General features: G+C 40.9%; 1 protein-coding gene across 4 annotated transcripts; it reads left to right on the forward strand.

Moving 5' to 3' along the window:
• Positions 1–6,622: 6,622 nt before the first annotated feature.
• Positions 6,623–104,287, forward strand: PCGF5 (polycomb group ring finger 5). 4 transcript variants are annotated; one of them, XM_034776366.1, is made up of 12 exons: positions 6,626–7,052; positions 19,933–20,049; positions 56,171–56,471; positions 61,750–61,846; positions 80,688–80,743; positions 80,857–80,916; positions 85,152–85,223; positions 89,650–89,798; positions 95,334–95,432; positions 96,955–97,044; positions 99,148–99,207; positions 101,627–104,287. In XM_034776366.1, the coding sequence occupies exons 3-12, from the start codon at positions 56,360–56,362 to the stop codon at positions 101,672–101,674; spliced, it is 843 nt and encodes a 280-aa protein (XP_034632257.1). In that variant the 5' UTR covers positions 6,626–7,052; positions 19,933–20,049; positions 56,171–56,359; the 3' UTR covers positions 101,675–104,287. The 4 variants fall into 4 exon arrangements, with proteins under 4 accessions (XP_034632258.1, XP_034632257.1, XP_034632261.1 ...); XM_034776367.1 differs by lacking the exon at positions 99,148–99,207 and having other exon boundaries at positions 6,623–7,052; XM_034776368.1 differs by lacking the exon at positions 85,152–85,223 and having other exon boundaries at positions 6,643–7,052.
• The last annotated feature ends 39,892 nt before the right edge of the window (positions 104,288–144,179 follow it).

The raw sequence follows: 144,179 nt of genomic DNA on the forward strand, positions 1-144,179 counted from the left end.
GGATGTTTATTTTGCGCTTATCAACACTGAATTCCATCTGTCATGTCACCCAGTTTTGTGAGATCCCTTTGCAGCTCTTTGGAGTCAGCTTTGGACTTAACTATCTTGAGTAATTTTGTAATTTGCAAATTTTGCCAACTCACTGCTCACCTCCTTTTTCAGATAATTTATTAATATGTTGAACAGCACAAGTCCCAGTACAGATTCTTGGTGGACTTCACTATTTACCTCTCCCTATTGTAAAAACTGACCATTTATTCCCACCCTTTGTTTCCCATCTTTTAACCAGCTACTGATCCAGAAGAGGACCTTCTCTCTTATCCCATGACTGCTTACTTTGCTTAAGAGCCTTTGGTGTGGGACCATGTCAAAACCGTTCAGAAAAATGCAAATACACTATATCCCCTGGATCACTGTTGTCCATATGCTTGTGGACTCCCTCAAAGAATTCTAATAGACTCATGGGGCATGATTTCCCTTTACAGAAACCATGTTGATTCTTTCCCAATATATCATGTTCATATACATATCAGATAATTCTGGTCTTTACTACAGTTTCAACCAAGTTACCTGGTACTGAAGCTACGCTTACTGGCCTGTAATTGCCAGGATCGCTTTTGGAGCCTCTTTCAGAAAATCTGAATTACATTAGCTATCCTCCAGACATTGAGTACAGAGGCTGATTTAAGCACTAGGTTACATATCACAGTTAGTAGTTCTGCAATTTCATATCTGAGTTCCTTTTGAGTAAACACCATCTGGTCCTGGTGACTTATTACTTTGTAATTTATCAATTTGTTCCAAACTCCTACCTATTGACACCTCAGTCTGTGACAGTTTCTCAGATTTGTCACCTAAAAAGAATGACTTAACTATGGGAATCTCCCTGACAACTTCTGCAGTGAAGACGGATGCAAAGAATTAATTTAACTTCTTCACAATGGCTTTCTCTTCGTTAAGTGCTCCTTTAACACCTTAATCATCCAGTGGCCCCACTGATTGTTTGGCAGGCTTTCTGCTTCTGATATATATATATAAAGGGTTGTTGTTAGTTTTTGGGCCTTTGCTTGTTGCTCTTCAAAATCTTTTTTGGCCTGCCTAATTATACTTTTGCACTAGATTTGCCAGAATTTTATGCTCCTATTTTCCTCAGTAGGCTTTTGAATTCCACTTTTCAAAGGATGCCTTTTTGCCTTTAACTGCCGCTTTTACTCAGTTGTTTCGTCATGATGGCATTTTTTGTCCTCTTACTGTTTTTATTATTTTATTATTTGGGGTGTACATTTAGTTTGAGCCTCTACTATGGGTGTTTTTAAAATTGTTTTCATGTAGCTTGAAGGCATTTCACTCTGGTGACTGTTTAACTTGTGTCCTCATTTTTTGTGTTGTTCCCCATTTTGAAGTTAAATGCTACTGTGGTGGGTTTCTTTGGTATTTGTAAATTCTATTGTAAATTCAGTTACATTATGGTCACTATTACTGAACAGTTCAGCTATATTCATCTTTTGGACCAGATCCTTCACTTAGGACTAAATAAAAAAATTGTCTCCCCCTGTGGGTTTTAGAACTAGCTGCTCCAAGAAGCAGTCATTAATTTATTTCTGCATCCTGACCTGAGGTGATTGTGTGTCCAGTCAATATGGAGATAGTTGAAATACCCCATTATTATTGGGTTTTCTGTTTTTGTAGCTTTCTAATCTCCCTGAGCATTTCACAATTATCATCACCATCCTGGTCAGGTGGTTGGTAGTATATTCCTACTGCTATGCTCCTATTATTCAAGCATGACATTTCTATCCATAGAGATTTTTGGTACAGTTTAATTCATTTAAGATTTTTACTGTGTTTGACTCTGCTTTCTTTCACATACAATGCCACTCCCCAACTAGCATGACCTACTCTCATTCCTGTATATTTTGTATCCTGGTGTTACCATGTCCCATTGATTATCATTGTTCCACCAAGTTTCTGTGATGCCTATTATATCAATATCCTCATCTAATACCAGGCACTCAAGTTCACCCATCTTAGTATTTAGACTTCTAGCATTTGTATACAAGCATTTATTTAGCCGTCTGCCTTCATCTGATGTAACTGAAGGGGATTCTTTTTTGTCTGAATATTTCTCTTCAGTTCCTACCTGTACTTTATCAACTTCTATTCTCTCCTCTTTACTAGGATATAGAGTATCCCTTTAATAAATCCTTTCCATGGAATGTATCTGAGTGAACCAAGTGCTCCTCCACAGATGTTGCCCCCCCCACCAGCAATTAGAAAACTCCTCTGACCTTTTTAATTTTACATGCCAGCAATCTGATTCCATTTTGGTTTACATGGAGCCCATCCTTCATGTGTAGGCTCCTTCTTTCCCAAAAGATTTCCCAGTTCCTAATAAACCTAAATTCCTCCTACCAACACCGTTGTCTCAGCCACACATTGAGACCCTGCAGTTCTGTCTAACTGGCCTTGCACCTCAAACTAGAAGCAATTTCAGAGAAAGCTACAATGGAGCATAGTTGAAGACAGAAGTGGAACAGTTGTAATATATGGACATCTGGCATTATTACTGTATTTTTTAATCAACAATCAAATACGATTGTAAGCCCCCTTTGGGGGTCATGCCTTATTCCTTTGAAGGGCACTGCATAGTCAGTGTTTGACAAAGGAATGAAGTCCTTTGCACCAGCACAAAGTGTTGCCTTGAAGAGGAAACAGTTGCTCTTGCAGCCTGTTGCTCCTCCCTTTTTCTCCAGCTAAAGCAATACTGAATGAAAGACAGTGAGTGGCAGGGAGCAAACAGCAGAAGAAAAAACAGGGTCCAGTTTTAGAACTGGCAGAGGGAAGGCTGAATGAGAGATCTCTTGACAGCCCTTTGGCCTCATCCAGCTGCCCCCCTTCCTCAGTTGGCTCCTGTCAGCAATTTCTATCTTAGGAGAGGAGAAGAGGCGAAAGGCTCCAAAGCGCAGACTGCATACTTGTGGGCTGACCAGCATGCTTGAATTTCTGAGATGCCCTTATAGATCAGCATCTGTACTGTGGCAGCTGTTGTGAGTACCCCAGTGGATGTTCCAGCAACCATGGAGCAGTTAGTCAAAGAATCTTCGGAAGGATGACAGTTGTGATGCTGGATTTTGTTTTATATTAGGTTTAGAAGCCTTAGAATTTTGGCCCCAAATTGCTGCATTGGACTGTGTGTTTGCAAGAGTCACTCAGCTTGTTGTTACTGTCTGGCTTGGATTCCTAAAAATAGTTTAAGGCTGCTTCTTATCATTGACTGCACCCACCCACTTGGCAGTATGGGGTCAAGATATAGAGGAGCTCTCCGAACAATTAGCTGAGCATTCATTTTCTAGCAGGTCCACACAAGTCCCCAGGTATACAGGAACATAGCCAGTTGAGGATGTGCTGACTGGCAAAATCATCAATTGCTGTCTGTTTCACGGAGAATTTTCTTTTCCCTTTTTCCTTCTTGGCCCCAACAAACACAGAGCTTCAGTTGGGGCAGCAGTACAGTGTCCCAGGACCTCTCCCAAGCTGCTGTTTGTACTCCAGAATCTCAGCTTTCATATAAAAAAATTGTCTCCAGCTGTTACAATTTCAGAGAAAATCTTGAAAATATGCACTGAGTGTAACCAGTTCATATGTTTTCACATAGCCTGAAACAAGATCTTTGATAGGTGTGAACAACCTAGCTTATTTCAGCGAGGTCTTTTGATTTCTTAAAGAACTGGATATATTGTTCACTGAAATTATTATGAAATAGGGTGACACCCATTGTGTACATATGCTCACAGGAGCCAGAGGCACTGCTGGTACCACTGTCTGATTACCAGATTTAATTACAACTAAACAGATGACACTACAGTCAAGATTAACATTTATCTGACCTATGAATCCAGGCCCTTCATACACATCCAGGTAGTGATTGTGCATGTTCTCTGCTATTTTCAAATGATTATTTTGATGTCTGAATCGATCAAGCCACCCAAATGATCAAAGGTAGCATGCTCTGATAGAAGCAAAAATAGCTGTGAGAGAATCTTTGCAGAATGGCCATGGATGTCACCTGTACCCTCAGGAAGAGCAAATCGGATGCTACTCCTAATAAGTACTTACCCATGCTGGAAAGCACTCTTGGCAATGCTGGAATTGTAGAAGGGGAAATCTTTTTATAGCAGCTGAGACTGTTAATAAGCAGGTAAGAGAGAAATCATTCCTATTTGATTTATCTGGAAGATCTGCTAAAACCTGTGTGCTAGTTGGAAGAGGTGTGTCCATAGCTAGACAGAAATGAATGAGACTGAGTCACATCTTGAGAGGAGTCCTTTATTCTGATCTTCTGCTAATCTATTTTTGTTTGATAGTGAAGGTAAAAACCATCTAACATGTTGTCATCTTCTGAGAAGAGTCTTGAAGGCCTCACAACCTTTTCATTCCTAAAAAGAAGAACAGGAGTACTTGTGGCACCTTAGAGACTAACAAATTTATTAGAGCATAAGCTTTCGTGGACTACAGCATCCGAAGAAGTGGGCTGTAGTCCACGAAAGCTTATGCTCTAATAAATTTGTTAGTCTCTAAGGTGCCACAAGTACTCCTGTTCTTCTTTTTAGGAATGAAAAGGTTGTGAGGCCTTCAAGACTCTTCTCAGAAGATGACAACATGTTAGATGGTTTTTACCTTCACTATCAAACAAAAATAGATTAGCAGAAGATCAGAATAAAGGACTCCTCTCAAGATGTGACTCAGTCTCATTCATTTCTGTCTAGCTATGGACACACCTCTTCCAACTAGCACACAGGTTTTAGCAGATCTTCCAGATAAATCAAATAGGAATGATTTCTCTCTTACCTGCTTATTAACAGTCTCAGCTGCTATAAAAAGATTTCCCCTTCTACAATTCCAGCATTGCCAAGAGTGCNTTTACAATATAATTATAAAATAAATCAATTGGAATATAAATATTGTATTTACATGTGAATATATATAGATAGTATATAGAGCAGTATAAACAAGTACACCTCTACCCCGATATAACGCTGTCCTTGGGAGCCAAAAAATCTTGCCGCGTTATATCAAGCTTGCTTTGATCCGCTGGAGTGCGCAAACCCCCCCCCCCCAGCACTGCTTTACCGCGTTATATCCGAATTTGTGTTATATCGGGTCATGTTATATCGGGGTAGAGATGTAATTATTTTTATGAAATTAGTTTGTACTAACTTTGCTACTGCTTTTTATGTAGCCTGTTGTAAAACTAGGCAAATATCTAAATGAGTTGATGTACCCCATGTTGATAACCACGGCCTTAGGACCCAGTAACTGCTCCCTCGCAAAAGAAGCTCCAGAAGATTGAAAGACAGTTGATTTGTCCTGTAAACAGCTCCTACACACCATCAGCAGTGACCAAGACAGATGGTTTGTAGAACAAAAATGTTGGATTCACACTCTGCCATGAAATGGTTCCAGCAAGGGGACTACTGCTGAACATCATGCAAGATGCAGTGCAACAACTGGGCATCCAAGCTTCTGTTATTAGTGAGAAGAACATGAATACTTGTCTAGTAAAAAGAAGGAAACACGGAGAAACTGACTCACTGAAACTCCAAAGGCACCCAATGAAATAGCAAGATGGGACTTCCATTATGAAGAGCTACAGCCTATGTAGAACATCAATACCAAAATACGGGGATACTGTATTTATTGCAACTGTAAAACATCATCTAAAGCTGGGAGGGAGAATGGGAAAGTAATCTGAGTTGCTTTAACCAAAAAATAATTAATAATTTAGTAAATTCAAATTATATTATAAAGAGCTCATTATTTCCTTGGGTTTAACACTAGAAATTATCAGTCATAATGCCAGTCACAATCAACACAACAGCAATAATAAAACAACCCCACTCTATGTTTAAGTTCTGAATGGGCTTTTGATGGGAGATAAGGGAGAATGATGTGGCATTTTTCTACATGAGCTGTTTCACAAAGCACTATTTTAGGTTGCACTCTATCCAAAATTGATATTCTATCATTTTATCGGAAAAGGAACCAAGGGCTGCCTGAAACTACCATTGTCCGAAGCAGTAATGTGCATCACAACTTGTAACAGAGCTTTCTTTTTCATCAATTTGTAAAAGCGTGTGCGTGTAGTGACGACCTGTTGCTTTCCTTACGGAGTAAGCAGAGGGAGAGATGAGGTGTATGCCAAGAGCCCGAACTGAAGGGGACAGATAAATAGATTGAAACGTGGATGGTTTACACGCTCCAGCTGCGGCTTTGGAATAGGGCGCCGCGCCGAGCACACGGGGACGCAATCCAAGCACACGGGCAGATATTTAGGGTGGGTTTGACTCTGTCACACACACGAGATGTTTCTCTCTCAGTGTCCAGCTCAGAATGCAAAATCCGGCGGGTTATTCGTGTGTCCCTCGTCATCTGCTCTCAGCACCCCCTCTTCTCCTCGCCGCCAGCCCGCTCCGCTCCTCCACCACCTGCACGCCCGAGAAGCGTGCGCCTCCCCGTGCTGCTCCGGGCCCGGGGCACCTCAGCCAGGCAGCTGGCCGGGTAAGGGCGGCAGCAGCCTCGCTGGGGCTTCCCTGCGCGACTGGGCCTGTGCAGCCGCTGTGCACATGCTCATCGGGGCCCCAGCGGCCGGGCGTCTGAGCATCTGCGGCGCCGGGGAGGGCAGCTCCTGGGGCAGGGCGGTTAGAGCGGGCGGTGGGTCCCCGGCCCTGCTGCGGGGCTCCGCAGCCCCTACCGGCCCGGGCCAGCGCCAGGCAGCGGCGGCGTGGCTCGGAGGGCAGGCGGGCGGCGACAGGCTGTGCCCCACTTTGTGTCCAATCAGAGCGTGCGGGGTGCGCGCGGAACAGGGCAGCAATGCGTAAACAAGCCTGGGAAACTCCTCCGCCCCCCGCGCCGCTTCCTCGCACTCCGCTCCGCCGTGCTCTCCCCCGGCTGGCTCCCGCAGCCTCCCCCGCCCTCCGGCTCCGGAGCGCCCTACCATTACCCGCCTCCCCACCGCCCGCGCTCCCCCCAAGCTCAGGGCCTCTTGAGGGAAGGTAAGGGATCCGTCTGCCCGCACGCCCGAGCAAGGGGCTGGGGAGCGTGTTCTGGGGTGCAGGGGGCGAGCAGGTGTCGTAACAAGTTGCTTAACGTGACATTGCTGTTGAATCATGTTGCAGGGAAGAGCAGCAGCAGCGAGGCAGGCTGGCAGGAGGGATGTGACAGGGGCTCCAAGGGACTGGAGCAGAGAGCCACAGAGTAACTTTCTCCTTTATTTCCCTTTAATTAGAGAGCCTGCTTCAGTGCGGGCAGAGGCTGAACGAGCTGAGATTTCTGGCTGGAGAGAGGGGGAGAGAGAGAGAGACCCTGAAATGTGTTTGGAAGACGCTGCTGCAGTTTGTGATGCTTGTAGCTTCCTGCTGGGGACAGAGCAGCAGCAGCACATTCGCTGTTCGGTAACAAGCAGGTTTGCATTTGGCTTCTGCGTGTGCTTCCACCAAGGATTTTCCTAGCAAAGAGCCTAGGTGGTTAGTTAGTGAGGAATAGGTTCTGGTCTAGACCATCTGTTTCTAGGGTAATTATCTCTAGTTAATGCTCCATGGCAGGGTGGTTGGCGTCCGTTTTGGTTAGGCTGGATTATTATATAAGAAGAGAGACAGAAGTCCTCTGTTGCATAGAAAGCTGCTCTTGTGCATTTCTCTCTCCAAGTAGTTGGGGATCGAGGGACTAGTCATGGCCCAAAGGATATAGCTAGCGCAGAACCGGCAGACACACCTGTCTGAGCCCCCAGGCAAAACTGATGAGCTCTTTTTACACATACTGTTGGGTGCGTTTTCCAACGGTTGTGGTGGAAATGAAATATAGCCCATTGTATTTCCTCATTGCACATTTCCTTCCTCTTACTCTGGATATATCTCACTTTTTAAAAAATAAATATTTGAGCAAAAAAGTTTAAGAACTTGGGTTTTTGCTTTGTTATTGAGCATGTTTAGTATGTTAGTATGATCTGGAGATGACTGAATGAATCATCTTCTCTATGGAATAAAGGCTAGTGAATCATCTCTCTCACACGTGTGTACATACACACACAAAATACATTGCTGTTGATAGTGAAAGATCAATGTCAGTTTCTGAAACAGTGGGAGGGGGGTAGGATGTACTTTGCACTCAAAAACCCACCCCGGTTTCCTGAGGCTAGTTCATGAGCTGTAAAAGTCTTGCAACATAAACTGTTATTTTCTTGGCACAGTAAGAAGAGAGCTCATTGAGTGGTAACCTCTGCCTTTATGAACTAACCAACCCTTTGATTTCCTTACTATCTTAAATGATATTAAGGTTGCCAATATCTCATCACTGATATTTGGGGTGCAGGTCAGGATGCAGTATGCTATTTTAAATCAGATTTGAATAGGAAAAATATGAAATTGTATAGTTATATCTGTAAAACATAGGCCAAGGACATTCTTTGTCAAATACAAAGGTTTTTAAAAGAGTTTTGGTTGTAGGCCAAAATAATTGACCTATTTCAAAATAAAAGTTTGTTCCAAGCATTCTGTATTTTGGGGGGAAGCTGAGCCAATTTACTCAATAAATGTGCTACAGTTGCACCCTTACATAAACTACAGTCTGATCCTGCTCCTTTAAAGTTGATGGCCATTGACTCCACTGAGACTATTACTGGGTCCTTAGTATACAGCTTCTTTCTGGAATCCCATTTGCATACCTTCCACTTTTCCTTGACTTCTGTCTCCTGTCTTCTTGTATGGAGGAGGCAGTGACATGAAGTTTACAATTCCTCTCCTTCCCTGTGGTGCCAACCTGCATTCAAGAATGAAGCAGCCAAGTATAGCAGGGGAAAGTGCTGTACACATGCAGGCACCTGCAATCCAAAAACATAAATACTGTGTCAAGTGTGCATGTGTGCATATGACAGTCTCCATTCATTTAAACCCCCACTTTCTTGTCTGGTCATCGTACATTTTTATTTCTATGGCCTTACCAAATTCATGGTCCATTTTGGTCAATTTCCAATTGGTCATAGGATTTTTAAAATCATAAATTTCAGGTTTTCAGGTATTTAAATCTCAAATGTCATGGTGTTGTAACTGTAGGGGTCCTGACTCAAAATGGGGTTATGTAGGCAGGGCCGGCTTTAGCAAGAGCGGGGCCCAATTCCTGGGGGCGTGGCTTGCCGCAAGCCCCGCCCCCAGGAATCGGGCTGCGCTCCGGCCGGAGCTCCAGCCGGGGTCGTGGGGCTTGGGTCTGGCCCGGAGCCGCTCAGCCGGGGCCGAGCTGGAGCTGAGCTGGGGGGCCGGGCCCGAGCTGAATCCGAGCCGGGCCGGGCCCGAGCCGAATCCGGGCCGGGGGGCTGGACCCGAGCCGGGCCGGGGGGCTGGACCCGAGCCGGGCCGGGCCCGAGCCGAGCCAAGCCGCGGGGGCCAGGCCGGGCCCAAGCTGAGTTGCGAGGGCCGGGCCCGGCCCAAGCCAAGGGAGCTGGGCTGGAGCCGAGCCGCGGGGCCTGGGCCGGACCTGAGCCGAGCCGCGGGGGCCGGAACGGAGCCGAGCCAAGCGGGCCGGGCCGGCGCGCTCGGCCAGAACCGGGGCCGGAGCTGCTGGGGCCGGAGGTGCTCGACCGGGGCCGGACTGGGCCGCGCCTCCCCGGAGCGCTTCTCATGTCAGCCTCCCACACCTCTGACTCTGCTTACCAGGTGCTGCCTGCCCGCCCCTGCTTCTTTTCAGACTTCCCGCGAACCTCTGATTTGTGGGAAGCAGGGGCGGGGGAGGAGCAGGGGGCGGAGCGTGCAGAGGAGGGGGAAGTGATCTGGGGGCGGGGTGGAGAGCTGTGGCGCGGGGCCCTCTTAGCGCGGGGCCCAATTCAGCCGAATCGGCCTAAAGCTGGCCCTGTGTGTAGGGGTAGCAAGGTTATCATAGGGAAGTTGCAGTATTGCCTTCGAGCTGAGTGGCTGGAGAGCGGTGGCTGCTGGCTGGAAGCCTAGCTCTGAAGGCAGCACTGCTGCCAGCAGCAGTGCAGAAGTAAGAATGGCATGGTATCTTATTGCCACCCTTACTTCTGTGCTGCTGCCTTCAGAGCTGGGCCCTCAGCCAGCAGCTAGGAATTTGGTAGGGCCCTACTTATCTCTAATGGGCTGAGCTCCGTACCTGCAGCTCTTCTCATGAAAGCAAACATGTTCATGGACAGGGTTACTGTTAGTGTCTCATACATTACTGTTAGGGGAGAGGGGGCATGCCATCTTCTGTGTTCATACAGAGGTGAACACACTGGCACTTCATAAATAACAATTCTATATCAACAATGTAGCAGTTGGATGCAAAAAGACTAGATTAATTCAGTGTTCACTCTAATCATTTTAACACTCAAATCAGGAAGTTCAGGGGTTAACAAGGGTTAGTCTGCATAGTGGTGGTAGCTCAGCAATATTGGACACACTAAACAACAGGCGGTATATTTAAATGAATAAAATATTCATCAGAAATAGGGGTACAATATGGCCATGTTAACACAGAAGTGGAAAATTTAGTTTGTTTAAATTACCAACATTAACACTACATTAATGTTTCTTTCATTGAATTTTCTTTAAAACATCAACAAACAGACAAAAAGAAGAAAATCCATATTCTATTTGGGTACTATTTGGCACAAAAGTGGAACTACACTTAAATAAGTAAGAAAATGGACTATCTGCTCCACTTTTTTCTTTTGTGTTCTGTGTACGCCATAGGATTCAAAGTAAAATTGAGAGATTGTGTATTTTATAATGAAACAAAATTTACAGATATTTGTTGCCAATTCCTACATGTTGTGCAAGGTAATAAAATAGGTTGAATTTATTTTGCTAGTTAAATATAAATCAAAATATAAAAGAGAGTAGGGCCAGAAAAGACCACCGTGTAACAGAATCTACCACCTTCCATTCTCCATTCACTCCATCATTCCTGTTAATGCCTTATCTAACCTGTTCTTGAATCTCTGTGGTATTGGTTCCTTGACCATTTCCCTTGATAGTCTAGTCCTCTATTGTACTTTTTCTTAACTATTTTTTCAATCACCGTAGTGGTCATGAAAAGTGCCAGCTTGACAGCCTTTGAGACTGAAGCCCTTTATCAACAGAAGATGTATAGCACAGGCAGCAACCTCAATCATGTGGCAAGACAACTTTTAAGTGCACGTATGGGGAGAAGTGGTGTTTCAGTCTCCATTCTTTGTTCTCTCTATGAAATTTGGCTATAAAGGTACCTTTGTGGTGGTTTTGTGATATGAAGGATACATATTTTCACTTGTCAAGTAGGGACTGAACTATTGCCGCCACCACCTCTTTTTACATGTAAAACACTGAACGGCCCTCATATGGTAACAATTTATAGTGACTACTGACCCTATTCACATTTGATCTGGTAACCTAAAGGTGAAATGCTCATTTCCCATTACTAATTGCCAAATCCATCCAGTTCCCAAGAACTTTCCTAATAGCTACCCACACCTTTTTGTTCCTTAGGGTTAGGACATTGCTGCTTGTTCTGTCATCTTCTGAGACTAAATAATTTTCTTCCTTTATGCCATTACCTTAAATGTATGTATTTGTAAACTTGGAGTGCTTTTGCTGGGTTGATGTGTGAATTACAAATACAAACTGGTTATTTTAAATAAAGAAAATAGGAAAGAGGGGGAAAAAAAGGGTTAACCCCTCAGCCCTTGAAGATGTTTGGATACTACAGTCTATTTGCATGAGTGTTGCAGCTCCATGTTTGCTGGGTTGTAGGTTTATTCTGCTTGGTGCCAAGTGAGAGGTGTTTTTTTTTTTTTTTTCCTCCTAAATGGATTTCCTCAGGCTTAGTGTGAAGTTGCATAAGGTATACAATTATTTTAACTGAATGGAGCTCAGTAGCAAGTTCATATCATTTAGTTTTAAAATGTTAATTGAATTTGAACTAACTAATCGCTTAAATTTCTTTATCTTCAGTTCCATCACTCTGGACTGGAGGCTTTCACTCTTTCCAACAAATAGATATTGGCAGCTTCCAGGCAAATTTGCACTGACTGACACCCTATGCCTCTTTACTGATGTCAGTGGCGTTTACAGACTATAATTCACTGCAGAATTTTGCCCTTCAAATGTCCTTAATGTTCTGTTCTCCACTCATTCAGCCAGTCTGGCCTCTCGTGCACCGTGTACTGCAAGAAGCATTGGAAGACATATTGAAATGCACTTGCAAGCAGTTTTCTTAGTTCTTTGTCCAGAATTTGTTTTTCATGAAGAACTCTTCAATGAAGAATCTTAAAGACAGAAAGGGATGGAAATGTCCCTGTTTCAAACCACTATTTTGTGACCTTTTTGCCTTAAGTACGATGATAATCTTATTTGCCCAAAAGGTACTACTGAGGAGACTCAAGGAGAAAAATGCTTTCCTTCTCAGAGGGGCTTAAAAATTGTATATGGAAGTTGCTGGGAGTTGTTCAGCTCTCAAAGAGTACTGAATCCTGAGTAGTAAAGGTATTGTTTCCTAATTCACTTATACTCTGTAGTGCACACCAATAATCTATTCACCCTGATATATTTTATTAATTGCTGGCCATCCATATGGCTTTTTCTAACAACTTTCAGTTTGTCATTTAGGTGCTGCGATAATATAAATGTTTAAAATGATAGGAATTTGACCAAGTCTTTAAAAACAAAAACAAACCCACAACATTTTACTGCAGGGTTAAAAGAGTGTTCTCCCCAAGCAACGGCGCATTATACAAGACAAATAGCATTAAACAAATAGTAACAAGAATGAAAACAAGTAGGCCTAGATTTTGCCCTTGGTGACTCCTGTGAAGCTCCAACAACTACAAGGGCAAGTGCACAAGAGTCACTGATGGCAAAATTAAACCCTAAGAAAATTAAAATTTGAACATTGTTTAAAAAACAAAAACAAAATGAGTTTCTATGGACAAAATGTCCTGTGCTGCTCTCAGACTGGAATTTGGTTCAGCTATGGACTTGGTTTCTAGTGGAAAAAGTCAACAGTTTAGCAAATTGCATTTGTCTATAGTCACTCCATTGCTTTGGGAAGTGATTTGGAATATGTTGACTATGGAAAAAAGGCTATATAAAACCAAATACTGTGGTATTACTATACTGTAGAAAGACAATTTATCTTCATATTATTCTTATAAGGGTGATTTTTTTCTTGGTACTACTCTGGAGGATAGTAAATATGTGAATTTACAATATAGCGATACATATTACATTTATATATCTTTAAATTATTGCAATTCTTGGGTCAATTTTTAGGACTAGAAGAGTTGCCTAATGGAATATTTTAGGCTGTAACTTGCTGTTTCCAGTCTTTCAATAGTAATGTATTCCCTGCACCTGTTGTTCTGTAACAAAAAACAACCTCCCCTCTCCTTCCCGCCCCCTCCCCCCAATTTACTTTGCAGTAAAAGTATGGTTACCATATTTCAACGATCAAAAAAGAGGACACGGGGTGCCGCCCTAGCCCCGCCCCCTCCCACTTCCCGCCCCCCTCAGAATCCCCCTACCTGTCCCCCTCACCCTAACTGCCCCCAGAACCCCACGACCAATCTAACCCCCCCGTTCCCTGTCCCTTACCTGCCCCAACCGCTCTCTACACCCCCTTCTCCTGACAGCCCCCCCAAACCCCCCCCCCAACCTCCCCCCCCCCCCCCCCCCCCCCCCTTCCCCCCCCCCCCCCCCCACCAGGCCAAGGGAGAGCTGCAGGCTCCACGTGCAGCCAAACAAATAAGGCACTGCTCTGTGAGGGAGGGGGAGGTATTCTGGCTGCTAGTGGCCCCAGTGGCTGCGAGCGGCTTTCAATCAGACACAGCCGTCCAATCAGCCGCATTGCACTCTGCGTGAGGGGAAGGGGGAAATCCCGGACATTTCTACCTTATTAGAAATCCCCCCCGGACGGCCATTTAAAGCTAAAAAAGCTGGACATGTCCGGGGAAACCCGGACGGCTGGTAACCCTAAGTAAAAGTGAACAACTTGGTGTATGATCATATAGATGAGTAACTATCTCATACAAAGATATACAGCCATTGAGGGTTTCTGGTGATATCGTTAAGCAGAAGATAAGTGATTTCTCTTTAGAATTTTAAGATGGTGTATTCTTGTATACATTATTTTCAATATAAAAGATTTCTAAAAAAAAAAGTCTTAGCATTCCGTGTAGAAAAGAAGCAAGTTGGTTTCAATACACGTTCAATCAATACAGTTAATATGGGTGTGTGATATCATACCCATATTAATTACATTTATATTTTGTTGACCTGTGGGAATAGCATGTTGGACTCAATTCTGTTCCCAGTGGGACTATTCATGAGAGTAAGGGCTGTGGAACTTGGACTTATAGAAGAAATGAAACTAGGATGTTACAAATATTTTATCCCAGTAGTTTTCTAGCATTTCATCCTGTGGACCATCATGTGAAAAAGACCCTCTTATGGAACCATCTCCCCTTTCCACCTTCCCCACTCCCTAGTCACCCACTTCTTGGTTCTCAAAATATTTTGTTCTGCTTACCATGAGCAAAAATTCCATGGACAACTGGTAGTCCATAGGTCAGAGTTTGAGAACCATTGTTCTATTCACGTATATGCATAATACCTGCAGTTGGAAGTCACATGTATGTAATTAATTATATTTATTAATAATATTTGATATTGTGGTAGGGCTTAGTAGCCTTGGTCAGGATCAAGACTTTATTAAGAACTGGAATTTCCCAATCAGTAGTGAGTATCTAAAATGACTGCTACCGTAAAAATAAAATGTAATACTGTTCAGGTGGCATTTCAGTGCTAGTTAGCCAATGATCAGACAGCCAAATGAGATGAGTTCTGTTTTTTATCCAGTGGGGATAGTGTTGGTGTTAAAGATGAGTAGTTGATTTACTGGAAATGAGACAAGAGATTAAGAGTCCCAGGAGTCCCTTACAGAAACATCACTACTAGTTAATGCAAGTGTAATAGCATTATTCACCAAAGAGGGAAAACAGCATCAGAATACCATCCAGGCTCTAGTTTGGTCCAGAAAACCAAAGCTATTCTTCACCGCTAAGGATCAACTCTTGGGTATCCACCAGTGACCAGTGGATGCATGCACATGCATTTGAAATAACATGCACGTACACAAGTGCAATGCCTGATGTTCTATGTGTGTGTGCATTTGAAATCCCCTACTGATGTGTGTACCTTTCTTTGTATGATCTTTTGAAAATTTGGGTCATAATTTGTATTTGTTACAACACTGAATATGATCCAAAATTTTCCATTGGTTTCACAAGAGATTTTCCATTGAATTCAGAGAGAGGCTGGATTTTAGCAATTCTTTATTGGTTTCAATGGGGCTTTTCTATAACATCCGGCTTTGCTCAAAATTTCAAGAGTAAGTTTCCTTTCAAACTGATGGTGCCTTCCTATTGAATCTCTTCTGGTTTAAAAAAAAGAAAGAAAATCTGAGTTGGTGCTGTTCATTCAAACTGTGACAGTTTCTTTTTTACTCAGGATTGTTTATTGCTCCAACCTCTCCCCCTCAGGCAACCTGGGAGAACCAGCTTCCTTTAGCCTGGTCACACACTCTTTAGAGCAGGGGTAGTCTAGGCGAACCAGGGGCCAAATCCAGACCATCAGATGCTTTTGAACTGACCTCAAAATCTTTTTATTTAGTTATTATATCATTATTGTTATTTTTTTATTATTATTATTTTCTCTGGAGTCTGGACCTTGACTAGACCTTGCCCAAGAAATTTGGACCTTGACAAATAATAATTGACTACCCCTGCTTTAGAGTAACAATTGTTCCATCAAGGTAGAGGCATTCAGTGTTAATGACTTCTTGATTGTCCTGAAGCAGCTTCCTGATAGGGTTTGTGAGATTCATGACCAGTCTTTGCTAGCAAATGGCTGATTCAGTATACAGTGAACTTTATATATATTCAGTATACAGTCACTTTATATACATAGTGTTAATAAAATCAACTAGAATATATAAGTTTTACCCAGACAGATTCCCTAAACTCACATATTTGATACTGCCCCTCTCTGAGGTGTGATTATTTCACTGATGATACATAATGATTCATTTTTGGTGGTGTTCTGCTTAGGTGAGTCTAATTTTTCTTGAGTTCTGGTGTGACAAGCACATTTTCCTGTAGTTGTGTATGAGGCATATGGGATCATGTCTTTCATTAGCTGCAGTGTTCCCCAATAACTTGATGTTCTTCATTGGCGAGATTTCCTTTGTGGCCATTCTAATCACAAATATTACAGAAGAGTAAAAGAGGGTGACCTAGAGAAACATTACACAGAACAATAGTGAAAGAAGTCAAATCCATCAACATGACACTCAGGAGCCTGAAGAGACCAGGACAAAAGCTAAATAAGTGGCAGAAATTGGTGGACACCTTCCACACCTGAAGTGGTGGGAGGATAAATTAAAAAGAAAGATGTAAATGTTTGTATAGATGAACCACCACCCTGTTAACTAGTGTTTCTATACCCGGTCCTGGACAACAGGAAAAGGAGAACTGTGTACTCGAAGTGATCCATATTCTAAGGAAATCAGAACACTATGTTAGACCCATTATGATATTATTAATGAGAATCCTCATCCCTATCAAATAGATTATCATTTAGCCATGTTTGTCTGCAACATTAGACCTATCTGTATCTCCAGTGAACAATATGACTTGAATTCTGATCTGAATGTTCAGTTACATTAGACACTTTTTTGTAAACATACATTTCTTTTAATTGAACAAAAGTATTACAGTTCCACTATCAGAATAATCTTCTGGTATTTAACAAATGTCTGTTTATAGGTCAGAGTCATGAGAGCCTATTAGCTTTGAAACCTCTGCAGTCATACTGATTTACTATTCTTTGCGTGAAGACTCAATAGTAAATTAGTGGGGGGTTTCTATCGTATTTTAAGTGTTTGCCAAAGTCTTTTTGAGCCTCTAATATAGCTCCGTAAGGGGAATCAAACTCTTACTTGTACAGATCCTCAATTCTTAATGTTCCCTCAAAGATGAGGTAATCTGAAGAATCAGTCCTTACTATCTCACAAAGATAGGGTTGCCAACACTCCTGGACTGGCCAGGAGTCTACCGGAATTGGCATCAATCTCCCGGTGACCATTGAAAGCAATCTGGGAGATTTTAATAGGCCACTAAAAGTCCGGTCCCTACTTGCCTTGGCTCCGCGCGGCTCCTGGAAGTGGCCAGTCTGGCTCCTAGGTACAAGGGCGGTCTCTGCGTGCTGCCCCTGCCCCGACTGCCATCTCTGCAGCTCCCATTGGCTGGGAACTATGGCGAATGGGAGCTCGGGGACGGTGCCTGCAGGCAGGGGCAGCGCACAGAGCCACCTGGCTGCTCCTGAGCCTAGGAGCCAAACTGGCCGCTTCCAGGAGCCGCCCGAGGTAAGCACTGCCTGGCTGGAGCCTGCACCCCAAACCAGACATGCCAAACCCGTGGAAAAAAAATGCAGAAATTGCACTTGGTTTTGGCTTAATTGGCTTGTGAGTTGTTTGTTGGCTAGTTTTTGGCTGGTTGTAGCTTGTTGCTTCTTTTTTTTGATTGGCTCCCAGCAAGCAAGGGCAAGGGGGGACAAGGGGCAAGGGGGGGAGAGAGTCAGGGGTGCACAGCAGACCCACCACAGTCCCAGACTGCACGCTGGGGGGGATCTAGTCACATAGAGCGTTGGGGTTCTTAGGGATTGGCTTGTTTGGGCCTTGTTTTGAAATGGGATTAGCTTGATTTTTGGCTTATTGTTAAAGTTGGGGTTCTTATTTACCACATGAAAGTTGGCAACTGTGTCCTGAACTCTTGCACCCCAGCCCTGAGTCCTCTCCCGCACCTCAACCCCCTGCTCCACTCCTTCCTGCACCCCAACCTCCTGCTCCAGCTTGGAGCCCCATCCTGCACCCCACACCCCTCATCCATGGCCCCACCCCAGAGCCTACACCCCCTCCTGCACCCTAACCCCTTGTCCCAGCCCTGAGTTCTCCTGCACTCTGAACCCCTTGGCCCCAGCACGGAGCCCCTTCCTGCACCCCAAACCTCTCATCCCCGGCCCCACCCTCCTGGAGCCTGTTCCTGCCTCTGCCAAAGAAGTACTAAGGGATGGTGGGCAAGTCATGTTACTCAAAATGTTGAGTTGGCCACTAACTCTATATTCCTGTTTCATGGGTGCCCAACGTGAGACACTTTTAGCCAGGTTTGTAAAAGTGATAAGCACTCTCAGCTGCCACTGAAGCCAAATGGAGCTGTACTTCGAACATAAAGAGAGCTATAGTGTGTCAAGTACCCTAAAAAATTGGACCCTGGGTATTTCAAGTAGTTACCCAAAATTGGAGGACCCTGTTGACAATTTTGAGTTTAATCTGTCTGTGCCTCAGTTCCCACATCTGCAAAATGGGGATAATAGTATCACCTAATTTCACAGCATGTTCTGAAGATAAATTTATTGATGTTTGTGAAGTCCTCAGATGTTATAGCAATCAGCAACATAGAAATGGCGAGGAGATAGTTGAATATTAGTATTTAGTGCAGGAGGGAGCTATGTGCTGTAAATAAGGCCTGAGGCCACACACTGAATGGGGAGACTAAAAAAATATTGAATAACCACCCATTAACTGAATGGATAGGTGTTGGAAAAATATTATATGGTGATGTCATTAAAGGCTGTATCATGCATACACACAAAGAGGATTGAATTCTTTTAACTTTTTTTGCTTGTAATTATTATTTATATTACAGTAGTGTCTTGAGACTCCAACCGGAGGTTGGTGTTTTACAAATATATAGGAAAAGGCAGTCCCTATCCCAAAGACTTTTTTCAGTCTAAACAAATGAGTGTGATAGACAAACCAGGATTAGGAGAGGCAACAGTAATACCACCATGTCTTTCATAGACTAGCTGGGTGTGTAATTTGTAGGTACAAAGGTGCTGTGGAGGTTGTTTTTAAAAGTTGTCCCAGCTCCCCACCTTCCTAACCATTATCAGACATCTATGTTCCATAGCCATCACAACAGATGCCTATGGAACTTGAGGAGGACGCAGCAGTGGAGTTATGGATTAGTTTGTGGAAGGTGTTCATGCATGAGGGGTGTGAAAGCACTTGTGGGAGAGTGGGATAATAGAAGCATATCCAAGATACTTCAGATTAAAGATTTTAGAAACTTTTTTTTTTTAGATATCTCAAACAGGATTACTCAGGCTCACTAGAGTGAGTGGGACCTACTGTATTCACCCAAACATTTCTTTAAAATATGGAATTGGGCCTTAATACAGTTTCCTATGCTTTTCTTCCCAAATGGAAGACATCTTTTAGGCATCACCGAGTTTCATATCAGCAGGAGCTGTTTCCTGAGTGTCTGGTATGAGAGGGTTTTGTAATTCAGAGAAGATCACACCTCTTTTGTATGATGTCTTCTTCAGCTATTGGCTCTCTCCTTAGGTTAGAGAACAAACTGTTGGAATTAATGATGGTAACAGTTTAGCCCGATAATCAGAGGTGTCACATGACCCCACTGCTGCTATTGTGTTTTCGCTCCTGCTAGACTGGAGTAACTTTTCCCTCCTACCACAGTTGTGCGTGCTCTGAGGCTCATGCAAATAAAAATGGCAGCAAATAGACTGTAGAGAATTATATTGTGATGAGTAAGCAGCATGTGCATCCATTAAATATTTTCAGTTTAAATTTTTTTTGCTGTGTGTGCTATATATATTTTGTGTGTTCTTCTGGTACATTCCTGTTTCAAATCTTTCATCCTTGTTCTTTCCCCCTCCTGCAAATGTGGCATTTCTTTTTATTAGGGTTATTTTCAAGATTTTATATTTCAAAGGTTTTAATTTTCATTAATCATTTTGTTCTTTTCCTTTGCATGTTTCTGGTTATCTTACAAAGATGAGGAGCTGGTGAAAACTCCAGGTAGAAGATAAATTAAGGAATCAGAAGAAACTTGAGTATACCACAAAGAAAACAAGGAAGTATCCCGGAGCAGAATCTAGAGTACAAGTGCTGGTATGAAACTACAAATATTTTTGTTGGACGTTAGGACAGCGTCTATCCTGGAAGAGAAACCTGACCTAATATAGAGCACAGTTTGTAAAACAGTTCTCCTTGGTCAACACTGGCCAGGCAGTGTTGAAACCATTCTTACTGGAAGAACAATATTTAAATATGATTTTGGCTAAAACAGTATTGCCTCTACTGCACATGGGGCCTGTTTCTCTTCAAGCTTGAAGTAATAGGTTGTATAGTGTCTTGATTGCTTATATGTAGCATTACCAGGCCATTACCTTCTAGCACTAGGTTTTGAAATGACGTTGTTAGAAATATTGACTCCGATTATTTATTCAATAGTTGCATAACTTTTTCTGAAACTATTATCAGGCACATTGCCTTTCAAAAATCAGAACATATTGCAATAAATACTCTGCACAATATCAGTTAAAATTTGCTATAATTATATATTAAATTATAATAAACAGAGAGCATTTTAAAATCATTGCATCTGTTCTTAAGCGAAGATTTAAGCAACTAAGCAGAAAGTTAAACAGCAATATTCATAATCAAATAGGATTATTTAGGACCTGTTGAATTTTGAGTGTTGTTTAAAATTATACAAGGAAGTAGGGAGGGGGACGTATAATACCTTTTACCCCATTCCCCCTCGATGTAAAGCCAAAAGGTAGTTGAATGATTCATTTATAACTGAAGAAGATATTGGCATGCCATGTTAATCTAGATAATCCTACCTCAATTTTACATACCAGAGTCCCTGGTCCCATTATCCCACTGAAATCACTCACAAAATTCCCACTGAATTAAGGGACCAAAGTTTGCCTTGTTATACCAAGGTTGTGAAAAGAAAATACGTGGATTTACATGCTCTACACCTGTGAGCCTGAAATCAGCATGAAAGGGGGGCTTTACCAATGAAATCTGATTTTGTCATAAGTATGTGAGACGACATACCAAGGAAAGTTTAGACTCACTCAAGGGATTTAGTAATGCTACAATTAAAAAAAGAACATTTTAATTTTTGTGACTAATTGTTGTTGTTTCCATAACTTGCCTATTTAAAGTCTCAGACTAAATTTTCATATACTTTTACATTTCATGTTGTCTGCCTGGAGTCAGTCACCCCTCCTTTGGAAACTGTTTATTTTTCAGCACTGTTTGGGGGCAGAGGTTAGATCTAGATTGGCGATAAAGCTTCCTTTGGTGGTTTCATATATTTGCTTTCTTTTTTTAATCTTCCTAATAAATCTTCATAGTGTAAGATTGCATGGCCTCTTGACATACTGCAAATTGTCTAGGTCCATACACCTATGCCCTTAAATAAGAACACTTATGTAGTGTCTACTGATCAAAACTGAAGTTATGCTCTTACTATTAGATGCCAAGCAGAATTCTAGCTGTGGCATTTTGTACCAGCTGAAGTCTATTAATGGCATGCAGGGCAAAACAGCTTAAAAGGGCTCTACAACAATAGTTTAAACAAGATGGCACAAAGGTTTGAATAAAGACCTATGCATCAGCAGAAATGAGGTGGAGATGTAATCTGGCTATATTCCTAAGGCAATATAATGGAGATTTCCATACAACAAACATTTCATTCAAATGTTAGACGAGTCTCCAGCTGAACTGCTAAATTGCAAATCCTGGGGAAAAAGCATTATAAAAGGAGATGGAGAGAAAAGACAGAATTAAGAGGTGAGTGATTTTTAGCTAGTGTTTATATCCCACAAACCCATGTTTTCTTGCATTAAGTTGTAAGAAATATCTAAATATGCCTGGACACTATTTAGGCATTCACAACAGAGATAGCAAGTAGAATATGGGGACAAATTTAATTTAATTGTGTTCCCAGTATATAAATTAAATTCAACACCATGGTGATAGATCAGTTCACCTAATAGTAGTATGTACATCAAGGCACCTGGAACAGCATAGTGGAACTTTTGTTATAATATATGTAATAGAAGAGCAGACATCATTATGAGATACAAACTGATTGTTAAGAGGAAATAGGAGCCTAATTTAGTACAGCACCATGTTCCAAAGAGAGTTAGGTATGATAGATGCACTATCATTATAGTCAGAGCCTCAAAAATGTCCCTCTTATTTCAGGAGGCGCTGAAAATATTGAAAAGGCAATATGCTCAGCCTCTGGTTGTGGGGACAGGAATTTAAATTGCTCAGCAGTAATCCCTCTGACCATTTTGGGAGTAGCAAGGACAGGCCCAGAAACTGTATAGCACTACATACATATATGCATAGGGACACAATAAAGGCAGAACACATTCAGCCTTGACTGAGTGCTTAATTAAGTGCAACCTTGACACATAGTGCTTTGCATTAACTTACCTATAATTCTCTTGAATCCTGATTATCTTAATCCAGGTAAAGTGAAGCACAAATACCTGTGTATAGAGAAAGCTGTGTTGTGTTGTTGGACAACAGAGACAAAAGTTTCAAGACTGATATATCTGCTGTGGGTTATCCAAATTTAAAAAAAAAAACTTATCTAAACAAATCAGAGTTACCTTAAATATGTGCATTTAGCTTTAACTTATCTTTCCTCTCATTTTATGAGTTGAATAAATAATACCCAATGAGTTAGAAGCAAAAGATTGTCCATATCTAAATCAGCACCAGGTACTGCCTTCATATAATCTATTAGTCTCAATGTGACTTTAAGATTACAAAATAGGTATTTTTTGTTGTATATGAAACTTATCTGACATTTTGGCTGGATGTAAAATTGTTGCCTCCAATTTATACTATATATTGTGATTAGTAGATTAAATCTGTCCCAAGTGATTTTTCATTCTTAAAAAAAAAAAATGTAAAAGAAGAATGGTGTTTTACAATATCAGTTGTACCAATTGATAATATTTGATTAAAAAGAAGGCGCATAAGTTACAAAACATTTTTCAAAGAAAAACCCCAAGAGTTCTTCTGGAAAGTTAGTTTTAATTTTTTTTTAAAGAATGTCATGCTTCAGTGGACTCCTAGCATATATTTGAGCCTAAAGTGCTAGGTCCAAGATCTAGGAAAAATAAATATCTTGTGGCTGTATATGACAGTTTTCTAAAAGTGGTACAAATATGTACTCTCAGTAGAAGTAGAATTATCAGGTGTGTCTGAGTTCTTGGAAGGCAGTTTCAGAAAGGAGATAAAGTCCCCTCCTTTTCTTTTTTACACAGCCTCAGAATTTTAATGTTTCGGAACCTAATCAAGTTCTATTCTCCTCCAGTAAATCAATGAACCGGATTCTCAGTAGATACATTATAAGCCACCTCTGTGCTCCCTGCATTCTAGGGCTGTGCAAGAAACTGCCTGGCCCCTAATGTAGAGCAGCCTCAGGAGTTCTATAAATGATGCTGTGCTTCCCATGACCATCAGTGGCTATCAGACAATAGCTATCCTGCAGTGTACTCCAGCCACATCTTCAACACACCCATGATCCACCCGTAAATCAGGGGGCTGATGTAGAGCCCTTACGCTAGCTTTATATCAGCTAAGAAGGCATCCTGCATAGAGGATATTGTCAGGGGAGCATTGTCTGTTTTGGCTGTAGGGTTTTGGGAAGGGGGAGGTGCAGGGATGAGTTGTTCTTTGGGAGTCACACTTTGTTTTATTTTTGTTGCTTTAATATACGTGTTGCTATGTAGTTGCTAGAGAAGGCAATGTATAGTAAGTGACCCTACTACAGAAATTCTTCACTATTATAATCTAATCAGTTGCATTATTCAGAAGTGTGTGATTTGTCTGGAGTAGTTTCAAAGAGTGTACAAAAAAAACGAGGAGTCCCTGTGCTGATCCAGACTAACTCGGCTATCACTGAAAAGAGTTTACAGTGCATGAGATTAAAAGAATCAGTAAAATGCAACCAAACTAAAATATCCACCAGGGAAGGGGGGTAATAACCTTGGACATTGTTAGTGCTTTCTAAAAACTGCACAGGACTCATGCTGTGGGGATAAATAGGTTAGAACTATCCAAGATGGAGAGATACTCTCAACAGATAAAGTATTGGATGTGCATCATGATTTAGTATTAGAGGTTTATGCCCATTCAAGAATGTTGATATATCTTGTGATTAAGAGGTTACTGTAATTTGATAGTGGACACTTTTGCAACTACCATAGTTATAGAGAACATGATGAGTGGGGGATGGTGTTTGCAGGTGCCATTGCACACTGGTTAGGGAGTTAGGCTATACTCTTTCCCCTAGACCACCCTCACATCTGGTGTTAGTCTATCTTTTATTGTGGGTTGACTCAACCCTCCAGTCAGGTTACAACTCAGTCCTCTCTCCCTCCAGTCTGACAGGGTTTCCAAGGAGATATGGGGTGTGGCTGTTGACACCGCCCACCTCACAAGTGTCAAATCCCAGCCAGGGTTTGCAAAAGGTATTAATCCTGTCCTTCTTTTTGTACCTCCAGGGGTGAGTTTAAAAGGTGAGGGGTTTTGTGCCTTTCTTAATGAGGTGGAGAGCTGGCAGTGGAGTCCAGGCCCTCCCACTCCACTGAAGTCCAACACAGGGCCTATAAGTAAGGCTACGTGTCTGTCATGGAAGTCACAGATTCCGTGACTTTCGTGACTTCTGTGACTTGTGCAGCAGCTGGTGTGGCTCAGGGGCTGCCCAAGTTAGGCAGCTCCTGGGCCAGCAGCAGCAGTTTGGGTGTGTGGGAGGGGACTAGGAGCAGAGGGTTTGGGGCTCTCCAGCTCCCACTGGCATGTCCCTGCAGCTCCTAGGTGGAGAGGCCAGGGGACTCTGCGCACTGCCTGTGCCCACAGGCCCCGCCCCCGCAGCTCCCCGCCCCCGCAGTTCCCGGCCAATGGGAGCTGTGGAGCTGGTGCTTGTGGCGGGAGCAGCATGCATGGAGCCCCCCAGTCTTCCCTCCCCCAGGAGCTGCAGGACACACTGAGCCAGGTAGGGAGACTGTCAGCCCCACCAACACCCCCCCGCCCCCCGCACCATCAGGGGTCCCGGGCCGTGTGCTGCCCACCTTCCCCATAGCACCAGCAGGTCCCTGGGCCGCACGCCATCGCCCAGCCTCCAGCCCCCACGGGGATCCTGGGCTGTGTGCCACTTCCTGTCCACACACACCCCAGCACCAGTGGGGGTCCTGGCCCGCCCCCCCAGCACCCACAGAGCTCCTGGACCACCTCCCCCCCAGAACACCCGTGGTCTCCCCTGCCCAAGTTTTAGTTAGGGTATATAGTAAAAGTGATGGACAGGTCACGGACCGTGAATTTTTTGTTTACTCCCGTGATCTGTTCATGACTTTTACTAAAAATACCCGTGACTAAAATGTAGCCTTACCTATAAGCATTACCAAATGTCCAGCACCCAGGAGTGCCTTAAGGCTGCCTCCTTGGGCCACTTCCTACCACCCACTCTTTTGTCAAAGGCTTTCAGTCTGTCACTAAGTAATAAGAGAAAAGGTACCAATTGCACCTTCAGCACCTCTGGGATCATTAGGCAGGCCCCCACACCACCAGAGATGGTTTCTGCAGCATCTTTCTTCAGGCACTCCCAAGGCAGGTCCTTCTTCCTGACTTGCCAGGCCACTTCTGAGCTGACTGGCTCCCTTTTAAGCTCCACCTCTAGCTGGTGCATACTCTGCAGGTGCAACTGGTCAGAGTTGCTCTTTAACCTCTTCAATTCTAGTGCAGGGTTTATACACCCCATCACAAGGCCACAGTGCAAAGTGATCTCTAATTGTCTGTTTCATTCTTTTCTATTGGTAGGTAAGTTTAACATGTTGAGCAAAGGCTCTGGGATTTACAGTATTACTATAAGTAATTTGGTTTAGCTTCGAGCAAAGCAATTATATTTGCGTGGGTTTTGTTTAAAGATGTGCTGTTTGCAAAAGCTGTAGCCATTATGATGAAAATCTCACGTTAGCAATTATCTGGTCTTTGGGACACATTATATTTCTGTGTATATCACAATGCTACTATATGATTCTAAATGTGACTTCTACAGGCAGCTTCTCCAGTAACACTAATCAGTGAGATAGTTGAAGCATTTATGCATCAGCTAAATGTATAGTAAAAGTAACCTGTTCCTTTTTTACATTAGAATTATAGTAGTAATTTCAAGCCAGTACAACAAATCTTGGGGAGAATTTTTTAAAAAGAAATGAGATCTGAAAGATTACATGTGGCATTTCTCTACAGTGAAACTGAAAGTATTTTTGACCTGAATTCTCATATCAGCATTGCAAGTTACTGACAGTGTTGTTCTGGGAATACAGCTCATGGTGGCTACTGTTATTTTTGTTGACTTGGGATCTGAAGAAATATAAGCTGTCAAATGTTCCTCATATGCACATGAAGACATGTCATGCCATAAGAATATTAGAAACTTGTGTGAAAACTTCATTCTTTTCTTATCTATGCCCACATGCTAATAGTAAAATGAGTCACCCACTTAACTGCAAAACAGAGAATTTGCTTTGATGCTCAAAAAGTTTCTACGCCCTTGAGAAAAAAGTCAGAGTAGGTGGTGTTCAAATTATAGAGCCAAATCATCCCCTCCTTGGGAAAAACCCATAGAGGGGAATGGAAATTCTGCAAGTTGAAACTCAGAGTTCCTGAATGATCGTTCTGTTTGTACTGTGGTGGACAAATCCAGCCCTTGCTATCAGAGAGTGTAGCCTCCAAAAGACATTCAGAAATGGGGGAATGCTCCTGGAGCCTACAGTGAAAACTCCAGGGGTGAGAGGCAAAAGAGAAGTAGCACACCCTAGTATCCCTTGGTCTCCTGACAGTACAAGCGTCCTTTCAGAGCAGTTTCAGTGTGCGCATGGCATTTGTATGTAAGATAAGGTTGATGTTAGCATTTTCATTTCAATATGCATTACATTCCACACCATCATTCCCTGTGAGAAAGTTTCCCTGCCTCTGTACAAACAGGTTGCATCTACCTGTGGAGCTAGGAGTGTGATTCCCGGCTCGAGCTAGGTGTCATCACGCTAGCGTGCTAAAAAATAGAATGTAGCTGTGGCAATATGAGCAGCAGGACAGGCTAGCTGCCCCAAGTACGTGTCCATCAGAAATCATAGGCACATTGTCAGGGTGGCTATCCTGCCCCTCCACTTATGCTAGGGTGACCAGATGTCCCGATTTTATAGGGACAGTCCTGATTTTGGGATCTTTTTCTTTCTATAGGCTCCTATTACCCCCAACCCCCGTCCCGATTTTTCACATTTGCTGTCTGGTCACCCTAACTTATGCTACCATGGCTGCATGCTATTTTTAGCACAATAGTTTGATGAGAGTTAGCATGGGTATGTCTCTTTGGGATGGGAACCATACCCCTAGCTTCAAGTTTAGAAATACCCATAAAGGAGGCTTCTGCAAGTTTCATGAGCAGGGTCATGAAGTGTATTGTATACAGTGTATTTTCCCCTATTCCATTGGCTTTGGCCAGTACTTGTGCGTTTTTCCACCCCTCTGCACATAAGAGAGGACTGGTTCATTCCCTCTCATAATTTGTGCATGTACTTCTAACCATTATTCCAAAGTGTGGTAATGAAGAGATGTCCTCCTTAAACATACCTGCTCCCAGAGTTTACCTATGTGTTTGCATAAATCTATCTGTTTACCACTGTTTTAATTTGTCCCAGAGCATTTTCTTTGTTGGTTAAAAATACAAAATGAGACAATATTTCTGCTTCAACCACTGTTTATGTTATTAAAAACATTGTTTGGAAATAAGCAGGCTAATGCATTTTTATTTCCTTTTTAATAATGCATGTTTAGCTATGAAGCAATCTATCAGTACTGCATGCATAGTACCCAATAACTGGATCATCACACCACCAGCATAAATAGATTAATTACATCGTAGAGGCATAAAAATAACTAGTGTCTGGAAGTTGTGGAGGCTGTTTATGGAATTAGACTGTGTAAACAGCCTTGCTCATGTTCATTATGTGTTTATGTTAATAAGAAAGAAAAATAGTGTTGAGTTTGCAGTCTATGGGCTTGATTCTGCACTGTCTTTCACCTAGTGTGCAAAGTGAATGTAAAATGCTACTAATTCAAAATGATAGTGATTCAGTTCCATTTTGCACAGGTATAAATGACTGCATAAGGTTCAAGGCACTGGAGAATCAGGGTCTTTTCTGTAGCAGTTTCTCAGGGCTGTTTTCCTTGACTTCTTCTGAGACCAGAGAGAGATTTGGGATTTGACTTTAAATTGTTAAAACTTCTGTTCTAAAAGTGGCAATGAATAGTCTCTGAAAATAATCAAGGATTGAGTGTTTTATTTATTTATGTGAAATTTGGGACACTCAGGTGCAGTGTTTTCTAGTGATGCAGAGGTTGTCTAGTTTAGGTCAGGAGCTAAATGAATTTAGAGAGGAAGAATGGTATTGTGCTAAAGGTACTGGACAGGGATTCAAGAGCTGGGTTTCATTCCTAGAGTAGTATAAACCCTCATAACTCCTGGTAGAAAATTCTGATGCCCTTGTGGGAATTACTTAATCTTTCATACCCATCTATGAAAGGGGGGGGAGGGGGTAATAATACTTCTCTTTCCCACACTTGCCTGTCTAATCTATTTAGTTTGTAAGCTCATCGGGGCAAGGACTGTCTCTTAGTAGGCCTATGTACAGTGCCTAGTGCAGTGGGGACCTAGCTCAGATGGAGCCTCCATACACTATTTTTAATACACATAACAATTAATAATCTGGAGCCTGTTCATGCTCCCACTGAAATCAAAGTTTATAGCATTCCTGTGGGTAACTTTCTCCCTTTTTACAAAAAAGGAAACAAAGATTTGCTTCAAACTACATGCATATGGTCAAGTTTATATAGTTTTAAAAACTAATATTTTTGTATGCAACATCAGTGACCTCTTGGTTGAGTCATAGCGACTTTATTAAATAGTGTAGCATTATAGTATGAAAACTGTTCCTTTCTTTCAGCTAATTTTTAGGATTGTACAGGTAATGTCTAGTAGTGTCCCAAACCCTATGCGTCTGACAAAGTGGGCATTCACCCATGAAAGCTTATCCTCCAATACATCTGTTAGTCTTTAAGGTGCCACAGGACTCTTGGTTGCTTTTTACAGATCCAGACTAACACAGCTACCCCTCTGATACCAAACCCTATGGTTTTCCATTCAGGGCTATGTTGTATCCCATGCTGCCGACCCATATCACAAGTAGCACAGATGGGAGAGCAGTCCCCACAGGCTCTCTACACCCCCACCACATATGGGCAGGAAGAGGGTGGATTGCCAGTGCCACCTGTCCCCACCCAAATACGTGCAGGCCAGGCCAGCTGCACCATTGTAACAGGAGACATATGCCACACCAGGAATTAGGGGCTGGAGCAGGCTTACATCCACCCCTGTGGAGCAGGAGGAAATCATGAGGCAAATGATGACTCTGAGTGTCACAATCTGTTTCCTGTTCTGCTCCTGAGACATCACAGTTACTGCTGACCACTTTATAGGGATTGTGGCAAAGGCACAATTGACCCCATAGGATATGTCTATGCTGCAGCTGGGAGCAAGCCTTCCAGCCCAGGTAGACAGACGTGCACTAGCAGGGCTCAAGCTAGCAGGCTAAAAATAGCAGTGTGACTGTAATGGCTCGGGCAGCAGCTTGAGTTCTTAAGCCCACCTAGCCCCTTGGGTCTGAACTCGGGTGAGTAGCCTGAGTCTCCCCCAGAGCCACAGTGTTCACACTGCTATTTTTAGTGTACTTGTGCAAGTCCATCTGCCTACCTGGGCTGGGAGGCTCGCTCTAGGCTGCGGGGTAGACATACCTTTAATTTCACGTTACCAATCTAGCCATTGCCATAGGCTTCCTTCTTCTGTTTAATAGTTTTATTCAATCTCATGAGACCATTGTGATTAAGTGGCCCAGTAGCTTCTTACACCCACCCTCTGTCTGCTCCATTCCTTTTGTGTACCTCTCTTCTGTTTCCCTAAAGACTTTTGTTCTAGCATCCAGGTCCTGTCAAACTTTCTGTGGTTCCCTGTTCCACTCTACCATTTTATTTCTAGCTCTTTGTATTATGCAGTGCTTGGTACAAATGTTCAGGTTTGCATATAAATAAAATATGCATTATATGTATGTTTTCTGATGCCCTATAGTACTTCATAGTGCTTCACTTAATTTACCCCTTCTACCAAATATAATAGTTGTATTATGAGTTAGACTGCTTACAAGCCTCTTCATTCTCCATTTGCTTTTTAAACTAAGTATTTCAGCAGAGATTTAGTGTTATCTAAGCACTTACTCTGGTTCCTTCTATTCCCCCCCCCTTCTATTTCAACGCAGCAGATTAATATTTTTCTATCCCTTAAAAATTGATAATATTTTAATGAGTTCTCATTATCGTCTTTACAAAACTCTTGGGGCCAGATTATGGCCTTCTGCAAAAGAACCCGTGAGAGAAAGCATGGGTGGTACTGCTTGAGGACTCTCTTCTGCCACTGGAGAACCAGGCTTTGCCCTCTTACCATTTTTCCCTAGCTAAAGAAGCAAGTGGTTCTACCCTCTGTCCTGCAGAAAGCTCCAAAATAGAGACAGGGCCATCAGTACAGAGGCCCCAGCTCCCATGCCAGGTCTGTGGCCTCCTTGCCCAACAGAGCCATATTGTCAGGGACTCCCATATGGATAGCTGATTTTGGGACATCCATGAAGGGGGCTTCACAGCATTGAGGGGGCAAAAAAAGAGTCTGGGTCTGTATTACCTATTGCACAAATTCCCCAAAGGGCTTGTTAGAGGACAGTGGGTGTCCCTGACCACAGATGCAGTCTCCCTCAGACACCTCCTCCCCTCACACAGGCCCTGGACCCACAGAGAGCTTGCAGTCCCTTCACACTTGTATCTCCCATTAATATCAGTGAGTTCCATATGAAGATAACTTGAAAGACTGGTGTGACAATCAGGGTCCAGACATCCCCAGGGGAGTACTGAAGGTTTAAACCCAAACCAACTGACTGTGCTAATTGTACTATAAAATATGCAAGTAAAATCTTTAATGAAAGCTGTAATGCACTGAACTTCATAGTCATTGATATATATACGCACACACAGAGTTATGGTTAAGGATGTGTCTGTGTGTGTGTGTATATATATTTATGTGTGTATGTATGTGTGTGTGTGTGTATATATATATATATATATATATATATATAAAATTGTAATGGTAATTGTGGTGCAATTTCAGCATCACCTGACAACTGGGCAGTGAGGCAATCAGGCAAAGAAGGGCTACCTCCCCAATTAGATCATACTAGGATTGCCAACCCTCCCGATTTCGTGGGGAGTCTTCCGGATTCACGCCCTATCTCCTGGAGGCTACTGAAGCCAAACCGGGAGATTTTAGGTGCTGAAAGTATGGTGGCGCAGTGGGGCTAAGGCAGGCTCCCTGCCTGCCCTGGCCCTGCACCACTCCCAGAAGTGGCTGGCACGTCCCTGCGGCTGGAACTGCAGGGAGGCTGCCTTAGCCCCACTGTGCCGCTGTCTAGGAGCCGCCCAAGGTAAGCACCTCCCTGCCAGAGCCTACACCCCACACCCACTCCTGCACCCCAACCCCCTACCCCAGCCAGGAGCCCCCTGGGGGAAAGGGTGGGGCTGGAGGCAGGGCAAGGATGTTTGGGTTTCTGTGATTAGACCGGGGTGGGCAAACTTTTTTGGCCCGAGGGCCACATTGGGGTTGCAAAACTGTATGGAGGGCCGAGTAGGGAAGGCTGTGCCTCCCCAAACAGCCTTGCCCCCACCCCTTATCTGATCTCTTCCCGCCTCCCTCAGAACTTCCAACCCCCCTCCCCCGCTCCTTGTCCCCTGACTGTCCTTCCGGGACCCACCGCCCCCAGGACCCCAACCCCTCCTGCTCCCAGTCCCCTGACTGCTCTGACCCCTATCCACACCCCTGCCCCCTGACAGGCCCCCTGGGACTCCCACGCTTATCCAACCCCCCCCATCCCCTGTCCCCTGACCGACCCCCAGAACCTCCGCCCCATCCAACCACCCACTGCTCCCTGTCCCGTGACTGCCCCCCAGGATCCCCCGCCCCTTATCTAACCCCCCGACCCCCTTACCATGCAGCTCAGAGCAGCATGTCCGGCAGCTGCGCCGAGCGTGCAACCCCGCTGCCCAGAGTGCTGCCTGCGTGGCTGCGGGGAAGGGGCCAGGGGCTAGCTTCCCCGGCCGGGAGCTCAAAGGCCGGGCAGGACAGTCCCGCGGGCCGGATGTGGCCGGATCCTGACTCTGGATTAGACAGTTGGCAACCCTAGATGAGACTGGCTCGAAGCCGTCATCCAGGTCAGGAAAAAACTCTGAGGAACCATCAAGGCAAATGGGAACAGCTTGAAACTGAAAAGAAAACCTCAGTCTTTGAAAACTGAGAACGGAAAGTGTTTTCCCTACTTTTAATATCTATAGTGGCTGCGGGGAAAAAACTGCAAAAATCTTTTTAAAATGGAGGGATATGAACTGAAGATATCCACAACTTGAGGCACAGTCTTGGAGGTGGGAGGCTGTGTGTGAACACTGGATCCCCCTATGGATAGGGGTACACTAAGAAACTGTTCAAAGGCAATAGGTAACTTGTATTAGAAAAGGGATTTTATCTAGTATAGAAGCGTAAAGCCTGATATTGTGTTTTTATGTTTAGTTTTTGTGTAACTTGTGTGTTTGCTTCCCTTATTACTTCATCTTTGAATCTGTGGCTTTTCTGTTAAATAAACCTTTAGTTTATTTTTACCTCAAACAAGTCTCTGTTGTGCAAACTGTGTGGAGTGTATATGCCAAAGTGAGCTGATAAATGGAGGCTGGTTTTACACCTTCTGGGGTGACGAACCAGAGGGGAAAAGTCTGAGTGTCTGGTAGTTAAGCACTTGAGAAGGATGGGTTTGGGGAGTCTTGGGACTGAAAGGACTGTTGGTGTCATCCTTCAAAGAGTAACTAGGCTGGTGGAAGCCAGGGTCAGACTGTGCTTGTGGGCTGGCTGCTGGTGTCAGGGACCTGAACCAAAGTTGCACAGCATAAAGGCACCCAAGGTTACAGGGCAGGTGGTGACAGAACACCTTACTGGTCTGGGTGATCCTTAAAACATCCATTTGAGTCCTAAATACTTAGCCCCTTTGGGACTGCACTGAAAAGAAACAGTGTTGTCTTTCTGTTATTTCTACTAGTAGTACTCGTATACTGGGCCAGTAGAGTGCATTTATGTTGAGCATAGGCTGCAGGGTACTGCACTCAAAAAATGACACATATCCCAGCTCTTCATTAAAATCACTGCACCCTGCCTTTTGGTAACTTGATTTCTAAACAAAGATGGTTTTCAGGCTTGGACAGCTCTGGCATTCAGCAGCATTGTTGATTTTTTGTGTTAAGTTCTTCAGGACCAGAAGAGGTTTATTGATGCTCACATTTTTTATTTGTAAGTAAAATAACAGTACATGAGAAGAAAATAGGAGATGCTTGAAGCGACATCTAGGAACTTTAAGGCCTATTTTAGAGTAGTACCAAGCATCCACAATTCCAACTGAATTAAATGGGAATGTTGGGTGTTGAGCACCTCGGAAATTCAGGCCATATGGTCATAGAACCATAGAAAAGTAGGGCTGAAAGGGACCTCAAGAGGTCATTTAGTTCACCCTCCTGGGTGTCAGGAGCTTTAGAAATAATAGATCTACCAGGATCCCCTGTGAAAGATGGATAGACATCTAGTAAGCTAGACATGCAATTCTGTAAATGTCTAGTTTATTATTGGACATTTCCAAAGTGAATTGTTTAAGAAGATGACTTGTTTTGTCAGCTGAATATAAGTGTCTCTTATGTTTAGACTTAAACCTTCTATTAATTAATTGTGGAAGTGAAAAATGCCTTTAGTTTTTCCATTAATAGCTTTCATATACAGGTACCTAGAATTTTGATGGGGTTTTTGGTTCTATTTTACTGCTCCAGTTCCTAATAAAAGAACACTGAAAACAGGCATAATTTTCAAAAATGGACACACGAGGCACAGGTGACAAATACTAAGAGAAATAAGATAATTTTATATAGTCTGATCCTCTACTCACATGCTTAAAGTTAAGCTCATGCTTATGTGTTTTGCTGGATCAAGGTCATAATGAGAGGGACTAAGTGATACAATTACCTTTCACTCTAACCATCAAGTTCACATTCTGACTCTGATCAGTGTTGCTTTAAACACTGGCTTGTGTGGAAGGTCAGTCGAGCAAAGCATGGAGTTCCATTGTGTGTGCTACCTAAACTATTTGACAATGTCCATTTTCAGCAGTTTAAAGTTTGTTATTCACAGGACACAGTCAACCCCATTTAAGGTTTGCTCCTGCTCCCAATGAAGCCAGTAGTATGGTCATTGATTTCAATAGAAGTAATATCAGGCTCATAATAAGGATGTCAGCTCTGAAACTGGAAAATAGGTACTTTTATTATGTGAAGATTATATTTATTACAGAGGTATGTGCAGATCTTTCTTGACTACAGATGAAATTTGAAATTACCTGTTTTACTTTATGTAAAATAACTTATTTCAGTAATTTGTCTAAATGAAATATATTGTCCATTTCTTCTATTTATAATAAACTGTATGTTGAGCAGTTTCACCAGCATCACATTCGTTGTACTTTGTAGTCTTCAGAAAATTTGAGGCATTTTCTCTGCCAGTGCTAGAACTGAGCAGTTCATCAAACACAACAACAACAACAGGTCACTGGCAAGTTGAAATCCACTTATGTATTTAAAGAAATGTTTAAAGTAATTTCAGGTACTATCCTTGACCCTGAGTCTCCTTGCCAGTTTCTGTACTTTTGCAATGACATTAGCCTATTTTAAAATGTTTTTCTCTTCCTTCCTTTTTACAATGTGGAAGACTCACACAAACAACAGGGAGAACTCACAATAGTAGTTAAAATAAATTTCAGACAAAGGTGTAAGTTGGCAGACTGTTGTAGGTATTTAACTTTTTTTAAGTTGTTTTACTAATAATGGCTTCTCTCATTATCCACATGAATCCTCAGAGGGCAATTAACCCAAACAGGCAACTTTCAGTTTGTGGTTGATAAAGGCATGCTATGGCATTGGCATTTCTGAAGAGTTGTAAGACACACAGAGATGATAAGACACCTGACAGCTTACTAGTTTTCTCAGCAGCAGAGGTAAATCTCCTTAATTTATGTTAGTTTCCACAGCTAAGCAGAAATAAAATTAAGAGTTTATATTTAGGTGAAATGAATAAGTAGACAGAATTAAGATAATATAATATGAACAGACTACATCTTATGATGTGTATCAACAGGTGATCATAAGCTGAATTTCTTGTCAAAAAATTAATCTAGTCTCATGCATTTGTGATAGAGGCCAATGGTTTCATAATAATTATGTTTTCTATTCTTAAAATCCTAATGAGGAAGAATATTAGACTGGGGAAAGCCAAGGAGGTTTGCTATGCAAATTGATAAGTGAAGCATACTTACTTTAGGCCTATACAACATTAGGTGATGATAGAACTGAAGAAAATAGTCAGGTCTGTTGTTCCAGGCTAAAAATCATTGGGTTTTTGGTGTGTGTGTGTGTGTGTGTGTATATAACTGAGCAGAGTATAAAGATGACATAGGAATGTTGAAAGGTCATGGTATTGTACATTAATCACTACTGAAAGCAGATTTTGTCATCTGCTTTAGATGTTGTAAGATGTTTCACTGGAGCTCAAGTAATGCATTAATTTGTGTTCATTAATTGAGTAAGAAAAAATTAGAGTGAGAAGTTTCCATGTGAGGTAAATCATCTCACATTTTGGATTCCAGAAACAATGTGAGGATGGCCTCAAAGGCTAGGGATTAATACAATATGGAGCAGAAACAGCAGTAAGGCATAAAGTTGTATTAATACTGTATTTAAACTGCCAAGCATAAAAAAAAACAACGTATCTATCTTTGTACCCCAGTTGTGAAATATAGATGAATTACAATAATTCAAATATATATTGTACTTTTCATCATATAGGATTCCAAAGTACTTTATAGACTATGATCCCAATTTTCAAGGACACACATGCTTAGCTTTACACATGTGCAGGGCCGATGGAAGCACTAGGCAAGTTAGGCAGCCGCTTAGAGCGTCGAGATCTGGGGGGGGGCGCTGAAAAGCCGGTGCCTAAAAATAGGACCAGATAGCAATCAAGACGCAGGTTGCAGATCGCAGACTGTAGGGAGGACGTAGATAAGAACAACGCTCCCTATGAATTGCTCTCCTGCCATTTACAAAGCCAGCGATTAGGGAAGTCCTTTGATTAGATCTCAGACTATAGGGAGAAGGAGGTGATAATAACCACGCTCCCAGTGAATTGCTCTCCGACTCCTGTCTCCTGCCATGTGAAGTCCTTTGATTGTCAATCGATAATTGTATAGATTGCTGTGTTGGTAGGTCCATTATTACAGTACTAGCCCCTCTGTCTTGTAGGTGATTGCACAGCAGCAGCCAGAAGGAGAGTGGAGCAGCTTTTGGGGGGGAAGACCCCCCCTGCTGGGGCTGAGCTGTGCTGTCAGTGTGGTGCACGCGGGGCCGGCTTGCGCCTGGCATGCTCCTCGGAGAGCGGGCTGCAGGTTTTCCAGGGCAGAGGCTCTGCTCCCTGGGGAGAGAAGGGAGGGAGGCCACGGCTGGCAGTTCTGTGGGCTCTCTTGCGTGGAGGGGCGGCTAAGCTGCTTTAACCCACCTCTCTGCGCCCAGCTTTCTACCCTCCCGACCCTGCTTTGGCGTGAGGGCCGCACACGCTCTGCCTCACAGTCCTGCCTGCCCCACGCCCCCCTGCTGGAGCAAGAGCCCAGCATTCAATTCCCCAGCCCAGGCGCACGACGGACTCATGAAGGCAAAGCAGGCAACATGCTCCCATTGCCCTGCTACAACTGCACTTGGACCGCTGCTGCATGCCAGGGACTGGAGAGGAGAGTGCCCATTTCACCTTGCGGCTCTTTGAATCCTACCCTACCCGCCGCCCCCCGGCCAAACCCAGATTGCGCCCTCTCCCCCCTCCACACCCAAACCTGGTCTGCTTCCCTTCCCCTCCCCAGCCAAACCTGATCTCCCACTGACTGAACCCAGTCTGCTTCCCTTCCCCACCTAACCCGATACCCCACTGACTCAACCCAGTCTGCTTCCCTTCTGCTCCCCAGCCAAACCCAATCCCCCACTAACCGAACCCAGTCTGCATCCCTTCCCTATCAAACCCAATTCCTGGCTAAACTCGAACCATCACTGTCACTGACTGAACCCGGTCTGCTCCCCTTGCACTCCCCAGTCAAACCCAATCCTTCCAGTGACCGAACCCAGTCTGCTTCCCTTCCCCACCAAACCCAATCCCCCAGTATGACAGAGTGTCCGCCATTCTAATTTTATAAAAATAACAAGGAGTCCAGTGGCACCTTAAAGACTAACAGATTTATTTAGGCATAAGCTTTCCTGGGTAAAAACCCACTTCTTCAGATGTATGGATTGAAAGTTACAGATGCAGGCATTATATAATGACACAGGAAGAGAAGGGAGTTACCTCACAAGTGAAGAACCAGTGTTGACAGGGCCAATTCAATCAGGGTGGATGTAGTCCACTCCCAATAATAGATGAGGAGGTGTCAATTCCAGGAGAGGCAAAGCTGCTTCTGTAATGAGCCAGCCACTCTCAGTCCCTATTCAAGCCCAAATTAATGGTGTTAAATTTGCAAATGAATTTTAGTTCTGCTGTTTCTCTTTGAAGTCTGTTTCTGAAGTTTTTTTGTTCAAGAATAGTGACTTTTAAATCTGTAATAGAATGACCAGGGAGATTGAAGTGTTCACCTATTGGCTTTTGTATGTTACTATTCCTGATGTCCGATTTGTGTCCATTTATTCTTTTATGTAGGGACTGTCCGGTTTGGCCAATGTACCTGGCAGAGGGGCATTGCTGGCACATGATGGCATATATAACATTAGTAGACGTGCAGATGAATGAGCCCTTGATGGTGTGGCTGATGTGGTTGGGTCCTCTGATAGTGTCACCAGAGTAGATCTGGGGACAGAGTAGGCAACGAGGTTTGCTATAGGGACTGTGTAATAGGTCCTTGCCGGGGCTCGACCCTTCCGGCTGGAGGGGAGCCACAACGACTCACTACTGTTGGGGTAAATAGACAGTTATTTCAGCAGCTCCGGCCCTCCGGTGCAGGGACAGAGCAAAACCGACAGCTAGCTAGGGAGCCCAGACCCTGGATCAGGGCGGGGCAAATACAGTTCAAGCTCAGGCCCTCAGTTGCAGGGGCTGAGTGAATAAACAGGTAAGGCACGCCTAGGCTCCTGTAGCCATGCGTTGGGTGAGGGGGAAACCTGCCACCCGTGAGCGAAGGTGGCAGGGGGGAACGCAGGCCCACCCACTCCACTGCGTTCCAGCCCGGGGCCCTAGCAGTGGTTACTGCCGCTGCTGGTCAGTGGGGTATCCAGATCGCAACACACTGACATTGGCTCACAGTCGTTTGCAGCCGGACCGGGGTCGGCTACCCCTGGGCTACTTCCATGATCCCCCTCAGAGCCTACCTCGTTCGTCGCACCGGGCTCGGGCCAGTCCATCTGCATGGGCTCCTCTCGGCCAGGGCTTGGTGGCAGGTCCGGTAGCTCTGCCGGGAAATCAGGCCAACGGCACTCGGGCGGCTCCTCCGGGTAGCAGCAGGGGCGGAGGGGTTCTGGTGCAGTCTCGCCCTCAGGGTTAGTGGGGTGGGGCTCCCAGGGATCCTCCCAGCGACGGGCGCGGACAGGCTCCGGCGGCTCCTCCTCGTAGCGTGCCCGGGGTAGCTCAGGCCAGTTAGGGCCCGGGCCTCGGAGGTCTCCTGGTCGGGAGCTCCCGGCCGCACGTCTGCTCCCTGTGGTGGCTGGCCGCAGACTGAGCTCTGACGGCCGGCCTTTATACTTCCTGTCCCGCCCCTTGACTTCCGGGGGGCGGGGACAGGCGGCGGTGGCTCCACCCACTCTGGTGCCTGCACGTGGGCTCCCTCTTCTGGGCAGGAGGGGAGCCACACCGACTCACTACAGACTGGTTTCTGGGTTAGTGTTTCTGTGGTGTGGTGTGTAGTTGCTGGCAGACTCCTTGTTATTTTTGTGGATACAGACTAACATGGCTACCCCCTGATACTTGACACCATGCAAAACTCTAATTTTATAAATTTTATTAATAACAATAATTGGATATTATAAAGGTAGAATAAAATGTAGTAGATTTTGATATGAAAGAATGAAGGAAGGAAGTGACAGTGTATTGTGTATAAGGTATGTGATTTATTTTAAGGTCCATGCTATGTTGTGCAAAGTGAAAACAATAACAAATTAATAAATTTTCAAGCCAAATGTGTATTAATTCTAATGCACAATGCCATATTATGCAGTATTCATTTTTAAGAAAGTTTATAATAAGTGATGCTCCGGGGGGTGGGGCGGAAGGTGGAAGTTTCGCCTAGGACGCAAAATATCCTTGCACCGGCCCTGTACATGTGAGTAATCCACTGAAGTTAATGGGAGTATTCACATGCATCATAAGCATGTGTGTAAGTTTTTACAGAATCAGGGCTTATGTATTGTAGGTATATGTGACAGTTCTTGGGGTACCTAGGACTGTGAGCTATCTAGGTATCCCCCTGCCTCCAGCTTAGGAAGACTTGCTTGTGCTAAGGTGCATTTCAGCTCCCTAACACTACCAGGCAATGCTAGCCCTTGCTTTGCTTTGTAGGTTAACAATACGTACACTCCAGTCCCTGAGCCCTTCTGAAGCAGCCCCTGTAGTGTCCAGCCCATTCTCTGCTGAACACCCCCAGAAATACTAGGTTGGCTATCCCCAAGGGAACTGTATATGCAAAAGGTTGTATGATTTAGCTCAGGATCAGCACCTTGCTTAATATCACAGCACTTAGATATATTTATAGTGAAAACAAGGATACATTTATTACCAGAGATTCAAGAAATAGTGAGTAAGAATAGTGGAAACAAAGGGTTATATAGAAAACAAAATCATAACATGCTTTCTAGAGACTAAACTTAACTGACTAGTCTGCTGTCTAAAGAAGTCTTATCTCACCCAACGTCTTCTGCAGCATTTCCAACCGAGGCTGGTTGTGATCCCATTGTCATGAATGTAAACACACTGCCTGTTTACTTCCTAGGTGCAGGATAAAGGATTGTCTGATTTGCCTTCTGTCTATATCCCCAAAGTTCATTGTCTATACTCAGAGGCCGTATAACCCCTCATCACTTGTTCTTCCTGTGTGTTCTTACCTGTTGACTTCACAGCTGTCTTGACTTTGTATGTAAATGGCTAGCCATTGTGTTATCTTACAATGCTTAATTTACATCTCAACAGGGAGACTGGTGAATAAATATTTCTTGTCTGACAGAAAACCTGTTTGTCTACCCTGCCTTGATATAGACTTCTAAAATGTATTTTCGGTATATATACACACATAACTCCTTACCTAATCTCTGTACATACATTTCACAATGAAATTATTGACCGGTGTGCTCTAGCTTTCATTTAAGACCTCACATGACATTCTTTGACCCAGAATGTACATACCAGAATCAGGACATTCCTGTATCCCTCTTGCCAGGTGGCATTAAGGAGTTCCTATATCAGAGTAGATAAGCATCACTTACATGCCACTGAAATATATGTATCTCTTCCATAGAACATGGCAGCTTTTCTGCACTTAGTGCTATACAACAGTTTTTAGCAAGGGAAATGAGGATTATTTTTTCCACATAAAATACAGGAAATTGAGGCAGTAGAATGTCATTACTAGAGCTGTCGATTAATAGCCGTTAACTCATGTGATTAAAAAAAATTAGTTGTGATTAATCGCCATTTTAATCACATTGTTAAACAACAGAATACCAATTGAAATTTATTAAATATTTTGGATGTTTCTCTACATTTTCAAATATATTGATTTCAGTTACAACACAAAATACAAATACTGTTCATTCTATATTATTATTTTTATTATAAATATTTTCACTGTAAAAATGATAAAAGAAACAGTATTTTTCAGTTCACCTCATACAAGTACTGTAGTGTAATCTCTTCATCATGAAAGTGCAACTTACAAATGGAGATTTTTTTTGTTACATAACTGAACTCAAAAACAAAACAACGCAAAACTTTAGAGCCTACAAGTCCACTCAGTGCTACTTCTCATTCAACCAATCGCTAAAACAAACAAGTTTGTTTTCATTGACAGGAGATAATGCTGCCCACTTTTTATTTACAGTGTTACCAGAAAGTGAGAACCAGGGTTCATGTGGGACTTTTGTAGCCGGCATTGACTTGTCTGATATGCTAAACATTTGTATGCCCCTTCATGCTTCGGCCACCATTCCAGAGGACATGCTTCCATACTGTGTTAATTAAATTTGTGACTGAACTCCTTGCGGGAGAATTGTATGTCTCCGGCTCTATTTTACCCGCATTCTGCCATATATTTCATGTTATAGTAGTCTCGGATGATGACTCAGCACATGTTATTCGTTTTCAGAACAGTTTCGCTGCAGATTTGACAAAATGCAAAGGTACCAATGTGAGATCTAAAGATAGTTACAGCACATGACGCAAGGTTTAAGAATCTGAAGTGCTTTCCAAAATCTGAGAGGGATGAGGAGTGGAGCATGCTTTCAGAAGTTTTAAAAGAGCAACACTCTGATGTGGAAAGTACAGAACTTAAACCACCAAAAAAGCTGGTGGTATCTGACTCAGATGATGAAAATGAACATCCGTTGGTCCGCACTGCTTTGTATTGTTATCGAGCAGAACCTGCCATCAACATGGACACATGTCCTCTGGAATGGTGGTTGAAGCATGAAGAGACATATGAATCTTTAGCGTATCTGACATGTAAATATCTTGCAACACTGGCTACAACAGTGCAATGAGAACACCTGTTTCACTTTCTTGTTCACAATGTCACCTGAAGCAACATTCTCTCCTGCAAATGTAAACAAACTTGTTTGTCTGACCGATTGACTGACTGACTGACAACAAGAAATAGGACTGAGTGGACTTGTAGGCTCTAAAGTTTTACATTGTTTTATTTTTGAATGCAGTTATTTTTTTGTACATAATTCTACATTTGTAAGTTCAACTTTGATAATAAAGAGATTACACTATCGTACTTGCATTCGGTGAACTGAAAAATACTATTTCTTTTTTTTCAGTGCAAATAATTGTAATAAAAAATAAATATAAAGTTAGCACTGTACACTATGTATTCTGAGTTATAATTGAAATCAATATATTTGAAAATGTAGAAAACGTCCGAAATATTGAAATAAATATTATTCTATTGTTTAACAGTGCAATTAATTCAGAATTAATTTTTGTGTGATTAATCGTGATTAATTTTTTTAATCGCTTGACAGCCCTAGTAATTACCCAACTTGAGCTATAATCAGGACTCCATTTAGAAAAGTGTCATCAGATCTTTAATAACCACAACAAGCAAGAGTCTCAGTTTTTCATCTTATCCAAAAGATGGAACCTCCAGCAATACTGTGGCCTGTAGCACTATAATGAGGCATTGGTTCAGTACAGATGCAGAAGGAAGAGTACCATCTTTTGAAGTATTACCACCATTTCATGCAGTAACTGCGTTTTCCTTAAACTAAGCAATATAGGTTACTATTTTTGTTATCAGAGTGGACAAATTTGCAACCTGAGGAGATATGGCTGGAAAAATTAGTTATTTGCGACTCTAAGGACAAGTCTACAGTACAGTGCTACATTGGCACACCTGCACTGATGCAGCTGCGCTGTTGTAGCGCATCTGGTGAAGACGCGCTATGCCGAGGGGAGAGCATTCTTCCGTCAGTATAATTACGCCACCTTGGCAAGAAGCATGAGGTATGTTGGCCGGAGAGCATCTCAGGCCAACATAGCACCAGTGTGGACAGCGTGAAACTTGCATCGCTCGGGGAGCAGGGAGCTTTTTCACACCCCTGAGCGACATAAGTTAGATTGACTAAATTGATAGTGTAGACTTGCCCTAAGAGTTTGAGTTTCTTAGTTCTGTGACCATAAAATAAAATTAAAAACACTAGTTATTATACTTGAAAATATGGTTTTCTAAATCCAATTCTTGGAAAATTCACACAGATGATAATAAAGTTGATATTATGATAGTTGATAGTATGAAATCTTTAGATGGAATTTTATGATTCTATTACAGATACAGGGTTAAAGCCAAAAACCAGGCCTGTCAGTTTTTAGGCCAAAGTGACTTCCCAACTGGCATACCGTGCCAAGTTATGGGCTGTGAGTGATTGCTCACTTGAGAATAGTTTTCTGGCTAGAATCCTGAGTCTGCCTCCTCCTCTAACTGTGTTATTCAGATAGGAAATCAATTAAAAACATCAATATTGCTTAGTTTTATTCCATTAAGATATTGAATAAAATCATTAATATGTTTCAAGATATGCTTCCAGTAAAATGTTATTCAGAATAACTCACATTTTGTTAATAATAACTGTTAAGAGTCCAGAGCATTTAAAGGCCTTCACATTTCAGCCAAGAGTCTTAGACAAATATGGAGAGAATGTTTTTTCTAACTCTCAATGGGCCAAGTTCTGCTATGACTTTTATTCCATGTGATCCCATGGATTTCAGTGGGCTCACACAAGGTATAAGTTTGTACAGAATTTTACTCAATATCTCTGCCAAATTGTTAATCAAAGGGGTGACACACGAACATCAAGCTAGGGTCAGAATATCTTGATCTTCCCCTTCTTTTCTCTCTGTTCAACCAGGGAACACATTATCTATTTCAGTAAGTTCAGAAATATCTATATTAGACTTAAACTTTGGGCAATGAAGTCTACTGTTTTAATACGCAGATGAAAGGACATTCCCATGAATGAGAGTCTTCTCACACAGTGCAAATAAATTGAAGACTCTCCAATGTTATATGATTAAATGTAGGTTTTAGTCTGATTTAATACACACACACATTTTAGATTTCTGAGAGTTGGAAGACCAACTCCTATTGAAAGTCAGTGGGAGTTGGACACTTAATTCTCTTGCTACAATGATCAATACCCCTCCCACAACATACCTTTTAAGATCCATGGGCCTATCACAACATGTGGTGTACCTCATCCAATGCATCATATGCCCACACAACAACCATGTACGTGAAACCCGCTCTCAAATGAACTCTCTCAGAAAAACGGTAAAAGACAAAATCACCCTATTACCCACAGGCGAACACTTTTCATAGTATGATCACTCATTACACTGGTCTACAATTTTTGAGAAGTCGTCTGCTTCAGAGATAAAATGTGCTATTTATTATGTATTTTGATGTGCTGAATTCAAATATGACAATTAAAACAATTGATTGGCTACTGTTTCTAAGATATTTAAGTTTTTACATTTTATGTCTATGTATATTGTGTAGATAGTAGAGTTTTAATCATAAATTGTAAACCTAGGTCTTTTCATGTGTTTATGGTTGCTTTACATGATAATATTTCACCTGTCCTGTTTATGTAACACTTTAAAAATCAGCAAAAGGGTTATATAAATAACATTTATTATGAAACAAAAGGCAAAAAACTATTATGTACATAGCTTAGTCCTATTCAGTGTCTACTCGACGCTTCTTGGCTTGTCTCTTGTATTCATTAAATGGAGCATCTCTTGTCACTGTCCAGCAATAGTCTGCAAGCATTGATGGGCTCCATTTGCCCTGATAGCATTTCTCCATTGTTGCAACGTCCTGGTGAAATCGCTCGCCGTGCTCGTCACTCACTGCTCCGCAGTTCGGTGGGAAAAAATCTAGATGAGAATGCAAAAAATGTATCTTTAGTGTGACATGTTGCACTCAAGGCATACTTTTGTATGCCTTGAGGAGGTTTTCCACCAACAACCTGTAATTGTCTGCCTTGTTGTTTCCGAGAAAATGTATTGCCACTAACTGGAAGGCTTTCCATGCCGTCTTTTCCTTGCCACGCAGTGCATGGTCAAATGCATCATCTCGAAGAAGTTCACGAATCTGAGGACCAACAAAGACACCTTCCTTTATCTTAGCTTCACTTAACCTTGGAAATTTTCCATGGAGGTACTTGAAAGCTGCTTGTGTTTTGTCAATGGCCTTGACAAAGTTCTTCATCAGACCCAGCTTGATGTGTAAGGGTGGTAACAAAATCTTCCTTGATTCAACAAGTGGTGGATGCTGAACACTTTTCCTCTCAGGCTCCAATGACTGTCGGAGTGGCCAATCTTTCTTGATGTAGTGGGAATCTCTTGCACGACTATCTCATTTGCAGAGAAAACAGCAGTACTTTGTGTATCCAGTGTGCAGACCAAGCAAGAGAGCAATAACGTTCAAATCACTGCAAAGCTGCCACTGATGTTGGTCATAGTTTATGCACCTCAAAAGTTGTTTCATGTTGTCATAGGTTTCCTTCATATGGACTGCATGACCAACTGGAATTGATGGCAAAACATTGCCATTATGCAGTAAAACAGCTTTAAGACTCGTCTTCGATGAATCAATGAACAGTCTCCACTCATCTGGATCGTGAACAATGTTGAGGGCTGCCATCGCACCATCGATGTTGTTGCAGGCTACAAGATCACCTTCCATGAAGAAGAATGGGACAAGATCCTTTTGACGGTCACGGAACATGGAAACCCTAACATCACTTGCCGGGAGATTCCACTGCTGTAGTCTGGAGCCCAACAGCTCTGCCTTACTCTTGGGTAGTTCCAAATCCCTGACAAGGTCATTCAGTTCACCTTGTGTTATGAGGTGTGGTTCAGAGGAGGAGGATGGGAGAAAATGTGGGTCCTGTGACATTGATGGTTCAGGACCAGAAGTTTCATCCTCTTCCTCGTCTGACTCAAGTGAGAATGATTCTGGTGCATCAGGAACCGGCAGTCCTTCTCCGTGGGGTACTGGGCGTAGAGCTGATGGAATGTTTGGATAATGCACAGTCCACTTTTTTTCTTCTTTGACACACCTTTCCCAACTGGAGGCACCATGCAGAAGTAACAATTGCTGGTATGATCTGTTGGCTCTCTCCAAATCATTGGCACTGCAAAAGGCATAGATTTCCTTTTCCTGCTCAACCACTGGCGAAGATTTGTTGCACAAATATGTTGTAGCATATGTGTGGGGCCCACCTCTTGTCCTGATCTCCAATTTTGCAGCCAAAATAAAGGTGATAAGCTTTCTTAACCATAGTGGTTATACTGCGCTTTTGTGATGCAAAAATCACTTCACCACAAACATAGCAGAAGTTATCTGCACTGTTCACACAAGTACGAGGCATCTCTGCTCACTTTGGCTAAACAGAAATGTCCCTTTGAAAAATCAAACACTGACAAATAAGAGAGCACGACACTGTATGATTTCTAGAGCTGATATAGGGCAATTTGTTCAGCAGAGTGATGTAAGCTTCGTTATGATTGCATCATCCATGACTTCTAGGAATAACATGATGCAATTCATATTGTGTATGACGCAATACCAGCTTCAGATTACATCATTCATTGTTTTGCCTAGAAAGCAAGTACTGTCCAAACCCAGTCATAGATTTATTCATAGATCCAATCAAAGATGTATTTTAGTCATTTCTGGTTTAAATTGAGATCCCTTCCCTTTATAACTCACTTATCCTCCGCCATTCCCAAGTCAAGGGTCGTATATACTGACCCAATAGCATATCTTGAAAACTAGAGCCAATCAACAATTTTAAGCATCATTTTCGTTCTCAGTGACCCAGAATTAGTAAAGTTTGACTATATTTATTTCAGAAGCATTGTGGCTGTAGATCAGTGTTATCTGACCTATTAGTCATTGTCCTCAAAGGAAACCTTCAGAAGACAAACATGGGGACATGTTTGCTAGACATGCATGGTCTCAACAGAGACGCTGGTTTTGTGGCTCATTACAACAGTTTGTGACCTACTAACCCTCCTTTGTCCTACAACTGCAAAGGTGTTAAATTTACCACTTCATTTTAAGTGGCTTCTTACAACATGTGTTAACAGGTCTGGCCTTATGGGTGGGCCATATGGTCAAGAGGCAAGGATTCTAGGGTATGAGTCTGTGGAAGGGAATTCAGGATAAAGGGGAGGGAGAAGCAGCAGGGACTCGGGATGATGGGGGTTTGTGAGGAGCCCGGGGAGGCAGCAGGGGTTGGGTGATGGAGGGTGTGTGGGGAGATAGTGACGGCCAGGGGTGCTAAAATACAAGTGTGACAGGTTCGGTCGCAGAGACCCTCTTGGGACTGCCACCTGATGTGCTGAGACTACCTCTGAGCCCATTTTCCCTGCCAGCTTGGGACTTCAGTACTCTGTCTTGCTGAGCCAAACACACTAGGCTGCTGCAAACACAGACCCAGTGCTCCAGGTACTCCAAGCATTAGGCACTATGCCCTAGATCTGGGGTGGGCAACTACGGCCCATGGGCCAGATTCGGCCAGCCAGCCATTTTAATCCAGCCCTCGAGCTCCTGCTGGGGAACGGGGTCTGGGGCTTGACCCGCTCCAGCCGGGAAGAAGGGTCAGAGGCTGCTCCACACAGCTTCCAGAAGCAGTGGCATGGCCCCCCTCTGGTGCTCCAGCTGGAGAGCAGGGTCGGGAGCTGCTCCACGCAGCTCCCGGAAGCTGCAGCATGGCTCCCCTCCGGCTCCTACATATAGGGGCAGCCAGGGCTCTCCGTGTATGTGGCCAATGGGAGCTGTGGGGGCGGTACCTGTTGACAGGGCAGCATGCAGACCGCCTGGCCGCACCTCTGTGTAGGAGTGGGAGAAGGGCATGCTGCTGCTTCTGGGAACTGCTTAAGGTAAGCGCCACCCTGAGCCTACATCCTTGAGCTTCCCCCCGTGCCCCAACCATCTGCCCCAGCCCTGATTCCCCTCCTGCCCTCCAAAACCCTTAGTCCCAGCCCGGAGCACCCTCCTGCACCGCAAACTCCTCATCCCCAGCCCCACCCCAGAGCCCGCACCCCCAGCCAGAGCCCTCACCCCCTCTCGCACCCCAACCCCAATTTTGTGAGCATTCATGGCCTGCCATACAATTTCTATTCCCAGATGTGGCCCTCGGGCCAACAAGTTTGCCCACCCCTGCCCTAGATTTTTAAGTATCTAAGCATCACTGTGCTCAGTGTTGCAATGCCAAACTAATATAGGAGCCTACATCTCCATTTCAAAAGGACTTCTAAGTATCTAAATTCCCTTTGAAATTGAGTGCAGCAACACTACATACCTTGAAAAAGCTGAGCCTATGGCTCTAACAGCTGGTGTCTCCCAATGTACACTCCACTACTTGCCTCCCACACCACTGTCCTCAGGACCCCCAGACATCCTACCTCTGTGACCCACTCCTCACCAACTGCCCTTCCAGTCACTCTGGAGCATCTTCTGAGTAGGAGGGAAAGAATAGAAGCAAATTCACCCTCAAGGGATTCCTCACACTGCCCTCTGCTGACATAACACTGCTCAGCTGATTCATCCTATCTCCTCTTTGCAGAGGATGGTATACATCCCACTATTGCTTCAAGATAACACTTACATAGAATGTAGAAACAATCCTACTTTGGGAGGGGATGGGTTAATGATCTAATAGGGTATTTTCCATTTCTGATCTGAATGTTTCAGACAAGTCTGATAGTAGTAATTTTATTTGGATCCATATGTACACTTTAATATCCATGCTTCAAGGCCTGAATAGTGCCCTCCTTTGACTGCAAATAATTCAGGTATTTGTATCCTATAATTCAAATAGGATAACTGCCAGAGTGCCATATAAATGTATAAAGAGTATGTTTTTGACTAATGAAAATGAATAGGAGTCCTTTTTATGATAAAATCTCGCCCTCCTCTCAAAAACATTTATTTGCCAAAGGTATCACCATATTCAGGCTAGCACCTTAGATTTCACTATGCATTCATAGCATACAAAATAAGAGTGAGCATGTGAGAGAAATTCCACCCTCTAATGAACTGAGGTAAGTAACTGCTAGTACTTGCCAACAGATAGGCACCTTGTATAGAGCTCAAAGGTGATGTGAAAGGATTCCCATACCAAAGCCCTTTTGGTGACCCTTTCTCAGGAATATGAGGGAGAAGGAAATACTAGGTCTATTCCCACACTTTTCCATCAAGTCAGAGATAGAAAAGTCCCAAGTGAAAGATAAAGTCTTCGATAGTATAAATTTGAATAAAATAAAAATTTTTACATAGTAGTTAATGTAACCATTCCCTTGGAAAGTAAAGAAAATGACAATGTATGATCCCAAGATAATGACAACAAAAGCTGTTCGTTTACTTATATTTAGGGAAAAATATTGTAACCATAATTCGGGAACCTAGCATCAGAAACAAAAGTAAAGTAAGTGCTAGACAAGGTTATATTTAGCATATTTTAATTTTCATCTGTGAAAAGATGCAGTAATTTTTAAATCTTGAATATTTGTTTTAAAGTTAGTACTGTCACCACAGAGCAATGATAATTTCCTAATTATTACTTCCTATTCGGTTCTATTTCTGATGGAAGTAAGTATAGTAACACCTCTTAAACAGGATTCTGACTGCTCAGACAAAACACAGTTTTCCAAACGTAGTTCTTTAGATGGGAAACAATTTTCCCAATCCAGATGTGTCCCAGGATCTTTTCTGCCTACCCAGTAAATCCAAATCTCTCTTGGGATAACTGAGTGCTTGATTACAATGGATATTATGTAAGGGGGGAAACAGAACACATTAGCTGTTGACCAATTAATGGTTAAACTGTAGCTCAAAGTGATAATCAGAAAAACTGGGGCTTCAATCCTGCAACTAGAGCTGCATGGATAGATGCTTATGCTACTGAAGCCAGTAGGGCTCTATAGGTGTCTCAGAGCCTACCTACTGGATCTGCTTGGAGGATCAGGGTCTTAGTTTGATTGTAAAATGCTAGTGTCAGCTTGACTATTGATCCAATGCTTATTTTCTGTTTCCTGACATACAGCAAAAAACTTAAATGTTGTCAATATTTGATGTCGGTTCTTGAAAGTGTTACAGCTTCATTAATGAGCAAAATTAATGGAGCAGTTGTAATTCACATGTTGCGTTATTCACTCCTCTTTTATTTATGACCTGGCCACTCCATTAAAAAGATATTTATTTTCTATAGAATGCAAGGAATTACTGTACATCAGATATGTCAGAGTACTACAACAGTTTAATAGGGAATGCAACAAATTACCCCAAACCTTTAAAACTTTTTAGGATACATTCTATATTTTCCACACATTAGACTGCTTTCCATAGTAGTAATGGCAGTATCTAGCTAAAACCATAATACATTACAAGACAAACTTGTTTCTACCATCTATGGAAAAAAGAGCAAGCCAATCAGAAGCAAAATCAGGTGTTTAAAGAATATGAAAATGTTTGGGCCGTTTTAGTTTCCTCATTAGCATTCAAGGGATGTAGTTATCTCCTTTGTACTTGATGCCCTGAATATATGATATATATTTAAAAGCACTAATGTAATTTATTATTCTTGATTATGCTATTTTTCTTATAATGCAAAAATAATCACTCAACACCAAAATATTAAATACTGATCGATATTCCTTATAAAATGGGATTTTAAAAAACTTGGCTTATGAATCATAGAGTCATAGAAGTGTAGGACTGGAAGGGATCTTGAGAGGTCTTCTAGTCCAGTCCCCTGTAGTCAAGGCAGGACTAAGTATTAAAGACCATCCCTGACATGTGTTTGTCTAACCTGCACTTAAAAACCTCCAATGATGGAGATTCCACAACGTCTATAGGCAGTTTATTCCAGCGTTTAACTTCCCTGACAGGAAGTTTTTCCTAATGTCCAACCTAAACCTCCTTTGCAGTAATTTAAGCCCATTGCTTCTCATCCTGTCCTCAGATGAACAAGAACAATTTTTCTCTTTAACAACCTTTTATGTACTTGAAAACTGGTATCATGTCCCCCCTTAGTCTTTTCTTCTCCAGATGAAACAAACCCCGTTTTTTTCAGTCTTTCTTCATAAGCCATGTTTTCTAGACCTTTAACCATTTTTTGTTGCTCTCCTCTGGACTTTCTCCAATTTGTCCACATTTTTCCTAAAATGTGGTGCATTTTTCCTAAAATGTGATGCCCAGAACTGGACACAATACTTCAGTTGATGCCTTATCAACGCAGGGTAGAGCAGAAGAATTACTTCTCATGTCTTGCAACACTCCTGCTAATACATCCCAGGATGCTGTTTGCTTTTTTTTTTTTTTTTACAACAGTGTTACATTACATATTTAGTTTGTGATCCACTATGATCCCCAGCTCCTTTTCTGCAGTACTCCTTCCTAGGCAGTAATTTCTCATTTTGTATGTGTGGAATTGATTCTTCCTTTCTAAGTGGCGTACTTTGCATTTGTCCTTATTGAATTTCATTAGTGTCTAAACCAGTCATGTCTGTGTGGGGCTCTAAAATATGGTTTGAGCTAGACATCATTACAACAATATCATTCCACCTTATAGCTATGCTTTAATGTAATGTTGTGCATCAATTACTATTTGAAACTGAGTCTGGTGGATAAACAAATATACTTAGAAAAGACCTTTTAACAAGCAATACTCCTGGGGAAATTCTGTGCCACTGCACAATGCAGAATTTTGCAGAAATTAATGTTGTGTACACAGAATTTCCTTTCCCCCACAGAAACTCGCTGCAGTGCTGTTGGCCACCACTAGGGGCCACTGGACCCAGCAGAGCCCAGGTTGCACATAGAAGACACTACTGGGGGAGGGGGAGGGAGCTAGAGGGTTCTCAGCGGCGGCAGTTCCCAGCACGCCCTGAAGGAAGGAGACAGCATGCAGGAAACTCCATGCAAGCCTGGAACCCGGAATCAGGCTGTTTCTCCCTTCCTGGGCTCTGAGGGGTAGGGGGTAAGTGTCTGGGTTGGGGGGCATGGCTGGGCTTTGGTGGGTAGGGAGTGAGAGTATCTGGGCAAGGAGGGGCATGGCTGAGCTCTGGGTGTGTGTGTGGGTGTCTGGCCAGGGGGGCCCTGCAGCTGGGCTGTGGGGGGAAAGGGGTGTGGATATCTGGGCTGGGGGGGAGGGGTTGTGGGTGTCTGGCTCCCTGCTGGGCTCGGGGGAAGGAGGAGGAGAAGGAGGCAGAGAAACAGGAACTGGGTTGTCAAAGGGGTTTAACTCTCTACTCCTGGGGGAATTTTTTGTGTGTGTCTGTACCGTTACAGACGTACTTGCTGATAGATATATTGAAATAAACTTCCAAATTAATTGAAATGGGCATGATTATGCAGTGTTATTTTGACAAAATTTGCAGAATTTTAAAATGTGCGCAGAATTTTTAATTTTTGGTGCAGAATTCCCGCACCAAAGCAAGAGATTTTATAAACCAAATAAGTTTTGAAGTCCCCAAAATTAGGATCCAGACAGAATTTCTTTTAAAGCAATCCTCCCAGCCTCAATCATTTTGAAATGGCCAAGAGAATAGCAGCAGCTGCTTATTTTACACCCAAAGGGGTTTAACATTGCACTCTGATGCTTATAGACTTTATTTCATGTTCAGTAGGGCCACCCAAATGATGATTCTGAAAAAAATCAACTTCTAACAATTGGCAAAACTTAATCACAAATGGAAATATTCAATTTGCCAAATAAAAGACTGATTGATATGAAAAAGGACTTATATTTAGTATTATAGAAATGTTTGTTAAAGATCATTATGATTTTAAAGTGTAACAATTCAATGTTATTTTTTTTAAAAAATACTCCATTCAGACATCCACACTCTTTTCAGCTTTCAATTTCAAATATCTGAACTTCCCTGTATCTTTAATAATTTTGGTTTTAATTATGTTTCAAAACTGTTACTTGACTTTAATTATATTGTAGTTTGTAAAAATTACTGATTTCCTCTTCCTTCCTCCCCCACATTTTCCTAATCTGAGTCAATGCCTGTCTGCTGTGCGTAAAGAAGGAACAACTTTAGAAAACCGTGTCTTAAAATCCTCCTTTTTACATACTTCGTGGTAAAAGTTGTTTAAATTATGGGAAACAATGTTTTTTCATTAACTTGCAATGTTTTATTAACTGAAACTTTTGAAAGTACTTGGGACTTTATTTCACTGTTTCCTTATACTTCTTTTAAACAATTTTGTCATCTAACAAATATATTCTTATGTTGCATGTTTTCCTTCTTACAAGGTGATATTTTCTAATCTTAGAAAAACTTGCCAGAGTGTGTATTATGACAAACAAGGCCAAACCCAACGAAATGTAACTTTTGTTAAACAATAGTTTGCTAGAAGCTGGGAATGGGTGATAGGGGATAACTTGATGATCATCAGTTCTGTTCATTCCTTCTGAAACACCTGGTATTGGCCACTGTCAGAAGACAGGATACTGGGCTAGATGGACCTTGGTCTGACCCAGTATGAGCATTCTTATGTTCTTAATCCATGCTGTTTTTTGTTTTTGTTTTTTTACTAAGTTAAAATTGATTATAGTTCAGCAAACTTTCATTTATATTGTAAAGTCTTCTCATAAAAATGAAAACTTTGTTTGAAAAAAAAAACTTTTGATGAATTAAAAACCTCATGCTTAAAAAAAAAAAGTCCAATACTTTCATTGTACCATAACTTTAATTATAAGTAAGATTTCATTTGAACAATACTTGACCTATCCTGCACTCAGACTGAAGTTATGGGACTCCATTTAGGTGTAAAGGTTCCACCCATCTGGATTTGATGGCAGGATTGGGCCTTAGGAAAGCCTTCTACTGTTGCAGCATAACTAAAATATGGAAGATGAGACTGAACTGGGCCTAGACAAAGCAATTGTTTCATAAGTAAAGTGGAAAGTCACAGGCTATAGGTGGGAGACATGGCACGGCACAGTCACAGATTCTAAAGCAAAATCACAGCATGGGAAGTACTTTGTTCTGTTTTTATCTTTACCAAATTCCACCTAATTTGTTTCAGAGTAGCAGCTGTGTTAGTCTGTATCCGTAAAAAGAACAGGAGTACTTGTGGCACCTTAGAGACTAACAAATTTATTAGAGCATAAGCTTTCGTGGATGCATCCGAAGAAGTGGGCTGTAGTCCACAAAAGCTTATGCTCTAATAAATTTGTTAGTCTCTAAGGTGCCACAAGTACTCCTGTTCTTTTCACCTAATTTGTGTCTCCCCCAACCATGCATCATTTTGTTTTTTTAAATATACATCACCAGTTCCATCCCAACAACTTTGATAGCAACCCTGTATTTATATAAATCAGGGAGCAAGACAGTAAACATCTGACAATAGGGAATGCTTTCATTCATGCTTGATTTTACATCCATGAGTAGTCCCACTAAAGGTAAGCGTCTGTGTAATTATTTTCTGGATCTGAGCCTAATTTATTTCAGTATTTTACTGATAGTAACTGTGTTCTCTCCCTAAATGCCCAGTGCTATATAGAAAGGATAAAAGTTTTGAAAATTCATTTGTTTAGATACAAACTATAATAAGAACAAAATTCAGTATTATTTAAAAAAAAAAAAAAAAACCTTGAGAGGTGTGATTTAAGTACCGAGAGAGATTTTTATAAAAACTGTGACAGAAAGAGAAAAGTCACCGGGGGCGGACTATTTTGTGCCAATTACTGCTCTCCTCATCTAATGCTACTCAACACAAGCTGCTCCCAGCTTCATAGCCATCGAGCCTCTTCACCCCCACCTCCTCCAGCCACCCCTCTTCTCCACACCCATCTGCCCTCCCTAGCCCCCCTGAAACTCCCCAGCCATCTGCCCTCTCCAGCCCCACTTCTACCAGCCACCCCTCCTCTCCATCCACACCCATCTGCCAGCCACATAGCAACTTCCAAGCCACCTACCCTCTCCAGTTCCGCTACCACCCCACCTCTCCCCAGCCATCTGCCCTCCCTAGCCCCACTTCCCCTCCTTTCCCCAGCCATCTACCCTCCCTAGCCCCACTGCAACTCCCCAGCCATCTGCCCTCTCCGGCCACCCCTCCTTTCCATCCACACCCATCTGCCAGCCCCATTGCAACTTCCCAGCCATCTGCCCTCTCCTGCCCCACGTCCTCTCCTCTCCCCAGCCATCTGCCCTCTCCTGCCCCACTTCCCCTCCTCTCCCCAGCCATCTGCCCTCTCCAGCCCCGGCTGCCCTCTACCTCACCTCCAAAACTACCCACTGTCCCTAACTCCCCCAGAGGTTCCCCCCAGCTCCCCGCTCCAGCGGCGGGTGCCTGGGGCTCTTGGGAGCGGCATCCCCGGAGCCCGCGGGGAGACGCCGCGCCCTGCCCCGAGAGGCCGCCTGGGCTGTGGCGCAGGAGGGCTCGGCGTGGGAGCAGCGCCTGCGCGCCTGTCCCGCCTGCTCTCGCTCTGGCCCAGCGCTGGGACCGGCCGCGGCAGCCCGGCGGGAAGGAGGACGGGCTTGAAGGGGCGGGAGGCGCACGCTGTTTCCCTTTCTCTTTCGCTGGGCAGCGCGGCTGGGGCTGCCGGCCAGAGGCTGTCGACGGCCGGAGGTACCGCTCGGGGGGGGGGGCTGGGGCGGACACGGGGCAGGAGGCGCCGCAGGTGCATGGGGGGAGGGACAGGAGTTTTCCAAGAGGGAGGGAGCGCCACACCACAGCCCTGAGGCTGGGCCGTGGTGCCCCGGCCTGCCCAGCGCTCGGGGAGACCCCCCCCTTCCCCTCAGGCCGGGGGACGGGACCAGAGCGGGGAGAGCCGCCCTCCGCCGGGACCCACTGTGAGGCCTGTTTACGGGCTGTGCCTCTACAGGAGGAGGAGTTCGTACTGTGTGTGGTTCAGTGGGACGTTCCCAGGCTCCTCCAGGGTTTACTGAACATCTCCCAGGGTCCCGGCAGCCTGAGCGCAGCCCCTGCACCCCACCCTCCTCCCCCAGCCCTGAGTGTCACTTTGCTAGCCTCGCAGTATGCTCGGGGGGTGGGGGCAGGGACACTGGCTTAATTCTTGTCAGCAAAGCACCTAGTACAGAGTCGGTGCTGTGGATTGCCCCATGCCAAGGACTGTGACACTTGTCTGCTGGGACATCGTCATCATTATTATGCTTCTCCTTTCACATGCCTTGCAGGTATGAAAACACCCAGCCCAGAAAAGGAGCAGGAGTTATGAATGATGTCTCCGTGAGAGGTCTGGAATGTCCATCAAATGCCTGGAGAGGTGCAGTTGCACAGAGCAGCTCCTGTGAACCACATCACCTCCAGCTGTCAAACTCACCCCTCTGGCCTAAAGCGCTCAGCCAGCATCACCTGCCCCACGAATGGCTACCCAGAGGAAGCACTTGGTGAAAGATTTCAATCCTCATATCACCTGTTACATCTGTAAAGGATATCTTATCAAGCCAACCACAGTAACTGAATGCCTCCATACCTGTAAGTAGTACTTTGCAAGGTATCCATCCTTCACAAGTAATGCTTCCTCCAGATATCACCACTCATTTTTAAAAAAATGTATAGCATGAAAGATTATAAAGTGTTTCAGGATGTTCAGCTTGCTCAGTTTGGATATACACTATTATCATTGAAAAATCTCAGTGTGGAGTACTTTGGGCCTTAGAGTTAATTGGGGAAGAGAGAAGTCAAATATTTCAAAGGGATTTGTTATGGTTCTGGCAGTATACTATACTTAAAATTACAGTATAGTGTATCCAATGTACATTTCTAATAACATGAGAACTGTTGAACTGAATTATGGGGAGGGAAGACTCTGAACTAAGCCAAGCTCTGCCAGTTGGTGAGAAATGTTCTGTCTGCACTGAAAATGAGTGGCTGAGACATCTGCAAGACCCCACCCCCCACCACCTTTGAGTTTCTGCACATGGAACTGACTACAGCTTTACAATGTATAGCCACCCATGTGGGAGCCACTCCCTTTGTGGAAAGTTGAGTTGCTACAACAGACTGGTGAGTATCCAAGAACTACTTTTCCTGAGAATTCTTTCGTTTGCAGAAGAGCACTCTGGGAGATATAGCACAGGAGGAATCTGTTGCAGTGAGGCATGTCCTGCTGATCTGTGTGCCCAAAATACCTATATTCTTCTGATAATGGAAGGCTTCCAAAACTTCTGGGGCTGTGGATTGTTTTCACTTCCAGTTCTTTAACCCCAATCAGCCTTCAGAGTTCTTCAAGCCTAAATCATACTATTCTAGTCATTTAGGCTGTAATGGATCACACAGGGTGCTTCCCGAACATAAATGCTATTCTCTCGGGCTACTAATGGTGTTAGTGCTGTGACTTTTCAGGGACTCGACCTATCATTTAGCTAATAAAGCCAGACCCACATGATGAAGACATTGATGAATGGCATCTCCTCAGCCTGGATTCTCTCTTCGCTTCTCTCCCTTTAGACCAGATGTGTTGTATTAGCTTTTCTTGGTAGAGAAGTTGTAGATGCGGCTGCTCTGCCACTTGTAATATTTAGGTATCTGGACAATGGTCTTAGTGCAATGTCTGTCATAAGTAACAGCTGGGAATTTTAAACCATCCTGTGCCTTCTGAATGATAGAGACAGGAAGAGCTCTCTGGGATATCTTACACATAGAGTATAGTCCTTGCAGATCAGGCTCAAAGAGCATCATGCTCCTCATGTGAGCATGTAATTTCTACTCAGTGAAGTTCAGGAAGGAGGGAATACTAGCTTTACCGTGATTTAAGGATGCCAGTCCACACAGAAAAATTACCTGGGCCAGAATTTTCAAAACTGTTGTTTGTTGCATATTACATAATAATAACATATCTATCTAGCAATCCGTGTCTTTGACATAAATTACAAAAACAAATCTCCCTGCTGAAACTACCAGCGTCTCCTAACAGGACTGTACCCACATCAGAATTCCTTCAGAACTTCCCAACCCTCCACAAACAAATCTCAGTCCCTTTTCCCTTCCCTCCTCCAAAGCCTAAGTAAATGTGTGACTTGCAGTGTGTCCTCAAGGTCAGTAAACCCATCCAGTTTTGGAACAAGGTGAGTCCCTCAAGGAGGATACCCTACCACCAGGACCCCTCCATTTGTAAATAGAGGGAACTCCAGTTTGAGTCTCTCTGCTCCTTGTAATTGTGACAGTAAGCATGTACTTAAATAGGCAGATAGGCACTTAATGGAACGTGTAAGTGGAAGGTAAGTGCCTAAGCAATTTTCAGAAGCGTGATAAAGCGCGTGCAAGTCTGCAGTAGATTTTGGTGAATAGTTGGTCCTTTCATGGAATTCTACATTGTGTGTAAGGGAGTGGCTGATTAATGGTCAACTTTATTTGTGCCCTTGAACAAGTGAAGTGTTTTTTAATTATAATTTTAAAATCTCTAACAAGGATATTGTTCGAAAAATTAGGTTATTTTTAAAGCTGGTATATAAAGAGGTAAAAGTTTAGTTTAATAAAGTAGGTGATCTACAGAGAAGCTTTTCTTTATATCACCTGTCTTGTTACTTAGCTGTGGGTAAGGGAGAGATGAGTCAGGGCTGGAGATCCCAGGATACTAGAAACACAAGGGGGTGGGGTGGGGGTGAGGTAATATCTTTTATTGGACCAGCTTCTGTTGTGGAAAGAGACAAACTTTCAAGCTTATGCAGAGCTGAAGAAGAGCTCTCTGTAAGTTCAAAAGTTTGTCTCTTTTTCCAACAGAAGTTAATCCAATAAAAGATATTACCTCACCAACCTTGTCTCTGTAAATACAGTATCAATGATATGTGTTCCTTCAGTGTTGATGTGGGTGCAGCAGCACTGACACATGTATACATAACTGTTTGGCTCAGTGCAAGGGTTTTAAAAGTGGAAAGTGGACCATCAGTATTAACAATTATCCTATATAAAGGGAAATTAGCGCACTGTATGACATGATTTGTATGTTAGTGAATTAAAGGTATGTCACACTGGTGCTTTTAAGCTGTAGTAAGTGAGTCGTGAAACTTGTATAATGGTTTGCCGTACGTATCATGGTGCAGCCAAAAATCAAGTGTATCTGACAATTCTCTTGCTGCACTGACATGCATGGCATATGTCTCAAAATTCTGAAACCCATCTCACATTTTGTTTATTTTTTTCTCAAGTGTGTTGGCTGTCGCTTTGTGTTGTACTGTAAAACAAGACAGTTAAAATTGTACCATATTTGTGTATCTCCTACTGTAAGTGTGAAGGTTTTTATAAGGTGTTAAATAAATATAGTTATCACTTAAATTCCTGCTCAGAGATTTTTCCCCCTATTCTAGAAATGTCAAAGTGATAGACCCAGGAAAATGTGCAGAGTTTTCCATATTATGAATAATAGAATAAGCTCATGCCTCTGACAGATGAAAATATTGATTGATTGGACCTACTCCTATAGAGGAATCACAAGTCCGTACAAAGTTTTTGAGTGTTAGAATTCACATTTTGAGTTCTGATTTACTGACAGATATGTAAAAGTCATATATAGCTACTGGTAAACAACTCCCTAATGACAGCACAGTTGTACATAATAAAGAGCACAAGTTATTCTAGTTAACATCAATATTTATTTCAAATCAGTTTTCCTTTTTCTAATGATGATGAAGTGTTTTGGGCTGGTAACATTCAATTTTGGTCAAACTATGCCCTTTTTTTTTTTTTTTTCTTCAACTGGGGGTAGTGGAGGGGGAGTTCTTATAGTACCAACGCAAGACATCTTGACATCTGTCCTTTTTGGAGGATGAGAAGATTTTTGCTTATTCTGAGTTGCATGCAGAGGTAATTATCAGTCACTTTTTTAAAACTAAATTATGAAGATCTTAATTGCAGATCTGTAAGAAGTCATTGCAACTACTTATCTGCTTAAAGTGAAACATGGCTTTAAGTGCTTTGCTGGATCAGGGCTTTAATGTTCTTCTGTAGATTTTATAGCTCTTTTATATTTGAAGTTTAGAGTATTGATGACTTATTGCATAGTGTTTTCTAAGGTAATAGTTTGTAAATATATTCATATGACACTAAAAATGACAGTAGTGAAGTATTCATATTTAAGAGTTCTAGGTATAAAAAAAAGTTCATATAAGAGCAAACAAGACCAGAATATCAAGTTTGTTCTTCTGTTCTTGTTAAGTCCTTTGAATAATTTTTGCTCTGTAAGATAGTTTTGTGTTCATGTATTTTCATACAAATGAAAATCAAGTTCAATATTTAAACAGTCAGAAGTATTAAAATATTTTATTGTTGATTGCTATAATGAGATCTGTGTAGTGTCTCTGTGGTTACTGTTTGTTGCTATTCCATATTAATACTTTATACCATGCAATCCCAGATAATGAAAGTTCATTTGTGTCCTGAGGGTTGTACTGTGCCTCCTTGATGGCATCTCCTTTCTCGTCTGCACCCTGTGTGTCACAAGCCTGGAGTGCAGCAGGTGTGCCCCTGTTGCTGGATTTGTCGGCAAGAGATCCTCCTCATTTCATTAGGATTATGGGGGACCCGCAGTGCAGCCCAGCTGCTAGATCCATCCATCCTTGGGAAGCCAGCCATCAGTCTCTATAATTAGGAGAGCCAGCCAGTGGGCCTTAAAGTCTATACCCCAGGCTCAGAGAGACATGAATGCAGACTTTAGAACCTCTTTGGCTGGCTTTCCAGATTATTAAAATGTTTGTTTTCTGAAGATTTCAGGAGTCCCTCAAAGATCCCCATATTATTACGGTTCACTGTTTTTGTTTCAGAAGTGGTCTTAGTTCTTTGGAGAATTGTTGGAAGAAATTACAAAATAGTTTTCCGTCCATTTATTAAAGTATTTGCAGTTCACATTTCAGTTCAGGTGAAAAATAATAAACAGAAGAAAGTTACTTTGCATCCAGAACATTTTAACAAATTAATAATAGCACACCTATTACTTCTTGCCAAATTATATTCAATTTTTTGTCTTAATGATACTAAAATCTGTAATTAATCATATTTGGAAGCAACCACAATCTGATACTTTTTGATTAAAAACTATAGTAGTGTTTGGGTTAATATAAATTTGTAGGCTCTTATTTTGATGTTGTTGATTCCTAATTCAATATCCACGCTTCTCTGATGATTTTGATTTTAAGATTCAAGTACTGAATGTTCACCAGTGCTTCTACCATCACTGTTGTTAAAGGCTATATATGTGGAGGGAAACATAGCTCATTTCAACCCATGGAACAATTTTTTATAATTTTCTTTTTACCCTTTTAGAAAATAGTAGATGTCAAGTTTTTCAGTCACCAATATTGCAGGGATTTTTGCAGGAATTCTGTATCATAACTGATTGCAAACTTACCTTCATTTCAGATCCTCTGAAGTCATGACTAGCTCCTGCTTTGCTGAGACTCCCCTGCATGCACTTTCTCTGAATCTCTGTGCTATGTTGTGAGGAATATAAAACAGTAAAAAAAATTGCATACTTATAAACAATACTCTCCTAACCTGTATTCGCTCAATGTTGTAATATCTCAGCAGGTTACAGCTAGTCATAATTTTTGGGAACAAGAAACAGATAAGTTAATGGTGTATTGTAATCACTTGTGTTAAAGAATACCCCTCTTATCCCTGCTACCAGAAGCATTCAGCATAAGTCTGTTTTTTTTTAATTGCAAGCCATATTGCAAGCAATAATATTTTCTTGATCTAAAAGTTACACTGCAATAATGTATACTTTTATCTAATTATGGCAATTTTTTCTTCGTTACAGTTTGTAAGACATGTATTGTTCAGCACTTTGAAGACAGCAATGACTGCCCCAGGTGTGGCAATCAGGTGCATGAGACCAATCCATTAGAAATGTTAAGGTAAGACAACATTAAACAAAATTTGACTAAATATAACGGTATTTTTGATAATTTCATTGTTCTAAGGAAATGCCATAATTTCTTCTTTTTTATTTTTAATTTATACAAATGCGGACTCCTGTGTGTATGCTCTAAGCACCCTTTATATTACTTGAATATAAAACTAAATGAATACCCAGCATAACCCATCAGCAGCAAACTGGTCAACTAGAAAGTTTCAATTCCCCCTCCTTTAAATTACTCCCTGTCTTCAAATGCTGGAAAAAAAGGTGACCATTGTAGTTTGACTAACCTTCATTTAGAATAAATTCACTTAAAAGGAGAAAGCACTTTTAAAAATATTTCTGACATCTACGCTTATTTTGCAACTGGGAAAGGAGCAGTGGCACAAACTATGTATTCCCTAGAAAGCTCTTCCAAAACTGCCAGTTCCCCTTCTAGACCTCTTTTTTTAATAGGTTTTTTTAAAATTTGTCATTACTATATTTTGATTGTCTGTCGTTTTGCCCATTGCTCTGTTGCCTAATGTTTATATTTAAATTTATTGTTGTTTCTAGTATGGCCTTTCAATGTATTGTTCATTTATAATTCAAACGTTCCAGAATGCACTTGTACCATTTCAAACCCCATCTCTGATAAGTCCCTTTTCCAGATAACTGCCTCACCAGGAATTGCATACAATAAGTTTACATATGTAGAGGATTGCTTGATCTAGGCTTGTGAATTGATTGGCATTAACAAGCATCCTTAAAGTTTAGCATTAAATATCCATAATATACTTTGATTTATTCAAGACATCAGGCAGAAGCTAGACAGAAATCCCCTCTTTAGCAGACAAGAGAACAGTAGACATAGTGTTTTCCATCCCTAAAGGAACCCAGTGTGATGTTATATGAAATAGAAACAACAGAATTGGCGAATTACTATGTCGCATTCCCAATGGCATGTTTCTTGGTTTCTCTCTGTCATATTTAAAAGTTGCCTATTACCTTGATTTCAACGTAAGATTTCCTCAGAAGAATTCAAAGTTTCAAGAAAAAAAATTGTTTAACAGAGTTTTGAATTGTCATGATGTGAAAATATATTTCATACAGTTAAAGGCATAAACCTCCAATACCTAAATTCTCTGTCCTATCTGCCTTGTTGAGCAGCTTTTCCTTGATCCAATTTAGACTAACAAGGCTACCTCTAGACAATGTTCACCCTTAAGTACATAACTAATTTCCCACAGTGCGAAGTACTTACTGTGGAGAGAAACAAATTTATATGAAATATGGAATCCCATAGGCTGTTTGAAAGGCCAAAATAGTTCACCACTATAATCCTCATGGAGAGAATATGTGATATCTATAACTTTTTTAAAAACATATTTTATTTTTTGAACCAGCCCTAGCTCTGTCCCCCATTTCCTGTGTCTTTCCTTCCTTTTCTGTCTCTGATAATTTCTGCAGTTGCCAGTACATTGGTGACACTAACAGGAGCTACATACACTCCAGAACAGTTTCTCCAATGTCCCTCTATGTCAGCACAGGTAGTTGGGTGGACTATAAATTCTCCTACCAGCAGGTGGAGTTGGAGAAAAGCAAAATTGGGGAAAGTCTAGAGAAGAGCAACAAAAATGATTAAAGGTCTAGAAAACATGGAAAGATTGAAAACAATGGATTTGTTTAGTCTAGAGAAGAGAAGACTGAGTGAGGGGGGAACATAACAGTGGTCAAGTACATAAAATGTTGTTATACAGAGGGTGATAATCCTTATCCACTGAGGACTGGGCAATAAGAAATGGGCTTAAATTGTAACAAGGGAGATTTAGTTTAGACATTAGGAAAAATGTCCTAACTGTAAAGGTAGTTAAGCACTGAAACAATTTGCCTGGAGAGGTTGTGGAATCTCCGTCATTGGAGGTTTTAAGATTTGGTTAGACAAACACTTGTCAGGGAATGTCTAGATAATACTTAGTCCTGTCTGAGTGCAGGGAACTGGACTTGATGACATATCCAGGTCTAATCTACATAATTCTATGAGTAAAAGGGAACTTTTAGGATGAAAATTAGTACCCATTTGCTCAATCATTAAAATGTATTCATCACGGAAGGAGCCTTGGCCTTGCCAGAAAGAGAATAAGAACTGCCTATACAATGTTTGTTGTGTGGTGGTTCTCCTAAGGATGGCTGTTCCACCACTTTTTACCCATGTTCTGCAAAGGTAGTTACAGCTCCAACCTTAGATGGCTCTGTAGATTTGGGTGACCAACTCTTCTCCCTGGAGACTACTTAGTAGGCCAAATGATAATTGGGAGAAATGCGGGTTCTCCCATATATTGTCCTTATATGAAATATATCATCCTTCATGGCCATGGCCTCTGTCCTAGTCTCATGACATCTCTCAGTTCCAGCCTTTGACCCAAAGGAGAAAGAAGCCTCAGTCTCAGAGTTTTTCTCAGCAGCGGATTAGTATCCCTCTGTAGATACAATTGTTATGGAGAAAGCTATGAAAACTAATAATTCTGGAGGGAAGACATTCCTACGGGGGAGAGTTGGACAGTTTTTAGAAAAGAAAATATAGTTATGCCAATTAAACAGGTGAGCTGCATTCTTAATCTACAGGAGACATCCTTGGAGTCAAAGAAGAGAGCTTCAGTTATTGCTAGCCAATGGACTGTTTATCCACAACATTTTTGACGCAGGATGGACTATAATGGAAAACTCCCCACTGTTCCATATGCTCTTAGACAACTTTTAAGTGGCTCAAAGCATATATCTAATTTCAGTTCTTGTAGCATCTAAAGGTATATGTACATTGCAACTGGGAGCAAGCCTCTCAGCATGGGTAGATAGACTTGGATTTGTGGGGCTCGAGCTTGCATGCTAACAATAGCATTGTGGACATTGCAGCTTAGGCAGTAGCTTGGGCTCTGAAGCCCACCCAACCCCCTGGGTCTAAGCTCAGGTGGCTAGCCCAAGGCTCTGCCAGAGCTGCAATGTCCACAGTGCTATTTTTATTGTGTTAGCTCAAGTCAAGCTAGCACGAGTCTGTCTACCCAATCTGGGAAGCTCGTTCCCAGCTGCAGTATAGACACACTCTAAAGTAGAATCCAGCATCTAGAAGTGCATAGAAATATCACTTTCCTAGTTGACTGGATGGGAGGGTCCAAAGATTTCAATGGGCTGGAAATCAGAGAGAGAGCACCTAAGAGAGTTTTTGCGTAGTTTCTGTGCAGATTGTGATCTGTTTGACGTACAAAATCCTGCCATTAGTAATGTGGTATAGATCTGGTAAAATGATACAGCAAAAAGAAAACACCAGTACTGTATAGTCTGCAAGGGTTTTTCCTCAAGGGATGATAGATTTAGATATAAATATAAATATATTATAGATATTGATATTAGGGCTGTCAAACAATTACAAAAATTAATTGCGATTAATCTCTCAATAAAAAAATTAATCGCAATTAATCACGCTTTTAAACAATAATAGAATACCATTTATTTAAATATTTTTGGGTGTTTTTCTACATTTTCAAATATATCTATTTCAGTTACAACACAGAATACAAAGTGTACAGTGCTCACTTTATAATTATTTTTATTACAAATATTTGCACTGTAAAAAACAAAAGAAATAGTATTTTTCAATTTACCTAATACAAGTACTGTAGTTCATTCTCTTTATCATGAAAGTTGAACTTACAAATGTAGAATTATGTATAAAAAAACCTGCATTCAAAAATAAAACAATGTAAAACTTTAGAGCCTACAAGTCCACTCGGTCCTACTTCAGCCAATCTCTCAGACAAACAAGTTTGGTTACATTTGCAGGAGGTACTGCTGCCCACCTCTTGTTTACAATGTCACCTGAAAGTGAGATCAGGCATTTGCATGGCACTGTTGTAACCAGCGTCACAAGATATTTACGTGTCAGATGCACTAAAGATTCATATGTCCCTTCATGCTTCAACCACCATTCCAGAGGGAATGCGTCGGGTTCTGCTCGACAGGTTCTGCTCGACAATGATCCAAAGCAGTGGAGACCGATGCATGTTCATTTTCATCACCTGAGTCAGATGCCACCAGCAGAAAGATGGATTTGCTTTTTTGGTGGTTGAAGGTTCTGTAGTTTCCGCATCAAACTGTTGCTCTTTTAAGACTTCTGAAAGCGTGCGCCACACCTCGTCCCTCTCAGATTTTGGAAGGCACTTCAGATTCTTAAACCTTGGGTCGAGTGCGGTAGCTATTTTTAGAAATCTCACATTGGTACCTTCTTTGCATTTTGTCAAATCTGCAATGACAGTGTTCGTAAATCAAACATGTGCTGGGTCATCATCCAAGACTGCTGAAACATGAAATATATGACAAATGCAGGTAAAACAGAACAGGAGACATACAGTTCTCCCCCAAGGAGTTCAGTCACAAATTTAATTAACGCACATCACCAGCATGGAAGCATGTCCTCCGGAATGGTGGCTGAAGCATGAAGAGGCATACGAATGTTTAGCATATCTGGCACGTAAATACCTTGCAACGGCTACAAAAGTGCCATGCGAATGCCTGTTCTCACTTTCAGGTGACGTTGTAAATAAGAAGCAGGCAGTAGGATCTCCATCTATATTCAAATCAGATCCTGGAGGTCTGTAGCATATCCCAAGCACAATCCCAGTGTAGCCTCTGTTACCTTTCTTCCACAAAATGATTTTGACCCAAACAGATTCCGCTTTATCCATTTTTCCACTGTACAATAAAATACCTTTTTCAAATTTCACAGAAAAAGAAACTAAGGTACACAACCTTATTCTCTGACTAAGACATGCCAAGTTTCAGCCAAAGAGGAGAGAGGGTATCTTACAGTTGGGTTCACTAATTTTTCCCATGAGGGTGAAAAGTTAAGGAAGAGGAGAGAGGTGATCTTATAGTTGGGGAATGGCTAAAGGCCATTTCTACACATATGTATCTTCTTGTAGTAAATATATGAGAATTCCAGATTCTCTTTGAGTGCAGTTATGTAACAAAAAAAAAATCTACATTTGTAAGTTACACTTTCACAATAGAGATTTCACTACAGTACTTGTATGAGGTGAATTGAAAAATACTATTTCTTTTGTTAACAGTGCAAATATTTGTAATAAAAACTAATATAAAGTGAGTACTGTACACTTTGTATTTTGTGTTATAATAGAAATCAATATATTTGAAAATGTAGAAACATCCAAAAATATTTAATAAATTTAAATTGGTATTCTATTGTTTAACAGTGCAATTAATCGTGATTAATTTTTTTAATCGCAGTTAATTTTTTAAGTTAATCGCGTGAGTTAACTGTGATTAATCGACAGCCCTTATATATAAACATATTCAGAAATAAAATCAATCGAGCCTCTGAAAAATTTTCATCGAAAAATGTTTGGATGCAAAATGGCTTTTTGAAGGAAATGGAATTTTTTGTTTCCTTAAAAATTTTCGGTGAAATGAATCAAAATGAAAATTGTTTTGAATCGAAAAAAAATTTGATATGTCTTTCCCCTCTTTTCCAGTGGGAGAGATGGCAATGGGAACAACAGTAATCCCTCTGATAACTGAAGCAAAATGATGATTCAAATCAAGACAATTTTAATTTCACTGAAATATTTCAGTGAAAATTTTTGAACAAAGTGAAAATATTGTAATTTGTTTGAAAATTCACAGAAAATACTTGTTGTTTTTTTTAACTATCCCCAAAACTGAGTTGACACAGGCAAAAAAAAAAAAAAAAAAATTAACAGATGACAACCTAGAGTTCAACTCAGTTCTGTGACCTTGGGTATGGAACCCTGTCTTTCCATAGGCATTCTTCCTTCTGTGTCCCTCAAGCAGTTATTTTATGGTTCTTCCCAGAGTACAGGTGCCAAGAGGAGGGTGAAGTTGAGGTTAACTGAGGTTAATCCCTTGTTAACTGAGGACCAGATAGTGCCCCAGCAACCTGTCACGGCTGTCTACAATACTGGTTTCCAAGGCAGACTGATGAGCACTTTTTCTTCTAGATAGAGACTTTTGAGATTTTTCTCTGCAATGGCATAATAACATAAGAACGGCTATACTGGGTCAGACCAATGGTCCGTCTAGCCCAGCATCCTGTCTTCTGACAGTGTCCAATGCCAGGTGCTTCAGAGGGAATGAACAGAACAGGTATTCATCAAGTGATTACCTCCTGTCACCTGTTCACAGCTTCTGGCAGACAGAGGCTACGGAAATTTCAGAGCATCATTTTGCATCCCTCTCCATCCTGGCTAATAGCCATTGATGGACCTGTCCTCCATGAATTCATCTAGTTTTTTTTAGAACCCTATTACAGTCGTGGTATTCACAACATCTTCTGGCAAAGAGTTCCACAGGTGCGTTGTGTGAAGAAATACTCCCTTTTGTTTGTTTTAAACCTGCTACCTGTTAATTTCATTTGGTGACCCCTAGTCCTTGGGTTATGAGGAGTAAATAACACTTATTTACTTTCGCCATACCAGTCATGATTTTATAGACCTCTAGCATATCCCCCCTTAGTCGTCTCTTTTCCAAGCTGAAAAGTCTCAGTCTTATTAATCTCTCCTCATATGGAAGTTGTTCCATACCCCTAATAATTTTTGTTGCACTTTTCTGTACCTTTTCCAATTCCAGTATCTTTTCTGAGATGGGACAATCAGATCTGCACGCTGAAGTCAAGATTTGAGCATACCAGGGATTTATATAGAGGCAATATGATATTTTCTGTCTTATCTATCGCTTTCCTGATGATTCCCAACACTCTATTCGCTTTTTTAACTGCCGCTGCATACTGAGTAGATGTTTTCAGAGAACTATCCACAATGATTCCAAGATCTCTTTCTTGAGTGGTAACAGCTAATTTAAACCCCATCATTTTATATGTATAATTGGGATTATGTTTTCCAATGTGCATTACTGTGCATTTATTAACACTGAAATTTCATCTGTTATAGTATCAGGACTTCCATCTTTGTTGTGGATGCCCTAGTTTGACAAGCCTTAAGGCTACAAACTTGGTAGGGAAAAATCACTTTGGTAGTTTTGACCTACAAGAGACACTCAAATCTTAAATTGTTAAAGAAGCATCTGAAAGTTGCCTTCCCTCTTGGGTCAGTCCTTCTTACCAAAGGGTTAGCAGATTTGGGGATGCAATGTCCTGACAGCTTTTCACCTCCTCCAAGGTCTGCAAATGTGCCCAGTTGTGCACACTAGTCTTTTACTTTCTGGGTTTTTTATAGGCACCTACTCTGCAGTTTCTTGCTGACTAGAGTAAAGATGTATTAGGGATAAGTAATTTTGTTGTTCCATATTCCTCTGTACACACAGTATATAACCCACAATTTTTGTGGTTTTGTTTGAGTTAGGGTTTGAATTTTTCTTTGAATAATTTTCCATGTAGTTCCTTTACATTGGTAGGGTTTATATTGTTCAGGTAACTTCTATCTAAAGTAAATTGGGCAGACAGCCAGACTGCTGTATAGAGGGAGTGATATCCCAGGAGCTAGGTTGGTGGGTTTGGTTTGGTATTTTTTCTCTCTGCTGAAAAGAGGACATTTACCCATTGTCTGGGCTTTCAGAGGCAACTGAAGAAACCAAATTAACAGATAAGAAATTAACTATTCCCTGAGGTACAGTTTGCATGGTGAAACTTACTATAATTGATCTAATATCACCTGGGAAAAGCTGTAATAAGTGTCTGACTCATATGCTTAAAAAGGTAGTTTAATGTTAATGGTAATTTTTGAGGAAGCATGATTGAGCATACCTACAATCTCTTTGTGCCCAGCAACTATCTCTTGCTTTCTGTAAGGGTAAAAAAAACAGCCCCCAACCTTTTACGCCAGTAATGTAGTCTGAGTTTTTCTTATTTTGTAACCGATATTCTACCAGTAGAGCTTATGATTAAAAGTGAAGAAAAGATCCATATGGTGTCAATATAAGAGCAAATAGTCAGGTCTTAATTTCATCAGAGTTGTTTATTTGTTTACTCCCTTGTGACAGCTACAAGCTGTCTGTGGGTTTATGGTTAGGTGTTTGTATGTAGAGCAGTTCATGGGAGAATGACATGTTTAAATTATATATAAAAAAGACAGGGTGATATTCAGCTGCATCTGACCAGTTTGGTTAATGAGTATGTCAAAAACTGTTGTTCTAAGCTTTTGGGGAGGGTAGGCATGAAAGGATCTCTTTCTCTTTATATATTCTGTAAATGTTTATAGGTATTCATATTGCTTCCCCTCACCATAGTGCCTTAGTGACTCTGATGCACTGGGTTTGTCCTCTCAGAAGATGGTGTGTAGCACAAACAATGCTGCTTATATGCTGAAAACAAAAATATAGTAGAAATATTTCTATGTTGATGTGAGAATTTCACTTTATCTGAAAAATACGTTTCTGAAATATGTAAATAATTTTGTGCTCTAGGCAGGAAATGTGAAGGTGAGAAAAAAATAAGACCACAGGCTAGAACTGCAGAAACAGCAATATTCTGTGGGAAGTTTTCTTAAACCCTGTTACCCTAAAAGGGGTTTATTTGACAAGAACCTTCATAAAACAAATAGTTTGCTAGTTACAATTTATAAAAAACAGTTTTAAAAATATGTTAAACTCAAAGTAATCAGAAGAGCAGGTGAGCAGAAATATTAAACTGAGTCTTCTGATGTTGACTATATGGCTTGCTATATATATTTTACATGATGTGTTTTCAGAGAGCCTATCTTTATCATTACTTGAGAATGGAATAATATTTTATGTGCAATGGCATTAAACACTTTATGAAGTTTTAACTAAAAATGAATTACACTGTAGTTTATTACACTTGAAACTTCTCAGTGATATATGAATAAACTATGTTGTTACATGTTTGAACCAGTTAGATTTTTGAAATATAGGTACTATATCATTATAAACTAACTTGCGAGTAATTGCCATAAGTGTTAATTTTTTTTAAATATATCTTTCAGTTACTAGTGTTCAGGGCCTGTCTAAATTGCAAAGTTAACTGTGAAATTCTATGTCAATCTTGAAAATGGGGATTCACTTTCTGAGGGATGTTACATTGTTAAAATCACTTTGGGCCCTGTCCTGCATTCCCTGTCTAACCAAAATTACGTATGCACCAAAAATCATTGGGGGCTTTGGGTGTACCAAGAAGGTAGGATCACACTCTTTTGATATCCTGCTCTATGGACACCAGTGAACCTGAATGAGTTTTCAGTTTGCCTGTGACACACAATTAGTAGTGGAGAATTGCTTTGCTCATGTAATTCATCCTGTCTTTTAAAAATAAAAATGTCAGGGGCAAGTCTAAAGCTAGTATTTACATTTGATATTTTATGCTCTTCTGTACGTTTTTTTTTTGGTTTTTTTTTGTTTTTTTGCTGCAGGGTGTCAGGGTTTGATCCCCAATCTAAACTCTAGGGTACAGATGTGGGGACCCGCATGAAAGACCTAAGCTTATTTCTACCAGCTTAGGTTAAAAAGTTCCCCAAGGCACAAATTCCTTCCTTGCCCTTGATATCGCTGCCACCACCAAGAGATTTAAACAAACATTCAGGAAGGGCCACTTGGAGCCCTACATCCCCCAAAATATCCTACACCCCTACACCCCCTTTCCTGGGGAGGCTTGAGAATAATATCCTTACCAATTGGTTACAAAGTGAGCACAGATCAACCCCCCCTGGGTCTTTAGGACACTGAAAAACAATCAGGTTCTTAAAAGAAGTTTATTTAAAAAAGAATCACCTCTGTAAAATCAGGATGAAAAATAACTTTACAGGGTAACAATAAGATTCAAATCACAGAGGATTTCCCCTCTAGGCAAAACTTTAAAGTTACAAAAACGGGGCTAAACCTCCCTTTTAGCACAGGGAAAATTCACAAGCTAAAACAATAAATAATCTAACGCATTTCCTTGCTATTACTTACTATTTCTGTAATATTAGATGCTTAGTTCAGATACGGCTTAGGAAGATGTATTTTCCCTGCCCTGGTTCCTTGCTGACCCGGAGAGAACAAAGGATACAAAACAAAAACTTTCCCCCACAAATTTGAAAGCATCTTCTCCCCTTATTGGTCCTTTTGGTCAGGTGCCAACCAGGTTATCTGAGCTTTTTAACCCTTTACAGGTAAAGGAGGGATTAACCTTTCACAGGATGAGGAGGGATTTTATGCTACCCTTAGCTGGATGTTTATAACACAGGGAAAGGTGGCTATAATTAATCTATTAAAATACTTGCTTCAACTTTTACAGGAACTATTATGTTAAATGACAGGAAAGATTGACTTTGGAATTATCTAATGTAGTTGTTCAGGTTTCATTTTGGAATTCATTTGGTGTGAATGAAAATTTCCTTGCAGTTTTGAAAACCTTAGGATGGTGGGACTACTCTGAAGGGCACACCTGAAAGTGACAAGTACTTTCTAATTTTTATTATTCCCTATAGTTTGTAGTCAGAACCTAACATTAGTTTTTCTGCCATTTTTTGATTTATTACTTTAGACATGCATTGATTTGTGTAATATTTATGCTCCTTAGAGAGCAAATGTCAAAATGGCTCTGTTTGGTTTGTTTCCTTATTGAAAGAAAACAATAATTGTAGACCATGAAACCAGCATTCAGTGCTATTTTCAAAACTTACCCAGTGTGCTGGATATCTGGCTGTATAAGCAGTATTGACGTCTTTGGCACCAAAGTTAGAAGACAAAATAAAAGGCACCAGGTGGGGAGTTCCGTTCTGTAAATGAAAAGGATGGAGGAGGTTTTCTGGGGGTTTGTTTGCCCTTCTGGGGAATTAGGAGATGTTTTGTTGGGGGGGGGGGTGTGCTGTAGTAGTATTAGTAGGAGTCAGTTGGAGCTACTTTAGGATATGGAGTTGGTTCTAGGTTGCCTGTGTATATTCCCACTTGTTTGATATGCCCTTACCCCAGCACCACTAAGCTTTGGGAACCTTATGCTAAGCAGTGCCCATTAGCTGCACTGAACATTCAGAGCTGAGGCTATAAAAGGGCCTCAGTGCACTTGGGCCAGGCTGGCAGGCTCATTGGGGTAACTATCAGAGCATGAGTGCTTCAGTATCCTAGGATTCTTGTTCTCCCTCGAGCTCTCTGAGTGTTGCTCTCTTAGCTTCCCTGTCCTGTTGGGACAACCCATTTCAGATGGTGGAGTCTCATTTCTGGTCTGGCAGGAAGTTGAGAAATAATTAGTAAGTGATTTGTAAAAGTGCCTAGAATATGAAAAATGCCATAGCAGGGCTTTCTTCATGATGTGGCACAGTAGTCCAGGACTAAAGTTCAAAAGGCAGTATACTAGTCTCATAACAAAATGTTTTGGTGACAGATCTAATTTGACCTTTTTTTTTAATTAGACATGCTGTCTGTAAAGAGAGAATCTGGAATTCTCATATATTTACTACAAGAAGATACATATGTGTAGAAATGGCCTTTATCCATTCCCCAACTATAAGATCACCTCTCTCCTCTTCCTTAACTTTTCACCCTCATGGGAAAAAGGTAGTGAACAAGCATGCCCTCTATTGGAGGCGTATGTTATAAATAAGATTTTGGCTGAAACTTGGCATGTCTTAGTCAGAGAATAAGGTTGTGTACCTTAGTTTCTTTTTCTGTGAAATTTGAAAAAGGTATTTTATTGTACAGTGGAAGAATGGATAAAGCGGAATCTGTTTGGGTCAAAATCATTTTGTGGAAGAAAGGTAACAGAGGCTACACTGGGATTGTGCTTGGGATATGCTACAGACCCCCAGGATCCGATTTGAATATAGATGGAAACCTCTTTAATATTTTTAATGAAATAAATACTACTGGGAATTGTCTGATTAGGGGAGACTTTAATTTCCCAGATATAGTTTGGAGAATGAGTGCTACTAATAATTGTATGGCTCAGATATTCCTGGATGTGATACCTAATAGATTTCTTCACCAAATAGTCACCGAACCAACAAGAGGTGATGCCACTTTTGATTTAGTATTGGTAGCAAGAACCTCATAGAAGAACTGGTTGTAGAGGCCAACCTCGATCGAGTGATTATGATCTAATTTAATTTAAGCTAAATGGATGGATAAATGAAAATAGGTCTACAGCTAGGGTCTTTGATTTCAAAAGGCAAACTTAAAAAAATTTAAGAGAAGTAGTTGAGGAAGAGGACTGGACTGAAGAACTCAATGATCTGAATGTAGAGGAGGCTTGGAATTATGTTAACTCAGAGTTGCAGGAACTATCCAAAGCCTGTACCCGAAGCAAGGAAAAAAAATTTGTAGGGAAGGGTTGCAGACCAAACTGGATGAACAATCATCTTAAGCAGGTTATTAAGAGAAAGCAGAAAGCCTACAATGAATGGAAGATAGGATGGATCAACAAGGAAAGCTACCTCCTGGAGATCAGAAAGTGTAGGGGAAAAGTGAGAACTGCCAAAAGCCAAGCAGAGTTGGACCTTGTAAAGGGAATTAAAACCAATAGTAAAAGGTTCTTTAGCCATATAAATTTAAAAAAAAAAAACAAAACAAGGAAAAAAGTGGGACTGCTAAACACTGAAGATGGGGTGCAGATTAAAGATAGTCTAGGCCTGGCCCAACACCTAAACCAATACTTTGCCTCAGTTTTTAATAAGGGTAATGAGATTAGAGGTAGTGGCAGGGCAGCTAATGGAAATGAGGATATGGAAGTAAAAATTACCACATCCGAGGTAGAAGTCAAACTCAACCAGCTTAATGGGACCCAATCAGGGAGCCCAGATAAATCTCCAGCCAAGAATATTAAAGGACCAGGCACGTGAAATTGCAAGTGCAATAGCAGGGATTTTTAATGACTCTGTAAATTTGGGGATTACATCCTATGACTGGAGATTTGTTAATATAGTACCTATTTTTAAGAGAGAGGGAAAAAATGATCCAGGATGCTATAAGCCTTTTAGTTTAACTTCAATTGGAACAAATTTTGAAAGTAGTTAAAGGCATAGAGGTAAACAGTAATTAGGATAAAATACAACATGGTTTACAAAGGTAGATTGTGCCAGACCAGCCTGATCTTTTTCTTTGAGAAGAATACTGATTTTTTTAGACAAAGGAAATGCAGTAGCTCTAATCTACCAGGATTTCATACAGTTCCACATGGTTAATATGGAGAAGATGGGACTTAATACAAGAATTGAAAGGTGGGTAAGGAACTGCATAAAGGGGAGACTACAGCGGGTTATACTGATAGTTGAACTGTCAGACTGGAGAGAGGTTGAGTTTTTCAGGGATCAGTCTTGGGACCAGTCTTATTTAACATTTTCATTAATGACTTTGGCACAGAAAGTGAGAGTGTGCAAATAAATTTGCAGATGACACAAAGTTGGAAACTATCGGCAATACAGAGGAATAACAGACAAGAAGAAGTGGATGACGTAGTAATAGTAGTGGAGTAATAGAAGTTAAATGAAATTTAATAGTGTAAAATGAAAAGTCATGCACTTAGGGACTAACAAAAAGAATTTTTGCTATCAGCTGGGAACATATCATTTGGAAGCGACAAAGGAGGAGAGAGACCTGGGTGTATTGATCCATCACAGGATGACTATAAGCCACCAATGTAATGCAGCCATGACAAAGGCTAATGCAATCATAGGATGTCTCAGACGAGGTATTTTCAGTCAAGATAGGGAAGTGTTATTACCGTTGTACAAGACACTGGTGAGACCTGATTTGGAATACCACATGCAATTCTGGTCTCTCATGTCTATGAAAGATGAACTCAAACTGGAACAGGGTCAGAGAAGGGCTACTAGGATGATCAGAAGAATGGAGAACCTACCTTATGAGAGGAGACTTAAGGAGCTTGGCTTGTTTAACCTAACCAGACGAAGGCTGGAAGGAGATATGATTGCTCTTTATAAATACATCACAGGGATAAACAGCAGGGAGGGTGCGGAGGAGGAGTTTTTTAAGTTAATGGCCAATGTTGGCACAAGAACAAAAGGTTATAAACTGGCCATCAACAAGTTTAGGTTCGAAATTAGATGAAGGTTTCTAAGCATCAGAGGACTGATCTGGAATAGTCTTCCAAGGGGAGCAGTGGGGACAAAAAAACCTAACTGTTTTCAAGACTGAGGTTGATAAGTTTATGGAGGGAATGGTATGACATTCCAGGGTGCCATCCAGACCAGTGAGGGTCTTTGTCAACCTTGCCCTGCACCCTGGGATGTCTCACAATGCTTTGCTCCTGTAGCTCCCGCCTGGGCTACTCTCAAAGAGCCTGCTAGCTACACATCAGTCACATTCTGGTGTCCACTTCCAGGGTGGCCGCAGCATTCTCAAAGTCCTGAATTTCCCCCCAAAACATGCGTTCAGCACTGTCCAGCCCTCTTCTGGAGAGTTCCGATATTTTAGTCCATTGCCCTTTTAAGAGGATCAGTATCCAACAGTTTGCTACTTTAAATGGAATTATCACACAGCCCAGTTTAACCACAATACTGGATTAGTTTTGATTAAAGAATAAAAGAAGATTTTTTTAACGACAAAGAGAGAGGTTTTAAGTGAGTACAAGTCAAAAAGGGTTACAAAAGAAGATACAGATGCTTAAAGATAAAGCATAAATGCTTTCTTGTACTAAAACTTAACAAACCAGACTTGGTTCAAGGTGAAGTCCCTTACCACATGTTCCCAGTAACATCGCTGACCAGATTCTCAGGCCAGGATCTGTTCCTTTTGTCTTTTTAGGTGAAAGAGAGAGAGATGGATAGGGAGAGATATCTTGGGGTGTTTTTGCCCCTCACTTTGTAGTCCAGTCCCTCTTTTGAAATGCATTTTCCAGAGGGTTATCCCTAGATAAAATTCATTGCTGCTGTTAGGTTGGAGCCTTGTGGTGAAAGAGGTTTCAGGCTATTGTTTGCTAAGATATAGATCTGTTTGTACTTGCCCCTCTTCCTTGCCAAAAAGTGGCCACTTTATAGGTGATTACCCATCAACTTTTATGATATCTGGTTAGAGGTGTCATCTTGTCCTTTGTCTTTGAGAAGCTGGTTTACCCAGACTTGTCTGGTAAATACATTTCAGATCTAATTTAGCTATTTATAACTTTATATATAAATAATCATGATATTATTGACCAGTGAGTTATTAGTTTTCAAATGATACCTTACAATGCATATTTTGTACAAAGATTATTGTAGTAGCATGTAGGATGTGAATACCATAATACATGGTATGATGAGATTGCCTACACTGGCATGTGGCCCATCTGTGACTGCTACTGGCAAATCTCTCCAACTGCTGGAGATGGGACACTAGATGGGGAGGGCTCTGAGTTACTACAATGAAATTCGTTCCCAGATGTCTGGCTGGTGGGTCTCGCCGTCATGCTTGGAGTCTAACTGATCACCATGTTTGGGGTCAGGAAGAAATTTTCCCTCCATGTCAGATTGGCAGAGACCCTGGGGTTTCTTCGCCTTCCTCAGCAGCATGGGGCATGGGTCACTTGCTGGTTTAAACTAGAGTAAATAGTGGATTCTTTGTAACTTGAAGTCTTTACATCAGTAATACTCAGACCTCCATTCTTCACGAGTCAAATTAGCGATCAGCAATACCCAAAAGAGTCACAGTAATGTTAATTGATGTTTTAAAAAAAAATTATTTAAATTTATTTTCATACACACAGAGCAAAATGACTGACCAAGTATTATTATTTTATCAACTACAGTTGGTTAATAACATAGTAAAAGAATCCTGATTGGTTAATAATTAAATCACACAGAGTTTTAATATCGTGTGCCACAAAGAGCCTCAGGAGATGCTTTACAGATCCACTTGCGAGCATAAGTCTAAGTATCACTGCTTTTAAATCATGATTTGAGGACTTCATTAACTCAGCCACAGGTTATGGCTCTGTTACAGGAGTGGGTGGATGGGGTTCTGTGGTCGTTAATGTGCAGGAGGTCAGACTAGATGATCACGATGGTCCCTTATGACCTTAAAGTCTATGAGTCTAAATAAACAAACTGCAGTTAGGAGTTTCAGATGATGCGCACACACACAGCTTCAAACAGCTTTGTTTGCTACATTGTCGTTTTGCAAGTTAATAACATCTAATATGCATGATAAGGGGTCAGGGATGGGAATTTTAAGGGTTTTTTGTTTAGAAAATGTTAATTAGTGCTTCTGTATTTTTAACACAGAGATTTACCATAATTTCCAGAAAATAACATGCTCTTTTCATTGAATTTTGATGCTGAAAATTAAAGGAGGTGTGTGTATGAGTGCATTTTCTCTTCTACATTATTAATTATTGTGAGGGCAAGTAGCGTTTGCTACAGACATCTCACATAATCCAACAGCAAGCACTGCATTTGTGATATGACCTCTGAGTGACTCTAGAATTGTTTTGTTTCCCTAGTATTATTATATTGTACCTTATTTGTATGCCTTAGAGTCCTGTTTGTTGTCCAGGTTCTGAACAGCGTACTTTACTGTTGGTGAGAGGAGATGAAACAGTGAGGAGAGGAAGGAAGAGAAAACAGGAGAGAAGAGGAAACAGAGAGGGAGAGGAGACCAAAAGGAGAGGTGAAGAGGTAGAAAGAAGAGGATAGACTAAGTGGACAGGAGAGTGGGTGAGATTAAGAGAGGTAAAAGAACATTCTTAGCTTTAGCAATAAAAACATAGATGCATGTTATTTTCTGGAAAAGATTATATCTGTTCTTGGCAGCTGTATTGAAAAAATGGGTCATATAATTTTAGTGATCAGAAAATTAAGAGAGAATTAATATCAAAACCCTGCATTTTTAAGTCTCTAAATGCCCATGTACACAGTGTCTAACCATAAATACAGTATATGGTGGGTTTTTTATGAGAGACTGTAGCTGAACTAAAGACTTAAAAACCTATTAGGACAACTGTCTATTGACCAAATTTAGACCTGGATTAAATAGGTGCAACTCCTGTCGGGTGTAACTGGATCACAAAACCAGTGTAAATGGAAAAGTAGCACAGCTGCTATCAATTTGGCACCCAGTAGCCTCAGTTCTCAGCTGTGCCAAATTCACGCTCCTTGCAGCTTGGGGAAAGCTGGGAGATGGCTCAAAGCCACCTTTATGCTTCCTTGATCCTGCACTGGCTGATGGCCAGAAGGATTCCCAGCATAATTTAGAGCAGCCTCTAATTTATGCTGGCAGCAACCAATCAGCGTCCTGGGGGATCTGGCAGAGCCCTGTGTGCAAACCCACTCCTAGCATGTCCCACCTCCATCACGCCCTCTGTGTGAAGAAGTGAAACAAGTTGCATTGAGCCAACTACTTTAGCTTTGTGTCACCTGTGGGATTCTCAGCAGGAGTCGTCCAGGGGTGAGTCCCCAGCAAAGCAGCCAGAACAGGGACCAAGGATTTAGCCTAATGAGTGTCCAGACTGAGGATGCAGAAAGTGGGGTGATCAGGAAAAGAAACCTACACAAGGGTATAAAAGCAAGCCTGCCCCACCCAACCACTTTCTTACACCCCTTACACAGCTTGACAATAAAGTAGAGTGGAATCATCTTTGCTTTATTTTTTACTTTCCTTTTTTTTTCATTCTTGTCCTTCTGTCCTTTGGTGTGTAAATTACATTCATTTCCCACACCCAGTTAATGCAATATCCATGTAAATTATGCTATTCTACCACTTACTCCAATCTGCACCTCCCTTTATATCACTGTTGAATTTAACCCTGTGGTTTTACTATTCTATAATGCATAGTTATATTTTAGATGGAGCTGTTAAATTATTTTATCAATAGTCTGTATTGTTCATACCTAAAGTACATACATTCTTTTTTAATCTGAAGATTATTTGGATGTCATATTACTATAGAAAACTGTATGTTTTGTTAATATATAAAAAAGCAGTGTCATAGAAAGTGAGTTCCTATCCAGGCTGGTAGAAGTGATAGCAGAAGCATATTCTGTCTTTAAGCTAACAGCTTCAGTACTAGATAGTTACCCTCATCAGTTTACACAAATCGAGATAAATATATTTGCTACCTTTATCTGTAAGTAGCCTTCCTTTTGTTAGTTTGTGACACTAACTATAACCTTATGAAACATAATGTTTGTGTGTGCTAGCACTCTATATTAACCTGGTGGTTATTTTTCTGTATGGCTACCTGTTTTTAATTATTTTTAAGAGATGGTATGTCATTGCTTTTTTTGATGGTACCTTGATACTGTGGTGATAGACATCTTAAAAATGCTGATGATCATAATAGTTTATAACAATGTTCTTTAGTCCAGAAATAAAAAACAGTCATAACCAGAAATTTACCACAGAGAAACATTACGGTCAATGAATTTATTATTTAAAGTTGGCTACAGTGGCCGCCATCTTAGAATGGGGTGGGGAGAAGGGTTGGTTACATTTTGCCATTTTTTTAATTGTCCTTTTCAAATATTAAGTGAACCACTTCACAATGATACACAATAATTTGCATGTGACAGAAACTGAAAAATGCTATGAATGTTCTATATAGTGAGATTGTTTTTCTCCTCTTTCTTCTCCCACTTTTTCTCTGTATTTTTTTAAATACTGACACCTGAAGTTATGCCTGAATCTGTAACAAATCAGTGCGAGGGATGGGTGAGAGGAGATGTGTGAGAATATATTTTTCTCATGTTTTTCTTTTTTTTTTTTTTTCATTTTGAAATCTATTGGATTGTGAATGAAGTATTACTTACCAGGAGTATTGTTATATAATTACTGAGTTACTGGTTTAGGAGGCTTTTTTAAATTTGTTTTTAATGACTTATAAGGGGTGTTTAAAATCCTGCATAGGAATCTTCTTTCTTTAAAAGAATTTTTTTTTTCTTCCTTGAAAGGTTGGATAACACATTAGAGGAAATTATATTTAAGCTGGTGCCTGGACTTCGAGAACGTAAGTTTGATTAGTTTTGCTACCTTTTTTGTTTTATTGGAAGCAGCATTTCTAGTGATATTTCTGTATTGTTGATCTGAAACATCACTTTGTTTTTGTTTGATGTTAACTAGAGGAACTTCAGCGTGAGATCGAATTTTGGAAGAAAAACAAACCTCCAGAAAATGGACAAGGTGATTTTTTGTTGTTGTTGTTCTAGCTATAAATTTAATAATGTATCTGTTAAGTAATATAATGGCTTCTCCATAGGCCGCAGTCCACTGCAAATACTTGTTTGTGTACAGTTCCATTGAATTCAGTGCTTGGAACTACACAGGTACATAAAATGACACCTTTGCGTACGTGTTTACAGGATCAGGGCCACAGTATCCTGATGTTTGTCTATTCAGCAATTGTAAATTTTAAATCTAACAATTTCATCCTTATTTTTAGTTGCATTTCCCAATAATATTCCCATGTTTGAGATTCATACTACTTTCTGCTTTGAATTCTTAATATCTTTTATACTTGATGTTTTCTACTTTGATCCTAGTTATAATCAACCAGCGGTAAAACATAGAACTATGTGAGTTTTTATATACAGATTAATTTCTGTTATCAAATTTGGCCAGCTGTTAAGTGGGAGCTTGTCAAGAATTAGGTTTGACAAGTAACAGAAATGTTTTTCCACAAGTGCTAAACAACTGCATTATATAGATTCCAGAATGGCTATCTTTCATAGTAGTCTTAAAAATCTTTGAGAGTCCTTTATTGAGCTGATAAGTAATGCAGAAAATCCAGGGGTTTTGTATTCTCTAAACTGGCTTCATGATTTGGATGCCATAGCATGTTTGACTTTTTGTAAACCATTTAAAGACACTCTGTCAATCCAAAGAGAGATTTATGTATGAGGATCATCTGTTTCAAAGAGACATTATCAAGTACTCTTTTTATAATTTTTTTATATACTTTCTGTTGTTTATAATATCCTCTTTTCAGTTTGAAAAAATAACATTTCTTACCCCACTAGTTTTGTACATTTACATTTGGCAAAGATTACAAGGTCAACTTTAATTTTTTCTCTTCCTATTAATACAATTATTTTAATGTTAGCCTACAGAACAGTTTAGACAAAATTTTACTAGTCCACTACAAATCTGAGCTGATGCTGTAGTTGCACCGCAGTTATTACTATTTTCTACATATATATATATACAAATGTACATGAGTTGATTCATAACCATAACCTGCATACTGTGACAGACCCAGACCAATGGGGTACAAGAGTCTGGTAGAGGGCAAATATACTGGTCACTGGATGAGTAGTTTTCTGTTCCCTGAGTGAACAGAGCAGGGGCTGCACTAGAGTAATCAGGAACCTGCTAGAACCAGTTAAGGCAGGCAGGCTAATTAGGACACCTGGAGCCAATATAATTAGAAGTACATATTACATAAACTTAAGGAAAATATTTTTATTTATTAATTTTTATTAAAGATAAACAGAACTGTTAATAGTGCTTTTTAATGGATCATTATGATGAGTAAATGAGGGGAGTCACATTTACAAGATAAAGGAATATAGCAGAGTCAAGGAAATACAGAGTCAAGGAAATACACTGTAGATTACCAGTTACTGTAAATTTATACAGTTATAAGGATTGTACGATTGATATATTTTTAATCAGTTCATCCTTCTAGATCTTCCTCATATAGTTCAGTTGTTAATCTAATACAGTTCAAAGAAGAACAGGAGTACTTGTGGCACCTTAGAGACTAACAAATTTATTAGAGCATAAGCTTTCGTGGACTACAGCCCACTTCTTCGGATGCATATAGAATGGAACATATATTGAGGAGATATATATATACACACATACAGAGAGCATAAACAGGTGGGAGTTGTCTTACCAACTCTGAGAGGCCAACTGTCTGTACTGGGCTATCTTGATTATCACTTCAAAAGTTTTTTTTCTCTTAATTAATTGGCCTCTCAGAGTTGGTAAGACAACTCCCACCTGTTTATGCTCTCTGTATGTGTGTATATATATCTCCTCAATATATGTTCCATTCTATATGCATCCGAAGAAGTGGGCTGTAGTCCACGAAAGCTTATGCTCTAATAAATTTGTTAGTCTCTAAGGTGCCACAAGTACTCCTGTTCTTCTTTTTGCGGATACAGACTAACACGGCTGCTACTCTGAAACCTGTTAATACAGTTCAGTTGTTAATCTAAGGACTTCTTTGCTTTGTAAATCAAAGTGTAGAATATAAAGGGGTTATGTAGGCTAGCTACTTCCATCTCACCGTGATGAAGTCTTGGTTGTCATCTAGGCTGGAAGGTTGCCTGCCTTTGCTGCTCCTGTGTGGTTATTGTGACATTTTGGGGATCACACGGATCAGTAAGGGTTCTGTCACCACCTGTCTTGTAATTTTGGGTGCCTTACTGCTATGCTATAAGAGCTCAAGAGTTTTGACACCAGTAGCCAGCCTACAAGCATAAATGTCTCAACCCTGGCTTCCACCTACCTAGTTACTCCTTGCAGGGCTAATCCCACTAGCCCTTTTAGTCTTGAATCTCCCCCAAATCAGTCTGCCCGAGTTTTTAACTACCAGACACTTGGACTTTTCTCCTCTGATTTGTCACCCCTGAAGGAGTGAAACCTGCCCCCAGTCATGAGTTCACTTTAGCATACACACAGTTTGCACAACAAATTCTTGCTTGCAGTAAAAATAAACCAAAGTTTTTGTTTAATAGAAAAATCGTAGATTCAAAGATGAAATAGGGAGGAAAAGCAAACACACGTTACACAGAAAATATACATAAAGATGCAATCTGTCTTTACACTTCTATATTACTTAAATTCCCTTTTCTAATACAAGTTATCTATTGCTTCTGAACAGTTGCCCAGCGTATACCCTCTGTTTTATAGGGGATCCCATGTTTCCCAGATAGCACCCCACTTAGATGCTGGCCCTGAGTTTTTGGATAACCTTCACTTCAAACCTTCCTCTCTTTTTAACAGGGTGTGCCATTTTGTTTTGTTTTTCTTTCTGTCAAGCTCTGGTAATTCATGGTTACACAGAGCAGGGGAAACTCCCTCCTTCCTTAGTTTTCTTTTCAGTTTAAATGTCTTTCCATTAACTTTAATGATCCACCATTGTATCTTCCTGGCTGGACGATGGATGGGTATTTGAAGTTGGTTTCATGTAAACAACTAACCTGGAAGGTGCCCTTCTCTGCCTGATTATTTCATCCTCTGTTCTGAGGTGATGCTGTAGATGCACCACAGTTATTACAATTTTTATATATATATATATATATACACACACACACACACACACACACACACACACAAATATATATGAATTGATTCATAACCATAACCTGCATACTGTGACAGACCCAGGCCAATGGGGTACAGGAGTCTGGTAGAGGGCAAATATACTGGTCACTGGATGAGTAGTTTTCTGTTCCCTGAGTGAACAGAGCAGGGGCTGCACTAGAGTAATCAGGAACCTGCTAGAACCAGTTAAGGCAGGCAGGCTAATTAGGACACCTGGAGCCAATTAAGTAGAAGCTGCTAGAATCAATTAAATCAGGCTAATCAGGGCACCTGGGTTTTAAAAGGAGCTCACTTCAGTTTGTGGTGCGAGTGTGAGGAGCTGGGAGCAAGAGGCGCAAGGAGCTGAGAGGGTGTGCTGCTGAAGGACAGAGGAGCACAAGCGTTATCAGACACCAGGAGGAAGGTCCTGTGGTGAGAATAAGGAAGGTGTTTGGAGGAGGCCATGGGGAAGTAGCCCAGGGAGTTGTACCTGTCATACAGCTGTTACAGGAGGCACTATAGGCAGCTGCAGTCCACAGGGCCCTGGGCTGGAACCCAGAGTAGAGGGCGGGCCCGGGTTCCCCCCAAACCTCCCAATTGACTTGGACTGTGGGTTCTTCCAGAGGGGAAGGTGTCTGGGCTGTTCCCCAACCCACATGGTGAAACTCTGAGGCAAGAAAATCCGCCAATAAGCGCAGGACCCACCAAGATAGAGGAGGAACTTTGTCACAATACATATCTCCTTATGACCATCAAGGTCAGAACATTACAAGCTTTCATAAAAGACCTTACTTGGCGTATATTTATACACAATAAATTAGTTGATTCATTAGTTTATTCTCTGGGGTTCAGACACACCCTGTTCTTCCTGGAGGTGTCTGCACCCTGACTGTCACAGTTGATACCTTGTATCAGAGGGGTAGCCGTGTTAGTCTGAATCTGTAAAAAGCAACAGAGGGTCCTGTGGCACCTTTGAGACTAACAGAAGTACTGGGAGCATAAGCTTTCGTGGGTAAGAACCTCACTTCTTCAGATGCAAGTAATGGAAATCTCCAGAGGAGATCTTTGGAAATCTTCCAAAGTTGATACCTTCTTTTTCTTCTTAGGTGTCTGTGGCAGCTTGCTTGTAGAGATCGGCAGGATGAGTGGAGGAGTGCTTGAGCAGGGTAGCAGAGAGTGTGAGTGAAGGGTGATCACTTAAGAGTTTTATACTCGTCTTTCTATTTTAATGAAATTATAGGAAAATACACCTGTTTCAGGCTTGTTTAGATTCAAAGTTGGCTGCAGTTATCCTTTCATGGGCTCTGCCTGGTTTTGGTCACACCTTCAGCTCCTGAGCATGCAGTCTGCTTAATGAATTTGCTGCACGCTTCTAATTGCCTTTGTTCTCTTATCCCCAGATAATCTTTTAAAGTTAGAGTTTTATCTCTTTTTTTTTATTATTATTATTATTATTATTCAGTCCATTTCCTGAGGGCAGATCTACACTTAAAATGCGGCAATGGCACAGCTGAACTACAGTAATGCTTAAGTGAAGACACTCCTATGCCTATGCGAGAGTTTCTCCCATTGATATAGTTAATCCACCTCCGTGAGAGGCAGTAGCTGTGTTGACGGGGGAACCTCTCCCACCGGCATAGCGCTTTTTATACCGGGGTTAGGTCAGTATAACTACTGGTGTGAACAATCCACATCCGAGTAATGTAGTTATACAAAACTAAGTCTGTAGTGTAGACCTGGCCTCAGAGATTTCTTCAGTTTCATTAGGGTTCAGCAGGAAATGAAATTCTGTTTGTAAAAAGTCCAAACATTCTTTATATAAACATTTTTAATTTTATAGTCTTTTTTAAAATTAAATAACTTTTAAAGAGGGTCTCTAGCTTAAATAGTCATTACAGAATTTATTGATTCATCATAATTTTTGGAGAGAGAATTCTTCTTGTCTTCCTGAGTTGGGGGATGGAGGGGGTTGCTTACATATTAAATAATTAATCTATCTCCCATCAATATAAGTATTCCATACTTAAAAGGCTTCTTAGATTAGAAATCAGTTTAGCAAAGTTATTAAATTTCAGGTTGGTACATATTGCATTTTACCATAGCAATGATATTAGGAAACCATATTAAATGTTTTTCATTCACTTAGAATACTTGCAGATATGCCGTTTCAACATTTAAGAAATAAATAAAGGTTTTCCATAAGGCATTTTTCCTAAAATTTCCAGAATGAAGATTTTAGAGTGAAAGAAACCCATTTCAATAAGGATATTTCTAGTATTCTTTTGTTTGGGTTTACTACAGGGTTTTTTTCTTGGAAAGAGGAGCTCGCAGAGGCCCGCAATACTTCTGGGTTTTGTCTTTGATAAGGATCTTCAGTGTTACTTCTTTTTGAAGTCCTTTGACCAAATTGTGTTTAACAGTTGCAATTTTTACAATTAAAACTCCAGTTCAATATTCTATACAAAGTATCAATCACAACAACCAAGTTTACATCCATTTTCCAAAACATAGCATAAAAGGAATTGGCATAGAAAGTTAAAGCAAGATAAAGTTAAAAATGCAGCATTTCCAAATTTTTGTAAACACTCTTAGGAGTCATAAGTTATCTCCCTTGATACTTGCAGACTTGTCCCTGAGGTGACAGGAAGCAGAAGCCTCCTGGAATTCCTTTGATTAGCTTGAAAACCTCCCAACATAAATAACTAAAAACAGGTTTGTCATACTCACCAAGCACCCTGGCTATAATCTGCTTGTAACTATATGTTAATATTCAGTAAAGGCACAAGCAAGTTTGTTATGACCTAATGTTTTAAGAATATGTTATAATAATTTTATTAATATCAGTAGTGAGGTCTGTTCACCGCAAGTCTCAAACTACCAAAATATGCTTCCATAGAGCCACAGATACAGGGTCTTTCCGTCAGTGCAAAGGTGACCTTGGGCTGAGGGAGTTTGGATCTGCAAGACACTTCTGAGTCCAGATAACAGGTTGGATAGACATGTTTACATAACAGAAGCATTTGGAATAAGTTCTACACCCAGAAAGTGCTTAGAAATCTGCTCTGAAAAGAAATTAAATGTATGGATTTCTTACTGAATAATTTCACTAGTGTTGCTTGTGGTACCGGCAGCAGCTTAATACTGTAATGTGTGAAGGATTTTTATGCCATGTGTGGTTTGGTTCTTTTGAATTGAAGAAATGTCTTGGATACCGATTCTAAGTATTCGAAGACTATTACAAGTCTAAAAAAGATATATTTTTTCAATCGCATCAAGTCATGCTTTAATAGGTTGCTTGTACCAGATGCCTGGACAGTTGCCTAGACAAGATCATAGTTGAAATAGCTGCAAGGACTTTTCTGGGAAATAGCATTGAGCTCTTAAGGTCTGGGAGGAGAGTTTGAATTCCTATCAGGGTGTCCTGAAAGATATTTCTCTTGCACATGTTCCTGGATTCCTTATCTGATTGGAAGTTAGCTAATTCCCTAGTGTCTGGTATTGGAAAAGCCTTAACAGGAAACCCAGATCCTTAATTGAAGCTTCCTCTATTATTCAGCATTAGTAACTGCTGAAAATTAAAGTTATTCAAGGTTTTGTATTTGCTCCAGAAGCCATGAAGCACAGATAATTCTCCACAGACAAATGCTTATCGAATGTACTTTGCCTGTTTGAGGAAAGGGGTTTAATTCCTGGAATTTCACAGAACTTTCCTTGGTAGTTTGATACAATGTATCCTGTTGATAGATTGTAAAAAGCAGCTGCAGGGACAAATAAAAATGTGGTTTGTTCAACTAGAAAACGTGCCAGTGATTTAGGGATGTCTTTCAGACATCGAGTCATCTTGTTTCTGGCTTGATACTTTTCTTTCCAAAAATTTGGAGTAACAAAAGTGGACAAGGTGAATAAGTTACTATGTCTGAAAATATGTGCATTTATTAATTACTTTAGGCATGAGAAATGGTTTTCCATACCATTTTGACTCCGGTTTCACATTTAAACTGTTTATATTCATGTATGAGTAGTTTGAGGTGGAAATGCAAAAACATAATAGAACCTGATTTAACAGAGTATCAGAATAGGCAAAAAGTAATCCATTCAAGTCACTTGTTTATCTCATAAACCAGTTTTTGCATGCATGTGAATTGGAGTTGATAGGTCAGCTTATTTAAACTGTTCTTTTGTCCTACTTCTATTCATATTTCTCAATTTTTATCAGCTACTCATTTTTCTGTAACTCATGTCAGCACTTTATTAGTCTTGATATCTTGAATTAGTGTTTTGTGCCTGCAGTGAACAGCCTTTGCTAGTAACTTCCTAAATAAAATAGAGAGACTCTGAGATTGCCACTATTAGGTGTATATAATAGGTGTGTTGTATGTTGTCTTCCAAACTGGTTAAAAGCTAAGTCAGTTAGAAACACACCATTTTAATTTGCTGTATGCTTAGTGTTATTTGTATTACAAAAACCCCCAGAGGTCCCTGTTAGGATTGGGGCTCTATCAGCGGTATGAGAACGGGGGGGGAGGGGGAGGAGGTCAGAGGTCCGTGGCCCCCTCACTTTTAAAAGTGGGAGAGCTATGCACTTTTTACCAGCTGTAAGGGCGAGTGAGGGACGGAAAAGTGAGTAGGGACGGGACCTTGGGGGGAGGGGGCAGCATAAGGGCAGGGCTTGAGGAGAAGGGGCAGTGCCTCGGGGGCGGCGACAGACGACAGCACTTGTTGCCACTCCCCCCCCCCTTTTAGGACGCTTCCGCAGATACTGGGCTCTGTTGTGCTAGACACTGTAATGTACATGATAGGAGACACTCCATGCCCTGAAAAGTTTACAGTGTAAATTAAGATGCAACAAGTGGGTGTAACAAATAAATGGAGGGAATGGGTGAAGGAGGGTAAAAGGTAACAGTGATAAGCACACATAGTTACGGAGGCTATGTCTTCAGTGCAAAAAAAAAATGGGGGGTTTTACAGCAGGATATTTAACACATTAGCTGTAAAATCCTAGTGGAGACAGGGCACCCGTAGATTTTACTGCAAAGTCAATACTGTACCCCCACATGTGGTTGATCTTGCCTAGTATATTTCATGGTAAAAATATAGTGCTTTGTCGCCTCTAGGATTTTACTGCAGGATAGTTAATGCATGTTAGTTTTGCATAGTTAAATGGGATTGACTTATTCTGAGATGTGAGCTTTATTAATTACAGGAAGTAAACACTCAAAAATAGACTACCATAATCACTACTGACCACCTGCCTAACCACTATCTGTAAAGTAGAAATCCTTTGTGTGAATGTAAAATTGCAATTTCGGTAGTAAACTTCAATTTTCAGGGATTGTAAATTGAGCAGTTTTTAAAGAATGCATTGAATGAAATTCAGTCCAATAGCATATTTTTAAAGAACATATTTTGAAAACCATGCCAGATTTAAAATAATTGAACCAAAGCATTTTAATGCATTTTGGAGAATTTAGCTTTAAATACATCTTTGATTTCATATCTATATCTCTGTTTGTATGCATAAGTGTACTAATTCATTCCCAGGCAATGCAAACCATTCATTTTAATTGTATGGTACCTGAATAATCTGATTTTTATATTTTACAGATGAAAGTCCAAAAGCTGACAAGCCCAAAGTAGATGAAGAGGATGATGAAAATCAAGACGATAAAGATTATCATAGGAGTGACCCACAGATTGCTATTTGCCTTGATTGTTTACGGAACAATGGGCAGTCAGGGGATAACATAGTAAAAGTGAGTTGTTGGAAAGAATCTGTGCTGCTTATTATTTCCTGACAATTTAAGATAAACTGCTGTGGGAGAGAGTTTTGCAGTGTTCATGACCTATAACCATCTCCATTGTCACCATAACAAAATCCTCTCTTGGTTGGAGCATTATAAAGAATCTTGCAATTTTCACAATTAGCTGCCTATAAAATTACTCATTTGTGATTAACCTTTTCAATAATCTATAGAACTAGTACGTCATGGTAAAGCAGGATGAGAATTGGAATACCAAATAGAAATGTACACCATAGTATTACAGTACATTACATCATCTTCTGCTGTGGTTCGTCCACTTACAGGAACAGGCTGAAATATCTTCCCATCACTTTCATTAAAAAAAAAGTATTTAGTATTTTTAACCCAAGGATTGCTCGAATACTGAGGAACTGAGAGCCAGATCTCCTGAGCTATAAACATGGTGTTGACACTAACTTGTTCTGTGACCTTGGGCAAGTCACTTTCCCTATTTAAAAAATGGAGATGATGAGGCTTGCCAGTCTTCCAGCACTTAGGGGTATTTTCTTTCTCTCATGTCTGAGCCCTTCCTAAGGGGAGCAAGCTATTTAGGAATCCTTGCCGATTTTACTTTCAAATTGTCAAACTGCTGCACAGAGAAAATCATAAAAGGATACATACAAAATACTCACCTAGTCAAGTACTACAGAATGCTTTACTGAGTAGGTGTGTATTTTAAACAATCATGCTCAATATTTGAAACTCTTTACTCAATAGAAAAGTCTTTGGGCTGGTCTACACTTAGTCCGGACTTCGGACTAAGGTACGCAAATTCAGCTACGTTAATAACATAGCTGAATTCGAAGTACCTTAGTCCGGACTTACCGCGGTCCAGACGCGGCCGGAAGTCTCCCCCCGTCGACGCCGCGTACTCCTCTCGGCGAGCTGGAGTACCGGCGTCGATTGTGAGCACTTCCGGGATCGATCCCAGAACATCGATGGCGTGCCTCCGGACCAGCCGGTAAGTGTAGACTAGGCCTTTGTTCTGACCCAGGATCAGCAGAACTGTGTATGTGTCTGTGTCCCTCCCTCAACTCGATATGTCACATGTTGCAAGAAATGTCTCTTTCTCCCAAGATAGGTCTCTGTGTTTTGCAGGTTGGATAAAAAGTGTTAACCACATAGGCGCTAGGGTCTGCAATAACAGATCACATCTCAACATTGGGGCCTTAGAGAGTTTTCACTGGATTATTTGAGAGAGGTTTTAGTGTTTCAAGAAGTGTTGCATCTGTTCAGCTATCATGTGGCTGTGTCCGTTTCCTGTTAGCCCATGTTCCTTTTATATTTTCTTCATTTCTGTATTTTTTTAAAAAAATATACAAAATACTGATATGTTGGAAGAACTTGCTTTGTCAATGTTGTTGATTCCCTTAAAAGAAAGTTAAAAGCAATGCAATAGAGGACCAGCAGAGGGCTGGACAAAAATGGCTTCTTGAAGCCTGAGATGTAAGGGGTTATCAAAGTAAACTGCCTCCATCGACTTCCTGAACCTACTAATTCCTCCCATAAAACAGAGCACAGGGTTTCAGAAGATGGAGTCTCCAAGAAAAAAAAAATCAGAACACCTACTCCAGAGGTAGAAACCAAGGATAAAATGCTGGAAAAATCTTGGCAGATGGTGAAACCCAAGAAAAGGAGGCTAGGAAAAGAAAAGACAAATCCTCTCGATAATGTAATGTCAGTTATAGAAGTGAACCTGAACAGGAGTACTCAGGTATCTAAGGAATCAGCTAAAGATTATACAGAAGGGACTTCCTGAAGTCATCAAGAATGAACAATTGTGAAGTAACTATGTTAATGTTAGAAGGGAAATAGTATGGTATTTGTTTTAAGTGGGATGAGCATAATTTTGTGATAGCTGCATTTTAGAAAATAAAGGACAATAGGGAATAGGTAGGGGTATCCTAGGGATGGAGGAGATAGAGAGGTAATGGGGAGGAGCCCTTACGCTCAAATGTAACTTAAGTGAGCAGATGATAATCAATCCCTGAGGGTGAGGGTCAAGGTCCCATAGGTGGAGAATGTACCATCTTTGAATTACAAGAGAAGCAGCCCAAGTATTCATGGGGAGAGTACTGAGGTTTAGAGTTCAGCAAAACACTTGTTTGGGGAGTGATTTATATGGTATAGTGGTATTTTGGTTTTGGATTTAAATTAGGGGAAAAGCAGGAGTGGGGAGGCAAAGGGGAAGTGTTATAGGAAATAGCTAGGGAAGTTTACAAACAGAAATCAAGCCATATTCAGGCAAACTATCGCAAATGCAACACAATTAGAAACCAGAGACATCGGACACACAAGGATTCATGCCATCAAACAGCTAAAAAAAATCACAATCATTTCAAGCTTTTCAGTAAGCTAAATAGTTATTCTCAATGGCTCTTCCTTTTAAATAACATCTTTGAATGTCAAAGGGCTAAATAATGTCATTAAAAGGGAAAAAGTTCTGGACGAATTTAAAAAACACGCTCTTAGATTATTCTACTTCAGGAAACATTCTCAGGAAGGGTAAATTATGGGCATGAAAGGTAATTGGTTTAGGCAGATATTTTTTGCTTCAGCCAAAGAAAAGAAAAGAAAAGAGGTGTGCATGTATTTGCTGAACATGTATGTTTCCACATTAAAGACCAGTTTAGCTTGTTGAAGGGCACCATTGCTGGGTTATTAATAAGAGTTGGCTCAGTGCCTCCCAATTAAAAGCAATTTTTTTTTTAAGATTTTTAAAATTCTGCAGCACTTTAGGATGAGGAAATTATACCTGGAGGAGACTTCTGTTCCACACTGATTCTTTAGGGGGACAGACCTGACAAAAAAGTCAAGAGGGGTGGGAAAACAGATGTAGCATTGACTTCTCTGTGCTAATAACTCAATCTTGGATTGTAGGAGAGAACTGCACCCGTGGGAAAGAGACTATACATTTTATTCACACCCACAGTAAGCTAGATTTATTGTTTCTGTCTAAATCCTTAATGAAGCAGACAGGACCGGCACAAATTGGCACCATTACAGGGCCAGATCATGCACCACTGAAAGTAGTATTTGATAGGTGGGATAGGTCCTAAAGATCACTTTTTGGGGACAAATGAACTGCTTGTTTCTCCAAGACAAAGATCGGGTTGCAGCCGTTAAAGAGGATATTGTTCAATACTTTCAGATTAATGATCTGGACAATATAAAAAGAGGTCTTATCTGGGAGACAGGTAAAGCTGTATTTGGGGGCCATTTGGATAAGCAGAACTCTCAATTGAAGAAAGAAAGCACTCAAGAAAAAAATAGAACTAGTATAGGAGATAAAAAGTATAGGAGAACTAGTATAGGAGATAAAAAGATTACAAGACAGTCATAAAAATAGGTTCAAAAGAAGAATATCAACAATTAACTAATATAAGGGGAAATTGAATATGTTGATGAGAGATGCCACTGAAAAAGCCTATAAGTATCTGAAGAAGATGTTTTATAAAAAAGGAAATAAAAAGTATAATCTTTTGGTTCAAAAGCTTAAAGGGATTCAACAGCAACATGTTATTCCAGGAAGTAAAAACAATCAGCAAAGGATAAATTACACACCCTAATGAAATATGTGCTATTTTTGCTACTTATTATAAACACCTCAGTTTGTCAGATAATCCAAGCTCTGAATCTATTCAGAAATATCTGTAAATAGCAGGCTTGCCAAAGATAAAATTGATTAAGCAACTTTAGTTAAAGAAATAACAGAGGAAGTAATCTTAGAGGCAAAAGCAAGCATGAACAGTGATAAAACTCCAGGACCTGATGGTGTTCTAGCTGAATTTTACAAGGTATTTAAGGAGGTATTAGTGGGTCCCTTGAGGGGTACCTTTTGTCCTTTTCTGTTAAAGGGGGAACTTCCACAACCTTTGAAAGAAACTACTGTTGTTCTCCCTCAAGTTGGAAAAGATCTTACTTTATGCACTATTGAATCATGACATATTTTAGCAAAAATACTAGCTAGTCGATTGCAAAACTCTGTGCTCTCAGCTTATATAAATCCAGATCAAACTTGATTAATTAAGGAGAGACAAATGTCGGACAATATTCAGAGAGTACTTGGAATCATCCATAATGCTGAATCAAGTAAAGATCTGTTTCTTTTGTTATCACTTCTTGTAGAGAAAGCCTTTGATAGAATAGAGCGGAACTTTCTATTTCAAATCCTGCCCCTTATGGATACTGAGTCCCAGTTCCTTAAATGGATAATTGCTTTTTACACCAGTCCAGAAGCAGCTGTGCACGTTACTGGGGTTAAATCACCACTGTTTGAATTACACAGAGGGACTAGGCAAGGATGTCCATTGTCTCCTTTACTTTTTCACTGGCATAGAGCCTTTTGCACAAAGGAACAATGAATCTATCACAGGAATAAAACTTGAAGGAACTTATCAGAAAGTATCTTTAAATACAAGTAATGTCATATTATTTTTAACTAAGCCAAATATTTCCCTAAAATTAATTTCTAAAGAAGTCCATGACTTTGGGAAAGTGTCTGGATTTGAAGTAAATTATGTCAAATCTGAAATGCTAGCTGTAAATTTGCCAGATTCTGAAAAGTCATTGCTCCAGAAAACATTAAGGTACCTGGGAATTTAAATCTCAGACAACCTGGAAGAGCTCTATGATTTAAATGTCAAACAACTATTTCAGCAAATGAAAAAAGATGTGGAGTACTGGAGGAAGTATTCAAGTTGGTTAGGAAGAATAGTCACAGTCAAAATAACCGTTTTGCCAAGAATATCTTTCTTGTTTCAAAAACAACAAGGAGTCCGGTGGCACCTTAAAGACTAACAGATTTATTTGGGCATAAGCTTTCGTTAGTAAAAAACCCACTTCTTCAGATGCATCTGGTTGCATCTGAAGAAGTGGGTGTTTTACCCACAAAAGCTTATGGCCAAATAAATCTGTTAATCTTTAAGGTGCCACCAGACTCCTCGTTGTTTTTGTGGATACAGACTAACATGGCTACCTCCTGATACTTCCTTGTTTCAAAATCTTTCTGTGATTATCCCAGATAAAACCCTTGCAGGAATACAAAGGATGTTGTTTAAATTTATATGGAACAAGAAGAGACCTAAAGTGAGAGTAGATTCTTTATACAGACCCATTGAACAGGATGGGCTAGCTGTTCCAAATATCTATGGTACTATCAAACTAGCCAGTGCAAAGCAGTAGCAGATTGGGGGTGCTCTAACCCAGCCAAACACCGTGTCTATACTGAACAAGAAAATTGTGGCAGTGTAAATTTCACCAGCCTACCTTGGATTAATAAAAAATTATGCCTTCCAGAAATGTATATACATCCTTCATAAATTAATAATAAAACTAAATAAATAGAGACAATACAGTAAAATTAGTTAACAGTAAACATGCCCACTCTAATAAATATTCTTGTGCCAAAAGTTGCATACATGCTATTAAAGTGAGGGTGCTTTGTTTCAAAATATCTAACACCCCTTCTCTGATGTGTTCCTTTAGGGTTTAATGAAGAAATTCATCCGCTGTTCTACACGAGTAACTGTAGGAACCATCAAAAAGTTTCTCAGTTTAAAATTAAAGCTTCCAAGTTCTTATGAGGTAAGTTCCCCCACCCACTGCAAAATATTAAATTTAAGCTTCAGCTAAACAAAGTCTTTTTAAAATAACTCAATCAGTGAGTACAAGGCAGTATTCAGTCTCTGGTACAAGGTTTCCTAAACCCGGAAATGAGCCAGACCCACTGAAGGGCACTTAGCCAATGGAGCACCAACTGCACTTGCTACCCGGGCACCTTCATATAAATATTGCTTGTTGCTCAGCTTTGGAGTGACCATCATTTTGTTTTATCAGTAAGGTTAAGATTCTGTCACAGGTATTTTTAGTAAAAATCAGGGACAGGTTGCGGGCTTCTGTGAACTTTTGTTTGTTGCCCGCAACCTGTTCCTGTCTTTTACTAAAAATTCCCTGGGGAGAGAGGGACAAATAGAGTGCTGCCGGGGGCTTGCAGCTCCAGCCCTTCCACTGCTCTTGCAGCAGGGACTGACCCAACCCCAGCCAGCTGCTCCGGTGGCCCTGGGGCTAGCCGCTAGTCAGCTGTTCCGGGGGTCACTGCTCCAGCCCTGACGCTGCTCCTGCGACAGGGGCTGACCCAACTCTGGCCAGCTGCTTCGGTAGCCCAGGGCTAACAGCTGCTCCAGCCCTGCCCCAGAAGTAGTCATAGAGGTCCTAGAAAGTCACAGTATCCATAACAGAATCATATCCTTATGTATTAGTTATCTTTTCAGTTTTTTGATATACAGGTATATGTTTTCTCTTCTTGCCTCCTTTTATATGGTTAATAACAAAAGTAACCCTATAGCTATAACTGCTGGGAAAGAAGGAGTGGTGACTAGACACCACCTGACCAAAACGTTCTTCAGTTTCATTAGTGATCCTTCATTGTTACTGTGTAATGTGAAAAGCAGCCCAGTTCTGATAGACTAACCTATGTCTAAGTACTTATATGGCCTCCATTACCATAATATCTGAACACCACATGATCTTTAATATATTTTCCCTAACAATACCCCTGTGAGGTGGGGAAGTAATATTAATCTGGCCAATGGAGCAGCTCCTCTGCTAAACAGCAATAGGAAAATTTCTAAAAAGTCTCAGTGGAGATAAGACCTAAGAGACAATAAACAGGAGACCCCACAATGCCATTTTGGTAGAAATGCTTCTCACAGACTCTCTCACTTCATCACATTGTTTTCTTCTCCTGCCCTAAGTCCTCAAGTAATAAAGAATGGTATTTGCATTTTTGGATTATTCTTAATTTTTTTAATAAGCAGGAAAGTGTGATAGTCATGTGTATCCTTAGGACTAAAAGAGTATTGCAATGTTCAGAGCATCTTCCAAGGCACACTGTAAAGCTTTTCTCTTTACTCAGGTGACTGTATAGGATTAATAAAATCAATATTTTAGGGGGCATTCATCTGCATTGACATTTATTTAAGTCAATATATGGTCCATGCACTAAGAGTCTTTGGTGGGATTATTAAATAGCTAAGAGATTCACTTATGATTTCATTTAAAAGTAACAATTTCATATCTGTTGGACTCTGTCATCATTTTTTTAAAGCTGGATGTACTATGCAATGGTGAAATCATGGGGAAGGATCATACTATGGAATTCATCTATATGACAAGATGGAGACTAAGAGGCGAAAATGTGAGTACTTTTATGATTTTTACATGTACTTATATGTGCCTGTGTATAGATAGATTTCTTTGTAGAGTTTGTTTGGGTTCATGGCTTGGTCGGAAAGGTGTTCTGTGATCTTTACAAAATCTGTATTTAAAAATTAATCTCACATACTCTCCAGATTATTTATATGAAAAAATTCTATGATTAGTTATTGAAACACTACAACAGGCATACTACACAGACTTTAACATTCAGAATTAGGAGGAATACGAAGTTTGAATATACGTTCTAATTTTGAATTCTTAGGTGAAATATCTGAAACCACAAACACTTAGTCATCGTGGGAATTTCAGTTGAAATAGTATGATCCCTTAACTTGCAAAAGACTAGAGTTTCTGTCCAATCATTCTATATTCAAAATGCTCTAACTATAATATGATGGGACATTGAGAAATCATTCAAGCCATCTAATTATTTTGACATTTCTTAATTCTATATTCATGTCATGTACAGTAAACATATAATAATGTCCACAACAGATAGCACAGCTAATTTCCCCCTCCCACATATATAGTTTAGAAAAGCAATAGCTATCTTGCTGAAGGACATCTCTTAGGGATCAATGATCAGATTGAGTTAATAACCCTTAGGTTTGCTTTGGACCATTAATTACTCCCATTTGGTCATTAATTGTCGGACATCATCTCGTTGCCTGTTGTATTTATTTTATCTTTCTTTTATATATTCATTCATGTTATATGTGGTTATATGTTCTGCTTTACCTTGTAAGGCTTTGCATTGTGTGCAAAGTGGTTGCATTTAAGTGCAAGGGGAAGCTGCCCATGGGTTCAATTAAGGTTAAGTACTGGTGTAGGTTTACATACTGAGCTGTAGTAAATTCCAGAGCCCCAGCCCCCATCGCTCTGTTTTTCTATACTCACTGTGGCATAGGCAGAGGAGACGGAATTAAGCACAATGTTGATCAAACAACTCGCAAACTTTTTTAACAGTTTCACCTTTAAACCTAGTAAGACCTTCAAAAAAATTAATTTCTACATAGCAAATATTGACTAGGTTTAAGGACAGAATATTGCACTGAGATTAAAATGGCTATCAAGAATGCAATATTGCACCATCAAAGAGTGTTTTAATCTAAAAGTAGTATTGCCCTTGAATCCAGTTGGTTTTTTTTTTTACTAACCTTCTGAATTTTGTTAACATTGCTTGTGGTCTAATGAAATATTGAGGAGAAATGAGGCCGTAACAATAATAGAATGCATTCATGATGGCTGAACTACTGCCTCCTGTCAACACATGGATTCTTGACAGTTGCATTGGTTTGGAGGCAATAATGTGTACTATTTGGTCAAATGTCCATATTTGCACTAGCTTAAATTTTCAAAAAAATTAAAGGAAAAATGTTTTCTTGGATATATATGATGTTATTGAAAACTCTGTGAAATTTTATGGAACATTTATGGTCACACAGAATCTCCAGGCGATGCATTCACCTTTTCCATTGGATAATTATAAATTACTCTTAATAGCCAATGCTTGCAAACCAAAACTAACAGAAAATATAAAATGTATAATACTATCATCTTTGAAGTAGCCCAAGTCTCTTCAGGGTGCTATTCCTGCCTGGGTGAAATATTTCAGAAATTATGTTTTTGGTAACAAACCCTCCAATTATTAACCTGTTTGGAAACTTCTTTTTGAGGGGAAAATTATCAAGAAGGTTACAGTAAGGCAGCTCCAGAAATATCTGCTCTTCTGTGGTTGTCCAGCCCCTGGTCAAGTTGATTTTAAGCCAAAGTGTGGTACAGAAGCTATAATGGTTCTTAGTTAATAATCTCTTCCTTTGATGGATGAAGAGCAGGTAAATCCATTATCTATGTCAGTGACACTGTTCACTGTGAGCTTTTGTTGACATACCTCTGGACACTAGGAGAGCTTGATACAGTCTAAGAAATAATGATAATTTACTCCTTGGAAAATGTGTTCCTATTTTAAAAATAATTAATTTTAATTCTCTCATTTGAAACAAAAAAAAATTAAATGATTGATGAATGTATGTGTCCAGTTGTGGATGCCTCTTATCTGATCAGAAAATCATCTCCTCCGCAGTTTCGGTGTCAGAACTGCTCATCTTCGCAAGTCTGCTCACAGGATGGCACTTTTTATCAGGTAAGAGGCACTCACGACTGTACATATTACATATCCTGTCAACATTTTAATTGTAACTCATCGTTGTGGAGGTTTTATAACTCTGTTCCTTTGAGCTAAAACTTAACATATAAGGTCTAAGTCTTCTATTTATTCATTCCATAAAGCTTGTATTGAATGAATGAATGAATGAATGAAGTACACTCAGGAGTTTTAAGGCTTATGATTTTTTTAAATAAAGGCTCTTTATCTTCATGCTTCACTGCATACGATGATCACCAGGAGGGAGTTAAAAAAGACATCTCCCACTCTTCCCTTTCTCCCCTTATCCTCCCTCATGATAATACTGCATGGTTAGGGACTGCATGGTACCGCATGGTTAGGGACATAATGGAAGTTTATACCTCTGTAAAGTATCCAAAATTGGCAAGTAAAGAAATGTTAGATTTTCTAATGTTGTGTTCCTTTTTACTGCTTTAAATTTGGAAATGGGCTGACATCCCAGCTTCATATCCCTCTAGTGAAGCAAACCAAAACTCAAGTTCTAAACATCCCGGAACATTGGAATTGAAAACTGATCAAAACTTTCTCAAATTTTCATATTGTTCACAATGGGTGTTCTAATTAGGCCTATTTTAAAGAAGATTTCAAGCTGCAAATTTGGATCTGAATCTGGTTTCAGTATTTGATTTGAGCCCATCTCTGTTACAAATGATTGTTTTTTAAAAATGATCCCAATATGGACTAATATTTTTCTTACATGGAAAACCAAAATTAATGATCCAGGGTCAAATTCTGATACAAATGACACTTTGTAATTGTGCTGACTTCAGTTGAGTGACTTGGGTGTAATTGAGGGCAGAATTCAGTCCAAATGAAAGGGTGTTCTAGAAAAACATTTCCGTTTACGCATTACAATTTGTATTTGTTCAGTTAGCTCAACATTTTTAGTGGTATGCAGACTTTGTGCATAGGAGTTTTGAGTACAGTATAGTCTCATACTAAATTTTAGGGGTGTAATTGTCCTCATTGCTTGTGTGTAATTCCCGTTAATGTTAATAGAAGTTAGGTGCTTGTGTTCAGAGTCTGCAAGACTAAGCATTAGTTTGAAGTGTGAAAGATTCTTAAATGTTAAATGGGATGATTTCCCTTTTTCTCATGTAGTAATCATATCCTGGACTAACTAATCTGATATTGAGTTTATTTGAGCATATAGTTATTACTTATAACAAGAACTCACTTAAGGTGCTTTCTGTCTTCTCACCCAAATACCCTCGCTCTAATTGTCTGATTTTTCAGACTTCCACACCTACAAGCCCACAACAATTGTGATCTCTCCAGTTTCTGACCTTTTTCTACCATAGTGAGAAAAATTCATTAACTTCTTGCATAAGTCTTGAATGCAATGGTTATTCTTTTTTTGGTCTCTGAGATTCATCTGTTGTATTTGAAGAGTGAAAAAAGAATGCAATATTTTTGTTGCTAATGCTAATTTAGTAAAACCTCTCAGTAATTCCACCCACACAATTTAAGAAGTCTGTACCTCAACTGTGGTCCCTTCTGGCAGTGAAGTCAGAGGCTATTTGAACCCCATGCTGACATAATAGAGCATTCCTGGTTTTGTGTTAGAGACGCTCCAACACTGCAGTAAAGTTATATGGAAAAAACATCAGACTTAGACTGAAAAATATATATTATATAAATGGAACTTTCAGCAGCAAGTGACCACAAGTTCCACCTTTCTTCCCTAATCACAGTGCTCCTCAATTTATGTATCCAAATGGATGTGTTGCATTTTTGTGAATGCAAGATTAAGAGCTATTGAAAATGCAGCCTTGAATGAATATGAAGATAAGGGAATTATTTTCAGGAGATTTCAGTCCTCCTTTCTCATGAAATCAAGTGACTCTTGTTGACTTGACTTTCAAAAGAGTTGAGTAACTGCAGCTTGCATTGGTTAGTACTGGTTATAATGGGAGCTGTTGGCTCTCTGTACTTCTGAAATACCAGGCCAAGTATATCATCTTAGAATTTATTTGATCAGTATGAGATAAAAACATCTTATGAATGTTTTTGTCAAATCTAACAGCACAAGAATACCCGAATTATTTCTAGGATCACACAAGTGTGATCCAGTGGCATATGTATTGTGTATGGATGATATAATTATAATCTGACTCCTGAACTCACTGTGGTATAAGAGACTTTTTACTATATTTTTGAATAGTAAATTCAAAAATACATGGTTGTGGATGTAAATTTTATTGAAATGTATAAAACCATATTAGTCTAATTTTAGAGAGGTAAATTTTTAACTTTCCTTGTGGTACGGTTTAATTATATCTTGTTTGTATTTCATATAAACCATGCCTTCATGTTATCCTTGTTTGTCTTTTTTTGTTTGTTTGTTGTTGTGTTCTTCTTTTGTTTTTGTTTCTAGTCTTACCCAATGGTACTGCAGTATCGACCCAGAATTGACTTTGGTTAGACCAAAGGGCCGGATCCTACTGAGATGAATCCTGCACTATTTGTTACCCATCGACAGATTGCACAATGAATGGATGTGCCTGGATTAAGGGGACACAACCAGATTTTCAGCATGCAAATAAGGACATTGTCTTTCTTAAAATTGTCAATTGCATCTTTGTTGTTTCTATTAGAGCAAGCCAAGTGCCATTCTGCTACTGAAATGTGCATAAGATATTTGTGGTATCTTAAAAGTGTGCTGCAAGTCATAGCCAAAATCATGACGTGTACAGTCAAGATTCAGAAACTACAGAACATTTTGCCTGCCTGTTAGAAGAGTTTTCTGGTCCTAATGTTGATTACACTAGCAAAATGGCAGAATGCTCATTCCATGTGGTGTTGCAATTGTCACATATTTACTATTTTACTGATTATTGTTGTATAAATGATAGAGAACTGTACAAAAAGTTATGGATTATACCTTGAAAATATTTTGTATAGAAAATATATTTAGAACAGTGGTGATTGTGCCACTACATTTTTCTTGTTAAGTTTCCATGCGTCCAGGTATAGCTCGCTCATGAGTGTGCAACAATCATTTTGCAATGAATGAAGATTATCCTTACAACAATATTAGAACATAGTAATTCAACTAAGCCATTTTAAATTGTCTAAATAGATTCTACCAGTATCACCTAATAGCACCATAGCCCTTGTGAGTGCAAAATTGTATGACTTGCCTAAAGATTGGAATTTGATATACAACTATTTAGGATAATGGCAACTGGTCAAATTAGGTTTCTTTTAATAAAGTCAGTGTAAAAGTGAGGTTAAAATAATTTAAATGTCTAATAAAAAAGCAGAAATTCCTGTCTAAAATTACACCATATAGCGAACATTTATATATCTTTTGTCACTCTGTGACGTTCACTTTATTTTTAAGATTGGATTTAGATGTATCCAAGTGTGGCATGTAATAGAGTAAAATAATACAAACTAACATATTTCAAAATACATAGCTTTAATGGCATTAAATTTCTATGTTATGTTTATCTGGAGTTCAGAAGCTATTGCACATTAACTTAATTAGTTATTGTCGCATCCTAAAGCTAATTCCATAAAACTAGAGGTAATGCAATATAGTAGATAAGCAGTCTGATGAAAATAATAGGCTGTTCAAGGCATTTTTTTTTCTCAGACCTGGTAATGGTGGGGGGAAAAGTGCTTTTTTTGGCCTTAGGTATCACAAATATAATGGTTCTAGTGAAGAAAATTGTATTAAGGTTTCTGGTAACATTGCAGGGAGCATTATATTTCATGCATTTTCTGTGGTCTTCCATTGTCTTTGCTCAGTTTACAAGTCAGAGTGGGTTTTTTATTTCAAACTCTGCAGAGATACTTACAGTTCAATACTTGGTATAATTTCTACTTAATGCACAGCTACCAGCATTCCTACTTACTTTTATATGACTTTATGTATACAACACGAAGGAAACAAATTGACTTTCAGAAGCTACTATAGAATGAACTAGTCGTGCTTAGAAAATCAAATAAAAAACCTAAATAAAAAACCACAGGATCAAAGCATAAAAGATAGACAATGGGAAATAGCTCCTATAAAAGTTTGGTGGCAGCACAATTTATATGTGTAGGGCATGCAAACAAACATGCATTATGGGTGAAAAGCTGGCTTCTGAAGTCAATGAGAGTTTTGCCATTGACTTTAGTGAGAACAGGATTTCATCCTATTTGTACACACTGAGTCAGATCCTACCTTTGTGTTCCAAAAGCCACATAACAAGGGGGAGTAGAGACATTGCCCGTAGCATTCAGTTAAGGAATCCTGCCATTGCAGATGAAGATTGCATATAATGTGCTGACACAGGGTGCCATGGGAAACACTCTGATACTCCCTTCTGCAGGCACAGTGTGCTGACTGGTATTGGGGCTAGTTGGGCCATACTGTTGATAGCAACAGATGCACTTGCTGGTTGCAAAGGCTAGTCACCTCTTGCCCTCCCAGTCCATGGCATGCTCTTTTCCAGTCCATGCCATGCTCAATGGCAGATTTGACAAGCTGCTCCATGTAGGTAGATCCCAGCTCCTACACAGAGCCTTAACAAATGCAGTGGTACTCTTCACAGACACAGAGGTCTGCCAACATGGATCAGGTTTCAGGAGTGAGATCCAAATTTCTATTGCATATCCATGTTATCTGCATCATACTAAATTCCTTTATAAAGAATCAGTACAATGTTGTTTCTAAATATTTACATGTATGTACTAATGACACCTTGCAATTTTTATATCCTTCACATCATAGAAGTGTTTTTATGCCAGGAGTATTTTCAAGGTGGCTTCACATTAAAATGAAAGGTTTGTTTCAAAGCTTTTGGTTTCAGTTCATCATAAAATTAATAGCAATATTTCAAGTTTAATTATTAGTTAATTCGGAGGAGACAGTGTATTTCTTTAGTTGCATATTTGCTAGTTTGGTACATTTGAACTGGGTGTTTTAAACAAACAGAAGGACAGCACAGAATTTGTTTGCAGTGTTGTTGTAGCCATGTAGTCTCAGGATAGTCGAGAGACAAGGTAGGTGAGGTAATATTTATTGGACCAACTTCTGTTGGTGAAAGACAAGCTATCAAGCTCACAGAGCTCTTCTTCAGGTCTGAGAAAAGTACGCAGAATGTCACAGCTAAATACAAGATGGAACAAATTGCTAAATGTAAGGGGTTAACATGTTGCAAGAGACCATTCAAGTCATGAAGTGAGCAGTTAACACCTCTGCAGTCATGGGACAAAGGAGAACTAGTGGGGCACAGATGGTTATGTTGAGCCATAAATCCAGAGTCTTTATTGAGTCCATGATTTTTAATGTCTAGCAGCGTTGTGAATTTTTTCCAGCTTGTGAAGGTGTTATACAGACTTCCTTTGAGGGTGAGGATAGGTCAGATATGGAGTAATTGCTTTGTGAAAGGTGTTTGGCCATGGGTGATAGGGTGCTTTTTGTCTTTTATCATTTTTCTGTGTGAGTTCATTTGAGAGTGTAGTGATTGTCTGGTTTCACCCACAGTTGTTATTGGGGCATTTAGTGCAATGGATGAGGTACACCACATATTGTGTTAAGCATGTGTACGACCCATGGATCTTGAATGGTGTAATGTGGAAGATATTGATCATCATAGAAGTGGAGATATGTCAGCCGGGTTTTGCATCTGTTGTTCTGGCAAGGTCTGGTGCCACTTTGAGTTGGTGTGTCCTGGTCTATGGGGAGCTTGCTTCTGATGATGACCTTGGTAAGGTTGGAAGGTTGTTTGAAGGCCAGAAGAGGGGGTTCAGAAAATATTTCTTTCAGGATGTGGTCCCCATCGAGTATGGGTTATAATTATTTAATGATTCCCTATATGGATTCCAATGTGGAAACACCATATTACCTGTGGGTAAACATTTTTCACAAATATTTTTCCCAGTTTATTTTGAATGATTTCTTGAAACATGTTAACTTCTTATGTTTAACTGTCTGTTCCATCTTGTACTTAGCTGTGACAATCTGAGTATCTTTCCCAGACCCAAAGAAGAGCTCTGTGAACTTGAAAGCTTATCTTTCATCAACAGAAGTTGGTCCAATATAAGATGTTCCCTCACCTACCTTGTCTAACACAAAATTTATCACTTTGAGTCCATTCTTAAGGGTATGACATAGACAGAATTTTGCACCCAACCACCAAATTCATATTGGATTTAGCACAGCCACTGAAAATTCTTTTTACTATATTATGAGGGCCCATGAGTGACAATGAATAGAGGTTTGAATGTTTCATAAGATTTTCTGCATTCTCAGTTCAAGAAGCCAAAAATTTGTCTTGCTGAGAATTGACAACTGTGTTATTTCATGGTTTGTTTGTTTTTTAAATCCAGCTCGGAACTGGATTAGGGAAGTCAAATCTTCTTCATTGTAAGTACGAAAACTAAGGACAGATAGGTTTTCAATGTACTCTGCTGAGTATCCTGCCTTTCAGTGCTTTTATAAACATACGATCTAGCTACCTACAATTATAAATTTCTGATATGACAGCATAGTGCCTGCTTGCGGTTTGGTTGAACGCTTGTCCTAGGGGTTAGATGCCAGCCAAATTGATATCTATGTGGGCAGCTTGCATAACACAAGTGCTGTCTCTCCTGCAGTAAATTCCTCTTTGCTTATACTGCATAGGTGTGACATGTCTACAGATATGCACATGTGATTATCCCTGTTGATACATTGTGCCAATTAAAAAATATAAAAAGTGTAAGAATAGTCGAGTGCATGTACAGACACTTTTGAGTGCCAAAGTCAGATTATAATGCACTGAGAACATGGGTATTCAATGCAAATCACACAGCGTGTCCAAATAAAACAGGACACTACTACGTACAGGCATGCTTGATGTCGACATTAATAGCACACAGTGTCTCACCACTGCATAAAGTCAATCAGGAAGGAAGAAAATAGCTGAGCCCTCAATAGTTATTGTGAAATTATCCATATTGTTGGCACCCAACTGCAACGGGTGGGGAGGGGGGTCAGACCTAAAATGAGACACTTTCCCTAATTGTACAACCTTTAACTCTATCCCACAAGTTTAGTTTTTTTTCTAAAATGAGAGCCCAGAAGTTACATCCACCTCCTTCCCCCAGTTAGCCCATTAATAGAAGTCAAAAGTAATGCCTTTGTTAGACTAAAAATCTGTAGGCAGTATATACCCTCTAACATACTGGAAATTAAGAGTTTACAGAATGGGATCTTGTAAGATCTCAAAAGCATATATAATACAAATCTATTAGATTAGCATGATATGTGCATTACATTGTGTACTATTAAACTACCTTGACTAAGGGCCCAATCCTGCAAACACATGAATAATTCTTATTTGTCTGAATAGCCCCCACTGTAGTCAGTGGAATTCATCCCTACAGTAAGAATTATTCAAATAAATGTTTTCAGAATCAGACCCTAATGTATGGTGTGCTCAGATAGGAAACAATGTGCAACAAAAATGTAACTATATTCTTCTTTTAATGACGTTTTATATTGTAAATTATTTTGACTGTTCTGGTTTTACTGAAAATGTTATTTAAAGGAAAATGGTGGATTACTAATATAGAATATCTTTTAGACCCACTTTATACATTTTAAATGAGAATATTTTTCTGTGTATTATAAATGGTCTCAATATTTTCAGTAATAGTATTTCTTAATAGAACTATACATAGAAGAACCTTCCTTCAAGTGAAACAAACCAACATCAAAGAAATATTTTCTGTTAATTAAGCAGTTTAAATATGGGCAAATATAGAATCTCACATACTAGAAACTATTTAAAAAGGGTGAGTCTTATGTTGAGTCAATTTTATTTTCCCCTAAGCAATAATCTTGAATTTTGGATCCTTATCTTTTTCCCTAGTCTGAGTTATTTTGTCTGTATTTCTCTTGCAAATTCCAGAGGCAACTCAGACTTGTTGATAGGGGTTTAAGGTTTGGTCACACTCCTTTAGGACTTAAATTCACTTTCTGCAGCACAGAGTGGTGGACAGGGCTCCCATCTTATCCATTGCAATCCTAGCTATTAAAGCTGATTTTGTGAAAGCAGCAACCAAAATCTTTTGCTCTCTACTCTCCCATAGTGAACCAAAATTTGTAGGGCATTTCTCCCTAAATAGGACCACCCACTGAGCTCTTTTGCTCTATTTGTTTTCCATTTCCCTATCACCACGGAGGTCAAGAGGCAATCTATTTGCCATAAGGTCTGAGGAGCCACAGAAGGGCATTCCATGGAGTTGCAGCAAAACCACAAAAGCCAACTTAGCCAGACGCTAAGGGCTTGTGTACACAAACATTTAATTCCCCACAAACTGCAGTGTGAGTATACCCTACACCAGCCTGCTCTTGATCCTGCTGACAAGTATTAACAGTTCATTAAAACACTTTCATCTAGTTAATGCATGTCAATTAGTCCATGGCAAAATAAGGCGAGGTAGAGTCACATCCCAGCTTGCCACAAATTAGACAAGCCGTAACTGATTTAAGTCCTAGACAGCATAGTTATTCAGTGCCAATTCTCTGAGTTTCAAAGCACACTGGCGGAATCCTATCTGGAGAAAAGCTTGATACAGTGCTAGCCAATTACATGGACTAGCCAAAGTGTTCGTTCCCACTCCAGTAAAGTTGAAGGCTGCAAAGGTCCTTTTATTCCTATCCACAAGGGGGTAAGAACATCAGAAGAAAGCCCAAACCAGAAAATGAGTCCAACTCCTCTTTCCAGCTCATTCAGTTTGACTACAACAGTTTGAAGTCAAGTACACCTACAAAGCAGGGTAGGTCATCCCTTTTCCAGATATCTCATTCTAATTGATTTCCGACAGGTAAGTTCAGAACCGAGTGAAGCAGAGATGCACCCTGGAGTTTCAGAATCCTGCATATCTCTTTTTCATCCATCTTCAACCTTACAAGACAACTAGAAACATCAAATAATCCTGAAGAGGATCTCACACCTGAAGAAGAATGTCCTAGTTCAGTCAGACAGTCACCTGGAGCAAGAAGCAATAGAACTTGTCCCTCAAATGTTCGGGACGCTGCTTCATATTCTTCAGAGTAAGAAAAAGATGAGGCAAGCCCAAGTGGTCTTAGACAAGGAAAATGAACAGGTTGACAAAATAGAAAATATTCTGATAGGAAAATTTTCTGAAGCCCTCTCAAAGTATCATTCACCTAGGAGTTGAATGCAGCCTTAACAACATAGGAAAGATTCAACATGGCCCACGAATGGTCTCTAAGATGTGCGTACTTACAGCCCCTTGGTCTTCTGGCCTTGTACGTAGAGATTACACCCTAGACAAGAGTGCATATGGTATAACGTCAAGGATTTCTCTTATGAGCCTGGAACTGTCACAACAAGAGATGCATAGGAAAGCAGATACAATCCAGAGTATTTCAATGCATCATTTGGTGGTGATGGGAAGCCCATATGATAGTAGCAACTTCTTTCTGCAATCCAGATCCCAAAATCCCGACCACTGGTATCAGCCTTCCAGGATGGGGAACACATCTGTCACAATAAACAAAGTAAAAAAAGTTCCAGAGCATCAGTTTCCTAGATTTGGGAGCCTTCAGCCTGGTTCTTTGAGACTTCAGTGCTTGCCTTAGGGAAGGAGCATGTTCTAGTTCAGTCATGACCATGGCATATATAAATTGACGTGAGGACATGAGAAGTTCAAGTCTAAATGCCAAAGTAATGCAAATTCCCTCCTGAGAGTAAAGTCATCTATTTTCCAATAAAGCAAGCCACCATAGGAGCTGTCCACAATGCTACAAGCTTTCGCAATCCAGCCCTTTGAATCAATGATATATAATTCCCTGTATTTCCTTACAATAAGGTTATGCGTCATGTCAACCAGAAGAGTTTCAGAAAATATTGCTTTTAGAAGACAGAAAGCCTTACTACATCTTTCAGGAGGACAAGATAAAGCTCTTTCTACTCTAGAGGCATTCATAAACAAGGTTAACCCATCAGTACTTCATGGGAGATCATTCATTCATTTTTTCCAATATCTCACACTTGGAGATGACAAAAACATGGCATATCCTACGTGTGGGAAGAACAATGAAAATATACGTTAATAGAACCGATCAATTTAGAAAAAATATTGATTGTTTTGTTTTTGCCCGTAATGCCTAGGCTAAGCCAGCAAAATCCTCCATAGCCAGGCGGATCTAGTCCTGCTTCATCAAAGCATATTCAGCTGTAGACAGACTGATTCTAGAAGGGGATCAGAGCCTACTTAACACATTCCACGATGGCTTTCAGGGCAGAAAGAGCTTGAGCCACCACAGAGGAAATCTGAAAAGCTTCCACCTGGTCATCTATCAACATTTTCGTAAAACACTATTGGCTTGATCTTCACTTCTCAACTGAAGCATCCTTCTGTGGGGAGTGCTCCAAACAATGATCCCAGAATAGATTAATGCTACTAATTTTAGAGACAGGGAAAATTTTTCTTGTCTTACTCATCTTTACTTCCCAGCTAATTTTTTTCCTTACTGCTCACTACATCCCAAATGTCTCCGATGGTTCGGGGGGAGAGGTCAGGATCTTTCAGGTGAGATTTCTAAGTAGGGTTTCCTTTGACACACGACATTCTGCTGGTGTCTTTACAATGGTCACTTCTGATTCCAGTCATTACCATTAAGAAGTTTGTTTCCTTTACTAATAAGGAATTTAATGTTGCTCTGGAAACAAGAGTGGTGATAGGGCTGTGGAAAAGCCCATAGACCTGAGCTGCCTCTTGTATTTGTAGAAAGAGAGGTGCAGCTCTAATGTTTCAGACTGCAGGAGAGGCCAGCCCCATAAAATAAAGATTCCATGATTATATTAACGAACCAAAGAGAGGCATTAGATTGAATTTGCATATTGCTATGATGTATGTACTTTTTCTTACAGTAAACTTTATATATAATATTTTTTTCTAGTAGATATTTTTAAAGAGGGCTTAATGTGTGACATAAAAGGATGGATGGGATGAGCATAAATAGTTTGCTATTTTTTTTTCCCTTAAGCTGAAGAGCAGCAGGCAGGGTTCGGATTAAGAGAGAATGGTGTAGTATATAAAAGTCTTACAAGGGTAAAACATTTTTGTGCTGCTGGCTATAGTCTAAGTTTTCTATTGCAAACAAAGGTGAAGCAAAGATATTTACTGTCAAAGTGAGATGCATTTATTCTGTGGTGATATTCTGGTCCCATAACTGTGTTTTGTATTCTATCAGGTGATTAGCAATGTAGATGTTGCCGATGTGTCTGAGGGATTTTGGTGTAGTATAATCAGAGCTGCTCACTGTACCCTTTTACTGGAAAACTGAATTCTGATCGACTTAAAATACTCTGTGCATCTGCCTATCAGACATTTAATTTATTCATAAAGTTTTTTTAAAAGACTATATTTTTATGACTTATTTGCTTGTCTAATAGTTGTAAGGGACTTTTTAATACCAAAGGTCAGCCATCCAGAAACTGACTTGGAATAAAGCATTGTCATTTTCCCTTGAGGAGTGCAGTGGACATCTAGTTAGTCAAGTTTAGTGCATCTGGTATCAAACAAATGTATGTTACTGGTGGTAGCTGTTTATTGACAAACTAGAGTTTGGCATACCTGTCAGTTTTTAAATAACAGATAAATTATGGAAATTAGCATAAGGATAGAATTTACCAGTCATGGGTAGAAAGAATGGTCCCTTTTAGGTCATGGTAATGTCTGTTAACAAAAAGACGCATAAAGGCTTGCATTACTGATATCTGTGCTATACCTGGCCTAGGAACTAATAAAATACTTCAGTGCGCTGTCAATCTCATAAACCTTCTGAAGCACAAAATATTCAAGATACTTTGGGGTTTTCTAGCTGTAGCTTAGTGAATTTTTGGAGGGTAAACAGGACAGACTTGGAGGTTCATGCAAAGATGTTAAACTACATTTTACAGATTTTATAGCTATTTTTTTAGCAAATGGCATTGCTTTCAGTAACATCAGACTATTGATTAGCAAAAATATCAGGGTTATTTTATGTGTTGTGCAGTAAAAATAAAAAATTATATAAATCTCTTGTATTTCTTTTCCAGGATAGTCCTGAACTAGATTGGAAAAAACAGAACAATTATTTAAATAGGTTTTTAAATCTGTCACTTAAAAAATTGCAGTAGCTCTTATTTCTTTTCTTTTTTTTCCTGGAGTAGAAACTTCCTGGAATAAACATTAAGCAATGCATAATGTTGTACATTTTTTCCCAAATGCAAACTTAAAAACATTTTGCATTTTAGAAAAATCAATGCAAAGCCTGATTTGTTAGACGTTCTAGGCTATTGACTAGTCTGTATAGAGTACTCTAAATGGCATTTTTTTGGATGGGGGCTTAAGTGTCCTTATATAAGCTGTGATCCAAGTAAAGATAAGAAAGGAGCTTGTGGTGGGCAGTAATTCTTCCTTGCATCTGATCAGTGGCTATCAGTTTTTAATACAACAGCCCTCACAATACTTAGAGATCATAGAACATATTGTAATGTTATGTTGCTAATTTTCTTTTAAAATATAAAATATTTTAAGCTTTTTGTCAAAAGTGGTAACACCTTATTACAAATAAACCTTTTTGTGGTTGTAAAATTTAGCTTATAAATCATTCAAATTGAAGTGAAAAAAAAATACCAGGTCATTGTTAATGACTTAGTCTATCCTACTACTAAGAATATATGTATTTTTATAAAGGAAAAGCACTTGTAGATATTTAATCAGTCCAATATCTATGTTTATGTTTTAAAAAAACAAAAAGCTGCTTAGAGAATCACTTAAATATTTTTATTTTTGTGCTCAAATGCATTCTCAGTTGATTTATGGAATGTTTATTCTGTATAAAGCTGTATAGTTGTTACAGCTGGGCTAAATGCATTTTATACCTGGACTTAGCCAAGTATATCTGACCATGCTACAAAAAATATGTATATTATCAACAATTTGATTGCATAACATATAATGACGGTGCTGTTTTTTCATTTTTGACATTAGTTTCTTCCTACCTTATAGCATTCCTACTTTATTGTATTTGTTGTGGTACAGCAAATTTCATTGTGAGGGTCGCATTCCAATGGATGTTTTAAGGTACTGTATACAATATTTATGTAGTCCATTTACAGTTTATGCAATCTATAAAATTGCCTAAAATTTGCTAGACATCAGTATTTAATAGCAAATTCCCCACTGAATGAAAATGACATACCAGATATGTGAAGCAAATAGTATTTTCCTAGTGCAATGGGACATATCTGATACTAGATATTTTTGAATTTTAGGAAACTGCTGCTGGAACATATGCATGTTACAACTGCACCTTTTGAGTTACTAGTACATAGTCATTTGTACCAACCAGACTTTTAAACTACTTTTTTGAAAACACAAAAGAACACATGAAATGACATTAGGACTTAATCTCACGGAACGATGGACACTGAAATGGTGAAATTGAAATGATGGTTGAAATGACATTCTTAACCCATTTTTTGTGCCAGCTTGTACTGTAGTATATCTAACATCTAAAAGAACCCAGCAACACTCACACAATTCCAAATTAATTCTACCAGATCACTGTTAACGACAGATGGCCAGATTCTGATCTCTGTTCCACAGGTGTAAACCCACAGTCTTCACACAATGGGACTCTGCATGGGTCCACACTAACAGATCCTGAGGCTGGGTCAAAGCTCTGGATTTAACTTTAATGGTGTTTCTTTGCTTTTACATTCATGTAACTGAGATTTGAATATGGCCAAGAGTTCCCACCATAACTCTGAATTTCCTTACATTTGTGGGGTTTTTCATATCGCTAACATTAGTCACACTTAATCTTTTGTGTTAGTTTTCCATAAGTTTGTAAAGTTTTGTAACTATAAGCCCAGGAGTCCACAGTAAATTACAATATTACAATTCTAAATGTGTGTAAATATTTACATAATTAAATAGAGGATTTTATTCAATAGACTGCAAATACTTGGTAAAGCAATTACCATATTAATACACTTACCCTTTCCTTGAATTCCTAAAGTAGTCAGTATTTTTAAAACATCTTACAATTTGAATATTTTACTTTTTAAATTTCTTGTTAAATAGCTGCTAATAGTTTGTCCATATTAAATCAATGGGGGCTCAACATCTCAGGGTCAACAAAGTAGCATTTTAGAATCTCAAACCAGTTTGAGTTATAAATGTAATATATATGTGAAATATATATTGCAGCCTTTTTTTTTTTTTTTAACAACCAAATGAGTATTTTTGTTAAAAGTGTATAAAACAAGTACTGTGGTTTCCCCCAGCTCTGCCAAAGTTCACTCTGGAATATTCTTTTCAGCTGAGTTATAACCCTTTTAAAAAAGAGGGTTGTTCTGAAAAAGGATGATAAACCTGTAACTAGATTAGAACTAGTGAACACTTCTATAATTAGGTACTGAGTTGGCTCTAGACTTCATTTGGCAGAATCTGTGTTGTATTTTGATGCAGAGTGAAGTGCGTTTGTTTGGAGTTATATCTACATTTGTAAAGAGGGTAAATTTTAGTACAATAACTCATGCAAACTCTGTAAATGGACATTTTAAGAAATATATTTGATATGTAACAGTTTCTTATTGTCACCATATGTGTGCTTCAGTACCAGTGATGTTAAATTGAGTGTTTCATGTTAATGTCAAGAATATCCACGGCACCTTCATTACTGCTATAGTAAGTTACAATTGTGTATGGTCCATATGCTGCAAGATGCCTCTGGCCCAGTTGAATTAATCCTAAGAAAAATCCTAGATGAGCAAGAAGTATAACTAATCTGCTTACTAGCACTGAATTGCTCCTTTCTGAAAGCAATAAATATATTCATGTTGTAACATCTGTTGTGCAGCCTACAAATACAAGTTGTTTTGTTGCATTTTGTTTTCTATATAATTTATTTTGTGCAATAAAAAGTTTCTCTGGTTTCTCTGACTTTTCTCTAGATTGTAAAAATATTTGAATTTACATTTCCTAATTTCAAATCTAATCATGCAGGCTTTATAGACCAATTAAATGGCAGGTGCCTTGCTTCAAGGAGTCTCTTGTTGCGATACTTGATTTAACTCTCAATCCTATATGGTGCTTAGTGCCTCCTAGAGGTGTGGAGTGTCCTGGTCATTGATGGCACTCAGCTAACCACAGGGTCAGGCTTTAAATTAAATATAGCACAAGAATTGACCTTAACAGGGGAGAAGAGATAGGACATGACAGTGTTAGAGTGATGAAAGATCAGGACTTTTAGTAATCAATTAATATAATATTAAAATGTATGAAGAGTGTCCAGAAGTGAAAATTTCAGTCAGAATGTAATTTTGTAAAAACCTACTTTTAAAGTTATGTAATACCAGTGCTCAAAATCAATTGGAAATGGAACGCAATATATTTTGCTAGATCAGCATGCACTTGTTTTATGTGGAAGATTGTTGAGTGTTGAGTTAGAGTTACTACGAGCAATCACTTAACTGTGTAAGTATCCTACTGTATGTTAAACTTCCTCTAGATCAGTGTTTCTCAACCTTTTTGATACCAGGGACTGGCTTGCTGCCTTCCTAAACTGTATCAGGGAGATCTCAGAGACCGGTTGTTGAGAAACGCTGCTCTACATGACATCATATATACTGCCCTTGAATTTTTATGAAATTTTTAAAAAGCTGTATGGAAGTTCAAGCATTACACTGCTTTCTCCCCTACAGTAGAAGAAAGGATGTGCAGTAACCATTAGAGCATAATTTCACCAATTATTTGCAATATAAAGAAAAAATTCTTATGTCAGATCCACACATCCTGATCTCAAAAAAGTGGCAAATAGGGCCTGAGGGATGAAACAATTAATAGGTGCATTTTGGTATTTTTACATGCTCCCAAATCTTAGCAGCTCCAGATCATGTTTCAGATGGTGGAGTTCCAAACCAGATGTTGTCAACACACCTCCCCCTCACTTAATTTCTGTTAGAAATTTGCTTAAAAGGTTTATCTCAAGAGTGCCAGCTATCCTACCCTTTAGGTGAAATAAGTCCCACTGTTCCACCTGATTTGATGTGAGTTTGATTGGAACATTTCAATCAATGTGTTTTGTATGTATAAATCTAAAGTTAACATTTCGGAACCAAAGAACCTAATGCTGATTTCTGGACACTCCTTAGAAGTTTTAGGTTCCATAATTACCATAAATAATCATGTGCTGTGCACAGCCCTGCCCCTATGTGTTTTGTGCTGTTGAAGAAGAAACTACACCTCTACTCCGATATAACGCGACCCAATATAACACGAATTCGGATATAACGCGGTAAAGCAGTGCTCCGGGGGGGGGGCAGGGCTGCGCACTCCAGCGGATCAAAGCAAGTTCACCTATAACGCCGTAAGATTTTTTTGGCTCCCAAGGACAGCGTTATATCGGGGTAGAGGTGTATCCACAGCAGGGGTTCTCAACCTTTTTCTTTCTGAGGCCCCCCAATACACTATAAAAACTCCACGGCCTACCTGTGCCACAACTGTTTTTCTGCATATAAAAGGGCTGGCGCTGGGGAGTAGGGACATGCGGTGGGGCTTTGGCTTTCTGCCCTGGGTCGCAGTGAGTCTAATGTCAGCCCTGCTTCATGGACCCCATGAAACCTGCTTGCAGCCCCCCAGGGGGCCCCAGACCCCTGGTTGAGAACTGCTGATCTACAGTACTTTATTTTTCTTTATTTTCTACAGTATAATCTCCAAATCATACATCCATAACTCTAAATTAACTTCAAAATGCATATGAAATATTGTTTATGTAGATAATTTTAATGTGTTCCTATCTGAGCCTCTTGGTGCAAATCCAAATAAGTGAAAATTATATAGAAGTTCACATGTATTTTAGGAATAGGGCTTGGCTCTAATGATTTTTTGTTAACATCCAGATCAGTAAGATTGATTTGATTGATAAGTCTTTCTATTTTGATTTTATACTTTATTATGATACAGCCATGAGATGTAATGGTAAAACATTTGGGATGGAAATTTCAAAAGTGCTCAATGTAGGCCTAATTTTGCTCCTATTTAAGTCATTGGGAGCTTTACCATTAACTTTAATAGAAACAGAAATAGGCTAATAAATACTGAATGGTTTTGGAATACCTACCCTTAACTATCAGAGGGGTAGCCGTGTTAGTCTGAATCTGTAAAAAGCAACAGAGGGTCCTGTGGCACCTTTGAGACTAACAGAAGTATTGGGAGCATAAGCTTTCGTGGGTAAGAACCTCACTTAACTGTTTGTTTTATCTTAAGTGTATTTTTAAAATCAGGTTATATAGTCTGGAGGTGTGTTTTACCATACAATTCAGTATTTTACAGTCACTTATAACTTCCAAAGCAATCCTTTAAAATGTAACAATATGATTGTAGCTTTTTCATCATTACATTTAATTTCCCTTTTACATTCTTTCCTTTTGATTTTGTTAGTGTGTCTGCTTGAGTTAACCTGATTTCAGTATTGTTCATTGTGATTGGGTGTATATTTTCTAATTTCAATTTGTTTGTTAGGAATTTCAAGAAACTCAAAAAAAATATTAAAAATAATTATATACATACATACAAATTATAATCCAGCAAGTACAATCCAGCAGAGAGCCCTCAAGGAAGATGAGAAATCACCTTATTTACACCTGGAGGAATTCTGCACCACTGTGTGCGTAGAAACACCATCCCCTCCCCACTCCCCGCAGATTTTCTTTGCTTCCTGCAGACAATGATTTCTGTGGGGAAGCAAAGAGAAGCTGCACCAGTGCTCACTCACCCCTCCCCAGCAGCGTGGGTGTGTCTGTTCGGGCAGCCGGGGGGGTTGGGGGAGTCTGGGGATGCCACGGCCGCCCAGGGATGTTAGTCCTGGCTGGGCGGGGGGCCAGAGGGGAGGATGGAGATGGAATTCCCTCTCCCCCTCCTCTGCACAGAGCAGCCAGGGCTAGCTCAGATCAACCCCCAGAAACCTCCCCTGGCTGTAGGAGGCTATGCACCATGGGAGTGGGGCTTGGTGGAGGGTCTGGGTGCAAGAGGTGAGGTTCATTGGTGAGGCTCAGTGTGGGGATTGAGTACTGGGGTGTCTGGATGCACAGGGGTTGCGGGGGAGCAGCTCCCTGTACAGTAACCCCCTTCCCCCACTTCCTGGCCCCATTGGCCCTCAGCCAACAAGGGAGGGGGTCAGTGCATGGGGAGCTGCTCCCCCTGTCCATCTAACCCCATGCATCTGGACACCCTCCCACATCTAAGCCCCCCTGCTGAGCCTCACCCTCCCCACACCCAGAATCCTCCCTGTACCCCCCACCCCTCCCAAGCCTCACTCCCTGCATCAGGAGCCCCCCCACACCCAGATCTCCCTCCACCAGAACCCCACACACCCAAACCCTCCCACAAGCCTCACTCCCTACATTAGGAGCCCCCCATACCTGGACCCCCCACCCCACCAAGCCTCACTCCTGCCGCACCCAGACCCCTCACTGACTCCTAACCACCTTCACCTGGACTCCCTTCAGAATCCCATTCCCCCTACACCCAGAACCCCCCAACAAGCCCCTGTGCATCCAAATCCCCCCTGCACCCTGACCCTCCATTGAGCTGCCTGCACCCACCCAGAACCCTGGTACTCTTGAGGGAATTCTGCACCAAAAATTAAAAATTCTATGCCAAATAATTAAAAATTTTAAAATTCTACCAAGTTCTGCATATTTTATATCAAAATAACACTAGCACAATAACAATATAATCACACTGTTTTCAAGTATTTTGGTAATTTATTTCAAAATACTTGTCAGCAAATAGTTGAAAATGGTGTGATATTATTTTGACAAAATATGCAGAATTTTAAAATATTGTGTGCAGAATTTTTAATTTTTTTGGCGCGTCCCTCAGGAGTACTTATTATATTTTGAGTCATCTCAGGCACAAAAAGGGAAAAGCCACTCATGAGGAACTCGGTCTATCCCCGTTAAGGTCAAAATCATGTCAACACTACCTCATGGTCAGTCATCTCAAAGGATGCTCATAAATCTAAAGAAATCAGTGGGGATACTTGGTCTTCATCCTGACCAGAAGATGATCATCAACCAGCAAGATCCATACAATTTCCAAGCTCAAAATATATTCGGGGTATCCAGGAAATCTGAAGACTAGATTTTACAGAATTGTGTCACCACAAACTTCTCAATATTCATTAAAGAGGAATATTAGAGAAAGGTCAATAGTTGATGAGATTCTCAGCATCAAAAGAATATCTTGAGCAAGAGCCTAGCAAATCCCCTTTCTAGCACTAATCCTTCTGAATGGAGGCATTGGAGGACTCTTCCAATAATGGACTGTCTCTGTCTCCCTACTGGATTTCACAAGCCAACAAAAACATGTGTCCACAACTCATAGCCCAGAATTCTTCACACTTCCAGAAACTTTGAAATTGACACTGACTGAAACTAAATCAGAGAAGACACTATATTTGCATCCTGCCCCACTCCTCTCCAGCTATGGTTCTGCCACCTAAATTGGGGTGATTTTATGTAGGTAATAATCCCACAATGAGAAGTGCTCCACCCTGTAAGCTAATGGAGATGGTCTGGATTCACCATGCCCTGTAGCACTTGGAACAGTTCTTTCCCACTTTCTCTGTCACAAGCAATCTGCATATCTTGGTGCCAGTGGTGTGCATCATGATACAGAAGATACAGGACTTGGTTGTAGTGAACAAAAGGGATAGTTTGTTTATAATGCTGCAATGTAGCCTATACTGCATGATGCCACTATGCATGGTCTAAAGCCCAGTCTACATTAATCAAGCCTAGAATGGATTGTTGACTGTAATATAGCGAGTATGAAGAGAGCCTTTCAGACCATTTGGCATCAGCTTGTGAAATTTCTTGTAGACTGTTGGAAGCAATTTGCTTCTGCTTATCTAAACTGGATCCATTCCCTCACTGAATGTGCTGTATTTCTCATCCAGTTTAGTACAATGCAGCTATCTATTTCAGGCATTTTTAAAGCACTCATAGTACCTAAGCCCATAACACAGGGGCAGATTGCACCACCTTTGCTCATGTTGAGTAGCACTTGACTCCACAAGTAGCTAATTACTTTCTTAAAATGAATCGTGTATTGTCTCTCTTAACATGGACCATTAGCTCTGCTGCTTGAAAATATTCCCTTTCTGGGAGTTCGTCCTGGGTAATAAAGCAAATTTTAACAAATCAGTATCATGAGCCAGCAACGTGCAAGAGCTATGCCTAATTAGTTGAGCCCCTTTAATACATTTTCTAGAGGGGCTCAGATACTATGGGTGTAATATAAGAACCCAGACACTGGCAGAAACAGCTGGTTCCAGATCAGTCTGCTGCATTTTGTTTGGTATATCAACTGGATGAGGAAGAGATTAAAATATCTTTTAATATATAGTCATGCAAAATCATATCACGTTGAGAAAGATGTAGGCAAGGAAAAGAAAAGGAAGGAAGGAAATCGATTCACAGGGAATTCTGACACTACCATAGATGTTTATGGTTGTTAATGAAAATACTGGCACTACTAAAAAACCTTAGAAGCCATTTAAGAAGGTGGGGTGGAAGAATGGGAGAAAGGAGTGGATGCGTGCATTTTGCCTTTTAAAATGTTAAGTTTCTCAAAGATCAGTGAATGAAAATCATAAATCTGAGAAATTTATGATGTATGATGCTTGCAAATAGTTCCATTAAGCACAGCATTTTTCTTTTGAAAATAGATTTCTTATTCTTTGGGATTAACCTGCATATCTATACATGTACACCCTGTGGTTACATTTGAGCTTGGGGAAATGATAGACCCTCACATATAAATAGTACAGAAAAGAGGGAGAGAATGTTTTGAGCATAAGAATATTTCTCTTCCTCTGTTAGTTTAATGGGATAGATGCCAATGCTTTTATGAACTATGAATGCAGCAGACTTTTTTCCAAATGAAGTTGTTGGAACTCTGCCCTTGGAGTGAGGCACTCACATTACAGACTGGCAGCAGATTTCTGTTTCTTTAATGAAAACTGGATTATTAAATCTCCTTTCCTTTGAAGGAAAAATTTTATACAAGAAATTGCTATAAGCCATAGTGCTATTGCATAACATATTCTCCTGTAGAGTGCTATAAGAAAAATGTCATGGTACAAAAATCCAAAGCATAATTCTACCATCAGAGAGATTTATATGCTAAACTCCTGATGTTCTGTGGCTTGTTGTATGATAGCAAAGCTGCAAAACATTTACCAGATTCTTCCCAAATTACTAGTTCATACATTTTAATTGCAGCTCTGGATGCAGAAGTGACTTGCAGATTCCCACTTCAGTAACACATGGTCAGAATTTGCTCAAGAGCTAGTCATGGAGCTGCTGCTAACCCTATGCATTGTTTCTCCTATTAAAGCACCTCTTTTTGACTGACCAAACAAAATAGTCCCTTCCAATAGTTTAATTACCTGAAATTATGATGGAGGTGCTGACCTCAGCTCCATAATTAATTAAACTTGAATTGAATTTTGTACTTAAAGCAGGATTCAACCACTTTATTGTGTATGAAGAATACTCATCATTCCCCTAACTTGGAGGTGCATTAAGTAAAGCATAGTTCTGTTCTGGGTCATAGAATATCAGGGACCTCAGGAGGTCATCTAGTCCAACCCTTCTGCTCAAAGCAGAGTCAATCCCCAAACAGATTTTTGCCCCAGACCCCTAAATGGCCCCTTAAAGGATTGAACTCACAACCCTGGGTTTAACAGGCCAATGCTCAAGCCACTGAGCTATCCCTCCCTCCTTTAATAAATTATTTAAAAAAGCAGCAGCATCTGAAATGTGGACAAGAGGGCTAGCTGCCTCAGCCTGGCTGTTAAGGACATTGAGACACTGGCACCAGGAACGGAAGGGATCTTGTCCAATAGGAAGTGTTAAATTAACCGAGATGAAAATCATGTTTCCTGCCGTTTAGAATAAAACCGGCCTTCACAGGAGCGTAGGGCTGTAGTGCCTTGGGGGTTTCCCTTGGGCGTATGAAGCAAGCCAGAGCGCCTCTGCTCTCCCAGCCTCCGTCTCCACCCAGGTGCATTCAGGTCTGTTCTGCCCCAACTGCTGGCTGCCTTGGGGGCGGAGCTCCTACCCCCGGCCCGCCCCTGGCGTGGGTTGGACGCTGCTGGCGAAGACCCGCCTGCAGCGGCCCCGCTACCCAGCCAGCCCCCGGGCCGCTTCCACGTCTCCGGGCTCTGGAGCACTGAGCTCACCCGGAAAGGTGCGGGGGAAGGCTGATCGGGGGTGTGTGTGTGCAGGGTGCGGGGGGAGGCTGACCGGGGGATGCAGCGTGCGGGGGGAGGCTGACCGGGTTTGTGTGTGTGTGTGTGTGTGCGCAGGGTGCGGAGGGAGGCTGACCGGGTGTGTGTGTGCGTGTGCGGGGGGAGGCTGGCCAGGGTGTGTGGGAGCTAAGGCAGGGACACCCCCACTCTGTCCTAGGAAGGAGCCTGCTGCCCCTAGCTCCAAGGGGATGAGCGCCCCCCAGCCCGGGTGGCTTCATGCAGGGGGGTGTCCTCGCTGCCCATTAACTGTGGCCCCACCGGGGCGAGCTGCCCTCTCAGCCTGTTCCTATCCCGCAGGGTCTGTCACCGGCACTCAACGGCCTCTGCAAGTCCAGGCCGAGGTCTGCTCAGTCAGTCAGCCTCCGATCTGGCTGCATGAGGCTCGGGGGGGCTGCCGCGGACTTCTAGGGGGGCTTGTGTCTGGCGCGGTCTCTGCGTTGCAGGTGTGTTGAGCGTGTTCAAACAGAGCTCCTTTTGCAGCCTACTTCCAACAGATTCATTCTCCCTCAGAACAGAGCGCGCCCCTGAATAGCACCTGGAGAGCTGTAGTTAATCGGCTCCTCTCCACCTCTGACTCAGGCTCAATTCTTAGCTGGGGAGCGATTTTACAGCCCATGTGTAGCGTTCCCCTCTGCCTCTGAAGGCCAGGCTGCGGTGGTTATTCCTAGCCATGAACATCTGTGGACCAGACAAGGGGAAAGCCTTCTCCTTCCCAGGACTAGAGTTGTCTGAATGTAACTTTAGCCAGCCAGTCCACTCTTGCCCTCTCTTCTGGGCGTTTCCAACTGTCAGAACCTTTCTTTTGTTATTATGTGGTATCTGACAAATGGAGGCATGCAACTGCGAACCTCTGTGAGGAAGGGAATTCAAAACATGCTGTTTCTCATGGTTTAATGGCTTCTGTTTTGAACAGCCCTATGGCTAATATTCCAAGACAGCAGATGTGTGATTGCATGTTTACAGAACTTATTAATAAATAAAGTAGCATTCTGTATCTAACTCAATAAAACTTGTGTTAATTCATACACAGACATAATGTAAATACCACTTGGTTGTGTTGATATAGTTGAAATGTATTACAAAAGTAAAGAAACTGACTAGCGCTACAGCCTATTTAAGAAGCAAGTTATGCCATGAAGGAGAACAAGTTCATCTGTTCTTGTTTCAGTTTTCAGAGAAGGCAACCGATTCTCTCACAAGAATATATTTAAAATGTCAAGTTTTCCTCGGATCTACAGATTAGAAATCCACGCTGCAAGACATTAAAACACACAAAATGATGGGTTCCTTTAGAGAGTACCATACTACTGTAGTTAATGTGTGATGTGATTGTCTTGTAGGCCCTTCCCCCGAAAGCTTTCATTTTGTATTTGCACATTTACCACAATAGGGTCCTGCTGTAATCTAAATAAATAATCATATATTACAATCTACCCATAAAAAGGTGACCCTGTTTACTCTTCCAGGGTAACTTTAATATCCCTTTATGATCCTACATTATCCAACTGTAGATGCTTACAAAAACCTTGAAACCAAAAACAATTACAATGTAATATCCTTTTCCTCCACCAAAACCATAAGAAGTAAATAGAAGGAAACAATTTTTATATTGCACCATTATAGTAGTGTGAAATGGATGTCATGATCCTACAACCAGGCATATGTGTAAATTAGGCGTTCCCGTGAGTGAAGTTATACATGCATAAGTATTTGAAGGATCGAAGCCTTAGTACTGAAGTAACGGTATCTTGGAAACTTGGAAAACACAAATGTCCATGATGTTAATGAGCTGTGTGTGTTTTACAGAATGCATTTATGCAAGAAAACCATATCAGCTAGAAAATAAGTTTAATCTCAAAGGAATCCAAAGTGTTTGATAAATTTTACACACACACACACTACCCTAGTTGCTACATTGCTGAATTGCAGCCATTGGTAGAAGTAGAACATGGTAGCTTAAGACAGAAAAAGAATACTGAACCCAACTGAAACCTCAAGGGAAATTTTTAAAGGTAGCTATTGTGACATTCCCCTCTGGTGTTATCTGGACTGGTGATCTGCTAGGTCAGTCCAATCCTTGACTCTAGGAGCCGGCCTTACCCTGCTCTGCTGTGAGAACCCCCACTCCTGGGCTGTTCACACACAGCCTCTAGCATGTGAGCTGCTCCTTGGACTGTGCAACCGAATGACACTAGCCAATATCTCTGGTCCCAGACACAACCCTAGTAACCTCGGTCTTGCAGTGTCCAGTTATGCCCACTGGATGCTGCAAGCTTATATGAGTTTGAAATAAATTGATATGTACTAGGCCTGTTATCCCAAGGGGAGCATCTGACATCCTTCAAACTAAGTGCACTGCTTCAGGTAGAATAAACAAACAGTTTTCTTAACTATGAAGATAGATTTTAAGTGATTATAAGTCAAAAACATAACAAGTCAGATTTAGTTAAATGAAATAAAAGCAAAATGCATTCTAAGCTGATTTTAACACTTTCAATGCCCTTACAAACTTAGATGCTTCTCACCACAGGCTGGCTGGTTGCTCTTCAGCCAGGCTCTCCCCTTTGATCAGTGCTTCAGTCGCTTGGTGTGGTGGTGTCTGTAGATGTAGGTGGAAGAGAGAGGAAGAGCATGGCAAACGTCTCTTCCTTTTATCATGTCCTTTCCTCCCTCTTGGCTTTGCCCCCACCTTCAGAGTCAGGTGAGCATTACTGAGTCTCTCCAGACAAGGTTGAGCAATTCCCCTGGTGTGGCATCATGCAGGTGAGTCATTGCATTGTAGCTCCCTTGCTGGACAATGGCTGTTGATGGGTTGTTTGACACCCCGCCCGGGCATTGGTTACTTCTCTTGTTGTTGCCTCTGGGGAGCTAATAGCTGGCTGATTTCCCCCAACTTACAGCATGTTTTAGTGACAACCGTACTATACAATTCTCATAACTTCATATGCATTAATGATATACACATATGGATAGAGAAATGATTTTCAGCAGATCATAACCTTTCCCCTGATACCTTACAAGGCATGCTTTATATGTAAGATCACAATTATATGAAAATGAGGAATATGGGGGTTACAACACACAATCCCCAATGGATAGAATGTCACAGCTATAATGTACAATAATCACCCATTATGGAATTTGACAAGCTCTAACACCCATATTCTTGAGAAAAGTGCTAAAATATCTTTATTGATAAGGGGTAAAGAGCTCAGATTTTACATGTCCACCTGAAAGACTATTATTTTTTATTTCTGTTTGTAGCTGCTGGCCAAGTCCCATAGAAGCTGTGCAGCAAATTCCATAGCAAAGAACCTTTAATTAGCATTTTACTCCATATGTCCTTTTTGTCTTTAAGCCTTAATAGAGTTAGTTGCTAACGTGGTGAAGCTACAGCAATAATCACAGCCCACAAAATTGGAAGAAAAACTACATTCTTTTGAAGTTCTTCAGACCACTCACCTTAGAAAAGGTCATTGATGTGGTGGCAGTGACTACTGTACCCTTTTGGAGGACTATGTACTTAGTTTATCTTTTCTTCAGTCAATGAAGGAGACCAGCTAAAGCAAAACCTTGAGCCCAGGGAGAAATTAAATGTCCAGTATGCCTAGTTCCACTCATCTCCCATATAATTAGCATTTAGCACCCAGTATCAATCTTAGTACAATACTGGATGGAAGTGAGGGTAGTTTTTTTTTACATGGGAATCAATTGTGTAAGATTTAAGAACATGTGAGCCACCTCATGGCAGGAGGGAGGCAAGGTAGAAACTCAAGTTTTAGAGATACTCCTGCACCAAAACCCTAGTTCTGAACTTCAGGGAGGTTCAGCTATGGATCCGAACTTTATGGCTTACCCCTATCTCTTATAACAGGATGTTTGCACCTTTCCCATGTTACCCCTCTGCCCTGCAACAAGGACCAGAGTTTCTTGCCGTGAGTGCAGCATAGTAGGGCTGGACTAGATGTGAGGAATTAATTAGTTTCCACATCTTTGTTATGAAAGAGATGTACTATGAGGTGTTGGGGCTGAAGCTGGAAGTCAAGATTTCTAAAAGAGCAAGACCCGAGTAGGGAACTAGAAGACAGATGATCTGTTCTCATCTGAAATTTGGTTGTATTGAACCACACTTAAATACTTGTCTTTAGACTTGTCTGAAGTGAACTGTCTTGTACCTTTATTCTGAATTTTGTCAGAGAGAAGTCCTATTGTTGTGTTTGTCCTTTGCGGGGGGTGGCATTTTCTTAACAATAAAGCACATCTCCAAGATGTTTCAGCTACAAACAGATGTGTGCATAAACTTCTCCTGTTCCACCAGCCAGTTGCTTCCTTACAAAGGCTCAGATCTGATACCTAACCGCACTTCCCTCCACACACCTGGGTTTTGGGGAAGTTTGGGCTGGGATATGAACTGTTCAGCACAGACCTAGCTCTAATTAGTTCTAGTTCACTGACCTGCTGGGTGACCTCAGGCATGTCTTTTCACCTGTCTGTGCCACTGTTTCCTTTCTCACTCTTTACCTGTATGGTCTGTTTTTAGACTGTGTGCTCTTTGGATGCAGGACTGTCTCTTACTATGTGTTTGTACAATGCCTAACACAATGGGGCCCTGAACCAAGTTGAGGCTTCCAGGTGCTACTGTAATACAACTAATTAATAATAATGAGCACAAGAGTATGAAGGACTGCACTGAGGGGCAAAGATTACCTGGGCCAAGGCAACTGTTCCTGCATAACTACATGCACATATGGTTTGAGCTAGAATTGGTACAATGTTTCCACTAACGAGCAGTGAATGAAAGTTTGTTTCTTCATCTAGTTCTGGTGCTTTGAGAAGACAGGGTGTTACAGCAGCTAAGACACTTATGCAATAAAGATCAGTCACAGTTGCCTGGTATGAAGGTAGGCTGAGTTATGATTCCTCTTCTATTATAACTTCCCGTCCTTCACTGTAAAATAAAATTCAGAAAGTGGCCTTTACTGAACTCTCCCAATGACAGAAGCAATTAAGGTAGGAATGCAAAACAGATTTAAGGCTCCTTTCTGAAAATAGCTACTGAGAGCCAAAGGTTTGATTCACAAGGGGGGCATTGAGTGTTGCAGCACCTACCTTCTAGGGTATGTGTTTACTGGCAGAGTTACAGTGCTGGCAGTTACAGCGCCGCTCAGAGAGCGCTGAAGGGAAACCACTGTTGTGTGTTCACACTATCAGCTGCCTGTGCAATAGTGTGTTCGCATTTGCAGAGGTATTCAGAGCGGTGCACTCTGGGCAGCTATCCCACAGAACATCTCTTCCTCTTCAGCCGCTTAGAGTTCTGGGAAGGCAGAGGGGTTCGTGGGGCATCGTGGGTCCTGTCCCAATGCCCCATGATGCATTGCTTCGCATCCCAGCAATTCCTGTGCTTCTGTCTGCATTTGGCGCCATCTTTCAGTGGTTTGTGTACTGTGCGCTCCGCCTCTCCGGGCTGCAGAAATGGATCCCAAACTGTTGACCAGTATGCTGCTCACTCTCACTAACGCATCACGAGTGGTAGTGGAGTTATTCCTTAAACTACAAAGGTAAGAGGATTGTGACATTGATCTCGCCACACGTAGTAGTTATGACACGAGATTGCTTGTGGCATTCACGGAGGTGCTGACCACAGTGGAACGCTGCTTTTGGGCTCGGGAAACAAGCACTGAGTGGTGGGATCACATTGTCATGCATGTCTGGAATGACGAGCAGTGGCTGCAGAACTTTCAGATGAGGAAAGCCACATTCATGGGACTGTGTGATGAGCTTGCCCCAGCCCTGCAGTGCAAGGGCATGAGAATGAGAGCTACCTTGCCGTTGGAGAAGTGCGTGACAACTGCACAGTGGAAGCTGGCTACTCCAGATTGCTACCGATCGGTTGCTAACCAGTTCGGAGTGGGAAAGTCGACTGTTGGACTCGTGTTGACGGAAGTGTGCAGGACCATTAATCGAATCCTGCTCTGAAAGACCGTGACTCTGGGCAACATCCGTGACATTGTGGATGGCTTTGGACAAATGGGCTTCCCTAACTGTGGAGGGGTGATAGATGGCACACATATTCCAATTCTGGCAGCAGACCACCTAGCCACTGAGTACATTAATCGGAAGGGGTATTTCTTTATGGTTCTCCAGGCGCTTGTGGATCACTGTGGGCGTTTCACGGACATTAATGTAGGCTGGTCCGGAAAGGTGCATGACACATGCATCTTTTGCAACACTGCCCTGTTCAGGAAGCTGCAAGCAGGGACTTTCTTCCCAGACCAGAAGATCACTGTAGGAGAAGTCAAAATGCCCATTGTGATCCTGGGAGACCCTGCCTACCTCTTAATGCTATGGCTTATGAAGCCATACACGGGGCACCTTGACAGCAGCAAGGAGCGGTTTAACAACAGGCTAAGCAAGTGCAGAATGACTGTTGAGTGTGCTTTTGGCTGTTTAAAGGCCCACTGGCGCTGCCTATATGGGAGGCTGGACCTGGCCAATGACAATATTCCTATGCTTATAGCCGCGTGCTGTACGCTCCATAATATATGTGAAGGGAAGGTTGAAAGCTTCACTCAGGGCTGGACCGCTGAGGCTCAGCACCTGGAGGCTGAATTTGAACAGCCAGAGACCCGGGCTATCAGAGGGGTGCAGTGTGGGGCCATAAGGATCAGGGATGCCTTGAGGCAGCAATTTGAAGCTGAAAGCCACTAATATTTGTTGCTATGCTCGGGAGTGCAGTGCTTGTAATGCTAGGAGGTGATTGGGATTGGTACAGACAATGCACTATGAAGGTTTAAGAAAATTGTCTGTTGCTTTGCAGGGCTCTGTTTACTTTCAATTAATAGAATAAAGATTGCTTTCAAACCAACACAATTCTTTTATTAAAAAACAACAACAGGAGGGGAGAGAGAAACAAAAAAAACACATCAGCACTGAGGAGGATGGGGGAAAGGAAGGTCCCAGGAGGAGGTGGGGTCCTGGGACAGTTAAGGATTTGTGTATGTCCACAGGGATCATATCTAATCTTCTCCTTTGGAATATAGTGCAGTGGGTACTGTACTTCAGAAGGGCTAAACTGCAGAGGGACGGGTGTTGAGTGCAGTGGGTACTCAGAGTCCGCAGTGCTGGACTGTGTCGGGGGAGGAGTGGAATGCCGTGGGTACAGAGTGGAGCCAGGAGGTTGATAAGAGTGTGTTGACGGTGTCTGGGGGGCGGATGGGAAAGAGTTTTGCGACAGCAGCTGCAGGGGAGGGCGGGCATGAAGCTGCTCGGTTTGCAGTGCTAGTATTGCCTGGAGCGTGTCTGCTTGGCACGCCATAACGTTTAAGAGCTGCTCCGTGGCTTCATTCTGGCATGCCGTGTTCTCCTTTCGGTCCCTCTTTTTGCTGTCTTGCCACTCCTTCAATTCCTGTTTTTTGGCCGCGGAGTGCATCATAACCTCATGCAGAAAGTCCTGCTTAGTTCTTCGTGGCCACTTTCTAATTCTGCGCAGCCGTTCTGCCAGTGATAACAAAGAGGGAGGCTGGGCTCCAAAGGTTATCTCTGTGAAGTTTAAATGCAACATTTTACAGAAGCAGTAGTGTTTGCAACACAGACAACACTGATTCAGTGCTTTAAAACACAACCAGTATTCACACACCTGTCACAAACTGGCTGACCCCAGGCAAGCACACATGAGCCCACATGAGCCACAAGACCCCCAAAATGGTGAGTAGCTGCAGGGGCAGGAGAAATCAGTGTTCCCAAAGCCTACTGTACACTGGGCACGTGGCTCTTGGGGAGAGCGAGCACTGTAGGAGGGAGCTGATAATCATTCCTGTCCCCACGTGGCCACCTGGAAAGATGCGCTGACACCACTGCACACATCACCGAGCAAACAGGAAGGGGACTTTCAAAATTCCAAAGGAATTTACAGGGTGGGGATGACGGTTGGTCACTAGAAGGCAGGGCAGTAGAGTTCAAACCGATGACCAGAGAGGCAAGAACAGGCATTGTGGGACACCTCCCAGAGGCCAATTGTAGTGCTGTAATTGACCCAGATTCTACACTGGCACCGTGGCGCTGTAATTCTGGCGCAGAAAGCTGTACGTCTCTCAGGGTGTTTTTTTTACAGCGCTACAAATGCACAGTTTCTGCGCACTAAGTGGCTTGGCAGTGTGTACACCTCAGGAGTTACAGTGCAGAAAGCTGCTTTACTGCGCAGAAACTTGCCAGTGTAGACAAGGCCTAAGGTGCCCTGCCACTCAGTGGAATTCACAAGCCTGAGTTAGTTGCCAGTCTCCCTATGCGTTCAATGCCTGGGGAGAGTTAGGTAGCTAAGAATGGGATTCACAGAAGCCAGCATGCTGACTGGGAAGCCACCTTAGTTAGTTATTAGGTAAGACTACATTTTAGTCACGGGCATTTTTACTAAAAGTCATCGACAGGTCATGGGCCATAAACAAAAATTCATGGGCCTGTGACCTGTCCGTGACTTCTACTAAAAATACCTGCCCTGACTAAAACTTGTGTGGGTGGCCGTGGCCTGGGACCCCTGCTGGTGCTTGGGGGTGGGAGTGTGGGGATTGGCAAAGCTGGCAGGGGCTTACTACCCAGCTCCGCATTCCTGCAGCTTCTAGGGCGGGAGGCAGGGGCCAGGGCAGAGGCTCCGCTGCTCCCACCACCAGTGCCAGCTGCCACAGCTCCCATTGGCCAGGAACCGCAGCCAATGGGAGCTGCGGGGGTGGGGCTTGCGGGCACAGGCAGCGTGCAGCACAGAGAGCCCCCTCCACCATCTAGAAGCTACAGGGGGGCCATGCCAGTGGGAGCTAGGGAGCCCCCCACCCTGAGGTAAGCACCCCCTGCACTCCCCAACCCCCTGTCCCTTGCCCTGAGCCCCTTCCCACACACCCAAACTGCTGCTGCTGGCCTTGGGCAGCCACTGAGCCAGCTCCAGCCACTGCAGAAGTCACAGAATCTGTTACCTCCATGACAGACTGGCAGCCTTAGTTATTAGGAAGTTGGACACCTAACTCTGGACTAGAGGAAGGCATCTAGCTCTGCTCAGGATTCTCAGTCATGAACCCTCCTGGAGTTAGGCGCCTAAGCTAGGTCATTCCTTTCTCATGAAATACTGGGGGGTTCCCTTTATACCCAATAGTCCACTGGTTAGAGCACTCAACTGACAGAGGAGATTCAGATTCTAATTTCCACTCTGCCTGATTCGGAAGAGGGACTTGAACCCAGTTCTCCTACTTCCCAGGTGAGAGTCCTGATCACTGGGGTGGTGCTTGCTGAATTTCTCCTGTTGAAACTTCCATTTTGTATGAAATACTTAAGTAGTTACTAGACCAGAAAGAGTGAGAATTACACTATAGCCCAGTGGCAAGAGCACTATCCTGGGAGGGAGGAGATTTGGGGTACAGTCCCTACTCCAGTGACTAGTCAAGTAGTTCATACAATGTGGAATTGCTTCAATAGGAGAGATTCCCACCCCAGAATACCCAATAACCCAGGGTTTTGGGCACTTACATGGAAGGGGGAGACCAGGGTTTATGTCCCTGCTCCGAATCAGGCAGAGTGGGTATTTGAGCCTGAGTCTCCTAGCTGTGTGCCCTAACCACTAAGCTATTGGAGATAAAGGGAACATCTCTTCCTCCCCAGCTGTCTTTTGTGCAGGTTAGATGTGCTCAGAACTTGGCTGCCGGGTTGGGCCCTCCAGCTGTCTAGTTTGTGAATCCTGCTGGGTGTTAGCTAGATCTGAGATAGGGTTCCAAGCAGCTAGTGGGGGGCAGGACTTAGCAGCTGTGCCACAAGCAGAAATTTAGGTGCCTAAGGAACTTTACCAGTGGCAGCTTAGTTGCCTATTGGGTTGGGCAGCATCTGAGTGGTGATTTTGTGAATGCTAGTGGCACCTAAGGGTTGGCCTTAGGCAGCTAAAGAGGCAGTTAGGCTCCTGTGTCTCCCTTGTGAATCTAGCCCCAATTACTCTATGTGAGATGAAGGAAAATGACTTTACCAGAGACACCTAGTAGGGAGGAATGAGGCTATTGCTTTACCTTTTGTTGTTTCAAATGTTTATAGCTTTAATTCACTTCTCTAGCTAGCTGGTACTATCTCGTTTTGGACTAGAAGGAAATGGCATGGGAGAGATTATCATCATGACAGTGCCAACTGAACCAAAAGTAGGAACTGAAATGAAGATAGCATGAGAACCTCTTCTTGCTCTATTTCCTGCATCAATGGCAGCCTACAATCTATGCAGCAGCACAAGGCCTAGTATTTCCAGAGGCTTTGCACCATATAACTTTCCAACCAAAGCATTATTCTTCATTTGCAATTCTGTCTAAGGCCTGTCTGTACTGAAAAAATGCTTCCTGTTATAAAAGGTTCTAACACAAGGTTAAATATCACGTAGCCTTTACTGTCAACAAGGACAGTAATGTTTAAAAATGTTAACTTTGACCAGCTAACACATTTTAAACATAAAGCATGTTTCCAGCATGAATGAGCCCTAATTCAAGTATCAACAGGCCACAGCAATGATTGAATACATTAAACACCAACCTCCTCTCACTGTTGGAAGTTAATTCTTCAGCTGCTGGTTTCCCTGTCCATGTAAGGGGATTTCTAGAGGAAACAGAACTGCATGAATTTGGAAAGCAGTGGAAGGTGCATCAGGGCCTTGGTATGAGGGCATAGTCAGGAGAAAGGGCCAAAGAGTTGGCCTGAGCAGGCAGAATCTTGGAAACTTTGTCATAGGTGGTGATGAAATTAGAAGGGGCTACATGGTTACTTTGCATAATCTCTGGTTTTATTTAATTTCTTGTTGTCAATCATTTTAGGAAGTGCAGGCAATGGGGAGGAAGTGCCTGACTGCAGACAGTAACAGGATGCAGCTACAGCAGCATGACTGTTTTTCATCTGACAGGTAGCCCCAGAAGAATTAATCACCAGAAGAAACTTTGTATGAGAAAAAAGAAAGGTGCCTCAGATAATGTGGTGAGGAATGTCATAGACATGACTATAAGGAAAATACTTGTGTGGCTGAGTGAACGCTAGGCAATGCTCCTTACCATTAATAGTTGCCAAAGAGAAAAAATGTCATTTACCATGAGCAGCAATTTAGTAGTCTGTAGTCTACAGCCAAAAGAACGTGACCCAAAATTACCCCCATACAAAGTGTAGGTTGGGGGTCATGTCCTTTTAGGGTACAGAGCAGAGGTTGCTCTTTCACATTTTAGTTCAGGTCCATTGTACGTGTTTGTAATGGGGAAATACCACAAGTACAATTGCCACAAATACAAACAGACCACAAAAATGCCAATACATTTTTAACTAAGGAGCTGAACTTTGGGGATTAACTGAACTTTTTTATGCATAAGTGATAATTAGAAGGAAAAAACTGATGTGGGTGGGGTCGTGACTCTGAGGGGTGCATTAAGGATGCCATAGCTATGGGGAGAAAAGTAAATTTCTACCTGGCTAAAAAGTTCTAGAAGTTTTGGATGTAGGAAGTCAGTGCCCTGCCGCTTGTGTGTGGCCCCAAGAAAATGAAAACTATGGGGCAAATTCTATCCTGATTTACACCCAAAACAAATCCACTGAAGTCAGTGAGATTGCACAGCACATAAATAAGAGCAGGATATGACACTATAGATACAGAACCTGAATCTGACTTCACCTCAACATAAATCCAGAGTAGCTCACTTAGGACAATGGAGTGACACACATGTAAGTGAGATTAGAATCAGGCTTCTAGTCCCTTTTATATCATATATTATTAAATGTTATCATTTATGATTACAAGAGCTGGGCAAATAAAAGATTTTTTTTTGTTTTCTTGCAAAAATACATTTAAAAAAAATCCTGGTCAGGCCAAACCAAAGCAAAAATCTTAAAATATTTCAGCAAATCAAAAAGTCAGGGAGAAAAAATAATTATAGGTCAAACAAAATGTTTTATTTTGATTTTGAACATTTTTGAACATTTTTTTAAATTAAATGAAATTTCCAGACAAAAAGTTACTTTAGTTAAAAATTGAAATGTTCATTTCAAAAATCTCAGAACAAAATGTTTCAATTTTGAGGGAGGGAAGAAGAGGGGAAGGTTTCAACCAATACAATTCAGTGAAATCAACATAAATTCATGAAATGTTTCAGTATCACTGAATCTACATTTTTTTCTGTAAAAGGTTTTGAAAAATTTTTTTACCCAGCTCTCATTACATCCAAAGTAGGCAGCATATGTAAAAAGAGTGTACATTTGCAGGCATTTCTGACCTGATTGATGTAACATGCACTACTCAAAATGAGGATTTGAATGACTCCTCTGTATATTCATTGATCCATATGTCTTATACTGTAAATCAATGGTAGTTAAGTTTACCTAACAATAAGCTGAAATGATAAGACTGTGGTATTTCCGCAGGCTTTTCTGAGGGACAAACTTTCTTTCCCCTTTGGAAGTGGCATCTCTTTTATGAAGTGGAATGTAAGCGACACAAAGGGTATGTCTGCATTGGAATTAGACACCCACGGCTGGCCCACAGCAGCTGACACAGGCTAAAGGGCTGTTTAATTGCAGTGCAGACTTTTGGGCTTTGGCTATAGCCCAAGCACTGGTCCTAGAGCTCGAGCTCCAATCTGAGCCCAAACATCTGAAACAGCCCCTTAGCTAAACAGCCCCTTAGCCTGAGTCAGCTGGCACAAGCCAGCCGTGGGTTTTTAATTGCAGTGTAGACATACCCAAAGAGGAGTTTTCTTTGATCTTTGGGACGAAGTCAGAGGAGATGTATTTTACACATTTTGGTCACACAAATGAAACCATTCTTTTGTCTGAATTTGGCTCATTAGGAAAATGATATTATAGAAAAATGTTTATGGCAATAAAAAAATAAAAATGAATGTTTTAGAACTGAATTGTGCTGTTTTTAAAAAGAAAAGAAATAGATTATTCATTCTCCAGTCATGCTGTTATGGACAGCAAAACAAGGATACATCATTAATTCCAACTTTAACTGTGGGTTGACAGTTGGTGAGAGGCATTTGCATCAGATGGGTTTCCGGTTTTAGAGTGAGTGTATTTGAACATCTGCTTGGGTGGGTGGCTGCTTTAGGGAGTGAAAATGAACTTTATTGATTAATTGAGCAATTGCCTTTATAGAGCATCTGAAGGGGTGGATTCCATTTCCTGTACAAAATACTGTCTGTTAAATTGAGTGCATTTGGAGCATGATTCAGTGGGAAACTGGAAAGCAAAACCCACTACTTACCTCAAACAGGGAAAGAATGCTGTTGCTCCAAAAAAGCATGGAAATTTCAGAGTAGCATTATCAGAAGATAATTTCTAGATTCCATGGTGATGGGCACCACAGAAATATTTCAAATGAATATAAATTCCATTTTTAGAAGGGAATGGCTCATATGGAGCTTGAGGCATCTATTTACCCACAACATACGTAAACACACTTCCTTCAGAAGAGAGGGCAGAGAAGGCTAGATACAATGATTCTTACTCAGGAGAACATGATGGTATGTTTAAAACACAGACAGTGAAGGACAGCAAAAAGAAAGCTGGATTTCCATTGTATGAACTTGTGTGTAAATCCACATCAAAATACTACAAAACACTGGCATAATTATGCTTTGTGTACAAAATGCTGGACTTCAGGGGTCAAAATCTCAGTGGCTATCAGGAAGACTGAAGTTAGTCCTTCTAATTAATCTAAATAATTTCATTTCATTGTCATCACTGTACTCTCTATTTTGGGTTTACTCTTGTGTAGAGGATATTTCCTGTCGTGCTCTCCTGAAGTAGCTGAGCCCTTTAAATGTAAAAGCAATACTTGAGCGGCAGTCCTAATGCGGCCGACTGAGACAGTCTGTATCTCCTTTCAGTTGGTAAGTGGTTTTGCTCTTATGTTTTCTCCAGCTTTTCTCTTGTTCCTGAGGAGGCATCACATTGTTTCATTTTGGTGTGGGTCTTCAAGAGTAATAGCCTGGAGTTAGCTGTTAGAGTAATGATAATGTCTGTTGTGTAGAAAACTCCTAGGTTTGTGTGGAAAGAAAGCTGAAAGAAAGCTGTGTCATATTTTGGTCCCTTTGCTCATGTGGAGAGGTGGGTAGGAAGGAGGTGTATGAAGAAAAGTGAAGTGTGGCGTTTACTGCTTGCTTTTAAAATTCATACATTAGTTTATGGACCCTAACTCTGGAACAGAACAATTTTGTGTCAATGCAACAGGGGCCCTTCCCCACTGAATCAAAATTGAAACAATTTAGGACCAGACAGTGCTTTTTAGGCCCAAGCTTGGCTCACCCTCTCCACATGGAAACACTAGGCGGCATTGTGCTTCATGATTCCCCATCATGCAGGACTCATGAGGTTTAAATAGTAAATGCTTGTGAAGTGCTCTGCAGTCCTCAGATGAAATGCAAAGAATATATAAATGCAAAGTATTATTCCTCTTTTTATTTTTGAAAAGAAACCCCAGTTGTTGTGCTTCCAAGCAGCATTTCTGAATATGTTGAGTATTTTTTTCTCTCTGACTTACTTAGCATTTGTTAGCTTATTCTAGCTTCTGCAAAAAGCTATAACAGGCAAACAAAGCCATCTCTGGATTGCTGATGCCATGAAGAATAATTTAACAGCACCAGAGAATGCATTGCTACCCAGCACATCGGTAGCCATCACTCATCTTATTCTTTTGCCAACTGGATGGTTACCACTTTGTCTTAAGCTACACTCCTCTCTGTGCCATTGTGAAAGTGTACAGTGGCAGTTAAGATTCAGGATCCAGAATGTCACAGACCTTTTACATCACTGGCGTATTATGGCCTGATATTAGCATCTCGTCTCACCACTCTCATCAGAAAAGCATGCATTGTGTAAATGCCAACTAAAAACTCTGGCACCTTTCATGCACTGAGCAGTGTTTTTCTATCCTTTTTTAAAAAGATGTTATGTTTATAAAATGTTATTGACGTATAATATTTCAAGGATACTATTTGTTTATCTCTAAAGATTGTCATTTTAATATTATCTTTAATTGGTTTCCCTGCATTTTTGTAATAAAGTTAAAGATGTACCAATAAATGGAGGACTGAAAGGTTTGCAACCTTAGAAAGAGCAGCCATTTTCCATTGTTTTTCAGATCAACAAAACATGGTTGAACATACACAGTGTTTTTATTCATTAGTGAATTGTCAAATAGACAAAAAATATTTTTTTTTAATGTGAAGCTTTCTGCCCTTTAGATGAAACATGAGTCTTGATCAGATTGGGGTGTTTACCCCATTCTCCAGCTGAAATACATTTGGATTATTACATTCTGTCTATGTAAAGTTTTCCCTCTCTTTTTAATTGGCTATGTTCTAATTGGATATATTGCATTGTGAGTCTGGGTAAGAGAAGCATGCTGTGAAGATAATTCTGCCCCTCCTGCCAAACTAGGGATTGGGATACCAAAGAAGCTCCTGTAGAGGGGCGTCTATGAGGTCTAATGAGCAGGCTGCAGAATCTGGTCTGCCACCCAGCGAGTTCCATCTGTCCCAGCGAGTTCCATGGATTTCAGCTCCCCACTGTTTGTAAAAATGGAGAGGATTGTGGAGTGTTAACAGTTTACACAATATATATATCTGCTGCTATCAAATTTATTAAAATGCTCTGGGTAGAATAAATGTTCAGAGACTCCAGAAATCTTGCACTAGTATTACTGCTTGTGCATCAACTTTAAATATACTCTGTCTTCTCCAGTTACCAACTGGCACTTGCTTTGCAGGAGTAAGGGAAGGAGGTGATGGTATTCTGCTTAAGGAATCATTATCAGCTATTCCTTTGATCTCTCTCCTGGCACTGCAGCAGCCATTCCACTATCTCATTATATTTTGTTTAGAGGCACTAGGGCAAATTCTGCTCTGTGACACCAATATAAAACTGGACTAACTCCATTTAGTGGAGTTAGTCCAGTTTTATATTGGTGTGAATGAGAATAGAATTAGGCCTCCTGAGCAGACCAAAATCATGTTTGAGATAGACACAAAACCCCAAATATTTAAAAAAATAGGTTCTTCTGTGTCTTTGCCCTTCTACACCAACTAGATTTTGTTTGCTAACATGGTTGGAAAAGTAGTGTGGGGGGAGGGGAGTGAGAGAGATGGAAGAAGGTCTCCTTCCAAAAGTTCCTACAAGCTGGCAGTTCTGATGACAGATGAGGGTAAAAAATTCTGGAAAATGGTGTTTCAGAATTGTAGTGTATACTACAGTGTTTTTGCTGGCTGTGTTCTTCACTTTGGTAGTAGAGAGAGAGGAGAAGGCAGCAACCTTTCAGCAGTGGTTTGATTGACTAATGTACCGAACGGATATACCTGATCCTTGGATAACTTTAGGCACTTGTCTCCTATATTTGTTCAACAAACATTTTTAGAAGTATACATACAATCAAATAGTACAGTCTGATGCACAGAGATACCATGGTCCACAAGTAGAAGAATATTAGTGGTAAACTTTTATTACTACAAATGAAGAAGCACTTGCCTACTTAAATTTTAAAAATATGGAAGGTGGGAATGGCTAGTTGACTTGTGATATGTAACATGAGCTGCATACTTGTGTTTAGCATCGTGACATAAAAGAGCTAATTTGCTCATCTTTAGACTTAACCAGGGTGTCTTCTATACTCTAGCACAGGGGTAGGCAACCTATGGCACACGTGCCGAAGGCAGCACGTGAGCTGATTTTCAGTGGCACTCACACTGCTCTGGTCCTGGCCACTGGTCCGAGGGGCTCTGCATTTTCATTTAATTTTAAATAAGCTTCTTAAACGTTTTAAAAACCTTATTTACTTTACATACAACAATAGTTTAGTTATATATTATAGACTTATAGAAAGAGACCTTCTAAAAACGTTAAAATGTATTACCGGCACGCGAAACCTTAAATTAGAGTGAATAAATGAAGACTCGGCACAACACTTCTGAAAGGTTGCCGACCCCTGCTCTAGCAGAAAATTACTATCCTGGTACCATCTAGACAGGCATGCAGAGATATGGATTCATTTCACTTCTGTTCCAGTCTGAAGCCAAAGTCTTGCTGCTTTACCAGAAAGTGTAAAAAAGCATTTTTAAATTTAATTATTTTTGTTAATAGAACTGGAGTAAATCTCCGTAAATACAGACTCATTCTATGTAGCCATCAACAGCTCCACAAAATTGCTCTCCTAGTATATTAGGCATTTCTAATGTGCATAGATACTAGGCACTTAACAATTACCTAGTACACTAGAACCAAATTTAAATAATCGTAGTAGTAATAATAAGAATTATTCCTATCTTAAAATTAGATTAGAAACAATTGCCGTACCATTAGTTCCTATGTCATATAGTCATAGCTTCTCTTACGTAAAGAGATAGCTCCAGAGTTCAGTGACACTATTGGAAGTGAGATTACTTGAAGTATTTCTTATTATCAGGGTTCTCTTTAAGCAGTGGTGAGAGATCTCTAAGTTATAGGTTTGAATTCCATGGGAATTGTAGATGTCTACTCTAAACTAATCTTGATGGATCCTTGAAACAGCAAAATAAGGGAATGTAATCTAATTACTCTGTTTAATCAACTGCAGTGTTTATGTGACTCTCACTCTGAAATATGAAATACTGAATTTTTCTTTGTGGGCTAAACAGAAAAATAGGGTTATGATTCTTAGCACACTGTGCTTTATAACTGCAGTACAATAGTAACTATTTTGAATATTTAAAAAAAAATTTAGTCTAAATTAATTGAAATGTGGTAGGACATAACAGATTTGATGTTTTCAGTGAGTTATCTTCTGGTAAATTTCATATTTTCCCACAAAATTGAGCAAAATTAAAGAAAAATGTATACTTGCAAATTAAACCAAGTGACATAGCCTACAATACTCTGTTACATCATTGCAGCTTTTGACTTTCTCCACATAGGACCACATGGCTTAAAGAACTGGTAATGAACTACAGACTAATTTAATTTGCAAACTGAATACCATCAGATTAGGCCTGAATAAAGACTGAGAGTGGTTGGGTCATTACAAAATCTAAACTTAATTTCCCCAATACTAATTTCTTCCTACTGTTACTCACACCTTGTCAACTGTCTGTAATGGGCCACTCTCTTACCACTTCAAAAATTATTTTTCCTCCCTTGGCAGCCTGCTGTTAATTGATTTATCTCGTTAGACTGACCCCACACTTGGTAAAGCAACCCCCATTCTTTAATGTATACCTGCTCCTGTATTTTTCACTCCATGCATCTGATGAAGTGGGTTCTAGCTCACAAAAGCTTATGCCCAAATAAATTTGTTAGTCTCTAAGGTGCCACAAGGACTCCTCGTTGTTTTTGCTGATACAGACTAATGCGGCTACCACTCTAAAACAGACTAGATTGCAACCTCTAGGCCACTGGTATGAATGCCTAGCTTAGTAGAAAACGGACAAGGTCATTACCACCTGACATCTGTTAGGTAGCTTACAAAAATGAGAAGGAGGGCTCTAGATGAGATAACATAACCTGTCTTAGCTCTATATGCACTCATTATTAAAATGATAATAGCACTTCTAAAAGCATCCTTCAAACTTCTACCTTTGTTGCTGTTTTATGGGACCAACAGGAATGGCTTTGTATAGGCTGGGACATTGCCTCACGTGGATCCTGCATTTGGCAGTTTGTCCATCAAATTTTCAGCTCTGAATGAGGCAAAGATTTGGGACGAAGGTACGTTTATTCTACTGTGAATATTTTCATTTTGTGTGCGAGGTGTTGCCCCACTGTGGAATTTCCAGTTGTCTAAAAGTGAATTGTGCTCCAGATTTAGGAACTCATAACAATGGACAAACTAACAGCCTACCTGGGGTGGGAATGCAAGCTAGATATAAACACATGGCTTTCTTTTTTTGTTCACAGATCACAGTTTAAAAACTATGTATTTCTGTGCTATTTGATTAACATTCTTTTGATTGTATTTTGATGCTCTTGCATTCACCTGACAGATCCATATCACATGCAATTCCACCTTCAGGGTAAATTGTTTCCAACTGCTAGCTCTCTCTCTTGTATATACGTACCTGAAAAATTAAAACTTTTTAAAATAGTTAAGCCTTTGTGCTGTTTAATAGAGTTACGTGCCTCAGGTCATATAGGTGTGGTGTAAGCAAAAGCTGATCTCCACCAATGGCTTTGCAGCACCTGACTATCCAACCGCCCCTTAATGAAAACTGTTAAGCAAACGTGAGTATGTTATTGAATGAATTTTGGTGTAAATGGGGAAAGAGCCCCAAATTGTACTATATTATGTATTGCTCACAGAAAGGAATAAGAAATGCTCACTATGTCCACAAATCAAGACAGACTTTTAAAGGAAGAGTCAACTTTTGCAGTCTGTGCTTAAGCAAAACTCCCATTAATTTGAAAAGGATTCCTGCTCCAGTAAGGGTTATAGAATGTGGCAGCAAAAAAATAAGAGCTTTTGCAAAACTTTGGTAGTTTGGGGTGATATTCCTATTTATTTACTACCTTTTTTCTAAAGTATTTTTCTGCCTGAACTGAGAGAGCTCTCCCTCACAACGCAGCCCACAGAGCCTACTTTAGAAACAACCCACTAACACTGTCTCTAAGAAATTGTATTGACTGTTTTCAACTGCTTATCTTCACATCATTGCTGAGATCTGTCTCTCACCTCAAAATGTACTAAAATAACTGCAGTGACTGTTATAAATAGCTCAAGAAACAAAGAGCTCTTCTAAAATAAGGGAGCATCATGAATTATTGCAGAGCTCATTTATCTCCTTCCAGCAGCATCAACAGGTAATTCAGCTGCCCCTGTGCTCAGCAGTTGGCAGAAGCACTGCTGTCAGGACTAGAGCTGAGTAGGAATTTTTCAATTAAATGCTTTTTTGTCAGAAAATGCTGATTTGTCAAAACCAAAGACTTGCTCGAATGTACCAGTTTTGACAAAATGTTCATTAGAAAAGGGTTCCCAGGTGCAGGATGGAATTTCTGCTCAAAAAACAGTACTCTGAAACCCACGTACTCTGTAATAGCCATAGCCTAGTTATTAGCCTGTTCTGAATTGGGTATAGCAGGGACTTGAACCTAGGGCTCCCACATCCCAGAGGAGTCCCATAGTTGCTGGATTATTGGCTATTCTGGGAGGAATTCCTTTTTCATGAAAATTTCAGAAGGTTTCAGTTTCATATAGATGTGGAACAGAAAAATGTTTGAAATCTCAAAAAGTTTTGCGGGACAGGAAAGCCATTTGCTGCCCTGCTCTGTACTTGTGTCACCTGTTCACATAGTACTTCTAAAGCAGAGGTTTTCAAAATGTGGGGCATGGAGGAACATTCCAGGGGGCCAGCTCGGGGAGGCAATGCCCCCTCCACTCCCTGATTCACCTCAGTGGGTCACCCAGCCTGTCTGGGTTGGGGGGAGTGCAATCAAAAATTGTATCTCAAAGGGGAGGGGCTCAGTTCAAAACTTTTTTGGGGCAACCCTCTGAGATGAGTTGGGATAGAGGTGGTGCTCCGTCTCCGAGACCCGCCACATGGGGCAGACCCAAGCCACCTGGTGTCACTGCTTGCCCCCCTGAACGTTCCTCTGTGCCCCCCAATGGGGCATGCCCCACAGTTTGGAAACCTCTAGAAGCTGTTGCTAAATGGAAGGCAGAAATCTTGGGGGTCATTTGACCCTGTGTGCCCGCCATGTCACCTCTGCCTAGCTCAGATGGGGGTACGCAGTAGAATACATTATTTGTAAAGGGGTACGCAGCCTAAAAAGTTTGTAAACCACTATTCTAAAGAATTCCGCCATATCATGTTATCATTGAAACAGAGGAAACACTTCACAGTTCAAAATAAGACACAGAGCAAATTTATTACTAGGCAAAAAGACATCAAACATATGCTATTACTTTATATTCCCTGTGCAGCAAATTGATTACTACACAAACATAATGGCTGGTCTTTTTCACTGCTCTTTCACACTGGAGGAATGCAAGAGGGTAAGCCAGGACATTAAGTGGCTTCTCTTGTAACATGAAACTCAGATATAGCATGCATATGAGCAAAGCATTTGCGTATGGCTCATCATGAATAATCCTACAAAGATGATCATACTTCATTATTGATGGAAAGATGATACGGCTCCTCAGTCATACTGAAACAGCTCTCCTAATGGCTTGCATTATTTCATACATAAGGCATCCAGACTATGTTGCTAGCAGACAGCTCTGCCTTATTAGGATGAGACTACCTTTTCCTGTGAGAGACTGATAGATAGTTAGCAAACTAAACCAAATCTCACTTTTTTCTACCAAATTGGTTATACAGTTACAGTATAAACTGTAATCTGCTTCCAGTAAGATATAGGCTGCCATTTCTTTAGGTATAATTGTTTTCCTTCCATCTCAACTCCAGTTCGTTGCCATCTATGGATGAATAGTTACAGTGTTGACATTATTTAGGTCTGCTTGAGCCTCCTCTTCACTAGAGAGAGGTTCTGCTTGAGTCTTTTCTTCACTATCTGTTCTTCCATAAGAAGAACAAACTCTTTATTTGTTGGGGTTGACTTGGGGTCTTCTCAAGCAACTTCAGTAATATTGCTATGCTACTTGGAACAGGCAATCTTGTGACATGATAGATATTCTGTATGCATGAAACTCAACTCTGCAAGTAATCAGGAGTACAGTATAACATATAGCTTATATCAGTGTTTTTCAAAGTTTGGGTTGCGACCCAGTACTGGGTCGTGGCATGTCAGGCACTCGGTCACGCTGATCAATACCGCCAACCGGGACGTTAAAAGTCCCGTCGGTGGTGCTACCCAGTTAAGGCAGGCTAGTGCCTACCTGTTCCAACACCACACTGCGCCCCAGAAGCAGCCAGCAGTGGGTCCAGCTTCTAGGCGGGGGGGGCCACGGGACTCTGCACACTGCCCCTACCCCAAGCACCAGCTCTGCACTCCCATTGGCCGGGAACAGGTCAATGGAAACTGGGGGTGGGGAATTGGTGCCGGCGAGCGAGAGTCGTGCGAAGCTGCTTGCATGCCTCCGCCTAGGAGCCGGACCTGCTTCTGGCCACTTCCGAGGCGCAGTGCGGTCTGCAGTGCCAGGAGAGGCGGGAAGCCTGCCTCTTCACCCCGGCTGTGCCGCTGACTGTGAGCCGCCAGAAGTAAATCTGTGCTCCAGCCCTGTGCCCCAATCCCCAGCCCTGAGCCCCTCTAAACTTGCAACCCCTTCCTGTGCCCCTAATCCCTGGCCCCACCCCAGAGCCTGCACCCCTAGCCCCTGCCCCAGCCCAGAGCTCCCTCCCACACCCTGAATCCCTAATTCCTGGCCCCACCCTGCAGCCCTCACCCTGCACCCCAACCCTCTGCCCCAGCCCTGAGCCCCTCACTCACCCCAAACCCCGCATCCCCAGCTCCATTGGGTCGCAGGCATCAACAATTTTCTTCAACTGGGTCCCCAGAAAAAAAGTATGAAAACCACTGGCCTATATGTTATTTCTGTATATGGAATGTATTTGCTTTTCAGTTTTAATGTTAAGCATATGTCTCCTTTTTTTTGGCAGCTATGAATCTTGGACTTAAAAAAGCCTTAAAT

The sequence above is a fragment of the Trachemys scripta genome, chromosome 7 (assembly GCF_013100865.1).
Source record: "Trachemys scripta elegans isolate TJP31775 chromosome 7, CAS_Tse_1.0, whole genome shotgun sequence".
Taxonomy (NCBI): domain Eukaryota; kingdom Metazoa; phylum Chordata; order Testudines; family Emydidae; genus Trachemys; species Trachemys scripta.

What these genes read in the sequence shown, in the direction of transcription:
- PCGF5 (XM_034776366.1), top strand. Translation starts at nt 56,360, where the DNA reads ATGGCTACCCAGAGGAAGCACTTGGTGAAAGATTTCAATCCTCATATC. An exon ending in AATCCATTAGAAATGTTAAG is followed by an intron (nt 61,847 to 80,687) that starts GTAAGACAACAT and finishes CTTCCTTGAAAG; the next exon opens with GTTGGATAACACATTAGAGG. An exon ending in GGAGACTAAGAGGCGAAAAT is followed by an intron (nt 97,045 to 99,147) that starts GTGAGTACTTTT and finishes TCTCCTCCGCAG; the next exon opens with TTTCGGTGTCAGAACTGCTC.